The sequence below is a fragment of the Taurulus bubalis genome, assembly GCF_910589615.1.
Source record: "Taurulus bubalis genome assembly, chromosome: 6".
NCBI lineage: Eukaryota > Metazoa > Chordata > Actinopteri > Perciformes > Cottidae > Taurulus > Taurulus bubalis.
In genome coordinates this window covers 18,424,148-18,566,182 of record NC_136594.1, presented here as the reverse complement: position 1 = coordinate 18,566,182, position 142,035 = coordinate 18,424,148, and the positions used below count along the sequence as shown (strand labels likewise).

At 42.1% G+C, this 142,035-nt stretch overlaps 13 protein-coding genes across 14 annotated transcripts; 4 read left to right on the top strand and 9 right to left on the bottom strand.

The window, feature by feature from the left end:
* Window positions 1–2,525: 2,525 nt before the first annotated feature.
* On the bottom strand, window positions 2,526–9,080 carry r3hcc1l (R3H domain and coiled-coil containing 1-like). The gene is made up of 7 exons (XM_079219552.1): window positions 8,997–9,080; window positions 8,138–8,618; window positions 7,745–7,932; window positions 6,835–6,905; window positions 6,412–6,507; window positions 6,156–6,296; window positions 2,526–3,728 (listed from the first exon to the last, which is right to left on the bottom strand). Exons 2-7 carry the CDS (start codon window positions 8,594–8,596, stop codon window positions 3,676–3,678), a joined length of 1,008 nt encoding a protein of 335 aa, XP_079075678.1. The 5' UTR covers window positions 8,597–8,618; window positions 8,997–9,080; the 3' UTR covers window positions 2,526–3,675.
* Window positions 9,081–10,046: 966 nt separating this feature from the next.
* On the top strand, window positions 10,047–14,647 carry crtac1a (cartilage acidic protein 1a). The gene is made up of 14 exons (XM_079219369.1): window positions 10,047–10,158; window positions 10,541–10,746; window positions 10,885–11,081; window positions 11,199–11,335; window positions 11,444–11,600; window positions 11,692–11,826; window positions 11,931–12,067; window positions 12,152–12,288; window positions 12,418–12,500; window positions 12,705–12,805; window positions 12,940–13,108; window positions 13,772–13,917; window positions 14,240–14,279; window positions 14,396–14,647. The coding sequence occupies exons 2-14, from the start codon at window positions 10,550–10,552 to the stop codon at window positions 14,401–14,403; spliced, it is 1,644 nt and encodes a 547-aa protein (XP_079075495.1). The 5' UTR covers window positions 10,047–10,158; window positions 10,541–10,549; the 3' UTR covers window positions 14,404–14,647.
* A 3,476-nt stretch (window positions 14,648–18,123) lies between these two features.
* Window positions 18,124–20,485, bottom strand: golga7ba (golgin A7 family, member Ba; the record flags this gene model as incomplete). The annotated part of the gene is made up of 5 exons (XM_079219828.1): window positions 18,124–18,207; window positions 18,322–18,423; window positions 18,535–18,687; window positions 19,305–19,430; window positions 20,438–20,485. 5 exons carry the CDS (start codon window positions 20,483–20,485, stop codon window positions 18,124–18,126), a joined length of 513 nt encoding a protein of 170 aa, XP_079075954.1.
* Window positions 20,486–21,111: 626 nt separating this feature from the next.
* zfyve27 (zinc finger, FYVE domain containing 27) lies at window positions 21,112–28,094 on the bottom strand (the record flags this gene model as incomplete). The annotated part of the gene is made up of 13 exons (XM_079219493.1): window positions 21,112–22,640; window positions 22,764–22,845; window positions 22,970–23,016; window positions 23,144–23,285; window positions 24,719–24,739; window positions 24,956–24,976; window positions 25,513–25,584; window positions 25,878–25,987; window positions 26,081–26,193; window positions 26,610–26,705; window positions 27,363–27,549; window positions 27,652–27,722; window positions 27,865–28,094. The coding sequence occupies 13 exons, from the start codon at window positions 28,092–28,094 to the stop codon at window positions 22,573–22,575; spliced, it is 1,260 nt and encodes a 419-aa protein (XP_079075619.1). The 3' UTR covers window positions 21,112–22,572.
* A 2,407-nt stretch (window positions 28,095–30,501) lies between these two features.
* LOC306737463 (uncharacterized protein) lies at window positions 30,502–34,017 on the bottom strand (the record flags this gene model as incomplete). The annotated part of the gene is made up of 3 exons (XM_079219197.1): window positions 30,502–31,806; window positions 32,452–32,778; window positions 33,468–34,017. 3 exons carry the CDS (start codon window positions 34,015–34,017, stop codon window positions 31,280–31,282), a joined length of 1,404 nt encoding a protein of 467 aa, XP_079075323.1. The 3' UTR covers window positions 30,502–31,279.
* A 35,817-nt stretch (window positions 34,018–69,834) lies between these two features.
* On the top strand, window positions 69,835–71,831 carry avpi1 (arginine vasopressin induced 1; the record flags this gene model as incomplete). The annotated part of the gene is made up of 2 exons (XM_079219196.1): window positions 69,835–70,196; window positions 71,546–71,831. The coding sequence occupies 2 exons, from the start codon at window positions 69,835–69,837 to the stop codon at window positions 71,745–71,747; spliced, it is 564 nt and encodes a 187-aa protein (XP_079075322.1). The 3' UTR covers window positions 71,748–71,831.
* An 805-nt stretch (window positions 71,832–72,636) lies between these two features.
* pi4k2a (phosphatidylinositol 4-kinase type 2 alpha) lies at window positions 72,637–78,950 on the bottom strand (the record flags this gene model as incomplete). The annotated part of the gene is made up of 9 exons (XM_079220178.1): window positions 72,637–73,786; window positions 73,919–73,978; window positions 74,135–74,268; window positions 74,559–74,658; window positions 74,749–74,803; window positions 74,990–75,147; window positions 75,263–75,394; window positions 75,493–75,693; window positions 78,612–78,950. 9 exons carry the CDS (start codon window positions 78,948–78,950, stop codon window positions 73,625–73,627), a joined length of 1,341 nt encoding a protein of 446 aa, XP_079076304.1. The 3' UTR covers window positions 72,637–73,624.
* A 2,187-nt stretch (window positions 78,951–81,137) lies between these two features.
* Window positions 81,138–84,147, top strand: pgam1b (phosphoglycerate mutase 1b). The gene is made up of 4 exons (XM_079220292.1): window positions 81,138–81,416; window positions 82,395–82,669; window positions 82,788–82,968; window positions 83,499–84,147. The coding sequence occupies exons 1-4, from the start codon at window positions 81,278–81,280 to the stop codon at window positions 83,666–83,668; spliced, it is 765 nt and encodes a 254-aa protein (XP_079076418.1). The 5' UTR covers window positions 81,138–81,277; the 3' UTR covers window positions 83,669–84,147.
* Window positions 84,148–86,080: 1,933 nt separating this feature from the next.
* exosc1 (exosome component 1) lies at window positions 86,081–89,450 on the top strand. Its single transcript, XM_079219372.1, has 8 exons — window positions 86,081–86,110; window positions 87,283–87,398; window positions 87,614–87,688; window positions 87,806–87,894; window positions 87,988–88,021; window positions 88,110–88,160; window positions 88,448–88,532; window positions 89,158–89,450. The coding sequence occupies exons 1-8, from the start codon at window positions 86,083–86,085 to the stop codon at window positions 89,262–89,264; spliced, it is 585 nt and encodes a 194-aa protein (XP_079075498.1). The 5' UTR covers window positions 86,081–86,082; the 3' UTR covers window positions 89,265–89,450.
* A 154-nt stretch (window positions 89,451–89,604) lies between these two features.
* On the bottom strand, window positions 89,605–94,422 carry knop1 (lysine-rich nucleolar protein 1). 2 transcript variants are annotated; one of them, XM_079219371.1, is made up of 7 exons: window positions 94,385–94,417; window positions 94,152–94,223; window positions 93,646–93,714; window positions 92,388–93,536; window positions 92,230–92,301; window positions 91,705–91,764; window positions 89,605–91,241 (listed from the first exon to the last, which is right to left on the bottom strand). In XM_079219371.1, the coding sequence occupies exons 4-7, from the start codon at window positions 93,486–93,488 to the stop codon at window positions 90,936–90,938; spliced, it is 1,539 nt and encodes a 512-aa protein (XP_079075497.1). In that variant the 5' UTR covers window positions 93,489–93,536; window positions 93,646–93,714; window positions 94,152–94,223; window positions 94,385–94,417; the 3' UTR covers window positions 89,605–90,935. The 2 variants fall into 2 exon arrangements, with proteins under 2 accessions (XP_079075497.1, XP_079075496.1); XM_079219370.1 differs by lacking the exon at window positions 94,152–94,223 and having other exon boundaries at window positions 94,385–94,422.
* An 8,665-nt stretch (window positions 94,423–103,087) lies between these two features.
* Window positions 103,088–107,081, bottom strand: gprc5bb (G protein-coupled receptor, class C, group 5, member Bb; the record flags this gene model as incomplete). Its single annotated transcript, XM_079220219.1, has 3 exons — window positions 103,088–103,132; window positions 103,230–103,342; window positions 105,974–107,081. The coding sequence occupies 3 exons, from the start codon at window positions 107,079–107,081 to the stop codon at window positions 103,088–103,090; spliced, it is 1,266 nt and encodes a 421-aa protein (XP_079076345.1).
* An 8,594-nt stretch (window positions 107,082–115,675) lies between these two features.
* LOC306737883 (lipopolysaccharide-induced tumor necrosis factor-alpha factor homolog) lies at window positions 115,676–121,007 on the bottom strand. The gene is made up of 5 exons (XM_079219688.1): window positions 120,963–121,007; window positions 117,998–118,111; window positions 117,788–117,841; window positions 117,487–117,634; window positions 115,676–117,265 (listed from the first exon to the last, which is right to left on the bottom strand). The coding sequence occupies exons 2-5, from the start codon at window positions 118,104–118,106 to the stop codon at window positions 117,160–117,162; spliced, it is 417 nt and encodes a 138-aa protein (XP_079075814.1). The 5' UTR covers window positions 118,107–118,111; window positions 120,963–121,007; the 3' UTR covers window positions 115,676–117,159.
* A 12,222-nt stretch (window positions 121,008–133,229) lies between these two features.
* On the bottom strand, window positions 133,230–138,344 carry LOC306737460 (somatostatin-like receptor.1; the record flags this gene model as incomplete). Its single annotated transcript, XM_079219194.1, has 5 exons — window positions 133,230–133,406; window positions 134,731–134,877; window positions 135,960–136,232; window positions 136,389–136,529; window positions 137,781–138,344. The coding sequence occupies 5 exons, from the start codon at window positions 138,342–138,344 to the stop codon at window positions 133,230–133,232; spliced, it is 1,302 nt and encodes a 433-aa protein (XP_079075320.1).
* Between the last annotated feature and the right edge of the window lie 3,691 nt (window positions 138,345–142,035).

Here is a 142,035-nt window from a genome sequence, read left to right as displayed (position 1 = left end):
TAACAGTAGTCTAACAAAACATCTAAAAAGCTGGGTTTCACATCTTTTCCCAGGGAGCTTGAGCTAACTCGTAGTGTATGGCTGTTTCCAACCTCATTCCCACTGATAAACACATACACTGGGGAAACTCACAGCTGCCCATTGTCACATTACATAGGCGATACTTTAAATATGTCACTTCCTTTTGCTTTAGTTTTTTCCCTTTTATGAGTTGGAGTAGAATATGATCACTTTCTATAGCCGAAATAAAAGGGCAAATTAAAATCAAATGAGTAATACAAAACCCAGATAGTAAGTGATATAAACTTTAAAAATGACATTTTAGGGTACTGCTGTTACTTGTAACATGCATGTTACATGACATGTTACAAGTAACATGTCATGCTATTGTAATAGCAGCAGACTTGTTGACTTTAAGATCATTTTTCGTGATCAGACATTTGCAAGTTAAATGAATGAGAGAGTAAAACTATATGTTCATTTAAAATCTAATGCCATGGAAGTAAAGGTGTAAATGATTTAAACAAAATCACAACCAAAAAACATTTCATCTTCTTTGCATATTTACCTTTATATCACATTATGTTGACTTCATGAAAAAATTGACAAATTATTACATAACAGCATGCATACAGAAGCAGCAGACGAGTGGAGACGAGTCACAAAGTCAGCAAACCAAATCAGTAACCTAATGTTCATCAACATTAACCAAAGTGCATAAGATACTGTTCATACCAGACAAAGAAGACATCGGTTAAAGTTCAAATCATTGTTTTGTTTTTTTAACTTAAGGGTGGTTGAGGAACAGTGTGTTTTATTGTTTATTAATTCACCTTTCATTTGCAAGAGGAAGACTGTGTTATTTCTTCTCTCAAGTGTGACATGATCTAGCTTTAAGGGGTCACAATAATAATACTCTTACTACTATTGCTCAACCAGTTTGAGTGTCATTAGTAACATAGCTTTTATATTTGACAAAGGACGGAGGGTGATGTGAGGTGTATTTGCTGACTCACCATCACACACCACCAGAGGCCTTTCTTGTGGCGGGACATTAGATGATTTCTTAATTTGGACCATGCCTCACATTTAATTTGCTCCATGACAAGCAGCAAGTCGAGGGCAGAGTTGGCACTTGGAACCACCACTTGCTCAGTAGTGGTTTGTGTTTGTGTAGTTAATCTAATGCTTGTGCGCGGGGCACCCAACAGGCTGCTCTGCGGTGCATCACCTCCTCGTGAAGCCACAGTAAAGCATGAGATTACAGGCAGGGCTCTGATCTCACACGATGATGGTATAAAGAGCAGCTACAATCTGGATATGTAGTTCAGCTGCAAGAACAACAGAGCACAGGGAGGTCCACTTCTGTTCTGGCAAGCTCGCTATGATAATGTGTCCACATTTGGTTTTATTCCACAGTCACGTGTGCACTGGGACCAGCAGACCAACATACAGCACATTTTGTGTATGCTATTTTGACTTGAAGATATTACAAATGAGAGTAAAACTATATGTTCATTAAAAATCTAACGTCACGGAAGTAAAGTCGTAAATTATTTAAACAAAATCACAACCCAAAAACTTGTAATCTTCTTTGCATATTTATCTTTATATCACATTATGTTGACTTCATGAAAAAGTTGACAAATTATTACATAACAGCATGCATAAAGAAAATCTACCACATACAATGCCATCAGTTGTTTTTAATAACTACTCACTAAATTGTACTCCTTATATTGTGTCCAATCCAAAACACTTAAAACACATTCTGAAAATAAAACCCATCATTCCTGATGCTCCTGACATCTTTGTAACCAAGGGAACTTTGGAAAGAGATTAACACGTGCAGAGATTGTATTTAAATAGCAGAAATGTTATTTTGCCATGCTAATTGTCAACTACTGAGTCAAAAAGACATGAACACTAAATTGAACTTATAATGCTGCCTCCTCTGAGGCTGCAGCACTTCAATTAGCCCACTGTGAGCCACGTGGCTCTGTGGCTCAGTCGTCAGCTAATGATCTGAACTCCTTCCAGCAGGAATGGTTGAGATGAATTTAACAAATACTCTCAATAAATGATTTCTGCAAACAAAGACACCGTTTCAACATGTATTTACCCCAAAATATTTTATATAACTACGTTAGAACGTCCACTAACATCTAAGCAGTCAGGCCAAAAGTTAAGAGCAAATTATATTTTGAAGATGATGTAGAAGTGGAAATAATTTGCAGTAAGCCAAATGAGCAGCTCTTCCCCCAAGCAGGAGAATGAGACGTGATTATTGGCTGAGGAGGCGAAGGAGACTCAGGGCTACGTGGTCTGTGGCCTCAGAGGCAGCTGCCTACCAGCTGTCACTAAAGTCTCCCCTGAGCCTGGATGTGTGCATTTAAGGAAGCTGAATTATGAAAGTTGACTGAAATAGCAAATGCGCTCTCTCTCTCTCTCTCTCTCTCTCTCTCTAGTGAAAGGTCAAAATCTCAACTTTCAAGGAACAAAGAAAAACAGCATGAGGTTGACAACAACAAAGATTTTAATCTAAAGCAGATTGAAAGAGTTGTGATAGACCTACTTTTTGCAGAATTTCCTTAACTATTAGATCACATGATACTTCAACTGCATCGAGCAGAAACATATCACCAAAACTGTAGTTGAACTTCCCTTACTCAACTTATTTCATGGACATAATTCAGCTTAACAAAGTAAAAACAATGCAGCTAAAATACAAGATCTGCTCAATAGTTTAATTTATGTTTATTGACTTGTTCCTTCACTGTGCACATTAAGACACAATACTACTAATTGTTCAGGATGTAGTTTCCAAATATACTAGCACCAAATAAAATGTGTTATTCTCAATGTCTTGAAATGGTCAACTCATTTGATGTCAGAATGAATGATAGCCTCAACATCATCATCAGTTCTGCTTGGACAACAAGACTCCTCATTGAAAATGCTTACAGATGAGCACAGGATACAAAAAAATGTACGTCTTTAGGATTTAACAGACTGAACAGCCACAGAAGTGGAAAAGACCAATAGTAGTAGCTTTTTGGAGGCTTTTGATTGATCAGAAATGTTTTAATAATACAAGCTACAGGTCCTCAAAGAAAGTCTAATCCCAATAATGTCTTCATATAGAGTATAGTGATATACTGCATGGTCATGAATATCAACAGAAAACCTTGCTTCCCTCACATTTACTTGGGTCATCTTTAAAAAATTAAAAAATATATAAAGACAAACATGATTTCTAAAATCTATTCAATTAGACACAAAAAGGCTACAGACTGTGGTTACAATGTTAAGAAATATGAAGAAAAAAAACCCAGCCGAGTTGATTGTTTTAGCCTCGGCCACGGCACAGATGCAACAGTCCCTGCATGGACAAAGCATGAACATAAAAGTGAGAGAACAATAACTGGACCCTTTAATTTGATGTAACACTGCAGGCAAACAGACAGTGAATGATGGGACCTTCAGTAACAGTTGGTGAAGGACTGTGGCCAAAAGAAGGACAAAATGGTGGGAATCCATTTCTGGGAAATGTGGCGATAGGAAGGAGTGGCCAGTTGACAAAAACAGAGCGAGAGAATAAACAGAAGACTTAAGCCTCTGCTGAATCAAGAAATCTAAGAAACAAACAAAAATAAAACAGTAGTTTCTGTCCAATCACTTCCCCTCCCAAGCGTCTTCCTTCTGTTTGGCTGCCAGGCGCTTTTGTTCTGAAAGATAAACCAAAGTGACAACGTTCAACATATCAATCAGCAAGAGCCCTCAAATAAACACGACTTAGGTGATTTGTTGCTCTAAATATGCATCACCGTCTTCTCTACATACAGGGTAGTGAGGAGCCGGCTGTAAATTAATCTCTGAATACGACCAGACGTGGCATCCATAGCAAGGACACAATGTTCAGCACAAGATGCACTTCTGACAGACATTTACAGTGTTGTTGGGATCGTACAGAGCGAGCACAGCAGTGTGCCCATGTTCAGAACAAAGGAGCTGTTTTTAGTTTTCTATACTAAAAGGCCCTGACTTCCTAACTGGAAGCTAGCGGACAGCCATTTGTGGTCTTCTGTGCCTATATACTTATGTTCCATCTGTGAAGGGAAATGGCTGCTTTTCTGATTATAGACCCGTTGAGATTTGCACCCAAGTGGACGGAGAGCAACTTCTCTCGGCATCAATTTCAAGTTTGCAGTAAAGTATAAAAACAGCTCCGCCTTGTGGTGGAAACCTTGTGATGCAACGATTAGGAGGGGCAGACTGTGGCATGTTTTAAATAACTACAGGACTGTCTCAGAAAAGTAGAATATTGTGATAAAGTTCTTTATTTTCTGTAATGCAATTCAAAAAACAAAAATGTCATGCATTCTGGATTCATTACAAATCAACTGAAATATTTCAAGCCTTTTATTGTTTTAATATTGCTGATTATGGCTTACAGCTTAAGAAAACTCACAAATCCTTTCTCAAAAAATTTGAATATTTCCTCAGACCAAGTAAAAAAAAAAGATTTATGACAGCAAAACAAAATCAAACATTTGAAAATGTCCATTAATGCACTCAGTACTTGGTTGGGAATCCTTTTGCACGGATTACTGCATCAATGCGGCGTGGCATGGAGGCAATCAGTCTGTGGCATTGCTGAGGTTGTATGGATGCCCAGGATGCTTCAATAGCGGCCTTTAGCTCATTTGCATTGTTGGGTCTGGTGTCTTTCAGCTTCTTCTTCACAATACCCCACACATTCTCTATGGGGTTCAGGTCAGGGGAATTGGCAGGCCAATCGAGGACAGTAATGCCATCGTCAGTACACCAGTTACTGGTGGTTTTGGCACTGTGGGCAGGTGCCAGATCATGCTGGAAAATGAAATCCTCATCTCCATAGAGCTTTTCTGCAGACGGAAGCATGTAGTGCTCTAAAATCTCTTGGTACACAGCTGCATTTACTCTGGACTTGATGAAACAGTGGACCAACACCAGCAGCTGACATGGCACCCCAAACCGTCACTGACTGTGGGAACTTCACACTGGATTTCAAGCAACTTGGATTTTGCGTCTCTCCAGCCTTTCTCCAGACTCTGGCGCCTTGACTTCCAAATGAAATACAACACTTGCTTTCGTCTGAAAAGAGGACTTTGGACCACTCTGCAACTGTCCAGTGCTTCTTTTCCATAGCCCAAGTCAGACGCTTCTTCCGTTGTCTTGAGTTCAGAAGTGGCTTGACCATGGGAATACGGCTATTGTAGCCCATTTCCCGGACACGTCTGTGAACAGTGGCTTTTGATACCTGGACTCCAGCTTCAGTCCACTGTCTTTGAAGCTCCCCCAAATTCTGGAAGCGACTCTTCTTCACAATGCTGTTAAGGCTGCGGGCATCTCTCTTGGTTGTGCAGCGTTTCCTGCCACATTTCCCCCTTCCAACAGACTTTTTGTGGATGTGCTTTGAAACTGCACTCTGAACAGCTTGCTCTGAGAAATTTGTGTCTTACCCTCCTGATGGAGGGTGTCAATGATGGTCCTCTGGACAGAAGTCAGATCAGCAGTCTTCCCCATACTTGTGATTTAGTTTACTGAACCAAGCTGAGTGTTTTTCAAGGCTCAGGAAACCCTTGCAGGTGTTTCGACTTAATTAGACGATTCAAGTGATTAGTTGAATACCCTACTAGTATACTTTTTCATGATATTCTAATTTTTTGAGATAGGATTTTTGAGTTTTCTTAAGCTGTAAGCCATAATTAGCAATATTAAAACAATAAAAGGCTTGCAATATTTCAGTTGATTTGTAATGAATCCAGAATGCATGACATTTTTGTTTTTTTTAAATTGCATTACAGAAAATAAAGAACTTTATCACAATATTCTAATTTTCTGAGACAGTCCTGTATTTGTTCAGGTAAGTTTGACTGGGAACTCATGTTCTTTCCTACCGACAACCTGCTTGACTCACACACATGAAACTCATTTGTCACATTTGCAACATTCACCTTAAGTTGAGTAACTGCGGTATTTCAGTCAAATGTCTGCTGCCCAAACATCTAGGCTACTATTAGAGAAAACAGACCATGCAAAGAAAACGTATTGCTGACCACAGAACATCAACCTCGGTCATAAGGTGAAAATAGCATCTGTTATTAACGCACCTTTCGCCTCCTGGAGCTTCTTCCTCTCGGCTTCGCCCTGCTCCTTTGTCTGGTTGCTCTTTACACCGAGGGCTCCCATCACAAGCTTGCGAGCCAGCAATGCACTGGTCGGAGGTCTCTCTTTAGTAGGCAGGAGGTAGTCTGAGGATCGGCAGAATAAAAGTAACAATGACATATAAACATAATGTTAGTCTCTAAATATGTGAGCTCCAGGGAACAAGCCGTCAAAGAACCAGAGAGACGGAGGTATTTGTACCTGAGCAGCTACGAGCTTTGGCCTTCATGACGGAAGAGGATTGGGAGAGAGGACGCAACTTCATAAGAGGATGTTTGGATCTCAAAGCTTCACGAGCTGAAAATAGAAAAAAAAAAAAAAACAGACAAATTCCACAGGTCTAACATGTTATTTTATATTTTTTGGAGACAACTGAAAAAGCACGTGTGAGAAAGATGATCTCAAAAACAGATTCCAACTGGTTTCCTTTCAAACTTCTTGATAGCATATAGAAGCTCAGCAGTTAACAGGTAACTAAAGTAATATTGTTGAGCTTTTCAGGATCTACTCGTGCCTATTCATTCTTTTCATTTAATAAACTTCCTCCTGTTGTGGCAGTAAAAAAATGACACAATAATGTTGTGTTAGATATCCCCCCTTCCTGTCACACAGGGCTTCACTAACCTGCTATGGGGCTTGAGAAAAGGCCCAGGACGTGAGCGTCATCAATCCACTTGATGTCAAATCCTCTCTGTCTGAAATACACATGGAGTAAATAGTCACACAATAGCAATGCAGAAAAAAAAGTTATATCTGATACTAGGGTTTAAAATCCCAAGTTTCATCACGATAAGATATTATATACAGTTGTCAATTGGACAATGAAAGGATATTTGTCACAATACGATTTCAAATAGATTAATTTCAGAGGTAGGCATGGAACAATATAACAATGTCATGTCATGCCAAAATAATCGTATTCACTATATAATCTTGGTAATCATCAAAATACAACAAAACAAATAATACAAATTCATAAAATGGGTTTAAAGCATACCGGAATCATTTTAACTTACATTGTGTCAAGAAGAGACAAATATTTGTATTGCATTGCAATGGACCACATCTTTTTTTAGGACAAAAAAGTATAAATAAAATGGAAATAGCAACATTGTGCAAGTTGGTTCTCTATGATCCTTTTTTTTTTTTTTAAATCAGGATGTTTTTCACTCCTCTACAATGATCGCGAGCTGGACTTTATTCACTCATGCTGATATTCATGTTTTGACAATTATATTACTGGGCTCTGTAGGAATTTGGCACATCCTAAAGATGATGATGTGAATATCTATTTTTTTCTAAACTTTGCATTGATTATATTGGATTGTTGATGCTTGAATCAATATATTGATCCAGATCGATACCCCCCCTGACTGATACTAAAGATTCTGGCTCTCAAAAGCAATACATAAACCAGGGATGCCACATTCACTGAGATTTCATTAAACTGCTTTGATCATGATCCATATGTTAATCTTATTCAAATACAACAATAACTAGCAGGGCTTGCAGCAGTTAACTGAATTATACTTACTGGTAGGGCTGAAATAACTTGAGAAGGTCCTCCGACTTAAATTCAGCAGGGAAGTCATAGATCTCAACAATGTGAGAGAGTTCATCCTCTGTGAGCTCGATGTCGTCATCGCCATCTCCGTCCGTGTTGTAGTAATCAAACCTGGCCTCCTGGACAGACTTTTTCTTCCTACCGTCCTTCAAAGTCAGCTGGACAGGGAAGAAGTGACAAAAGTGAGAGTAGGTGAGAGAAGAGGGAAATGCCAAAGGGACAAAATGATCTGCTGTATTGAAAATGTTAAATTATTATAAGAACACATATGAGACTGCTTAAGCGTTAACTGGGTGTACAAACAAATGAGTGTGTGGTGTGTGAATTTAGAGGACGGTTCCATCACCCAGACAAAGCTCTCACCTCTCCGAGCTGCGGTTCCAGAGAATCTCCATCATCATTGAACAAGGTGTCCCAACTCTCCTCCTCCCCTTCCTCAGAGGGTGTTTTTTCTTCCAGCCAGGTAGCATCATGCTCTTCATTGGTTGGGTCAGGCTGCCCATTCACCTGTTCATCTGCAACCTGCAAGCGCTCTTCCTTCACATCAGGGTCGCCATTCTGTACCTCTTCTCCAACAGGCGCTCCCTTATCAGCTGCTCCAGCCTTGTCCTTCTTGTTCTTGGCATTCTTCCTTGCCTTGTCAGTGTAGCGAGGCCTGGGTCTTGGTTTTACTTCTCCCTGAGTCTGAGCTTTTTCTTTGGAGCCCTGGGGTCGCTGCTTGGGGACGTTCACACCCTGACTTGGCTTCTTTGACTGGGAGGGAGGAGGAGTGGGTGCCGGCTGGATTGCAGCACAATCTTCTTTTGCCTGTTCCGACTCCATTATTGAATGACGCTAAAAGGTCCTGGATCACAGAGGAAAGGGAACATTAAAAGAGGCGATGCAATTAAATACGTAATAAAAAATGTATTAACCGTAAACGGACGTCCAAACGACTCTTGAATAAATGTAATAACAATGTGGGTCATATTTTAATCTTACTACATTGGTCTAAAATGGGACTACACGCATCTAAACTAAGACAGTGCTGTTAGCTAACGTTGGTTAGCTTACCAATGTAGCTAGCTACCTACAAGTCCACTCGCTGGGCTTGTATTCATTGATTGTTGAGGACGCGAACACACACGTTAATATCCACCCATCTGGAACTGTGTTAATACATTTTCATTGAAAACATTGCTAAACAGACGTATACCTACTAATTGCTCCTCTTTCGGCTTACCCGTGTTTGTCTTGTTTTGTTTAAGATTTTCGTCGCACTTCTGACGCGGTCGTAGGACAACACAAAGCATGCTGGGAGATGGTGTTCTTGTTGGCGTTCAGCTGAAGTTTACTGTAAAAAAACTGTTTTTATCAGAATAGTCATTGTCTTTTTAGATCAGGATTCATACCCCGGCAGAAAACATTAATGTGTTGTCGCCTATTTTTTGTGCCGTCGCGGTAATTAGGCTCGTTCGAGATGAGCCAGTTCTGCGCAGAATCGATCGGCGGCGATCGGCGCGCAATGAATGCCGGTTAGATTTGTGTCCGACTTGGTCCCGACTTGCTCTGACGTCATGCACACGTGGTCAACGATGCTCTCAGGAGACCAAGCCGGCTGTCGATTTCAGAGTCATGATGGGAAACGCCTGGCTCTCGCCACATCAGAGAGCTGATTGGCTCTTAGATCTGACAGCAAACACCACGTGTGGTAGAAATCCTTATGTAGTTGTAATACTAAACCTTCGATTATTGACTATTCGTCTCATGTTTAATCTAAAAACACATATTGTGTGGTTGATAGTACAAAATCGTATTTTCATAACACATATCTAAACCAGTAGTATTGTATTTCACAGGCAGACATAAAAATACCAAAGGATGCAGCTACACAGTCATTTCTACATAAATATATATATATTTACAAACACATATAATAAATCCAAACGTGATCTGTAAACTACAAGTAAACAAAAGTTCGGAACTAACAGGAAGTACTTTTTTCTGTGACTTCCTGTGTTTACTTTGAAGGCAGCTGACAACTGTCCGACTTGATTGCAGTTTTTTGTCAACGCCTCCTGCTGCGGCCGCCTGCTCTCGTCTGGATTCCAGGCGAGGCGCAGCTCTAACGAACGAGCCTATAGATTCACACATTAGTCGAATACAGAGACTTCCGCCTCTCACTTACACGTGCGCAGAAGTACAGATCAGCCATTGGTCAACATTCTAACACCCACTCTGATTGGTCAATCTTCCATCAAGCCGTTACACAAGCTGTTTTGTAAATACTAAAAGCAGAAGTTGTGTAAGGTGAAGAATAAAAAAATAAAAAAAGAGGTGCTCAATTGACTCGCATTTCTGCAGCGAAGTCAGATCGTTTCCATCTCGATACACTGACAGAGCAGGTAAGACGGATTTTAAAATGCCGTTAACCAAATGTCTGCACTCTTCTGTCTCCAGGAGTAAGCAAGGATCATAAATAATTAACGCTGCAGGATTATATCGTGCATGATGATTTCTAACAGTTAACCAAGATGGATCATGTCCCTCATAACATTAACTAACATCTAATAGCGTGGATATTATATCTGTGTGCAGATACTCTGCTGCAGATCCAAAATGTTGCTTTTATGGACATTGTTTTGTGTAAAACTGATAACATTGGGGTGGACTGTAGATGTTACTCATGCATAGTAACTCTATACATTATATGTGCTCATCATCCTTATCTCTGCCCTGCACCATTAATTGATATGCATTACCCAGCCCTGCTCTGTGTTCCACCAGGTTACAGTAATGTTGGGTTCAAGTATGTTGTTCTTCCTGGTCGGACTCTGGCAGAAGTCCCACGCCCAGAGCTCTGAGCCCATGTTTCAGGCTGTAACACAGACGATGCTTCCACCCGACAGTTTGCACAATCCCACACAACTAAACTATGGAATGGCTGTAACAGATGTGGATGGTGACGGCGACCTGGAAGTGGTTGTGGCAGGGTGGGTGTGAAAATGGTTTGCTGTTTCATATGTTCATTAGTCTGCACAGCAGTGGCAGATTCAGGCTTTCTGGCATCATGTTTTTTGAAGGAAAGGGAACCAATATGTTAAAGACAAATGTGTGATGTTTTCCCTCAGATACAATGGGCCCAACCTGGTGCTGAAGTACGATCACACTCAAAAGAGACTGGTGAACATTGCTATTGATGATAGCAACTCTCCATACTACGCCCTGAGGGATCGAGCAGGAAACGCTATTGGAGTTACTGCCTGTGATGTGGATGGAGATGGACGTGAGGAGATCTACTTCCTCAACACAAACAATGCCTACTCTGGTAAAAAAAAAAAAGTGCATTCAAATGATATGTCCTAAATGTTTTTTGCCCTAGCATTAATTCCAGGTAGCTAAATGATTTTTCCTCATGATAATATACCTCTCTTTTTTAATGCAGGAAGGGCAACCTATTCAGACAAGCTGTTCAAGTTTCGAAATGGCCGCTTTGAAGATCTTCTGGGGGACGAGCTCAATGTGCGTCGCGGTGTCGCCAATCGCATGGCAGGACGTTCGGTTGCGTGTATTGATAGAAAGGTCAGTGAATCTACGTTGTAAACCTATTTGTACAGTCGCACAATCTGAACCCTATTTCCCTCCCAGAAAACCTTCCTCTCACTCTCTTGATCGGTTGTTGCTCTGCAGGGAGCAGGCCGCTACTCAATTTACGTGGCCAACTATGCCAGCGGCAACGTGGGCCCCCACGCTCTCCTTGAAATGGATGAGGCTGCCAGTGATGTCACCAAGGGCATCATCGCTCTGTCTGACGTGGCTGCCCAGGCCGGGGTCAACAAATTCACAGGTCAGGAGTCACTTCGGAGTGGTCAAGTCTGTGATGTTTTGAAGTGTGCTGAATCAGCTGAAGCATTCACAGTGTTTCGCTCTCTGTGCAGGTGGGCGCGGCGTGGCGGTCGGACCAATCCTGAGCGAGTCGAGGTCGGACGTGTTCTGTGACAACGAGAATGGACCCAACTTCCTGTTCAAGAATAATGGAGACGGGACATTTGTTGATATGGCCAGACAGTCAGGTGCGGATGAAACCGGAAGGGACGAAGCAGATATAGTCAGGAGTAGACATATTTGTCCAGCAGTAGCACCACTAAGGCTTTCTACATTGTGTCAACTTCTGAAGGTGTGGAGGACCGGTACCAGCATGGCAGAGGAGTAGCTCTAGCTGACTTCAATGGAGATGGAAAGACAGACATTGTCTATGGCAACTGGAACGGCCCACATCGACTCTTCCTGCAGGGCAGCGACTCTAAATTCAGGGTAAGAAAGCAGAGCAGGACAGTTGCAAAAAAGATTAAGTGAGTTTGATAGAGCAAGACTTGACAGTGTTTCGTTTTTCACCAGAACATTGCCACTGAAGGATTTGCAACCCCCTCACCTATTCGCACAGTCATCGCTGCTGACTTTGACAATGACAAGGAGCTGGAGTTGTTTTTTAACAATATTGCATATAGAGGCAGCGCCCCTAACAGGCTGTTCAGGTACCATTTAAAGTATTGTGTCAATGCAAAGTCCTCAAGGCATCAAACTATTAAAAAATAACCAGCAGTAATCCTGGATTACCTTTTACATTATTATCTAGATTTAGATTATTGCGTGTTTGTTTGCAGGGTGTCAAGAAGAGCGGATGCAGACCCTTTGATAGAGGAGCTTCACGTGGGAGATGCTGCAGAGCCGCAGGGACGAGGAACAGGTCAGGTGCTCCTCAGAACAGAGGACACTGGGCAACACATTTTCATCTGTTTTATTCTGAAAATGTTATAACCTCAAGTGAATATGTGACAACTCTGCTACCTCTCTATTTGAGTGAGATTAACAGAGACACAGCTGTCAGATACAACACCACAGTGAAATTGTTTTGTAGGCCAGTGCAGTGAAAGCTGTTTGTTTTGGACAGGTGGCACGGTGACAGATTTAGATGGGGACGGACAGCTGGACCTGCTGCTGGCACATGGAGAGAGTACCCAGCAGCCAATTTCTATCTTCAAGGTCACACAGGTGTGTGTGTGTGTGTGTGTGTGTGTGTGTGTGTGTGTGTGTGTGTGTGTGTGTGTGTGTGTGTGTGTGTGTGTGTGTGTGTGTGTGTGTGTGTGCGTGTAAGATCCACAAACTAAACTGTATCACATCATCAGGGCTCGTCTAACAACTGGCTGCGGGTCATCCCTCGCACCCAGTTTGGCTCCTTCGCCCGGGGAGCCAAGGTGACAGTCTTCACCAGTCAGAGCGGAGCACACACACGCATCATTGACGGAGGTTCCGGGTACCTGTGTGAGATGGAGCCTGTCGCACACTTTGGTTTCGGTAACTTCCTTTTTCCTTTATAATCCATACACACTGGAAGAAAATGGGGCGCTCAACATGAATGTATCAGTTATTTTTTATCACATTAAGGACCGGAGATATCGTTATCCTACAATTAACAGTTTAACTTAATTTAAACTTTTTTTTATTAATTTTTACACATTGTTTCTATAAGTCCAGAGTTGTATTTAAAGGAATAGTTCAACATTTTTGGAAATGCACATATTCACTTTTACTCGCTTTCTTGCTTACAATAGTCTAACTTAGCTTACACAAATTGGAAGCAGATAGAAACAGATTTTGGTCTCATCAAAGTTTAAAAAATGTGCCATACATCACCACCATAGATAATGAGAATCAGAGCACCTTTGTAACTGCGTCGTTATAGAGCATGCCACATAACAGTATCGTCACAGATTTGATTCCAGCCTTTAGACCTTTGTTGCATGTCTTCTCTCTCTCCCTCTGTCCCTCTCTCCCCCATTTCCAGTCCCTGCACCTATACTGTCGAATACTAAAAATAATACTACATCCCAAACCCGTCCTTTATTATATAACCTCATATGTTGTCATAACATGCCAATGGAAATTATGTAACTTTTTGAGAGGTTTATTCACCTCTTGTGTGATGGTCAGTAATTTTTTTCTACCCTTGGCTCCCAGGTACCGATGAGGCGACGGTACTGGACGTCTCCTGGCCAGATGGCCGCTCCATCACTCGAACCCTTCAGCCTGGTGAAATGAACTCAGTGGTAGAAGTGACCTATCCCAAAGAAGGGGAATCAACTCTGCTTGCTGATGACACGCAGGTACGCAGAACAGATCCACGGCATGAATTATGAACACCGGTAATGCTCCGCAGTCAGTTAATAACATATCCACATCACCACAGTCTTTTTCTCTCGCTGTCAAATGTAGTTCAGTTTGAAGCGGTTTTACAACAAAGCAACAACAGAAGATGACATAAGTCTCTCTCTTCCTTGTTGTTGTTGTGTCAGCAGTCAGTCAGTAGTGCTACGGATTGCTGACACACACACAATCCTTTTTTGTATTTTTCTCTGTCTGCAAATTATAAATAAGTCAACACATTTGTTTTGAATACCAATAGATGTCTTTCTTCTTTTGGTTTAGTGTGGTGAAGGGTTTACTGTCAAGAATGGCCGCTGTGCTGGTAAGAAATAAAAACGTATTTACTCACTTCTTTAAATGAAGTGTTTAAAAAAAGAACAGAACCATTTCAAATCAAATTCTTATTTTCTATTTAATTGTTCCTTTATGTTTTTACAGGTCCGTGAGGAAAATCACTTTATATGCACTTTTTCCATGACTGTGGAAAATACAATGTTACAGAAAACATGTTTTTAAAATACTTTCCTTTTTGTCTGTACTTTAGGGGCTTTGTGGTTTTCTTTACTCTAGGAGTAGTTTTAATATTTTTGTTTTTATTATTTGTCTCCTAACTGCTTACCGCTACTGCTAAATTATAGTTATGTTTGTATGTGTCACAGTAAACTCACTTAATAAACTGCTGCAAATCAATATGGTCAGATTATCCTTTCATAGATACAACAGTCATATCTTTAGCAGTGCTTTGAGATGCTCTCTATTCTCTAGTCTCATATACACAACCGGCTCCCTCCATAGACTTTGACTGACTGCAGCAATAAACACCAACTGTTATCTGCATGTTTGAAGACCTGCAGCCATCTGACAATTATTTCTGACTGACACAGACTAGCTGAAATTATCACAAAGGTCTACCTTTCTGTACTGTGGAAAGATATTCTAGTATTCATATTAACATCTTCCTTCAACAAGCCTATTGTCGGATAGTTTCAAGCATTCATTCTGTGTTGTCTTAATCCGTCTTTCCTTGTCTTCCTCCACCTCCCCTATTCTGTCCCTCCATTCATGCAGCGCTGGCTCCATTTTACGATGGCCTCCGCTCCCCCTCTGTCTCCACATTTGAAGTCTTCCATTTTATGACTTTTACTGCCGTGTGCTCTCTGCACTGGCAGATCTCAGGGGATGGTAGTCTTGAGGGTAACGACGGTACAGTAAGACAGCAGGGACCAAGCATCTGCTCAAAGACTTGACTTCCTGTTACATGCAGTAACAGAGAGTCTGCTCAGAATGCACATCCTAGTATCTGGTGTAAGGGGAAAAAATACTGTACTTATAATTGTTGCAGGTTGGAATATCATATTATATTTCATATGACAATGTTGTGCTTATGCTGGCAATAACCTTTTTGGACTGGACCTCCTCGAGTTAACACTTGTTATGTGTGCTGTTGCGTTCAGATTTGTCCTCGTCCTCATCTGCTCCATTTTGTTATACTCACTATCGTCAGACTTATCGTCAGACTTGGTAAAATGGCATGAAGAACACATTCTTTTGTTGACCCCGCTATCAAGCCCGCTTTCTTTTCTGTCTGCTGTGGCCTTCAGCTTGTGAATCTGCCGCTGGGGCCCAGAAACGTGTAGCTTCCCTAATGATAAGATAGCGTTCTCTCCACAATGACCATAACACAGTAAATTCACCTCTCCCTCCGCCCTCACACACTTCCTATCTGTGCATGTTTGCGTGCTACCCAACCCGTCGGAAGGAAACATATATAACTGAGCCCAAAACCAATATGCATTTGTGCTTCTCTGCTGGACGTTCGTCATCCTGCAGACGTTTTCCTTCCTGCGCAGGAATAAATACTCAGACGCTTAAAGGTTGTTGTTGGACCTCATTATTTTAAACATCTCATCCTAAAATAGTGAATAGGATTTACAAATAATTCCACCACCCTGGACATCCTGCAGTCTGCAGACATTTCTTGTTTGCTCTGGTGAGCGGGGTGCATTCAGTAGTCCCTGTTTTGGAAGTGAAGAATTAAACCGGGGGTCAGTTTCATGTCCTTTCATGCCCCTGAAAATGCTGCCGTGTCATTTAAGCCTGCATGAAAACATGAGGGAATTGTCCTGTGCAAAGCTTGTTACAACATCAAATTAGAATGTTTTTTTAAATCTGGCACTTATCTCAAATGTTTGTAGTGCATCTAATATGTTAAAAGTATTATCATAAATATGCACTGTTGACCTTTTCCACAGCAGACAGACAGATGGTGACCCATCATGAAAAATACCCGGACCCTTAAACTGAAGCAGCTAAATGGAATTCAGCCATGATTCATTTTCCGATTCACACATGTGCTTTTCTAACTGTAACACGTCACAATATATTAAGTAAGAAAGGCCTATTGTGTATAAAATAAATACGCATATATCTTTTTTTCTCGTCATTATGTTCATATAGTTAATGGTTAAATGAGATCCTGCCCAGCCAAGTTGACAAAGAGGGATCTCAAACTTCAAATAAACTGTGAGAAAGCACTGCTATCACATGACAACATTAAAGCAACCATGATAGATTTTAGTTTGGACCACTTGGGGGCAGCAGCACAAGTGGTAAACAGCACATTTATATATAGTCACCCAAATTGTTATGGCTAAGGGTTGCTTATTTGCACATCCAGCAGTCACGGAGCAACATAATTTATTTGGAGTCGTGTTTCTTGACGATGGATCGGACTCGGTTATTTACTCTAAGCCGTAAGACTGGAACAAAACAGTAAAGCTGCGTAAGAACACAATTAACTAAAAGTTTGATGATTAGTTTGATGATTAATATAAAAATGTTGATTAGTGCAGCTTTATTAATGACTGCTTTCCATTTAGGACTTCCTGTTGCAGAGCCTTGCCACAGTGCATGCTTGGTTAGGCTCATGGCTTACTGTCACACCTGAATGGAACAAGGTCATTATTAATGTTATCGTAACCACCTATGCTTGCCCTGTTGTGACGATTAAAAATGTCTGCCATAGGGAAAGTTCTGTTTTGTAGATTTACAGTTCAATAACAGACATAGGAGTTGTGCAGCTGATGAAACAGTATTTATTTGACGGCAGTCATATATACCCCATTGCCACGTGTATAAAACAACAAGCAGTATGAAAATTTTGCTCTTGCACAAAATGTCACCAAAATAAAAAGACACATTCACAATTGTGAGCCAGTTTTGGGCAGTTACCGTATTATTCTTTGGAAGCTTACTGAGAAATCAAGGAAAGGTTGGTGTATTTTAAAACACGACAGGTAAGATTCAGGAAGACTTTTTGACCCATCCTTTGCCTACATACTACTGCATTTAATGAATGCACAGTATGTCTTTGCATAATCTAAAATTTAGGGATAGTTGGTCTCACTCATTGAAAACCAAGAGGTTAGGACTTGGATATGTTTGTGTGTCTAGCAAAGAAAAAAATAGGCTTCATGTGAGAAATATGGAAGATCTGCTACATAAAATACAGTCGGGCTGAATGACATTCATCTGCTACCAGACAGCACGGTTTATGTTAGAGGTGAAAAAGGTTCCTTGGACAGTTTATACGGGTTTGGTGAAACGTGATGCCTTCAAATACTTCTACATCCTCTTTACATTTGCCCACGGTTCAGTCCAGTTTGGTGTGGTGCGGCTGTGGCTAAGCTAGACTGCAAGGTGCAGCTTTGCTGGCTGAGGTATGAGGTTTGGTGAGGCTTGTGGTCTTCAACACTTCCTGCCTCCCTCCTTTTCTCACGTCCTTTTCTCACCCGCCCGATTACACATAGCTGCGGTAACTTCAAAGAGGACAGGAAGGAAGGTAATGATACGATCACACAACATTTTTTTCTTCTTCTTCTTTTCACGGAGACATTGCATCGTACAGTAGTAACATGACTGTGCCGCCATGCACAGGGCTTTGCAACAAATTACTACAGTGCGTGTTTTAAAAGCTTGAACACCTTTAGCATGTGACAGCACGTCCGGCGCAACGTTCCCGTCTTTGTCAAGAAGTAGTGAATCCTTTGTGTGAGCGAAAGCTTTGGGATGTGTGGGCCAAGTGTTAGAGCGAGAGTAGCATTATTGTCCTAAGTTCTCCAGAGTAGCGAGTGATCAGGGGGACATGGTTGTTAGGAAGGACCCAGTCATCGAGCGGTGCTGCCGGACACGGAGCTGCTCCCTGAGCTGGAGCCACTGGAGCCCCGGTCTTCATAGATGGATATCTCTATCTGGTGGGAGGGTTAAGGGCCAAACATTTGCTGTGGAGTGTGGTTAATTAAACATTTAAAAATATATGATAATGCCTCTGTCTACATGCGCCCAAATACATTGGGTAAGGATACAACACGCATTCCCCTTTCAATGGGATCTGTGACGAGCAGCCCTCTGGGAGCATAGATCTTCTCATTCTGCTCCTGAATGTACTTGGTTATCTTCTTCAACACCTAACACACAGACAAAAGTAAAACGAGGAATGCGGTGGAACCCCGGACGTGTTAATCATCATCCTAGAGTAGACTACTAAAACGCATTAAGTATGAGATCTCCAGTCTGACCTTCTCATAACGTGTCTCCATGCAGAGGAAGATGAGGTACGCTGTAGTGCAGGCCAGACACCCCTCCAGGTAGGACTGGCCTCCTATCTTCTCTGCCTCGGCGTAGTAGTTGTTCAGCGTCTTCACAGTGTCCTCAAACAGCGTCCGCTCAATCTGGAGACGCACGCAGTCATGAGTAGCAGGTTAGGATTGATAGAGGGCAGGCAACATGGGGAGAGAAAGTGAGGGACATGACATTACACGAAGGTCAAAATCCAACTGGGAAACTTTTAGTTATACGATATGTGTCTTTACCACGAGGCATCCATTAGCAGTATAGGTCAATGAGGAGATACATACAACTTGTTCTGTGTGACCAACATTTACATTTTCTTTTTACTGTTAACTACACTAAACACAACATGAATTATCTGTACAGGACAGAGGCAGGTAAAACATGTGGAGAAGTGGGAAGTAGCATGCCAATTTGTTTGTGCACAAACTGCAAAATCCACTATAAGTATTCCCCAGATATTGTTTTTTTATTTAAATGTATTCATTTTCAATTACTCATGTATTTCTGAATGTACAGAAATGACTGACTGTGAGTTGGTGGGGTAATTGGTGTTCAGGAGTTAAGAAATGTTCTAAGAAATGTTTATATTATGCTATACTGATTCAATATAAACATGATTACATACAGTAATTACCACATATTGCTTTGCATTAAAGTAGCAGTTCACACAACACAGCTGGTGACACTAATAAATAAATAAGCTTGATATGCTCACCCTGCTTTCCAGCTCAGAGGGGATCTTGGTCTGAAACCTGCAGGTGGTTCCTTCGCTGTAGTCTCTCTGGATGAAGACTTTATTCGCCAGAGATGCACTGTGCCTCAACTCCTGCAGATTGTGGAACTGAGGAGAATCAAAACACACGGACAAATATAGTTTGTTATAAAGCGTTGATACAGCAGGTCTCCAATGAGTCCCCAGAGAGAGCTCCATCTCTCATCCATTGCAATGTGTACAAACAGTAGCCGGTTTGGAAATGTAGGATGATAGAGGAGAAGCAGATGACATGTGATCAATCAGTCCATGGCTCAGCAGCAACACTCATTTCTGCCTTGTTGTCTGCTGGAGCAGAGCCCAGCTTTGGACATACTATCTTTCTCTTCCGCTCTGATCTTACAGGGGTCGAAGCTTGCAGAAGACGGGACAACATTTCATTACAGCTCACAACAGATCGATCAGCTGGAACACGATGAGGCAGACTGATTAAAGGACATCCAACCTCGTGCAGCATAAAGTGGTTGTTCTGGGAATGTTGATTGGAGGGGTATGTTGAATAAATACAAAAATGTTCAGTATAATTTTTTTTTTAAGTCTATCTCTGAAAGCACAGATGCAGGCTGGAATAGCAGTGAGGAAGGTCAGGGCGGCGTGTCTTCTGTCCATGGTGCTGAACGCAATGCTTCCGCGTGTGCGTGAGTGTGTGCGTGCGTGTGGTCGCTGTCCACAAAATCACCGGATTAACGGGACGTCTCAACAGACAAAAACACCAAAACAGCTTAACATCGCAGGGAGGCGATCCGCTGTTTGTGCCCCATCTCAGTTCTCATAAAAGCACAGCTGAATTTCAAATTTGCTCTTTATAATTTAAAATTTTTAAAACGACAAAACACGTTTTACATGAAAGATAAAAGAAAAAGAAAAACCGACCCGCGCTCGGACGAAACCGGCATGATAATGTAGGACACGGAGCCGTCAGTGGTGATTGAAGTGAGCCGGCACAGTTTCCCACAATGCCCCTCGTTGACCACGTTAACGGCACCCGTTTTTTATTTAAATGGTAATACAATTGGTAATGCTTGTAAAGGAAACCTCCAGCAAGAACATAAAAAGAGATAATAAGCTAGTTTTACCTCTGTCGCCATGTTGCCATCCGCCGCCGTGGAGACGAGTCCCTGCATGCGCTGAAATCGCTTTAGTGGGACAGATTGGAGGAGTGGAGGGGCGGGGGGAGGAGATGAAGGGCGGAGCCAACACAAGTAGTTCAGGTCATATTAACTCATCTCACGACAGGTGCGTCCAGGACGACCCTTTAAACCGGGACAGTGAGCCAGCATGCACCACCTCGACCCTGAAACTAAGACAGATAAATGCAATTAAATACACCGACTGTTAATTCTAATTATGTCTTTTATGCACCAATCACCCAGTCAAATTCCTTGTCTTTGTAAACATGGCAATAAACAGTCTTATAATCGGATTTCCACTGAAATATTGTGGACACATTTGTAAGTAAACAGAGGCAGGAAGATGTTGGCGGAGATTCTTTTGGCTAAAAGCAGCTGATGAGAGCAGCGAGAAAGAACCAAAACAAGCTATAAAACCCAATGAGCTGCAAGGTAAATCAAGACAAGTTTGTGGTTCTGAGGGGAACAGATTTGGGTGATGATTCTCTGTATAATCTCAATTTGGATTTCAGAAAGATAAACAATCACGTATCCGTTTATTTGAAACTGAGAACTCTGAAACAAACAATTCATTTAGTGGTATTTATCTTTCAACATTGCTCTGAGTAGTTGCTTTTATTCAAGTGTTTTTAATATGGCCGAACTTCAGATAGCAGAACCTGACAGAAATCTTCACATCAAAAAGACCATCGTTAGCACTTTTAAGTTAATGAAATCATCAACCATGAGTTTATTTCAACAGTGGCATATTTCATTCATAAAATAAGGGCAATATATACAGACTTGATCATTAGGTCAAATAATGACTTGCACTTTCTGGAGAGATTTAAATTAAATATATTAGATATAGGGGAACAATTTATAGTAACAGTTTATATGGGATTACAATAAAAGCAAAGCAAACTATTACAATCATGTGTCTGAATCATGTTTAAAACAACCACCACGAAGGATACGACGCCTTCACACCAGTCCTTTTAAGTCCTGCTTGCAAGAGAGTGAGGCTCTGATGACAATTACAGCTGGTTGTTCAGTCCATTTAATCAACTTAATTTCCAGTTGGGTCGACTTTGATCCAGTTAGAGGAAAAGCACGGGCTCCAGGGATCTCTGGTAGTTTTTTTTACTTATAGGCTGCTGCTTTACTCCAAAACTCGGACAACTCAGGAAAAAAGACGACCACAATGATGCACCAATTTGATCATTACATGTAGTCAAAGCCGCATTTAATGCCCTCCAGAACACCACCGCTGGCAACTTGTCTAAAATGTAATTCATTGCAGGCCATGCAATTTTAGTTTACTGCCATAGAGTTACTATTGTTTTATGCAATGTCATATCTATTCCCCTTATGTCTCGTGAGCGCCTCAAGCTGGTGGGGGAGAAAAACATTGTCCCCAATGACTTGGACAAACCCAGAACTGATCACATGACGTTGTTGACCAGCTACAGGGTAAAGTGTATTAGTGGCCAGCCAGCGCGCAGTGTCAATTATAGAGCTTCATTTGGTCGTTCATCCATTATTTTGTTAATCTGAACAAACCAAGTTTAAACTGCCCGCCTCTGCTCACGCCATCGCATTCAGCATGTCGGTCTTAGTCCTCTCAGCGTTACAGTACAGTTAAACTGCGGCACAGGGCTGGAGAAATCCATATTCGACTTGTGTGGCGAGGCAAAGTATGTAAAACCATCAGCAGCCTATAAACCAGACACCACCAGCCCAAACCTGGCCTCCACCCTGCACCTGCCTCTGCTCAGCAAAGGGAGCAGGTCCTTTTGATTTTGGAGCCCTGGTGCTCTGAAGCCAGTCTCATTGATTCACAAGGTCCAGTTCTTCATCGAGAGTTGAAACAGGAAATATTGAACACATTACAGTAGAAGTCCCATATGCAACACGAGTAGTTTAGGAGGGATGCCACTGCTAAAGGCAAGGGGTGGGGGGGTCTTGACAGATAGGAGGGCCTTAACTTGAAAATCAAGGCATGTTTTAGGGTTTCAGTAACTTGGAGAAGGGCTCGAGGAAGTGCGAACAGTGAATGGCCCCAGCTGTCCACAAGGAGACCAGACTGACATGCCATCCCACTATAACTTGATGAGAGAGGAATTACAGGCAGCGCAAACAAACACTGTCTCTCTCTGGGCCTCTGGAGCTGAAGAAGAGAGAACAATGAGAGAAGATCACAAGTCAACAAACAGAGTAACAGGAACAGAGACAAGATAATGCAACTTTGTTAGTCCAAAAATAAAATGTGGAAATGAGTCAGTTCTCTCACCTGTTGCCCCCATGCAAGATCTCAGCACCTTGAAAGAACAGCAACGGGAACAGAAGCTGTTGCCACAGTTACTGCAGCTCCTCTGTAATACAAAGAGGAAATCGCATTGAAGCTTGTGACAATGGAATAGGAAGACTAGATTAAATATAATGATGATGTGATGCCTAAATATATCTGTAACTGTTGTCACAAGTTCTCAGTCTCACCCTTTTCTTCAGCACAGAGAAGACAGCGTTGCAGTTAGAACAGTTGCCTTTGGAGAAAAACACAGAGACAAATAGTATGGAGAAAAATGAAATGAATTTCATCTATTGAGAGCAGCAGTTTCTTCTTTAGTCACTGAGCAAAATAAACCAGTGGATGAGTCAGAGCAGACTGACCTGTGCTGGTGGTGGGGTAGCGTTTACGCAGTTTCTCCGTCAGTTTAGACACTTTGCTGCGTATTGGTTCGTTGCGGCTCAAGAGACCATTTTCAGAGATGGTGTCATACTCCGGAGCTCCAAGAGGCCCGTCATCATCCTCCTGAGGGAGAGGGGGCAGGGTGAACAAAGAAAAATGCAGTCAGACACTTTGTAATATAAAATCTGTCTTTAGGAGTATGAAAACCTGACCAAGAAACCGAGCCAAACTCAGTGATAGGGTTAAAAGGAGAAAAGTTATTCTGAATGGACTGAAATAGATGTTTGGCAAATAAATCAAGCAGGGTGATGACAAGTACTAAGGCCACTAGTGAGATAGACAAAAGTGGAAAACACTATCTGAAATGGAAATATACATGCATGCATACTTTTAAGGCTGAACTTGATCCATCTGCCAAACATAAAGACAACAAACCCCGAAAAGAGCTGAGAAAAAAACAATTTGTATCCTGATATCCTTGTAATGCTGACCCAATACAGATACAACAAGCATTGTTTATACCTGTATACTGGGTAAAAATAGTGTTATTGTGTTAATGATACACATACGATAATATCATGTAGATCTGTGTTCTGCTGCCCGCAAGTGATTTTGTTTTATTTGACAAGAACATTGTATTGATGGCACATGTTCGGCCTTGTGGAATTTCTGTTCATCTGGATGCGTTTTCACCATCCATTTGTGTAAGTGTCCTTTTTGTACAGTTATGGTTACAGAATCTCTCCACCTCCCTACACTCATGTTTTGAGAGCAATTCTTTTTTGCTTTTTTTTTTTAAAAGAGACCATGCACAATAAACAACGTTGAAGATCAAGCTGACTGATACATTATCTTTTTTTCCTGCTCATTTTCTATAGAATCGTGATAACTTCCTTATCATGAATTCTTTTGGCCACTATGATCATGTAGTGAGACTCTGATATAGTGACGTCCTTGCTTTATACTAACCAAAATGTATACCTCCATCTACCGACAATGTCCCTTCCCCACTTCCTGTAAACTAATAAGCGAACATCCGGTTGGTACCCATCTTCATCTGATGAAAAGCCCAACTATGACTTTATAATAGTAAGAGAAACAAACAGAGCTTTTAAGGGACAGGATAACTTGTTTCTGCTTCCTGTGAGTTGAATAGTAGAGAGCCAGTTTGAAAACTGCAACATCTGAAAAGGCAAAGTCTGCTAATCAGAAACTCTAAAATACATATGTTGTTATGCAGAAACTCTTTCATGCATCAGATGTAATTAAATAAATAATTATGCTACTATGCAAAACTCTTGTCCATAACATGCTTTCAATCAAAACACAAACACTGCAACATGTTAATGAGTCCATCTTTCTAAAATTGCACGTGGAGGGAAAAGCCGATTTCACTAAAGACTAGAAATGAATGAGCACTCTGTACGATGGGATTACTGGAGACAACAATAATGGGTCTGTAATTCTAGAGTGACTATCACATAATTCATGCCAAGGGAACAGCACACAGACTGATGAATGGATGGATGGATGGGAGGCAGTATGAATCCACTTACCACTAAGACCAAAGGAGGTTCCTTATCAGGAAGTAGAATAACACATGAGAAAAATGTTACCCACAAACACTGATAATATTCAGTGTAATGCCACAGACTCATACCCCAGACCATGCTTCAAAAAGCAAAGCAAGAACTACACCACAAGGTCACCTCACACAAGGTACTACACATGAAGTTGTTGTTCATGTGTCAAGTAGTTCTTTAGTGCGAGTTTAGGGAGGGGAGGGGACTCACCTGCAGGGACACCGAAGGATCCTGAGTTCAGAGGACAGCAGAGGAAAACAGGACAAACATCATGATTGGAGGATTCTTTTCACACAATCATGGCGAGCTCCAACAATTGTGATTCAAAACATGTTATGCAGAGTTTTTGTCCTTAAAAATGTTTATCATACAGCGGCTAATATAACAATAGATATTAGATGCCATGTCTTTGATTTCACGAGGGCTGTCCTCAACCGAAGAAATTTGTCGACCAACACAATTATGTTGACTGATTGATGAGTTGAATTAAATCGACAGATCTGTAAAAATGTGTTTCTATACACAGAATCACACAAGAGAACCACTTTAAATCTTGTGTTTAACTAGATATGTGCTCATGAGTTTCTTGAAAATAAGTCATTCAGTACAAAAAAAAACCCAACATAAAACAAGATATTCGTAGACGGAGACCAAAACCACCGGCGCCGCTACCACCAAGCGAGGGGTTTACAGAGTTAGGGAATAAAACAAACTGTGATAAGAACATGTGGCAGAAAGGTGTAGAGTTAAGTTAGAGTAGTATTTACCTCAATGGCATCCTTAAATTCATCATCAGGCTCTGCCTCCTCAGCTTCCTCCACGCTGCCTGGAGACAGGTCCTGTTATCACACACACACACACACACACACACACACACACACACACACACACACACACACACACACACACACACACACACACACACACACACACACAGTTAATGGTCCCAGTATCAGTAACTTGGACAGCGGCCGTGATATAACTGATGGATTTGCATTTCTCTTACAGGATAAATACATTGAGAGCAGGGGATTACGTGGATAAGAAGCTTACAGCCACGGCTGGTATTAATGTAAATCACAACCTCTAAATCCTTCAGTATTCAAAACCTACATACATCATCTCCTCTCACCTCCAGACTAGTTGGTGTGGGGGTCCTGTCCAACAAGCCGTGTTCCTGTTCATTACACTTTCCCTCTGAGGCCTGGCCCATGTGGAGCAGATTCCTAAGGTCCAACAACACTGGAACCACAAGAGAAAATGTACCTTTATTCTCTTAAAGGAGAGCTAGTGCTACGTGTTAAGCCGTGCTCCCTCCAGACATGATGTACTAACCTCTGCAGAAGTCTCTGTTCCACAGGAAGATGGCACTGTTGAGCCCAGCGAGGACCCAGCCCAGAGGAGTGATGTAGAGCAGGCACATCAATATTAACATCCCTCCATAGAACCTAGAAGGAGATGCTACAAATGTCAGGTCTCACTCACACACGTTACACCACATAAGTGACTAATAGGTTTACAGTAACACTGATCTGGGCTTTCATATGACATATTTAAATTAAGGTGTTTACATGAACAGATATATTCTACTGCTATTCCAGATCACACACTACAGAGCACAGACCAATTAAGTTACTGTGTGGAAAGTTACTTCTTCTTTAAAAGGGATAGTTTGGTTGTTGTGAAATATTTAGAATATCTTCACTGCCTTTATCTGTGTGTGTGTGTGTGTGTGTGTGTGTGTGTGTGTGTGTGTGTGTGTGTGTGTGTGTGTGTGTGTGTGTGTGTGTGTGTGTGTGTGTGTGTGTGTGTGTGTGTGTGTGTGTGTGTGTGTGTGTGTGTGTGTGTGTGTGTGTGTGTGTACCTTGAAGACTTGGTGTGATTGTCCCAGTATAGGACCTTGTAAAAAATTTCTGCTGACATGCAGGCAGAGGATAGCATGTCATCCATGTGCTTCAACCTGGTGAGGACAACAAAGACATCAATCAAGCCATACATGAACAAGCACTGAACAAACCTGTTCCAAAAAGAGCAACTGCTTGATATTGACATTATCAGCGAGTCTTTTTACTTTTTAAAATGCTATACAATAAAGAGAACAAGCTAATTTAAAAAGGTATCTGTAGAGTTTGTGACCACAAGCGGAGCTGTAGTGCAATGTTTGGACGATTAGGAACGCATTGTTATCAAACACAGACATGAATATGTAAATTCTTGGCTAATGTTCTAAACGACTTTACAAACGTTGTAGTAGGAAAAGAATAAAATAAGTTGTAATGCCTCAAGGATGCTTATTATTATTATTATTATTATTATTATAAGTGTTGGTGAGAAACAGTAAGTTATGTATATAAATGTGTTTTACAATGAAAACTCAATAAAGTACCTCTGCATTTGTAAAGCTTTAACCAACTAGTGTTCACAAAATGTAACATTCAACAGATTTAGAAGCAGAAACACCCAAAATACTTTCTTTTTCAAATGTTATGATTTGATGTAACAATTAGAATTTGTATTATTATTTCTATTTTCTGACATTTTATTAGACTCGGAAACGAAAATAATCATTGGTTAGCCTTGCAGCACACAATCCCATCCCCTGCAGTGTCTGTCTTACAGGTCTTTGACTTCCAGCATGGCTTCCTGTTTGGTGAGATGCACTGTCTGCAGGTCCCTGCGGTGCACAGCGTGATAGCGCCTCCTGTGGAGCTCAGAATCGGAGGCTCTTCCCCCACACCTGTCCTGCAGGTAACCCAGGGCAGCAGGCGTCGCCACTGCCACCACACCCACTGTGATCCAACCCACTGACACCAGAGACCCAGACACAACAGTAAGTTAATAAATGATTCAAGTGTCTTATAAAATGTCAAACAAAATCAATATTAATGCCCACGTCCTTATCTTACCTTCATTAACAGAGCAGAAGAAGACATTGAGGAACATACAGACAAGCAGAGAGCACAGCGGCATCTTCCATCTGAGGGATAAAAACAAAAACATAAGATGACAGTGAATACTACAATGTAAATGTGGCTTCCTGCCATTGCTACACAAGGCCAAAAGCCATTGCCTATATCATATGATGCTCAAGCGGGCCGCAGACAAACACACATACACACCCAAGCAGGAAGCGGGTCAGCTCCACTGCATCTGCAGCTGGTTCTAGAAACAGAGCCATTCTCTTATAGGACACAACCATGTTGAAGAGGTCAAAGTTTGGTGTACACCGCGGGCTCCCCAACTCAGAGGCATCTGGAGACCCGAGGGTCTCTTTAGATAATGTGTGTGCCAGCTCGCCCACTTCCCCCACACCGTGTGAGGGGTCCTGGGACACGCTGTGCAAAGCCATCCCTGTACAGAGTGAGGAAAAGAAAGCAGGCAGGAATCAGAGAGCGAATTGACAGTACAACGACAAAAAGATGCTTAACTTGCTCATGGCACAGGCCCTGTCCTAACAAAGCTATTTCATAATGTTGTCCCAATGAGACTGGCAGAGCGGACACATCGGTATTGAACCCGTCTGTCCAGAAGCTGTGAAGGAGTACAGAGACAGTATACTGGTCCCAGACCTCTCAGTTACACACACAACCATTTCCATCTATTATCAACTGTAACAGAAAACTGAGACTGAAACCTTTGAATGTCTAATAAAAAGGCAATTTAACAATCTAGATGCAGTGATGGTGAAGTGTACTCCAAGGTGCGTCAGTACACCATACCATCACAGACAGGTGTGGCTACAGGTGCAACACAGGCGGTGTGCTCTATTCGACTTTGCTGGCCGACTGCTTGTTATACAACAGCAAGGGGCAGGGAGACCTGCTTAAGTGGAGTGAAAGCAGCCGACAAGGTGGCCAGTATGCTGTTGAATCTCGCTCAGCTAATAGTCATAACAGCAGGTGGAGATGCTGTGGTGAGAGTGTGTGTCAGCTGAGACACAAAGAGCTGACAGTTCACAGAAGCAAAAGCATGCATCTCTTTGTGTACAAAAACTTAAACGAAGTGGAAACCACACTAGCCAGCTGAGGTTGTGGTGCGGCACACCTCCGAACACACCCAACAGAGGCGCTTAAAACTTTCAACCAGAAAGGCAAATTATATTTTCAAAATGTTAAATTACTCATTTTCAGCAATGGATAGTTTGATACTAACACACCATTGTTGTGCTCTTTTTTTGTTGAGTATATTCATTATAAATGTGCTTATGGTCAAACACATATTTAAGGAAGAATTCAAGCAATAGTACATTTTATTTTATAAAAAGGTAATATTTCTCAAAAATCTCACAGAACTGTTTAGTGTCAATGAGGAGTGTAAACGGTTAAATTATATATATATATATATATATATATATATATATATATATATATATATATATATATGTTGTTGTTGTTGTTGTTGTTTTTGTTTTACAATGATGTGAGTTCTTCTGACAGCATCATTGACTTAAAGGACTAGACGGGCATTTAATTTTAAACGGCGAGGTGATCTCTCCAAAGTGTCCATACCACCAGGTACCTAATGTAATCTTCAGAACGCACTTTTACTTGAGGGCTTTGTTTTCAACACCAGTAATCACAACCTGAAACCGGATGTGTGTGTTTGTTGTTGTTAAATCAGCGCGGTGGCCTGTGAGACGCTGTCAAACAGGAAAGTTCACTTGGCTCGCTGACAGAAGGAACAGGTGAGGGATGTGGTAGTTACTTTAGCCAATATTATCCGCCGGGCAAGAGGAAGACAACATACCACGAGCTGCGTGTCCAACAGCAGCCAACTCGAGCACAGCAGCAGCAGCTCAGGCGGAACTAGCGAGTCCCACCGACATCGTCAGCCTGGAGGAAGGAAGAGCCTCCAAACTCAGCCGGCCCGGTCACCATGGCAGCAGCCTGCTCTCCTGCGTGAACATGAACCTGCAGCGTGTTTATGTAACTGTGCGGTTGTCTGCTGAGAAACCCGACGGGTAAAGCAGATAAATGCTGTTTGGCTGCTTGTCCTAGCTGGCTTTGTTAGCTTCGTCCTGTTCCGAGAACGTCCGCTTCCTCGTTTAATCCAGGCCGAACAATCGAGTGCCGAGCAAAAAAAGGCCGATGTCCGAAACAGTCGATCACAGAGTAGGGTGGCCTAACTGATGTGGGATTTCATGAACTGATTTAAACTACTTTAAGTGTGGAGGACGTATGCATTGATTAGTTGAAATAAATCAAGTGACTATCAAAAGGTTTCATGCAAAACTTCTTCACTGTCATATACACTGCTTATACTTTGCATTTTAGCACATTTGTTTAATACACTCTGCTGTATATAGAGATTGTTTTTCATACCTAATTTTATGTCTATGTAACTTTGCTTGCTGCTGCCACAGACAAATGTCCCCTTATGGATGGATAAAGTGTATTGATCTATTTAGAAGAAGAATTTTGAGTCTGATGGAGGTGTTTTAAATTCAATTTACCTTTTTTTCCCCCCTTATTTCATACTTTTCCATTAATGCAATTCCTTCTCTCACTGAAAAATCCTGACTAAATATACAAATATTCTTAATTTAAAAAATGTAACTAAGAGACATAACATGTCTCCTATCCTTAAAAAGTATAATTTTCACTATATGTGCACTGGAGAAGTGTCCACCTCTAGTTGCATGTTGGACCATGATTGGTTTAGCTGTGATATCAAAATATTGCTTACGGTACAAGCCTTGAACTGGGATTTGAACCCAGAAAGTGTGAAGTAACGACAGGCAAAACACATTTCAGAATATACTTTAATAACAACCTAGTAATGCTGCTGGTGGCCATTTGATTATAGTTGGGTTGTCTGCAGAAATGTTGCGCTTTATTTTCACACCAGCGCATGCACACAGGGAGTAACAGAGAGGGAATAGAGATTTTTTTTAAAATAAACACTAAATACACAAAAATAAAATAGATTTTATTAATGCGACAGCAAGTCACTCACACCCGCTGATCTTTAAACAGTTTTCAATTCTAAGGTGAATACCGTAGTATGTTGGTACAGTAAAACAAAGCGGACATATGTCCACTTTCTGAGCAATTTCCACAAGTAATTGATCAAATGAATGTCCAAATTAAATACATATTTGAAAACAAACCAATAAATATAACAAGAGTGTCATGAATAAGAAACAGAATTACACGGAACGGTTCCACACTTTGCTACTGAGCCATCGTATACCGTAGTGGCGGATCACCACAGTATCTGTGTTTTGTCTTTCTACTAATGAGAATTGAGCTGATTCAATGCAATTAATTGTTTAGAACCCAAAATCACACATTTGCCTCAGAGGGCAAATACAATTAGCTTTATTTATGTGATCTTTGAATATACACAGATGGTCAAATCTGTGCACATTCAAAGATCACAGAAATAAAGCTAATTAAATGTGCTTCAGTACTAATTAATGCTTTGACCTCAACATGACAGCTCCAACATGTTGAGATGTGGGAAGTGGTCCCCTATTATCTTACAGTTTAAGGAGCAGCCAGAGATTAATTGTTGCCATTTAAAAATGTGTAGCTACTGTAGCTGCTTGCTGTGTGAACGCTGGTGAAATTTAAGCCCCCCACAGTTTCTGAAGGACTTCCCACATTGTCCGCAGACGTAAGGCTTCTCCCCGGTGTGGATGCGGAAATGCCTGGTTAAGGCCCCAGAGTGACGGAAACACTTTGAGCAGACCGAGCAGGTGTACGGCATCTCTCCTGTGTGGATGCGAAGGTGAGTCTTGAGGTTCTCCATGCGATTGAACTCGCGGTTGCACACAGTGCAGCGGAAGGGGCTGCAGCCCGGCGGGTACAGCTGCACCCTGGCCCTCTTGCTTCCATCTATGGGCTGCTGCCAGCACTGCTGGAGCTTCTGCTGGCACTGGCCGTGGTGCCGCCGCAGCAAACTGGGCAGGGGGAACGTCTGCCTGCAGGACTTGCAGGTGTAGAGGTTGGGTAAGGTGTGGCCGAGGTTGCGACTGGTCCGCACATGGACTCCATAAACCTGTGGAGGGGCTTCTTGGATGAGAGCTGGTTCTTCCAACTGGAAGATGTTTGGGAAGTCTAAGAAGAGGGATGGACCATCTGTTAGTGGTCATGTGGAGGTTAAACTAAAGGACATTTTTATTTATTTTTCATCTTGAAGTAATTAATGAACAGAGGATTTAGGTGGCAAGCTGTGTATTTTAAGTTACACATAATCTTCAACATGGCAGAAGAGTCCACTTTATTGTATGTCAACCATAGGCATATAGAGATCATATTTATTGAAAGTTTTTGCTTTTCTAAAATTATTTGACTGCATTCACAATGTTATGAAAATACATTGATCTTTAGCAGCCAAATTGGAAGTTCAGATGTTGAAATTTAGCAACTGAATGCATGAAGATGATATCTTGACTGCCATATGAATATCATGCAAGGTGGCTGATTTCATATTGTTTGTAGAACTGATCAATACTACAAAAGTGACCAATGGAAAGGCTTTGGATTGTATTAAGTTTGAATAGACATTTGATCAAAGTCAACATTAGCAGAGATATATTTTATTATAAGTGCCCTCAGGTCAAAATGCTGTTTGAAAGGGAACACTGGGCACTTTGGATGTAAAGATTAACACCAATCTGAATAGTTAAACCCACATAATCTGTTGCTAGGGACATGTTGTAGTTCCAGACACTTGTGTATATTGTCATATGTTATTCTTACCCTGAGCCAGTCTGGTGCAGGACAGAGAAGCATTTGAGTCTTGGCACTGAATGTCCGGCACTTCTGGTTTCCACTCTTCCAGCACGTTGGGCTGGGCCGCAGTCATGCACTCCGGGCTAAAATCCTCCACCTTGATTGAGTCTAAACAGTAAGCTGAATCCTCTCCCTCCTCTGGCTCCTCCTGCTTTACAATAAACTGCTTCAAAGTGGACTCGCCATCCCTGCTGGGAAGTGTTGGCGAGTCGTATTCTTGAGCAGTCAGTTCTGAACACAGCTGGTTAATGCTTTCTACCCTCAACGCACATAGAGAGATCTCTTCACCGACTTCTGGAAACAAAGATCACAGATACACAGTGAATAAGTCATCATACATTCTGCATTATTTATTGGAACATAATACAATGAGTATATTCTTTAAACGGTCTAGTCAAAGTATTTATTCAGATAATTGAGAACATTTTCTGCCACTTCATCCTCTGCTAAATTAAATTGTCCATTCAAATCCATTTGTATTTAAGACATAGATTTATTAACATGGATCAAATGACTATTAAAATAATTTGACCATACTGTAATAGAACAATGGCAATCCCACAGGAATATAAAAAGGTGCTCAAGACTTTTTAGAGTCTTTAAAATACAAATCCAATATAATAAGCATTAAGTGTAGAGGATTTAGAAATTTTGGGGGTTTCAGTGAGTGTTCCACATTGTGTCGTGAACGCGAGTTAAATGATATGTTGATGTGTAGCCTTCACAAGCGTAAACAAACGTCCTTCTCATTACCGTCTAGACAAATGAAGGGACCCATCTGTACTTTAGCACATGCAGTTGCAATTAGCAAGTATGAAATGCTAGATTTGCATTTCTGCGATGTGTGAAAAGCAGTCAGACCCTTTTAGTAACCGTGTCTCTGCACGCTTACCACTAGACGAAGATACATTCTACTTTACAGGGACCAAAAGGGTATGATGAACGTGTTCAAACAGAAAATAAAAGCCATTTGGCTCGCGTACCTTCAGTCAAGGAGTCACAAGGAACCGCACTTTCATAGTCTCCTCGTTTCTCTGAAGCAGCGCCACTGTCACGAGTCTTTATTTTGTCGCCGGATCGCTGCTCCTCGTGTGTACGTTGGGACTCGGGGGGCTGGTGCGAACGGCTGTGACCTGGAGGAGGCGCGGCACCTCGGATCCCCGTGCAACTGTGCACTTTGGGACTCGGGCATTTCCGTCTATACTCGAGAGGCGCTGGATCTGTGCGGTTGGTAGCATCCAGGAGTTTATTTACAGAAGGAAAGCCGCCGCCTCTTTCCTCCATGCGCGCACAGTCCAGCATATCTTCAGCTCTCTGCAGTCTTTGTTTGAGGGACTCGTTCTCTCGTCGCATCTCTTCGTGGACGGCTCCTGTTGCCTGACCTACAAGCTTCGTCACCTCTCGAACTGCGATCTCCACGGCCGCTTCAAACGCCCCGTGTATCGCTGCAGCGAGCTCCTCCTGCAGAGACAGAGACGCCTCAGCGAGGTCTGCTTTTGGCCGCTTGTTGTTCGTCGTCAGCTTCGGCTTCATGGCGATTTAAAAAAGGCACTTCGGCTCCGTGTTATGATTCGCTATATAAAAACTCCCAAAGGACAACAGGATCCCTCGACTGTGGATGCCTTGTGGCAGCCTGTTTTTAAGCAGAGAGGTTTCACTTCCGCCGACAGCTTCCGACAACTAGTGGTGCCGAGGCTGAACTGCAGTCAATTAAGAAGAAATACAGTTTGACGAAATTAAAATTGATACTCAAGTTTATTATGTTAAAACACCCGACATGGTTCAAATTGCACTTCAACAGCATGCTTAGTGACTTTAACACGTGCAAACGATGCCTTCAGGGCCCCATCAGCCACGGGATTTATATTCGTCCAGGTGGGCAAGGATCCACCCAGAAGGCCCGAGGATGGTCACAGTCATCACGGTCAGCACGAATATAGTTTGCTGCAGGACAGGGTCATGTTACTGTCACATTTAATAATTCAAAATACATTTACAGCTCTTAAATGCAAGACATTATCCGGCTTCTGGAAAACTTGACAGGACTTTTGTCAACTTACCGCCGCGCCAATTTTATCTTTGGGTGGTTTGCCGCGGATGTAACTTGCTCTCTGTTGGATCATCACACCTGCTTTGTGAGCAAGAGCCCGCCGAGCCCTCAGCAGTCCAGTAAAAACCCCACTCATGTTGACGTGAAACGACAAAGGTCCGTATTTCTGCTCCTGAGACAAGAGGAATGATGAAGATGGAGGAAGGCGGATCACCGGCGCTTAAATATCTGTTTAGCTTGCGAAACACCTGTTAATTTGTTCACTGTTAATTAAGTTGCCTTCAGGGGCTATAGGAAGAAACATAAAAGCTATGATGAGTTCAGTGTCCGTGAAGGTGACGTACTGTGTGAAACCTCTTCTCGCCAGTATAGTTAACAGTTCGTGTTCTTACAACAGTTTCTAAGCAGCATTAGACTTTTGTTTATGGGAAATGTTTTAATGATTATCACTCTTTTGTATTACTCTCACTCAGAGCTGCAAGTTGTTATGCTTTTTTATTTTCATTGTTTTAAAACTAAATATATAAGACTGTCACAAGTTGGTAGACCCAAGTCTTGGAATTGCTTATTTGATTGCAGTCTTTTAAGTTTTTCTTATTCTTACAGATAATAAACACAACAGTTATAAGACTCCCAGCTATACTGGCCAGTAGTAGCCAGCTCTATGGACATGGTGAAATAGCAGAGAGGCAGTTATTGTATTTGTATAAGGCTTGTTGTAGTGCATCAGTAAAGCTCCTTGTCTCTATGTCATGGACTTCCTTGTGTCCCCGTTTTCAAGAGTGTGGAGAGAGCCCCAAATTGATGATTTTTAAAAAACAAATATGTTAATATATTAATACAAATACGTCAGACATTGCCTCTATAATTATATATTTAACTCAAACTTGAATCCATCATTTGCAGTAATTATGTTTGCAGCTAGATTCATGCTCACAGGTTTGAGTCTGAGGCCTACCCATAAAATTAAACACGTGGGTCGTCACCCGACCTCAGATGGCAGGAAAATGGCGCCCCATGGTGGCCAATCATTATAAAACAAGACCATTTTGATAAATACTGGAATTTATTCATACAATTATATCAAGGATTCAGAGGGGATAAAAAGCTTCCAATGTAAGATATGATGCAATGAAGGTCACAGGCACTGGAGAGCAGCAGCAACCATTCAACCAGATCAACATTATACACTCACTGTGAGAGCTACCTGGTAAACTTGAATGGTTTCACTCCATTGAAATAATTGATAACCACTTACCATGTTGAGAGATACCGACATAAAGGCACTTCAACAGATACCCTGGGATCAGAGAACCCTGAGGTCAGAGCATAGAACCTTTAGGTTAGACTCTAACCTAAAGGTTCTATGCTCTGACCTCAGGGTTCTATGCTCGAACCGTGAGAGCATAGAACCCTGAGGTCAGATCATAGAACCTAAAGGTTAGATGATAGAACCCTGAGAACAGAGCACACAGAACCTTGAGGTCAGATCACAGAATCCTAAAATCAAAGAACATATAATCTTGAGGTCAGAGCATGGAACCCTGAGAACACAGAACCCTGAGGTCAGATCATAGAACCCTGAGAACAGAGAACCTTGAGGTCTTAGCATAGAACCCTGAGGTTTAGAGCATATAACCCTGAGAACAGAGAACCTTGAGGTAAGAGCATATTACCCTGAGAACAGAGAACACAGAACCTTGAGGTGAGAGCATAGAACTCTGATGTTTAGAGCATAGAATCCTGAGAACAGAGAGAACATAGAACCTTGAGGTCAGAGCATAGAACCCTAAGAACATAGAACCTTGCGGTCACAGCATAGAACCCTGAGATCATAGAACATGGAACCTTGAGTTCAGAACATAGAACCCTGAGAACATAGAACCTTGAGGTCAAAGCATAGAACCCTGAGGTCTAGAGCATATTATCCTGAGAACAGAGAACCTTGAGGTCAGAGCATAGAACCGTGAGGTTTAGAGCATAGAACCCTGAGGTCAGAGCAATCTGAGGTTACAGCTGTGAAGCAGTACTAACACTTAATTAAGAGCTGTAAAACATACTCGCTCGCTGTAACAGTTTTAAGACTGCAGTTCACCAGTAAAGTGATTCCGTTCAGACAAGACTTGTCCTGGTCCTCATTAGAAGCTCCACTTCAATACACGGGCTGGTCCTGGGGCTCGTCTTCATTTTGGAACTAGCTGAGGTCAGAGCATAGAACCCTGAGAACAGAGAACCTTGAGGTCAGAGCATAGAACCCTGAGAACATAGAACCTTGAGGTCAGTGCATAGAACCCTGAGGTTTAAAGCATAGAATCCTGAGAACAGAGAACCTTGAGGTCAGTGCATAGAACCCTGAGGTTTAGAGCATAGAATCCTGAGAACAGAGAACCTTGAGGTCAGAGCAATCTGAGCTTACAGCTGTGAAGCAGTACTAACACTTAATTAAGAGCTGTATAACATAGCCTTTAATAAGGTAACATTGAGAGGGGACGTTATGGAGTGAAAAAAAAAGAAGTGTCGGGTCTGGTCGGCACCTATACAGGAGAACGAAGGTTTTTTTCACTCCTGATCACTAAAACTCCAGATCACTCTCGTCTTTAAAAGTCCGTTTTGTAGGCTGAGTCTTCGCTTACGGCCATACCACCCTGAACACGCCCGATCTCGTCTGATCTCGGAAGCTAAGCAGGGTCGGGCCTGGTCAGTACTTGGATGGGAGACCGCCTGGGAATACCAGGTGCTGTAAGCTTTTTTTTCGCTCCACTCCTTTCGAAAAGAAAAGCGCAGGCTCATTTTCCCACTTTCAAGGTTGTCACAAAGTGAATATTGAGTATGCCGACTGGCATATTTAACTGTTCTTTGTAGTCAGCAGTTGGGGTGGGAGCTCAGACTCCTGTCCCTGCTTTTGTCACTTAAAAAAAATGGTCACATGTGATGTTGTGTCCACTGAGTCCCTGAGTCATGTCCAGCACAACTCTCATTCCTGGATTTTTCAGAGTGGCTGGCTCCTCCATCAGGCTTCCCTGTGAAGACGTGTAAGTTCCAGGCATACGAGAAAGTGGCATCACAGGCAGCCCAGATCTTTTTTGATTTCCACATTTCTTCACTTGCTGGCTGCTGACGGGCTGTTGTAACTTGTTTTATTACATTATTTACTCTTATTTTGAAGAGCACGGAAACAGGAAGTGCTTTTACTTTGAAGGCAGAAACTACAATGTTACATGCTTGTTGATGCTAACTAATTTGAATGTTACGTGTGGATTATATACATGCCGGGTGCAAGAGCGCGTTCTCACTCGCTGTAACAGTTTTAAGACTGCAGTTCACCAGTAAAGTGATTCCGTTCAGACAAGACTTGTCCTGGTCCTCATTAGAAGCTCCACTTCAATACACGGGCTGGTCCTGGGGCTCGTCTTCATTTTGGAACTAGCTGAGGTCAGAGCATAGAACCCTGAGAACATAGAACCTTGAGGTCAGAGCATAGAACCCTGAGGTTTAGAGCATAGAACCCTGAGAACATAGAACCTTGAGGTCAGAGCATAGAACCGTGAGGTTTAGAGCATAGAACCCTGAGAGCATAGAACCTTGCAGTCAGAGCATAGAACACTGAGGTTTAGAGCATAGAACCCTGAGAACATAGAACCTTGAGGTCAGAGCATAGAACCCTGAGGTTTAGAGCATAGAATCCTGAGAACAGAGAACCTTGACGTCAGAGCATAGAACCCTGAGATTTAGAACATGTAATCCTGAGAACATAGAACATAGAACCTTGATGTCAGAGCATAGAACCCTGAGGTTTAGAGCATATTTCCCTGAGAACAGAGAACCTTGAGGTCAGAGCATAGAACCCTGAGGTTCAGAGCATAGAACCCTGAGAACAGAGAACCTTGAGGTCAGAGCATAGAACCCTGAGAACATGGAACATTGAGGTCAGAGCATATAACCCTGAGGTTTAGAGCATAGAATCCTGAGAACAGAGAACCTTGAGGTCAGAGCATAGAACCCTGAGGTTTAGAACATATAATCCTGAGAACATAGAACATAGAACCTTGATGTCAGAGCATATTACCCTGAGAACAGAGAACCTTGAGGTCAGAGCAATCTGAGCTTACAGCTGTGAAGCAGTACTAACACTTAATTAAGAGCTGTATAACATAGCCTTTAATAAGGTAACATTGAGAGGGGACGTTATGAAGTGAAAAAAAAAGAAGTGTCGGGTCTGGTCGGCACCTATACAGGAGAACGAAGGTTTTTTTCACTCCTGATCACTAAAACTCCAGATCACTCTCGTCTTTAAAAGTCCGTTTTGTAGGCTGAGTCTTCGCTTACGGCCATACCACCCTGAACACGCCCGATCTCGTCTGATCTCGGAAGCTAAGCAGGGTCGGGCCTGGTCAGTACTTGGATGGGAGACCGCCTGGGAATACCAGGTGCTGTAAGCTTTTTTTTCGCTCCACTCCTTTCAAAAAGAAAAGCGCAGGCTCATTTTCCCACTTTCAAGGTTGTCACAAAGTGAATATTGAGTATGCCGACTGGCATATTTAACTGTTCTTTGTAGTCAGCAGTTGGGGTGGGAGCTCAGACTCCTGTCCCTGCTTTTGTCACTTAAAAAAAATGGTCACATGTGATGTTGTGTCCACTGAGTCCCTGAGTCATGTCCAGCACAACTCTCATTCCTGGATTTTTCAGAGTGGCTGGCTCCTCCATCAGGCTTCCCTGTGAAGACGTGTAAGTTCCAGGCATACGAGAAAGTGGCATCACAGGCAGCCCAGATCTTTTTTGATTTCCACATTTCTTCACTTGCTGGCTGCTGACGGGCTGTTGTAACTTGTTTTATTACATTATTTACTCTTATTTTGAAGAGCACGGAAACAGGAAGTGCTTTTACTTTGAAGGCAGAAACTACAATGTTACATGCTTGTTGATGCTAACTAATTTGAATGTTACGTGTGGATTATATACATGCCGGGTGCAAGAGCGCGTTCTCACTCGCTGTAACAGTTTTAAGACTGCAGTTCACCAGTAAAGTGATTCCGTTCAGACAAGACTTGTCCTGGTCCTCATTAGAAGCTCCACTTCAATACACGGGCTGGTCCTGGGGCTCGTCTTCATTTTGGAACTAGCTGAGGTCAGAGCATAGAACCCTGAGAACAGAGAACCTTGAGCTCAGTGCATAGAACCCTGAGAACATAGAACCTTGAGGTCAGAGCATAGAACCGTGAGGTTTAGAGCATAGAACCCTGAGAGCATAGAACCTTGCAGTCAGAGCATAGAACACTGAGGTTTAGAGCATAGAACCCTGAGAACATAGAACCTTGAGGTCAGAGCATAGAACCCTGAGGTTTAGAGCATAGAATCCTGAGAACAGAGAACCTTGACGTCAGAGCATAGAACCCTGAGATTTAGAACATGTAATCCTGAGAACATAGAACATAGAACCTTGATGTCAGAGCATAGAACCCTGAGGTTTAGAGCATATTTCCCTGAGAACAGAGAACCTTGAGGTCAGAGCATAGAACCCTGAGGTTCAGAGCATAGAACCCTGAGAACAGAGAACCTTGAGGTCAGAGCATAGAACCCTGAGAACATGGAACATTGAGGTCAGAGCATATAACCCTGAGGTTTAGAGCATAGAATCCTGAGAACAGAGAACCTTGAGGTCAGAGCATAGAACCCTGAGGTTTAGAACATATAATCCTGAGAACATAGAACATAGAACCTTGATGTCAGAGCATATTACCCTGAGAACAGAGAACCTTGAGGTCAGAGCAATCTGAGCTTACAGCTGTGAAGCAGTACTAACACTTAATTAAGAGCTGTATAACATAGCCTTTAATAAGGTAACATTGAGAGGGGACGTTATGGAGTGAAAAAAAAAGAAGTGTCGGGTCTGGTCGGCACCTATACAGGAGAACGAAGGTTTTTTTCACTCCTGATCACTAAAACTCCAGATCACTCTCGTCTTTAAAAGTCCGTTTTGTAGGCTGAGTCTTCGCTTACGGCCATACCACCCTGAACACGCCCGATCTCGTCTGATCTCGGAAGCTAAGCAGGGTCGGGCCTGGTCAGTACTTGGATGGGAGACCGCCTGGGAATACCAGGTGCTGTAAGCTTTTTTTTCGCTCCACTCCTTTCGAAAAGAAAAGCGCAGGCTCATTTTCCCACTTTCAAGGTTGTCACAAAGTGAATATTGAGTATGCCGACTGGCATATTTAACTGTTCTTTGTAGTCAGCAGTTGGGGTGGGAGCTCAGACTCCTGTCCCTGCTTTTGTCACTTAAAAAAAATGGTCACATGTGATGTTGTGTCCACTGAGTCCCTGAGTCATGTCCAGCACAACTCTCATTCCTGGATTTTTCAGAGTGGCTGGCTCCTCCATCAGGCTTCCCTGTGAAGACGTGTAAGTTCCAGGCATACGAGAAAGTGGCATCACAGGCAGCCCAGATCTTTTTTGATTTCCACATTTCTTCACTTGCTGGCTGCTGACGGGCTGTTGTAACTTGTTTTATTACATTATTTACTCTTATTTTGAAGAGCACGGAAACAGGAAGTGCTTTTACTTTGAAGGCAGAAACTACAATGTTACATGCTTGTTGATGCTAACTAATTTGAATGTTACGTGTGGATTATATACATGCCGGGTGCAAGAGCGCGTTCTCACTCGCTGTAACAGTTTTAAGACTGCAGTTCACCAGTAAAGTGATTCCGTTCAGACAAGACTTGTCCTGGTCCTCATTAGAAGCTCCACTTCAATACACGGGCTGGTCCTGGGGCTCGTCTTCATTTTGGAACTAGCTGAGGTCAGAGCATAGAACCCTGAGAACAGAGAACCTTGAGGTCAGAGCATAGAACCCTGAGGTTTAGAGCATAGAACCCTGAGAACATAGAACCTTGAGGTCAGAGCATAGAACCGTGAGGTTTAGAGCATAGAACCCTGAGAGCATAGAACCTTGCAGTCAGAGCATAGAACACTGAGGTTTAGAGCATAGAACCCTGAGAACATAGAACCTTGAGGTCAGAGCATAGAACCCTGAGGTTTAGAGCATAGAATCCTGAGAACAGAGAACCTTGACGTCAGAGCATAGAACCCTGAGATTTAGAACATGTAATCCTGAGAACATAGAACATAGAACCTTGATGTCAGAGCATAGAACCCTGAGGTTTAGAGCATATTTCCCTGAGAACAGAGAACCTTGAGGTCAGAGCATAGAACCCTGAGGTTCAGAGCATAGAACCCTGAGAACAGAGAACCTTGAGGTCAGAGCATAGAACCCTGAGAACATGGAACATTGAGGTCAGAGCATATAACCCTGAGGTTTAGAGCATAGAATCCTGAGAACAGAGAACCTTGAGGTCAGAGCATAGAACCCTGAGGTTTAGAACATATAATCCTGAGAACATAGAACATAGAACCTTGATGTCAGAGCATATTACCCTGAGAACAGAGAACCTTGAGGTCAGAGCAATCTGAGCTTACAGCTGTGAAGCAGTACTAACACTTAATTAAGAGCTGTATAACATAGCCTTTAATAAGGTAACATTGAGAGGGGACGTTATGAAGTGAAAAAAAAAGAAGTGTCGGGTCTGGTCGGCACCTATACAGGAGAACGAAGGTTTTTTTCACTCCTGATCACTAAAACTCCAGATCACTCTCGTCTTTAAAAGTCCGTTTTGTAGGCTGAGTCTTCGCTTACGGCCATACCACCCTGAACACGCCCGATCTCGTCTGATCTCGGAAGCTAAGCAGGGTCGGGCCTGGTCAGTACTTGGATGGGAGACCGCCTGGGAATACCAGGTGCTGTAAGCTTTTTTTTCGCTCCACTCCTTTCAAAAAGAAAAGCGCAGGCTCATTTTCCCACTTTCAAGGTTGTCACAAAGTGAATATTGAGTATGCCGACTGGCATATTTAACTGTTCTTTGTAGTCAGCAGTTGGGGTGGGAGCTCAGACTCCTGTCCCTGCTTTTGTCACTTAAAAAAAATGGTCACATGTGATGTTGTGTCCACTGAGTCCCTGAGTCATGTCCAGCACAACTCTCATTCCTGGATTTTTCAGAGTGGCTGGCTCCTCCATCAGGCTTCCCTGTGAAGACGTGTAAGTTCCAGGCATACGAGAAAGTGGCATCACAGGCAGCCCAGATCTTTTTTGATTTCCACATTTCTTCACTTGCTGGCTGCTGACGGGCTGTTGTAACTTGTTTTATTACATTATTTACTCTTATTTTGAAGAGCACGGAAACAGGAAGTGCTTTTACTTTGAAGGCAGAAACTACAATGTTACATGCTTGTTGATGCTAACTAATTTGAATGTTACGTGTGGATTATATACATGCCGGGTGCAAGAGCGCGTTCTCACTCGCTGTAACAGTTTTAAGACTGCAGTTCACCAGTAAAGTGATTCCGTTCAGACAAGACTTGTCCTGGTCCTCATTAGAAGCTCCACTTCAATACACGGGCTGGTCCTGGGGCTCGTCTTCATTTTGGAACTAGCTGAGGTCAGAGCATAGAACCCTGAGAACAGAGAACCTTGAGCTCAGTGCATAGAACCCTGAGAACATAGAACCTTGAGGTCAGAGCATAGAACCGTGAGGTTTAGAGCATAGAACCCTGAGAGCATAGAACCTTGCAGTCAGAGCATAGAACACTGAGGTTTAGAGCATAGAACCCTGAGAACATAGAACCTTGAGGTCAGAGCATAGAACCCTGAGGTTTAGAGCATAGAATCCTGAGAACAGAGAACCTTGACGTCAGAGCATAGAACCCTGAGATTTAGAACATGTAATCCTGAGAACATAGAACATAGAACCTTGATGTCAGAGCATAGAACCCTGAGGTTTAGAGCATATTTCCCTGAGAACAGAGAACCTTGAGGTCAGAGCATAGAACCCTGAGGTTCAGAGCATAGAACCCTGAGAACAGAGAACCTTGAGGTCAGAGCATAGAACCCTGAGAACATGGAACATTGAGGTCAGAGCATATAACCCTGAGGTTTAGAGCATAGAATCCTGAGAACAGAGAACCTTGAGGTCAGAGCATAGAACCCTGAGGTTTAGAACATATAATCCTGAGAACATAGAACATAGAACCTTGATGTCAGAGCATATTACCCTGAGAACAGAGAACCTTGAGGTCAGAGCAATCTGAGCTTACAGCTGTGAAGCAGTACTAACACTTAATTAAGAGCTGTATAACATAGCCTTTAATAAGGTAACATTGAGAGGGGACGTTATGGAGTGAAAAAAAAAGAAGTGTCGGGTCTGGTCGGCACCTATACAGGAGAACGAAGGTTTTTTTCACTCCTGATCACTAAAACTCCAGATCACTCTCGTCTTTAAAAGTCCGTTTTGTAGGCTGAGTCTTCGCTTACGGCCATACCACCCTGAACACGCCCGATCTCGTCTGATCTCGGAAGCTAAGCAGGGTCGGGCCTGGTCAGTACTTGGATGGGAGACCGCCTGGGAATACCAGGTGCTGTAAGCTTTTTTTTCGCTCCACTCCTTTCGAAAAGAAAAGCGCAGGCTCATTTTCCCACTTTCAAGGTTGTCACAAAGTGAATATTGAGTATGCCGACTGGCATATTTAACTGTTCTTTGTAGTCAGCAGTTGGGGTGGGAGCTCAGACTCCTGTCCCTGCTTTTGTCACTTAAAAAAAATGGTCACATGTGATGTTGTGTCCACTGAGTCCCTGAGTCATGTCCAGCACAACTCTCATTCCTGGATTTTTCAGAGTGGCTGGCTCCTCCATCAGGCTTCCCTGTGAAGACGTGTAAGTTCCAGGCATACGAGAAAGTGGCATCACAGGCAGCCCAGATCTTTTTTGATTTCCACATTTCTTCACTTGCTGGCTGCTGACGGGCTGTTGTAACTTGTTTTATTACATTATTTACTCTTATTTTGAAGAGCACGGAAACAGGAAGTGCTTTTACTTTGAAGGCAGAAACTACAATGTTACATGCTTGTTGATGCTAACTAATTTGAATGTTACGTGTGGATTATATACATGCCGGGTGCAAGAGCGCGTTCTCACTCGCTGTAACAGTTTTAAGACTGCAGTTCACCAGTAAAGTGATTCCGTTCAGACAAGACTTGTCCTGGTCCTCATTAGAAGCTCCACTTCAATACACGGGCTGGTCCTGGGGCTCGTCTTCATTTTGGAACTAGCTGAGGTCAGAGCATAGAACCCTGAGAACAGAGAACCTTGAGCTCAGTGCATAGAACCCTGAGAACATAGAACCTTGAGGTCAGAGCATAGAACCGTGAGGTTTAGAGCATAGAACCCTGAGAGCATAGAACCTTGCAGTCAGAGCATAGAACACTGAGGTTTAGAGCATAGAACCCTGAGAACATAGAACCTTGAGGTCAGAGCATAGAACCCTGAGGTTTAGAGCATAGAACCCTGAGAACAGAGAACCTTGAGGTCAGAGCATAGAACCCTGAGATTTAGAACATGTAATCCTGAGAACATAGAACATAGAACCTTGATGTCAGAGCATAGAACCCTGAGGTTTAGAGCATATTACCCTGAGAACAGAGAACCTTGAGGTCAGAGCATAGAACCCTGAGGTTCAGAGCATAGAACCCTGAGAACAGAGAACCTTGAGGTCAGAGCATAGAACCCTGAGAACATGGAACATTGAGGTCAGAGCATATAACCCTGAGGTTTAGAGCATAGAATCCTGAGAACAGAGAACCTTGAGGTCAGAGCATAGAACCCTGAGGTTTAGAACATATAATCCTGAGAACATAGAACATAGAACCTTGATGTCAGAGCATATTACCCTGAGAACAGAGAACCTTGAGGTCAGAGCAATCTGAGCTTACAGCTGTGAAGCAGTACTAACACTTAATTAAGAGCTGTATAACATAGCCTTTAATAAGGTAACATTGAGAGGGGACGTTATGGAGTGAAAAAAAAAGAAGTGTCGGGTCTGGTCGGCACCTATACAGGAGAACGAAGGTTTTTTTCACTCCTGATCACTAAAACTCCAGATCACTCTCGTCTTTAAAAGTCCGTTTTGTAGGCTGAGTCTTCGCTTACGGCCATACCACCCTGAACACGCCCGATCTCGTCTGATCTCGGAAGCTAAGCAGGGTCGGGCCTGGTCAGTACTTGGATGGGAGACCGCCTGGGAATACCAGGTGCTGTAAGCTTTTTTTTCGCTCCACTCCTTTCGAAAAGAAAAGCGCAGGCTCATTTTCCCACTTTCAAGGTTGTCACAAAGTGAATATTGAGTATGCCGACTGGCATATTTAACTGTTCTTTGTAGTCAGCAGTTGGGGTGGGAGCTCAGACTCCTGTCCCTGCTTTTGTCACTTAAAAAAAATGGTCACATGTGATGTTGTGTCCACTGAGTCCCTGAGTCATGTCCAGCACAACTCTCATTCCTGGATTTTTCAGAGTGGCTGGCTCCTCCATCAGGCTTCCCTGTGAAGACGTGTAAGTTCCAGGCATACGAGAAAGTGGCATCACAGGCAGCCCAGATCTTTTTTGATTTCCACATTTCTTCACTTGCTGGCTGCTGACGGGCTGTTGTAACTTGTTTTATTACATTATTTACTCTTATTTTGAAGAGCACGGAAACAGGAAGTGCTTTTACTTTGAAGGCAGAAACTACAATGTTACATGCTTGTTGATGCTAACTAATTTGAATGTTACGTGTGGATTATATACATGCCGGGTGCAAGAGCGCGTTCTCACTCGCTGTAACAGTTTTAAGACTGCAGTTCACCAGTAAAGTGATTCCGTTCAGACAAGACTTGTCCTGGTCCTCATTAGAAGCTCCACTTCAATACACGGGCTGGTCCTGGGGCTCGTCTTCATTTTGGAACTAGCTGAGGTCAGAGCATAGAACCCTGAGAACAGAGAACCTTGAGGTCAGAGCATAGAACCCTGAGGTTTAGAGCATAGAACCCTGAGAACATAGAACCTTGAGGTCAGAGCATAGAACCGTGAGGTTTAGAGCATAGAACCCTGAGAGCATAGAACCTTGCAGTCAGAGCATAGAACACTGAGGTTTAGAGCATAGAACCCTGAGAACATAGAACCTTGAGGTCAGAGCATAGAACCCTGAGGTTTAGAGCATAGAATCCTGAGAACAGAGAACCTTGACGTCAGAGCATAGAACCCTGAGATTTAGAACATGTAATCCTGAGAACATAGAACATAGAACCTTGATGTCAGAGCATAGAACCCTGAGGTTTAGAGCATATTTCCCTGAGAACAGAGAACCTTGAGGTCAGAGCATAGAACCCTGAGGTTCAGAGCATAGAACCCTGAGAACAGAGAACCTTGAGGTCAGAGCATAGAACCCTGAGAACATGGAACATTGAGGTCAGAGCATATAACCCTGAGGTTTAGAGCATAGAATCCTGAGAACAGAGAACCTTGAGGTCAGAGCATAGAACCCTGAGGTTTAGAACATATAATCCTGAGAACATAGAACATAGAACCTTGATGTCAGAGCATATTACCCTGAGAACAGAGAACCTTGAGGTCAGAGCAATCTGAGCTTACAGCTGTGAAGCAGTACTAACACTTAATTAAGAGCTGTATAACATAGCCTTTAATAAGGTAACATTGAGAGGGGACGTTATGGAGTGAAAAAAAAAGAAGTGTCGGGTCTGGTCGGCACCTATACAGGAGAACGAAGGTTTTTTTCACTCCTGATCACTAAAACTCCAGATCACTCTCGTCTTTAAAAGTCCGTTTTGTAGGCTGAGTCTTCGCTTACGGCCATACCACCCTGAACACGCCCGATCTCGTCTGATCTCGGAAGCTAAGCAGGGTCGGGCCTGGTCAGTACTTGGATGGGAGACCGCCTGGGAATACCAGGTGCTGTAAGCTTTTTTTTCGCTCCACTCCTTTCGAAAAGAAAAGCGCAGGCTCATTTTCCCACTTTCAAGGTTGTCACAAAGTGAATATTGAGTATGCCGACTGGCATATTTAACTGTTCTTTGTAGTCAGCAGTTGGGGTGGGAGCTCAGACTCCTGTCCCTGCTTTTGTCACTTAAAAAAAATGGTCACATGTGATGTTGTGTCCACTGAGTCCCTGAGTCATGTCCAGCACAACTCTCATTCCTGGATTTTTCAGAGTGGCTGGCTCCTCCATCAGGCTTCCCTGTGAAGACGTGTAAGTTCCAGGCATACGAGAAAGTGGCATCACAGGCAGCCCAGATCTTTTTTGATTTCCACATTTCTTCACTTGCTGGCTGCTGACGGGCTGTTGTAACTTGTTTTATTACATTATTTACTCTTATTTTGAAGAGCACGGAAACAGGAAGTGCTTTTACTTTGAAGGCAGAAACTACAATGTTACATGCTTGTTGATGCTAACTAATTTGAATGTTACGTGTGGATTATATACATGCCGGGTGCAAGAGCGCGTTCTCACTCGCTGTAACAGTTTTAAGACTGCAGTTCACCAGTAAAGTGATTCCGTTCAGACAAGACTTGTCCTGGTCCTCATTAGAAGCTCCACTTCAATACACGGGCTGGTCCTGGGGCTCGTCTTCATTTTGGAACTAGCTGAGGTCAGAGCATAGAACCCTGAGAACAGAGAACCTTGAGGTCAGAGCATAGAACCCTGAGGTTTAGAGCATAGAACCCTGAGAACATAGAACCTTGAGGTCAGAGCATAGAACCGTGAGGTTTAGAGCATAGAACCCTGAGAGCATAGAACCTTGCAGTCAGAGCATAGAACACTGAGGTTTAGAGCATAGAACCCTGAGAACATAGAACCTTGAGGTCAGAGCATAGAACCCTGAGGTTTAGAGCATAGAATCCTGAGAACAGAGAACCTTGACGTCAGAGCATAGAACCCTGAGATTTAGAACATGTAATCCTGAGAACATAGAACATAGAACCTTGATGTCAGAGCATAGAACCCTGAGGTTTAGAGCATATTTCCCTGAGAACAGAGAACCTTGAGGTCAGAGCATAGAACCCTGAGGTTCAGAGCATAGAACCCTGAGAACAGAGAACCTTGAGGTCAGAGCATAGAACCCTGAGAACATGGAACATTGAGGTCAGAGCATATAACCCTGAGGTTTAGAGCATAGAATCCTGAGAACAGAGAACCTTGAGGTCAGAGCATAGAACCCTGAGGTTTAGAACATATAATCCTGAGAACATAGAACATAGAACCTTGATGTCAGAGCATATTACCCTGAGAACAGAGAACCTTGAGGTCAGAGCAATCTGAGCTTACAGCTGTGAAGCAGTACTAACACTTAATTAAGAGCTGTATAACATAGCCTTTAATAAGGTAACATTGAGAGGGGACGTTATGGAGTGAAAAAAAAAGAAGTGTCGGGTCTGGTCGGCACCTATACAGGAGAACGAAGGTTTTTTTCACTCCTGATCACTAAAACTCCAGATCACTCTCGTCTTTAAAAGTCCGTTTTGTAGGCTGAGTCTTCGCTTACGGCCATACCACCCTGAACACGCCCGATCTCGTCTGATCTCGGAAGCTAAGCAGGGTCGGGCCTGGTCAGTACTTGGATGGGAGACCGCCTGGGAATACCAGGTGCTGTAAGCTTTTTTTTCGCTCCACTCCTTTCGAAAAGAAAAGCGCAGGCTCATTTTCCCACTTTCAAGGTTGTCACAAAGTGAATATTGAGTATGCCGACTGGCATATTTAACTGTTCTTTGTAGTCAGCAGTTGGGGTGGGAGCTCAGACTCCTGTCCCTGCTTTTGTCACTTAAAAAAAATGGTCACATGTGATGTTGTGTCCACTGAGTCCCTGAGTCATGTCCAGCACAACTCTCATTCCTGGATTTTTCAGAGTGGCTGGCTCCTCCATCAGGCTTCCCTGTGAAGACGTGTAAGTTCCAGGCATACGAGAAAGTGGCATCACAGGCAGCCCAGATCTTTTTTGATTTCCACATTTCTTCACTTGCTGGCTGCTGACGGGCTGTTGTAACTTGTTTTATTACATTATTTACTCTTATTTTGAAGAGCACGGAAACAGGAAGTGCTTTTACTTTGAAGGCAGAAACTACAATGTTACATGCTTGTTGATGCTAACTAATTTGAATGTTACGTGTGGATTATATACATGCCGGGTGCAAGAGCGCGTTCTCACTCGCTGTAACAGTTTTAAGACTGCAGTTCACCAGTAAAGTGATTCCGTTCAGACAAGACTTGTCCTGGTCCTCATTAGAAGCTCCACTTCAATACACGGGCTGGTCCTGGGGCTCGTCTTCATTTTGGAACTAGCTGAGGTCAGAGCATAGAACCCTGAGAACATAGAACCTTGAGCTCAGTGCATAGAACCCTGAGAACATAGAACCTTGAGGTCAGAGCATAGAACCCTGAGGTTTAGAGCATAGAACCCTGAGAACATAGAACCTTGAGGTCAGAGCATAGAACCGTGAGGTTTAGAGCATAGAACCCTGAGAGCATAGAACCTTGCAGTCAGAGCATAGAACACTGAGGTTTAGAGCATAGAACCCTGAGAACATAGAACCTTGAGGTCAGAGCATAGAACCCTGAGGTTTAGAGCATAGAATCCTGAGAACAGAGAACCTTGACGTCAGAGCATAGAACCCTGAGATTTAGAACATGTAATCCTGAGAACATAGAACATAGAACCTTGATGTCAGAGCATAGAACCCTGAGGTTTAGAGCATATTTCCCTGAGAACAGAGAACCTTGAGGTCAGAGCATAGAACCCTGAGGTTCAGAGCATAGAACCCTGAGAACAGAGAACCTTGAGGTCAGAGCATAGAACCCTGAGAACATGGAACATTGAGGTCAGAGCATATAACCCTGAGGTTTAGAGCATAGAATCCTGAGAACAGAGAACCTTGAGGTCAGAGCATAGAACCCTGAGGTTTAGAACATATAATCCTGAGAACATAGAACATAGAACCTTGATGTCAGAGCATATTACCCTGAGAACAGAGAACCTTGAGGTCAGAGCAATCTGAGTTTACAGCTGTGAAGCAGTACTAACACTTAATTAAGAGCTGTATAACATAGCCTTTAATAAGGTAACATTGAGAGGGGACGTTATGGAGTGAAAAAAAAAGAAGTGTCGGGTCTGGTCGGCACCTATACAGGAGAACGAAGGTTTTTTTCACTCCTGATCACTAAAACTCCAGATCACTCTCGTCTTTAAAAGTCCGTTTTGTAGGCTGAGTCTTCGCTTACGGCCATACCACCCTGAACACGCCCGATCTCGTCTGATCTCGGAAGCTAAGCAGGGTCGGGCCTGGTCAGTACTTGGATGGGAGACCGCCTGGGAATACCAGGTGCTGTAAGCTTTTTTTTCGCTCCACTCCTTTCGAAAAGAAAAGCGCAGGCTCATTTTCCCACTTTCAAGGTTGTCACAAAGTGAATATTGAGTATGCCGACTGGCATATTTAACTGTTCTTTGTAGTCAGCAGTTGGGGTGGGAGCTCAGACTCCTGTCCCTGCTTTTGTCACTTAAAAAAAATGGTCACATGTGATGTTGTGTCCACTGAGTCCCTGAGTCATGTCCAGCACAACTCTCATTCCTGGATTTTTCAGAGTGGCTGGCTCCTCCATCAGGCTTCCCTGTGAAGACGTGTAAGTTCCAGGCATACGAGAAAGTGGCATCACAGGCAGCCCAGATCTTTTTTGATTTCCACATTTCTTCACTTGCTGGCTGCTGACGGGCTGTTGTAACTTGTTTTATTACATTATTTACTCTTATTTTGAAGAGCACGGAAACAGGAAGTGCTTTTACTTTGAAGGCAGAAACTACAATGTTACATGCTTGTTGATGCTAACTAATTTGAATGTTACGTGTGGATTATATACATGCCGGGTGCAAGAGCGCGTTCTCACTCGCTGTAACAGTTTTAAGACTGCAGTTCACCAGTAAAGTGATTCCGTTCAGACAAGACTTGTCCTGGTCCTCATTAGAAGCTCCACTTCAATACACGGGCTGGTCCTGGGGCTCGTCTTCATTTTGGAACTAGCTGAGGTCAGAGCATAGAACCCTGAGAACAGAGAACCTTGAGGTCAGAGCATAGAACCCTGAGGTTTAGAGCATAGAACCCTGAGAACATAGAACCTTGAGGTCAGAGCATAGAACCGTGAGGTTTAGAGCATAGAACCCTGAGAGCATAGAACCTTGCAGTCAGAGCATAGAACACTGAGGTTTAGAGCATAGAACCCTGAGAACATAGAACCTTGAGGTCAGAGCATAGAACCCTGAGGTTTAGAGCATAGAATCCTGAGAACAGAGAACCTTGACGTCAGAGCATAGAACCCTGAGATTTAGAACATGTAATCCTGAGAACATAGAACATAGAACCTTGATGTCAGAGCATAGAACCCTGAGGTTTAGAGCATATATCCCTGAGAACAGAGAACCTTGAGGTCAGAGCATAGAACCCTGAGGTTCAGAGCATAGAACCCTGAGAACAGAGAACCTTGAGGTCAGAGCATAGAACCCTGAGAACATGGAACATTGAGGTCAGAGCATATAACCCTGAGGTTTAGAGCATAGAATCCTGAGAACAGAGAACCTTGAGGTCAGAGCATAGAACCCTGAGGTTTAGAACATATAATCCTGAGAACATAGAACATAGAACCTTGATGTCAGAGCATATTACCCTGAGAACAGAGAACCTTGAGGTCAGAGCAATCTGAGCTTACAGCTGTGAAGCAGTACTAACACTTAATTAAGAGCTGTATAACATAGCCTTTAATAAGGGAACATTGAGAGGGGACGTTATGAAGTGAAAAAAAAAGAAGTGTCGGGTCTGGTCGGCACCTATACAGGAGAACGAAGGTTTTTTTCACTCCTGATCACTAAAACTCCAGATCACTCTCGTCTTTAAAAGTCCGTTTTGTAGGCTGAGTCTTCGCTTACGGCCATACCACCCTGAACACGCCCGATCTCGTCTGATCTCGGAAGCTAAGCAGGGTCGGGCCTGGTCAGTACTTGGATGGGAGACCGCCTGGGAATACCAGGTGCTGTAAGCTTTTTTTTCGCTCCACTCCTTTCGAAAAGAAAAGCGCAGGCTCATTTTCCCACTTTCAAGGTTGTCACAAAGTGAATATTGAGTATGCCGACTGGCATATTTAACTGTTCTTTGTAGTCAGCAGTTGGGGTGGGAGCTCAGACTCCTGTCCCTGCTTTTGTCACTTAAAAAAAATGGTCACATGTGATGTTGTGTCCACTGAGTCCCTGAGTCATGTCCAGCACAACTCTCATTCCTGGATTTTTCAGAGTGGCTGGCTCCTCCATCAGGCTTCCCTGTGAAGACGTGTAAGTTCCAGGCATACGAGAAAGTGGCATCACAGGCAGCCCAGATCTTTTTTGATTTCCACATTTCTTCACTTGCTGGCTGCTGACGGGCTGTTGTAACTTGTTTTATTACATTATTTACTCTTATTTTGAAGAGCACGGAAACAGGAAGTGCTTTTACTTTGAAGGCAGAAACTACAATGTTACATGCTTGTTGATGCTAACTAATTTGAATGTTACGTGTGGATTATATACATGCCGGGTGCAAGAGCGCGTTCTCACTCGCTGTAACAGTTTTAAGACTGCAGTTCACCAGTAAAGTGATTCCGTTCAGACAAGACTTGTCCTGGTCCTCATTAGAAGCTCCACTTCAATACACGGGCTGGTCCTGGGGCTCGTCTTCATTTTGGAACTAGCTGAGGTCAGAGCATAGAACCCTGAGAACATAGAACCTTGAGGTCAGAGCATAGAACCCTGAGGTTTAGAGCATAGAACCCTGAGAACATAGAACCTTGAGGTCAGAGCATAGAACCGTGAGGTTTAGAGCATAGAACCCTGAGAGCATAGAACCTTGCAGTCAGAGCATAGAACACTGAGGTTTAGAGCATAGAACCCTGAGAACATAGAACCTTGAGGTCAGAGCATAGAACCCTGAGGTTTAGAGCATAGAATCCTGAGAACAGAGAACCTTGACGTCAGAGCATAGAACCCTGAGATTTAGAACATGTAATCCTGAGAACATAGAACATAGAACCTTGATGTCAGAGCATAGAACCCTGAGGTTTAGAGCATATTTCCCTGAGAACAGAGAACCTTGAGGTCAGAGCATAGAACCCTGAGGTTCAGAGCATAGAACCCTGAGAACAGAGAACCTTGAGGTCAGAGCATAGAACCCTGAGAACATGGAACATTGAGGTCAGAGCATATAACCCTGAGGTTTAGAGCATAGAATCCTGAGAACAGAGAACCTTGAGGTCAGAGCATAGAACCCTGAGGTTTAGAACATATAATCCTGAGAACATAGAACATAGAACCTTGATGTCAGAGCATATTACCCTGAGAACAGAGAACCTTGAGGTCAGAGCAATCTGAGCTTACAGCTGTGAAGCAGTACTAACACTTAATTAAGAGCTGTATAACATAGCCTTTAATAAGGTAACATTGAGAGGGGACGTTATGGAGTGAAAAAAAAAGAAGTGTCGGGTCTGGTCGGCACCTATACAGGAGAACGAAGGTTTTTTTCACTCCTGATCACTAAAACTCCAGATCACTCTCGTCTTTAAAAGTCCGTTTTGTAGGCTGAGTCTTCGCTTACGGCCATACCACCCTGAACACGCCCGATCTCGTCTGATCTCGGAAGCTAAGCAGGGTCGGGCCTGGTCAGTACTTGGATGGGAGACCGCCTGGGAATACCAGGTGCTGTAAGCTTTTTTTTCGCTCCACTCCTTTCGAAAAGAAAAGCGCAGGCTCATTTTCCCACTTTCAAGGTTGTCACAAAGTGAATATTGAGTATGCCGACTGGCATATTTAACTGTTCTTTGTAGTCAGCAGTTGGGGTGGGAGCTCAGACTCCTGTCCCTGCTTTTGTCACTTAAAAAAAATGGTCACATGTGATGTTGTGTCCACTGAGTCCCTGAGTCATGTCCAGCACAACTCTCATTCCTGGATTTTTCAGAGTGGCTGGCTCCTCCATCAGGCTTCCCTGTGAAGACGTGTAAGTTCCAGGCATACGAGAAAGTGGCATCACAGGCAGCCCAGATCTTTTTTGATTTCCACATTTCTTCACTTGCTGGCTGCTGACGGGCTGTTGTAACTTGTTTTATTACATTATTTACTCTTATTTTGAAGAGCACGGAAACAGGAAGTGCTTTTACTTTGAAGGCAGAAACTACAATGTTACATGCTTGTTGATGCTAACTAATTTGAATGTTACGTGTGGATTATATACATGCCGGGTGCAAGAGCGCGTTCTCACTCGCTGTAACAGTTTTAAGACTGCAGTTCACCAGTAAAGTGATTCCGTTCAGACAAGACTTGTCCTGGTCCTCATTAGAAGCTCCACTTCAATACACGGGCTGGTCCTGGGGCTCGTCTTCATTTTGGAACTAGCTGAGGTCAGAGCATAGAACCCTGAGAACATAGAACCTTGAGGTCAGAGCATAGAACCCTGAGAACAGAGAACCTTGAGCTCAGTGCATAGAACCCTGAGAACATAGAACCTTGAGGTCAGTGCATAGAACCCTGAGGTTTAGAGCATAGAATCCTGAGAACAGAGAACCTTGAGGTCAGTGCATAGAACCCTGAGAACAGAGAACCTTAAGGTCAGTGCATAGAACCCTGAGGTTTAGAGCATAGAATCCTGAGAACAGAGAACCTTGAGGTCAGAGCATAGAACCCTGATGTTTAGAGCATAGAACCCTGAGAACAGAGAACCTTGAGGTCAGTGCATAGAACCCTGAGAACAGAGAACCTTGAGGTCAGAGCATAGAACCGTGAGGTTTAGAGCATAGAACCCTGAGGTCAGAGCAATCTGACCTTACAGCTGTGAAGCAGTACTAACACTTAATTAAGAGCTGTATAACATAGCCTTTAATAAGGTAACATTGAGAGGGGACGTTATGAAGTGAAAAAAAAAGAAGTGTCGGGTCTGGTCGGCACCTATACAGGAGAACGAAGGTTTTTTTCACTCCTGATCACTAAAACTCCAGATCACTCTCGTCTTTAAAAGTCCGTTTTGTAGGCTGAGTCTTCGCTTACGGCCATACCACCCTGAACACGCCCGATCTCGTCTGATCTCGGAAGCTAAGCAGGGTCGGGCCTGGTCAGTACTTGGATGGGAGACCGCCTGGGAATACCAGGTGCTGTAAGCTTTTTTTTCGCTCCACTCCTTTCAAAAAGAAAAGCGCAGGCTCATTTTCCCACTTTCAAGGTTGTCACAAAGTGAATATTGAGTATGCCGACTGGCATATTTAACTGTTCTTTGTAGTCAGCAGTTGGGGTGGGAGCTCAGACTCCTGTCCCTGCTTTTGTCACTTAAAAAAATGGTCACATGTGATGTTGTGTCCACTGAGTCCCTGAGTCATGTCCAGCACAACTCTCATTCCTGGATTTTTCAGAGTGGCTGGCTCCTCCATCAGGCTTCCCTGTGAAGACGTGTAAGTTCCAGGCATACGAGAAAGTGGCATCACAGGCAGCCCAGATCTTTTTTGATTTCCACATTTCTTCACTTGCTGGCTGCTGACGGGCTGTTGTAACTTGTTTTATTACATTATTTACTCTTATTTTGAAGAGCACGGAAACAGGAAGTGCTTTTACTTTGAAGGCAGAAACTACAATGTTACATGCTTGTTGATGCTAACTAATTTGAATGTTACGTGTGGATTATATACATGCCGGGTGCAAGAGCGCGTTCTCACTCGCTGTAACAGTTTTAAGACTGCAGTTCACCAGTAAAGTGATTCCGTTCAGACAAGACTTGTCCTGGTCCTCATTAGAAGCTCCACTTCAATACACGGGCTGGTCCTGGGGCTCGTCTTCATTTTGGAACTAGCTGAGGTCAGAGCATAGAACCCTGAGAACATAGAACCTTGAGGTCAGAGCATAGAACCCTGAGGTTTAGAGCATAGAACCCTGAGAACATAGAACCTTGAGGTCAGAGCATAGAACCGTGAGGTTTAGAGCATAGAACCCTGAGAGCATAGAACCTTGCAGTCAGAGCATAGAACACTGAGGTTTAGAGCATAGAACCCTGAGAACATAGAACCTTGAGGTCAGAGCATAGAACCCTGAGGTTTAGAGCATAGAATCCTGAGAACAGAGAACCTTGACGTCAGAGCATAGAACCCTGAGATTTAGAACATGTAATCCTGAGAACATAGAACATAGAACCTTGATGTCAGAGCATAGAACCCTGAGGTTTAGAGCATATTTCCCTGAGAACAGAGAACCTTGAGGTCAGAGCATAGAACCCTGAGGTTCAGAGCATAGAACCCTGAGAACAGAGAACCTTGAGGTCAGAGCATAGAACCCTGAGAACATGGAACATTGAGGTCAGAGCATATAACCCTGAGGTTTAGAGCATAGAATCCTGAGAACAGAGAACCTTGAGGTCAGAGCATAGAACCCTGAGGTTTAGAACATATAATCCTGAGAACATAGAACATAGAACCTTGATGTCAGAGCATATTACCCTGAGAACAGAGAACCTTGAGGTCAGAGCAATCTGAGCTTACAGCTGTGAAGCAGTACTAACACTTAATTAAGAGCTGTATAACATAGCCTTTAATAAGGGAACATTGAGAGGGGACGTTATGAAGTGAAAAAAAAAGAAGTGTCGGGTCTGGTCGGCACCTATACAGGAGAACGAAGGTTTTTTTCACTCCTGATCACTAAAACTCCAGATCACTCTCGTCTTTAAAAGTCCGTTTTGTAGGCTGAGTCTTCGCTTACGGCCATACCACCCTGAACACGCCCGATCTCGTCTGATCTCGGAAGCTAAGCAGGGTCGGGCCTGGTCAGTACTTGGATGGGAGACCGCCTGGGAATACCAGGTGCTGTAAGCTTTTTTTTCGCTCCACTCCTTTCGAAAAGAAAAGCGCAGGCTCATTTTCCCACTTTCAAGGTTGTCACAAAGTGAATATTGAGTATGCCGACTGGCATATTTAACTGTTCTTTGTAGTCAGCAGTTGGGGTGGGAGCTCAGACTCCTGTCCCTGCTTTTGTCACTTAAAAAAAATGGTCACATGTGATGTTGTGTCCACTGAGTCCCTGAGTCATGTCCAGCACAACTCTCATTCCTGGATTTTTCAGAGTGGCTGGCTCCTCCATCAGGCTTCCCTGTGAAGACGTGTAAGTTCCAGGCATACGAGAAAGTGGCATCACAGGCAGCCCAGATCTTTTTTGATTTCCACATTTCTTCACTTGCTGGCTGCTGACGGGCTGTTGTAACTTGTTTTATTACATTATTTACTCTTATTTTGAAGAGCACGGAAACAGGAAGTGCTTTTACTTTGAAGGCAGAAACTACAATGTTACATGCTTGTTGATGCTAACTAATTTGAATGTTACGTGTGGATTATATACATGCCGGGTGCAAGAGCGCGTTCTCACTCGCTGTAACAGTTTTAAGACTGCAGTTCACCAGTAAAGTGATTCCGTTCAGACAAGACTTGTCCTGGTCCTCATTAGAAGCTCCACTTCAATACACGGGCTGGTCCTGGGGCTCGTCTTCATTTTGGAACTAGCTGAGGTCAGAGCATAGAACCCTGAGAACATAGAACCTTGAGGTCAGAGCATAGAACCCTGAGGTTTAGAGCATAGAACCCTGAGAACATAGAACCTTGAGGTCAGAGCATAGAACCGTGAGGTTTAGAGCATAGAACCCTGAGAGCATAGAACCTTGCAGTCAGAGCATAGAACACTGAGGTTTAGAGCATAGAACCCTGAGAACATAGAACCTTGAGGTCAGAGCATAGAACCCTGAGGTTTAGAGCATAGAATCCTGAGAACAGAGAACCTTGACGTCAGAGCATAGAACCCTGAGATTTAGAACATGTAATCCTGAGAACATAGAACATAGAACCTTGATGTCAGAGCATAGAACCCTGAGGTTTAGAGCATATTTCCCTGAGAACAGAGAACCTTGAGGTCAGAGCATAGAACCCTGAGGTTCAGAGCATAGAACCCTGAGAACAGAGAACCTTGAGGTCAGAGCATAGAACCCTGAGAACATGGAACATTGAGGTCAGAGCATATAACCCTGAGGTTTAGAGCATAGAATCCTGAGAACAGAGAACCTTGAGGTCAGAGCATAGAACCCTGAGGTTTAGAACATATAATCCTGAGAACATAGAACATAGAACCTTGATGTCAGAGCATATTACCCTGAGAACAGAGAACCTTGAGGTCAGAGCAATCTGAGCTTACAGCTGTGAAGCAGTACTAACACTTAATTAAGAGCTGTATAACATAGCCTTTAATAAGGTAACATTGAGAGGGGACGTTATGGAGTGAAAAAAAAAGAAGTGTCGGGTCTGGTCGGCACCTATACAGGAGAACGAAGGTTTTTTTCACTCCTGATCACTAAAACTCCAGATCACTCTCGTCTTTAAAAGTCCGTTTTGTAGGCTGAGTCTTCGCTTACGGCCATACCACCCTGAACACGCCCGATCTCGTCTGATCTCGGAAGCTAAGCAGGGTCGGGCCTGGTCAGTACTTGGATGGGAGACCGCCTGGGAATACCAGGTGCTGTAAGCTTTTTTTTCGCTCCACTCCTTTCGAAAAGAAAAGCGCAGGCTCATTTTCCCACTTTCAAGGTTGTCACAAAGTGAATATTGAGTATGCCGACTGGCATATTTAACTGTTCTTTGTAGTCAGCAGTTGGGGTGGGAGCTCAGACTCCTGTCCCTGCTTTTGTCACTTAAAAAAAATGGTCACATGTGATGTTGTGTCCACTGAGTCCCTGAGTCATGTCCAGCACAACTCTCATTCCTGGATTTTTCAGAGTGGCTGGCTCCTCCATCAGGCTTCCCTGTGAAGACGTGTAAGTTCCAGGCATACGAGAAAGTGGCATCACAGGCAGCCCAGATCTTTTTTGATTTCCACATTTCTTCACTTGCTGGCTGCTGACGGGCTGTTGTAACTTGTTTTATTACATTATTTACTCTTATTTTGAAGAGCACGGAAACAGGAAGTGCTTTTACTTTGAAGGCAGAAACTACAATGTTACATGCTTGTTGATGCTAACTAATTTGAATGTTACGTGTGGATTATATACATGCCGGGTGCAAGAGCGCGTTCTCACTCGCTGTAACAGTTTTAAGACTGCAGTTCACCAGTAAAGTGATTCCGTTCAGACAAGACTTGTCCTGGTCCTCATTAGAAGCTCCACTTCAATACACGGGCTGGTCCTGGGGCTCGTCTTCATTTTGGAACTAGCTGAGGTCAGAGCATAGAACCCTGAGAACATAGAACCTTGAGCTCAGTGCATAGAACCCTGAGAACATAGAACCTTGAGGTCAGAGCATAGAACCCTGAGGTTTAGAGCATAGAACCCTGAGAACATAGAACCTTGAGGTCAGAGCATAGAACCGTGAGGTTTAGAGCATAGAACCCTGAGAGCATAGAACCTTGCAGTCAGAGCATAGAACACTGAGGTTTAGAGCATAGAACCCTGAGAACATAGAACCTTGAGGTCAGAGCATAGAACCCTGAGGTTTAGAACATAGAATCCTGAGAACAGAGAACCTTGACGTCAGAGCATAGAACCCTGAGATTTAGAACATGTAATCCTGAGAACATAGAACATAGAACCTTGATGTCAGAGCATAGAACCCTGAGGTTTAGAGCATATTTCCCTGAGAACAGAGAACCTTGAGGTCAGAGCATAGAACCCTGAGGTTCAGAGCATAGAACCCTGAGAACAGAGAACCTTGAGGTCAGAGCATAGAACCCTGAGAACATGGAACATTGAGGTCAGAGCATATAACCCTGAGGTTTAGAGCATAGAATCCTGAGAACAGAGAACCTTGAGGTCAGAGCATAGAACCCTGAGGTTTAGAACATATAATCCTGAGAACATAGAACATAGAACCTTGATGTCAGAGCATATTACCCTGAGAACAGAGAACCTTGAGGTCAGAGCAATCTGAGCTTACAGCTGTGAAGCAGTACTAACACTTAATTAAGAGCTGTATAACATAGCCTTTAATAAGGGAACATTGAGAGGGGACGTTATGAAGTGAAAAAAAAAGAAGTGTCGGGTCTGGTCGGCACCTATACAGGAGAACGAAGGTTTTTTTCACTCCTGATCACTAAAACTCCAGATCACTCTCGTCTTTAAAAGTCCGTTTTGTAGGCTGAGTCTTCGCTTACGGCCATACCACCCTGAACACGCCCGATCTCGTCTGATCTCGGAAGCTAAGCAGGGTCGGGCCTGGTCAGTACTTGGATGGGAGACCGCCTGGGAATACCAGGTGCTGTAAGCTTTTTTTTCGCTCCACTCCTTTCGAAAAGAAAAGCGCAGGCTCATTTTCCCACTTTCAAGGTTGTCACAAAGTGAATATTGAGTATGCCGACTGGCATATTTAACTGTTCTTTGTAGTCAGCAGTTGGGGTGGGAGCTCAGACTCCTGTCCCTGCTTTTGTCACTTAAAAAAAATGGTCACATGTGATGTTGTGTCCACTGAGTCCCTGAGTCATGTCCAGCACAACTCTCATTCCTGGATTTTTCAGAGTGGCTGGCTCCTCCATCAGGCTTCCCTGTGAAGACGTGTAAGTTCCAGGCATACGAGAAAGTGGCATCACAGGCAGCCCAGATCTTTTTTGATTTCCACATTTCTTCACTTGCTGGCTGCTGACGGGCTGTTGTAACTTGTTTTATTACATTATTTACTCTTATTTTGAAGAGCACGGAAACAGGAAGTGCTTTTACTTTGAAGGCAGAAACTACAATGTTACATGCTTGTTGATGCTAACTAATTTGAATGTTACGTGTGGATTATATACATGCCGGGTGCAAGAGCGCGTTCTCACTCGCTGTAACAGTTTTAAGACTGCAGTTCACCAGTAAAGTGATTCCGTTCAGACAAGACTTGTCCTGGTCCTCATTAGAAGCTCCACTTCAATACACGGGCTGGTCCTGGGGCTCGTCTTCATTTTGGAACTAGCTGAGGTCAGAGCATAGAACCCTGAGAACATAGAACCTTGAGGTCAGAGCATAGAACCCTGAGAACAGAGAACCTTGAGCTCAGTGCATAGAACCCTGAGAACATAGAACCTTGAGGTCAGTGCATAGAACCCTGAGGTTTAGAGCATAGAATCCTGAGAACAGAGAACCTTGAGGTCAGTGCATAGAACCCTGAGAACAGAGAACCTTAAGGTCAGTGCATAGAACCCTGAGGTTTAGAGCATAGAATCCTGAGAACAGAGAACCTTGAGGTCAGAGCATAGAACCCTGATGTTTAGAGCATAGAACCCTGAGAACAGAGAACCTTGAGGTCAGTGCATAGAACCCTGAGAACAGAGAACCTTGAGGTCAGAGCATAGAACCGTGAGGTTTAGAGCATAGAACCCTGAGGTCAGAGCAATCTGACCTTACAGCTGTGAAGCAGTACTAACACTTAATTAAGAGCTGTATAACATAGCCTTTAATAAGGTAACATTGAGAGGGGACGTTATGAAGTGAAAAAAAAAGAAGTGTCGGGTCTGGTCGGCACCTATACAGGAGAACGAAGGTTTTTTTCACTCCTGATCACTAAAACTCCAGATCACTCTCGTCTTTAAAAGTCCGTTTTGTAGGCTGAGTCTTCGCTTACGGCCATACCACCCTGAACACGCCCGATCTCGTCTGATCTCGGAAGCTAAGCAGGGTCGGGCCTGGTCAGTACTTGGATGGGAGACCGCCTGGGAATACCAGGTGCTGTAAGCTTTTTTTTCGCTCCACTCCTTTCAAAAAGAAAAGCGCAGGCTCATTTTCCCACTTTCAAGGTTGTCACAAAGTGAATATTGAGTATGCCGACTGGCATATTTAACTGTTCTTTGTAGTCAGCAGTTGGGGTGGGAGCTCAGACTCCTGTCCCTGCTTTTGTCACTTAAAAAAATGGTCACATGTGATGTTGTGTCCACTGAGTCCCTGAGTCATGTCCAGCACAACTCTCATTCCTGGATTTTTCAGAGTGGCTGGCTCCTCCATCAGGCTTCCCTGTGAAGACGTGTAAGTTCCAGGCATACGAGAAAGTGGCATCACAGGCAGCCCAGATCTTTTTTGATTTCCACATTTCTTCACTTGCTGGCTGCTGACGGGCTGTTGTAACTTGTTTTATTACATTATTTACTCTTATTTTGAAGAGCACGGAAACAGGAAGTGCTTTTACTTTGAAGGCAGAAACTACAATGTTACATGCTTGTTGATGCTAACTAATTTGAATGTTACGTGTGGATTATATACATGCCGGGTGCAAGAGCGCGTTCTCACTCGCTGTAACAGTTTTAAGACTGCAGTTCACCAGTAAAGTGATTCCGTTCAGACAAGACTTGTCCTGGTCCTCATTAGAAGCTCCACTTCAATACACGGGCTGGTCCTGGGGCTCGTCTTCATTTTGGAACTAGCTGAGGTCAGAGCATAGAACCCTGAGAACATAGAACCTTGAGGTCAGAGCATAGAACCCTGAGGTTTAGAGCATAGAACCCTGAGAACATAGAACCTTGAGGTCAGAGCATAGAACCGTGAGGTTTAGAGCATAGAACCCTGAGAGCATAGAACCTTGCAGTCAGAGCATAGAACACTGAGGTTTAGAGCATAGAACCCTGAGAACATAGAACCTTGAGGTCAGAGCATAGAACCCTGAGGTTTAGAGCATAGAATCCTGAGAACAGAGAACCTTGACGTCAGAGCATAGAACCCTGAGATTTAGAACATGTAATCCTGAGAACATAGAACATAGAACCTTGATGTCAGAGCATAGAACCCTGAGGTTTAGAGCATATTTCCCTGAGAACAGAGAACCTTGAGGTCAGAGCATAGAACCCTGAGGTTCAGAGCATAGAACCCTGAGAACAGAGAACCTTGAGGTCAGAGCATAGAACCCTGAGAACATGGAACATTGAGGTCAGAGCATATAACCCTGAGGTTTAGAGCATAGAATCCTGAGAACAGAGAACCTTGAGGTCAGAGCATAGAACCCTGAGGTTTAGAACATATAATCCTGAGAACATAGAACATAGAACCTTGATGTCAGAGCATATTACCCTGAGAACAGAGAACCTTGAGGTCAGAGCAATCTGAGCTTACAGCTGTGAAGCAGTACTAACACTTAATTAAGAGCTGTATAACATAGCCTTTAATAAGGGAACATTGAGAGGGGACGTTATGAAGTGAAAAAAAAAGAAGTGTCGGGTCTGGTCGGCACCTATACAGGAGAACGAAGGTTTTTTTCACTCCTGATCACTAAAACTCCAGATCACTCTCGTCTTTAAAAGTCCGTTTTGTAGGCTGAGTCTTCGCTTACGGCCATACCACCCTGAACACGCCCGATCTCGTCTGATCTCGGAAGCTAAGCAGGGTCGGGCCTGGTCAGTACTTGGATGGGAGACCGCCTGGGAATACCAGGTGCTGTAAGCTTTTTTTTCGCTCCACTCCTTTCGAAAAGAAAAGCGCAGGCTCATTTTCCCACTTTCAAGGTTGTCACAAAGTGAATATTGAGTATGCCGACTGGCATATTTAACTGTTCTTTGTAGTCAGCAGTTGGGGTGGGAGCTCAGACTCCTGTCCCTGCTTTTGTCACTTAAAAAAAATGGTCACATGTGATGTTGTGTCCACTGAGTCCCTGAGTCATGTCCAGCACAACTCTCATTCCTGGATTTTTCAGAGTGGCTGGCTCCTCCATCAGGCTTCCCTGTGAAGACGTGTAAGTTCCAGGCATACGAGAAAGTGGCATCACAGGCAGCCCAGATCTTTTTTGATTTCCACATTTCTTCACTTGCTGGCTGCTGACGGGCTGTTGTAACTTGTTTTATTACATTATTTACTCTTATTTTGAAGAGCACGGAAACAGGAAGTGCTTTTACTTTGAAGGCAGAAACTACAATGTTACATGCTTGTTGATGCTAACTAATTTGAATGTTACGTGTGGATTATATACATGCCGGGTGCAAGAGCGCGTTCTCACTCGCTGTAACAGTTTTAAGACTGCAGTTCACCAGTAAAGTGATTCCGTTCAGACAAGACTTGTCCTGGTCCTCATTAGAAGCTCCACTTCAATACACGGGCTGGTCCTGGGGCTCGTCTTCATTTTGGAACTAGCTGAGGTCAGAGCATAGAACCCTGAGAACATAGAACCTTGAGGTCAGAGCATAGAACCCTGAGGTTTAGAGCATAGAATCCTGAGAACATAGAACCTTGAGGTCAGAGCATAGAACTGTGAGGTTTAGAGCATAGAACCCTGAGAGCATAGAACCTTGCAGTCAGAGCATAGAACACTGAGGTTTAGAGCATAGAACCCTGAGAACATAGAACCTTGAGGTCAGAGCATAGAACCCTGAGGTTTAGAGCATAGAATCCTGAGAACAGAGAACCTTGAAGTCAGAGCATAGAACCCTGAGATTTAGAACATGTAATCCTGAGAACATAGAACATAGAACCTTGATGTCAGAGCATAGAACCCTGAGGTTTAGAGCATAGAACCCTGAGAACAGAGAACCTTGAGGTCAGAGCATAGAACCCTGAGGTTCAGAGCATAGAACCCTGAGAACAGAGAACCTTGAGGTCAGAGCATAGAACCCTGAGAACATGGAACATTGAGGTCAGAGCATATAACCCTGAGGTTTAGAGCATAGAATCCTGAGAACAGAGAACCTTGAGGTCAGAGCATAGAACCCTGAGGTTTAGAACATATAATCCTGAGAACATAGAACATAGAACCTTGATGTCAGAGCATATTACCCTGAGAACAGAGAACCTTGAGGTCAGAGCAATCTGAGCTTACAGCTGTGAAGCAGTACTAACACTTAATTAAGAGCTGTATAACATAGCCTTTAATAAGGTAACATTGAGAGGGGACGTTATGAAGTGAAAAAAAAAGAAGTGTCGGGTCTGGTCGGCACCTATACAGGAGAACGAAGGTTTTTTTCACTCCTGATCACTAAAACTCCAGATCACTCTCGTCTTTAAAAGTCCGTTTTGTAGGCTGAGTCTTCGCTTACGGCCATACCACCCTGAACACGCCCGATCTCGTCTGATCTCGGAAGCTAAGCAGGGTCGGGCCTGGTCAGTACTTGGATGGGAGACCGCCTGGGAATACCAGGTGCTGTAAGCTTTTTTTTCGCTCCACTCCTTTCAAAAAGAAAAGCGCAGGCTCATTTTCCCACTTTCAAGGTTGTCACAAAGTGAATATTGAGTATGCCGACTGGCATATTTAACTGTTCTTTGTAGTCAGCAGTTGGGGTGGGAGCTCAGACTCCTGTCCCTGCTTTTGTCACTTAAAAAAAATGGTCACATGTGATGTTGTGTCCACTGAGTCCCTGAGTCATGTCCAGCACAACTCTCATTCCTGGATTTTTCAGAGTGGCTGGCTCCTCCATCAGGCTTCCCTGTGAAGACGTGTAAGTTCCAGGCATACGAGAAAGTGGCATCACAGGCAGCCCAGATCTTTTTTGATTTCCACATTTCTTCACTTGCTGGCTGCTGACGGGCTGTTGTAACTTGTTTTATTACATTATTTACTCTTATTTTGAAGAGCACGGAAACAGGAAGTGCTTTTACTTTGAAGGCAGAAACTACAATGTTACATGCTTGTTGATGCTAACTAATTTGAATGTTACGTGTGGATTATATACATGCCGGGTGCAAGAGCGCGTTCTCACTCGCTGTAACAGTTTTAAGACTGCAGTTCACCAGTAAAGTGATTCCGTTCAGACAAGACTTGTCCTGGTCCTCATTAGAAGCTCCACTTCAATACACGGGCTGGTCCTGGGGCTCGTCTTCATTTTGGAACTAGCTGAGGTCAGAGCATAGAACCCTGAGAACATAGAACCTTGAGGTCAGAGCATAGAACCCTGAGGTTTAGAGCATAGAATCCTGAGAACAGAGAACCTTGAGGTCAGAGCATAGAACCCTGAGGTTTAGAACATATAATCCTGAGAACATAGAACCTTGATGTCAGAGCATAGAACCCTGAGGTTTAGAGCATAGAACCCTGAGAACAGAGAACCTTGACGTCAGAGCATAGAACAGAGAACCTTGAGGTCAGAGCATAGAACCCTGAGGTTTAGAACATATAATCCTGAGAACATAGAACCTTGATGTCAGAGCATATTACCCTGAGAACAGAGAACCTTGAGGTCAGAGCATGGAACCCTGAGGTTTAGAGCATAGAACCCTGAGAACAGAGAACCTTGACGTCAGAGCATAGAACCCTGAGAACAGAGAACCTTGAGGTCAGAGCATAGAACCCTGAGGTCAGAGCATAGAGTTGTGAAACAGGATGCTTCGGCTGTGGATGCCTTGTGGCAGCCTGTTTTTAAGCAGAGAGGTTTCACTTCCGCCGACAGCTTCCGACACCTAGTGGTGCCGAGGCTGAACTGCAGTCAATTAAGAAGAAATACAGTTTGACGAAATTAAAATTGATAAGCTTTTTATTAAAAGTGTATTATGTTAAAACACCCGACATGGTTCAAATTGCACTTCAACAGCATGCTTAGTGACTTTAACACGTGCAAACGATGCCTTCAGGGCCCCATCAGCCACGGGATTTATATTCGTCCAGGTGGGCAAGGATCCACCCAGAAGGCCCGAGGATGGTCACAGTCATCACGGTCAGCACGAATATAGTTTGCTGCAGGACAGGGTCATGTTACTGTCACATTTAATAATTCAAAATACGTTTACAGCTCTTAAATGCAAGACATTATCCGGCTTCTGGAAAACTTGACAGGACTTTTGTCAACTTACCGCCGCGCCAATTTTATCTTTGGGTGGTTTGCCGCGGATGTAACTTGCTCTCTGTTGGATCATCACACCTGCTTTGTGAGCAAGAGCCCGCCGAGCCCTCAGCAGTCCAGTAAAAACCCCACTCATGTTGACGTGAAACGACAAAGGTCCGTATTTCTGCTCCTGAGACAAGAGGAATGATGAAGATGGAGGAAGGCGGATCACCGGCGCTTAAATATCTGTTTAGCTTGCGACACACCTGTTAATTTGTTCACTGTTAATTAAGTTGCCTTCAGGTGCTATAGGAAGAAACATCCAAGCTATGATTAGTTCAGTGTCCGTGAAGGTGACGTATTGTCACACGTTGGCAGACCTGAGTCTTGGAATTGCTTATTTGATTCATGTTGATTGTCTCAGTCTTTTTAGTTTTTATTATTCTTACAGTGATAAGACTCCCGGCTATACTGGCCAGTAGTAGCCAGCTCTATGGACATGGTGAAAGAGCAGAGATGCAGTTATTTATGTCGTTTGTAAAAGACTTATTTTAGCATCATTCTGGCTTACAGGCTTGAGTCTGTGGCCTACCTAAAACATTTCACACGTGGGCCCTCACCCAACCACAGATAGCAGGAAGATAGCGCCCCTTGGTGGCCAGTCATTATACAACAAGGCCCTTTTATAAATACGGAAATGTAATCATCATTCATGCATGCACATCAATAATAGAGAGTGGATAACAGAGATCTATAAAAGCTTCCAATGTATGATGTATTGAAGGCAACAAGCACTGGAGAGCAGCAGCAACTATTCAACCTGATCAACATTGGGCCTCATGGTTAAATGGTATACTCACTGCCTCTCCAGCTAGACCAGATCCCGAAAACGAAAGAGATCTGAGTGAAAGAATGAGAGAAAAGCTGCTCAGAGCACCAAGCAGGAAGTAAAGCACACATCAAATGGCTCTGTTTTAATGTTTTAATTGTCCTCAGCTTAGCCTGACCCACATATTAGGTTTCAGACCTCTGGATGCATCTGGAGTTGTAGTGAAGCCTTCACTAGTAAACAGTGCAGACTTTGTGGAGAGGAATCAACAATAGAACAGTCAACAAAAGCACAGGCGTAACATTCACTTGTACTATAGCGCTGCAGGTTGGTGCTGTGTAGATCTTTTGTGTGCATGATCAATGGTCTGCCCACATTGCAAACCTGTTGGTATGCAGTAGATGTAAGAAACTATCACTGCAGAAAAACACACACAATAAGGCCTTATTAAGTGTTGGAAATAACTAAGTACATGTCCAAGTCAGCTACTGGCATGCAGTTCTGAGGCACTTTAAGATTTATATTTACATACTTTAAAGCTACATTTCAAAGGAAAAATGGAATTTAATAATTAACTAAATTTATCTAATAGTTAGTAGTTTGTATAGTTAATTTGCAGCAATTGGTTAGTTTGCAGAGGGACATTCTGTTTACTTTGACTTTCCCAATGTGTGTGTGTGTGTGTGTGTGTGTGTGTGTGTGTGTGTGTGTGTGTGTATGTGTATGTGTATGTGTATGCGTGTGCGCGCGCGCGTGCGTGTGTGTGTGATAATGTATCACAGTTGAAACCATTTTTTGAAAAAACAACCCGCTCTATAATGTGGCTTTTTTTTTCCTTTTCTTTTTAAACTGCGTCTTGGTATGGGTCGTGCGCCTCGACACTGACGTCATTCATGGATTACTCCTTGATTATTCCTTTACTTACGCCCGCAGCACCGCGCGTCACTGGAAGTGGGTCGGCTGGGCATTAGCGCGTGTGCAGGTTGTTTGCTGTCGGCGCACGTTACAGTTTGTCTCATTCAAACTACACAGGGGAGGTAAGCACTCGCATCATACTACATTGTACTGTTGTTTAAGATAATGTGGAGGTTTTTCCTTTACTGTAGGATAGATCTGTAGATTAATGTACACATTTTTTTATAGTAGACGTCTGTAAACAAAATCCGCAGGGATACTACTTCTCTCATAAGAGAGAATTTAAAGGGAAATTACACGAGAAAGAGTGCCTGCTGTTGGTTATTTGAATATGACATAACACCTGAAAAATACTAGCCACAAGATATGAAAAATGTATCACTGTACTTACATATGTTATGTATGTATACTGTTATATATTATATCGCTAGCTTGTCGGCTGTGGTTTCCTTTTCCTTGCATATCAACAGTGTCCACTCCAGTGTCTCTTCAAAGCAGTATTATATTACCTAATTAATAATAATATTATTATTATATTACATATCTTTGTGTTTGGAACTTTTGGTTGAACAAACAAGCAATATCGTTACGCCAACTTGTTATTTGGAAAACAATGTTGGACATTTTTCACCGTTTTATGACATTTTAAGGCCCAAAGTGGAGAAAATACCTGATAGATTAATTTAATGAATAATGGGGACTAGAAAGGTAACTGGGTTTTTGGCCGCAGCCATGGAAATGTGTCAGCTGGCTGAAGGCTTGGGCTTTGCTTGGGGCTGTGATCTCATTAGTTTGACCAATTTGGTCTCTCTCCTTTCTCCCCCTTCAGCTTATCTTCCTGCCAGCCACCTCCCCCCGCCACCCTGATATTGTCCTCTTATACTTGTATCACCACCTGGAAGCTCTCCATCCCTGCAACATGGCAGAGGCCCCAGCATCCAGCTCCTCAGAGGATGGCCTGCCAGTGCAGTGGAAACGTTCCAATCAGCGAAGCAGGAAGTCTGGATGCTCCAACATCTTTACGGGGGTCAACCTGCACCAGCTGCACAGGCTGTTCAAAACAGCAGGAGACAGAGACGCTGAACATCGGGCGAAGCTGGTGTGGCGAGGGATGGATACAGAAACGCAGAGGGAAGAGGAGGCCGAGGAGGAGGACAGGGGGGATGAGGCAGGGCTGGCCCAGGCCTTGGTGGGGCTCAGAGTCCGAGCGAGGAATAAAGAGGGGATGAGAGCAGAGGGATGCAGGGACCACAGGTGGCTCAGAGGATCCGGGTATCTAAGGTAAGTGACGCCTTCAAATGGAAGGAGGCCAGCGGAGAGTAAAGAAAGGATGTGAAAAGCGATATGAAGATGAGGAGTTAAAAGGAAAAGGATTGAAACATTCTCTTCAACTTATTTGCAAAGTATAAAATCCACTAAAACGGGGTTATCTCCTCAACCACAAGGGCTATTTGAATAATTTAAAGTGCTATAATAAAGAACCCGCTTGTGAGATTATTTAATCTGTGTATATAGCAGTATATGTGTTAATGGTTACAGGTTAATGAAGGCGAAACAAAGAAAAAAAGAAAAGAAAATGAAAAAGAAACTTCCAGGATGAATATCTCTAAATAAATACAATTGTATGGAGCCTATGTATAAATAGCGTGTAAGTGTTCAAGGTCCTGTTTTACTCGACTCCAGACTACCTCTACATCTTGAAATACAGCGTGTAAATTGTCATGTGCCTAACAAACTCAGCATGACCTCACAAGAATGTCCCCTTCTCTCTCTCTCTCACACGCACATTGCTTTGCTTTCGACATTCCTCACTGGGGCAAACATTAGATTTGTTGGAGTAATGAGGAGCCACAGGATGGCAAAATGGTTGTGTGAGGAAATGGCGGTGTAGTAATAACAAAATGGTGTTCTGCAGCAATTTGTTGGCATGATGGCTCAAGAGATGGAAATGTTGCCGTGTTGGTCATCGGGCCATCACTTTGGTCCAGTCTGAAATATCTAAGCAACTATACGAGGGGTCTCCATCACATTTGATGCAGACATGCATGTTCCCCTTAGGAAGAACTTTGGTGATCCCCTGCTGTTTCTTTTCATCTAAATGTGCCTTAGTCCAGTGCAAATACCTGCAAAACTACTGTAATGACATTCCCATCAGCCTAAGTTGCACTTTGTGCTCATTGCTATATGACCATGCTGCCACGCTGGACTAAGATTGTGAGCATGGTAACATAAAACCTTTCAACATCAGCATTTTAACAGCTTACCTGATGTTATTTCAGCTCAAAGCACACAAAAAAACTGTAATCTGGTGGTCTGATACGAGGGTTTCAAAATCACCTAACTTCACTTCTTGTACGTCATGCTAAAAGTTTGAATATATATAGGGCATTGAGAGGCATACTACACACAACTTCTTCTCTTCAGTTGCTGAATGACTATTTCTCTTTCTGAGAAAAAAGGGCGATTGTGACTTTTTTTCATTCTGCCATTAATACGAGCAGAGTTACATTATACAATTTGATGTTCATTAGATCAAAAGTTTATAATTTACAACTGAATTCACGGATGAACAAATCAACAGCAGCATTTTATGTGGGAAAGTATTGGTATAAAAAAACTCTGTCTTGCAGGATTGAGGAGCCGTTGTCCAGCTACACTGTTGAGGACGAGGAGGCTGATGGAGCGCTGAGTTCGGGAGAATTTCTGCCGGTGACTGAGGAAGACCTTCCAGAGAACCGAAACCCCTTTAAACCTTCCTCACGGAGGTTGGGTGTGGCAAGACAGGAGGGTGCTAAACACTCTGAACGCTACCTTCACCGCATCCTCCACTAACAAACGGTCTGAACTATAATCTGGAACAACACAGTTAAGGAAGCTGGAATACAAAATGTATTCTGCATTAAGAGGGCATACTGTACAGCTGTTAGCCCCTTCTGCCAACATGTACTCTACGTGTTAGACCCCAGAATAAAGAAATACCAGTGCACTTTGGTAAACCTGGGGATTAGTTCAACTATTATGGGAAATTCAAAAACAGCAGAATCAAAGCAGCAGCATTTGCAGGAGACCGACAGAAAGAAATGAGCTGTTGTGGCCTGAAATAAAATCTTAAATGTGCATGAGAACAATGATTTTTAAAAGGCACACCAACTATCACAGAAAACAGGGCAGGATATTGTGCCACTGCATCAAGAGCACTTGATGAGCGTTTGTATTCTAGGGTGTTTCATGTTTTTTTGACTTAATACTGAAATAAACGTCTAAATAAAGATGCCATTAATCGGATTCTTTCAGAAAAGAGTTGTGTTTCTGACCACTTGAATGTAAATCGAATATTCATCTTCCTTTGAGCTCTGTTTTTGGTCTCCACCGACTCCTGAAGGAAATATCTGACTCTTTAGCTGCTAAATGCTCCACTGTCCGCAGTTGGTTCTGAGCTTTCAGTGGAGCTTTTCGAGATTTCTTGCTCAAATACTGATGAGACCAAAGCACGAACGATGCGGGCCTAGAGTCAGACTGATGATTTGTTGGACTATAATAACTTTAAAATAAGCTGTTCATCAATAGAACCCAGTGAAGCACTGGAGGTCGAGCTGAATTTGTCCTGTTTGTTTTGTGTGACTGTAAATGTAAAAAGTCGGTCAGACAAACACACATCATCTGAATTAATGGAATATGTTTTAATTATAATCTATCATTAAATATTACATACAAATTATACAGTGCATTGTCACGATACATTTCATGACAGTTCAGTACAGCAGGAAGTTACTTTGTTGTTTACTTAGGTCCAACCCACGAGCCAGAAAATGAACAGAAATCAACATGGCCGAGACAAAACAGGAGCTTGTGAACTGGGAATCACCAACTCCCGCTCTGCCTGCTGCACGTGGGATCGTTTTGTCTTCTTTACCAATGATTTAACTAATCAGTGGAAGAAGGAAAAATTAGGCAAGTCAGTCATATTTATCTCGGCTTAACAAACATTTTGTGTCTTTCACCAAAAGTGCCTCTGCTTTCCAACATCACCCCGGATCTCCTAATCTAACCAGTTACGTGGTGCAATGAGTAACTGTGAAACCAGTTCCCATGTGTTCACTGTGTAAAGACATACACACCACCGAGAGCCCAGTTTCTAATCTTCAAGACTCAACCACAGTGAACACTTCTCTTATTTGTTAAAAAAAAAGAAGCTAATTCTCTCCAGTGGCACAGCTGCTTTCCCCAGCCCAGGGTTTAACTGTGTGGGAGGAAATATGCAGGGGAAGATTAAAAGGCAGAGAGGTATGAAGACAAATTAAACATGGAATGCAACACCTCCCATCCAAAAGCAAAGCATGAGGGGCTTTTGACTGGTGAGCATGTGCACCCAGGAGTCCAAAAGGAAAGTCTGACACCTCACTGAAATCCTCTTTCGCAGGAAGGTTCAGAGTCCTCATCATTTAGGCGTTAACTCTTCATTGACATCCATGCAAGGCACAGAAGCAAACAGAAAAGATATGTTGCAAAATCCTTCCTCTTTTGGCCTCATCCCTCAACCCACTCACTCTCCGTAACCAAAATATTCATGAGGAGAGGCGGGGAGGGTGATAATAATTTCCATTTCCAGGACAAAAACCTGCGCTCTCAGATTCTGAGTCTTCCGTCAGCACGTTAATACTCGCTCTGGCATCCTGCTGTTCCTCCTCTTCCTCTTCACTGCATTGCTCCTACCACCAGGTGAAGAAGGGTCTTCTGCTCTGGAAACTCTGTGTGTAGGACTCACTGTTGGCTCTCTGAGGTGCTCTGGCTGTTTCGACGATTACCGGGGGCATCTGGACCAACTGCAGGGGGGTTTTACCGTCCTTCAGGGCTTGGCACAGGTTCAGGATCTTGGAATGAAAAGGAGAAAGTAAAGTTATGTTTAAAAACAAAAACACTTTGGGGAATGTATGCTTTAAAAGCAAAGGGGTTAGTTGCATGTCAAACTGCTGAAAACTGTGTTTTGAGAGAGGAAAACTCACCTGCCCCCTCATTACTGCTACTTGTTTGTGAAATTGTCCTCTGTCAAAACCAGGGTCTTTCTGTGAGGCACAGAAGACAACAAGTGTTAGACAAAAGCTTTACAGCCAAATCACTGAGTCTGTTATTGTAATGTCTGCAGACATATTATCACATTCCATCCATTTACATTATTACCACTTTATTCTGCACAGAAATGTTGCTGAGTCTCTTCATACCTTGAATAATTCGTATAAATCCTCCTCCAGGTCTTTGATGAAATTTGGGTCGGAGAGTTTGGGCATGACCAGCTCTCTGATTTCCTGGGAGAAAGGAACTTTGGCCTGGGAAAGCCACGCCCAGTAGAATGGGTCTGGTGATTGGAAAATTAAACCGTGTACCAATGATTAAGCACAACACTTATAAAAGAGCAGGAAAGTTGATGACACAGCGACGGAATAGCTTCCAAGAATGTATTGACGCAATCAAAATGGACAGAAATGGCGTGCAATAAAATAGATTTTAATGTGAGAAATGGAGAATATAAAGCTTTCACTGAACACGCTGCTGAAACGAAAGTTGCCGTTTCTTCAAAAGCATGACTTCCTCCCTGCCAAGGGTAAGCAAAGATTGGTTAAAAACAATGTTGACGTAGGTGCTTACAGGCTCTCCAGGAGTCAGGGTGTTTGAGGGGGAAGGCGAGGCCGTTGTCTATAGCTGCCAGCTTGATGATGGGATCCTTTACTACAACCCAGTCTGTGTCCTGCATGAAGATATAGGGACCAAACACACATTCAGTCTTTGGAGTCAGCATTTTAGAACGTGACCCTCAAGACTCTAACTGTTTCCTCACCCTGTTCCCAGGATCCATAGGAAGGTCATACTTCAGCAACCAGTTGTCATTCCCTCTGTCTAGAAAAGAGGAAGGAAAACAAATAGATTCAAATACTAACAAACCAAATGACCAGATCAAAGATGCAATGGATGAATTCAAGACATTAGAACAGCACATATTCTAATAAACAAGTTAACTTTGCTGAGTGTATAGCCCATAATGACGACGCAGCCCTGACAGTGCTGAGCAGAGTGAATACTTGCCTGTGTTCCTGATGATGTAATCGAGGACTACGAGCCGCTCAAACTGCAACTGGAGCTGACGGTTGGTGTTTTCAGGCAGAGGCTCCGCTTCAAACCTCCGCAGCCAGAAATCTGCATCCTTGTATCCATCAACAAAGAGCTGGAAGGAGCCAACCTGGCGGAGTAGCAACAGATCGTTGTTAGACAGAGCGCATGTGTTCTCTGGATGCAATATCACTTGTTGCTTAGCAGTGGGTTTTTTTTGTAATACAACATGTTCATCATATTACCTTGGGTGGCAGTCCAATCCTGTGGAAACGCTGGCCCACTTTAGGCACCTTCTCCAGGGCTAGCCTCTTTCCTCGAGATTTCACCCTGTCTATGGCACTGTAGTTGAATGTTTCGCTAGCCAGGTACACCACCTATCATGCAAAAGATTGATTAAGAGAGGCAGTCTTTGCCAAATGGTTTGTTGCTCTTTGTAACAAGGGGGCAGCACTGTGTTGGTTTTTTATAGTACTTTGGTCCGGGGAACGATGTTGAGCTCCAGTTTCTGGTCGACCAGGCTGGCTCCGGCCTCCGAGAGGTAACCCTGGTTCAGGACCAAACAGTCGCGGCCGAAACAGCAGGGACAACACAGTTTCTGGAGCCACTTAGTCCACTTGGGGTTCAGCTGGCCATAGGGCTCTTCGTTCTTAGGTTTGAACACTCCAATGATTTTCTGAAGACAGAGAGGCAGAGTTGGGAAAATGAGAGCGAGTGTGAGTCAATTCAATATTTAAAAAGGATAATGTTCTCCTTTTGAAACTTTAAAACAGGACTGAAACATACAGAGCACACAGAGGGGGATTATGCTGCAGGAGGGGATTACAATTTGAAATCCACTATAGCTGACATGAATGTAATTAAAGTTGTCCACAGCAAAATGCAAGTGTTTGATAAGCAAAACATACATTTACATGTTACAATTGTAGAAATCACATGCTGCATAACACTAGTATGACTTACACAGTCACTGATTTCAACATGAAACTTAGTCATTGAAGGGAATTATATCCTCACAGAGAGCGAGCACATGACTACTAAGCACACTGGTGACAAACTAAAGAAACTGGAGAGGTGGGGGCCAGGAGGGTCCATTGAATAAAAAAGCTTGAACATAAATTGACCGTAAATACAAGAATAAGGATCAAGCCACAAAGTCAAAATACACACTTCCTTTTTTACACATGGGCACAACCCAACCTGGTAGATAGCAACAAAGCGTCTGTGAGTTGCTCAAGACTTTTACTTGTCGGCTCCAGTTATGCCGATCAAAGTTTACCGTCATTAATCTGGTGATTAGAGTCAGGAGACGTTGTTGAGGGGTGACAAATGGAAAGAAGTGCTCTATAATCGTGTATGTTGATTCCCTGATTTGTCTCGAATGTGAAGCACTTAGTAAAACCCTTTCAAACATAAAGTGATTATAAGGGCTGCAACTAATCAGACGTTTGCTCAGTATCTTTCGTTTGATCGGATACTTTAAACTTCGGCCAGACTTGCAATACAGCAGGAAAGAACTGGAGGCCTACCTGAAATAATGGGTGACAAGCATCTTATCTGTGTGTTATTTTTGACATGTGACAACTGGTCAGAGGTGGACCTTCACAAACAGACTAAGCAGAAGGATCTGAACATCAGTCAGCACAGCTGCATTTATGTGAGAATTGTTTTAGAGGGAGCTAAAGAAGTTAAAAAATACTAAAATATGTAAACTCTGGGCGGTGCGATAAGATGTCTTTGGCAACAAAGAATGTTTATAATACTAATTGTTTTTAGGGCTGCAACTAATGATTATTTTAATAATCGATTCATCGGTTGATTATTTTTTCGATTAATCGGATAAAAATTTTTTTTATCAAAAAAGCGTTCATTTCCAACCCTTTATTCAAAAACAGAAGTGACACTGCAAAACATTTTCAGAAAGTGCACAAACAGATTGCTCCTTGAACATCCATGAGCTGTTAATTAAAACAATAAAATGGACTAACACTAAAAACATACACATCTATGCTTTACATCTGCCAAATGTGAGCCCTTTTTACTGTAATTGATCCCTCCAGAGGCTGCATTTAGCATACCCTGCGTTATCAATATGTATGAAATACTGGGACAGAGGGAAGCTGTACTGCTCCATATAGAGAGTCCTCTTCCTTAAACTTTCATTCTGGGTCTCTTATGACCATGACGTCACGTTGTTGGCTAAGCCTAGTTTATGGTTCTCCGTCAGGTCGACGGCGTACCTACGCCGTAGTTACGCCGTCGACGCAGACCCCTACGCCGTAGCCTGACGCGCACCTCCAAAAAATCCTATCTACGCGTCGCGTTGACCGTAAGCGCTGTGATTGGTCCGCTCAGAACGTAATTTCCGGCAGTTGCTTTTTCCCAGCCCCGACCGGTTAGTGGTCGTACAGACCACCTCCGCAAACGTCTTCTCTGTCGCCTGCGCTTCAACATTTACAATATAAGCATTTGCTCTTCAATATTGATGAGCTCCAACTTTAATGCAGCCGCTCCAACTTGGTCGCCATTGTTTACTGTGACCGGAATTCGGCTATAACCCCTGAAACCACACAGCCAAACCCCCTGGCGGCATGGCGGTAATTGCAGGCAACGCGTTCCCTCGACGCAGAACTTCGAATGCTCAACGACGGCGTCACGTGACGGAGAACCATACCATACGTTCATTCTACTTTGAGTAAAAAAAAAAAAAAAAAACCTGCAGCCAGATCCGCCGGTGTGCCGGTTTAACGTTAACGAGTGACAGCGTGAACTGAACCAGACCGGGGGGTTGCGGCATGTTTCATCACGTTACGGTTTTTTACAAGCAAGACTGAACTGTAACGGAACATAACGTAACTTTAACGACAATACACAACCCAAACACGTTAGCTAACGCGACAGCAAGCTGACTAGCTTCCATGAAAAACAAGTTTGAGGAACATGAAGACGCTGATTGGCCAAGACTCGACTTGTCAAAGATCTTCTATTTTTGAGAACATCACAACCTCAGCTTTTCTCGTGTCTCACTCCAATCTCAGAAACGCTGGCCGGCCAGGTGCTCTGCTCCGCTCTTTTTTTCTTCTCCGCGACTTATTGCCCGGCACAACGAATCGATAATGAAATTCGTTGCCAACACTTTTGATAATCGATTTTTATCGATTTTATCGATTCGTTGTTGCAGCCCTAATTGTTTTGCTAAATTCTTAAAGACTTACTTTGTGTTTGTCATTGCTTGGAGCAGTCACACTGTTAGTGGTACATACACTTGTAATCTAGACGAATTGGTCATGTATTAGTGTGCATTGTAGGTCCCTGTTGTGTTGGCATACCTTATAGCCTATTTGCCAAGTCATCACAGGCTATTTGGAAGAGGCCTTCCCTAGAAGCGACCAGCGCTTGTATCCAAACAGTCTTGCAGTCATTGCAGCGCGCGCGCGCACACACACACACACACACACACACACACACACACACACACACACACACACACACACACACACACACACACACGTCACGAGAGGCTAAAGGGGCCGTGAGCATTGGACAGCAACTGTTGGTAATCGGTCGATGCAAGTTAGCAGCTTCTTATCTTACCCCCTGTGAGTCTTTGACAAAATAGCTTCCACTGGATCCTTGGTAGATCCTCTCCGGGTAGATACCCTCCTCTATGGCTCGCTCGGCCTTTCGGATGATGTCTCTGAACTCGGGATCCTCCGGGAACTCGTTCCTGTGCGGCTCCCGCGGCGAGCTCCCGCGGTCCCGGTCCAGAAGCGGCTGTCGCTCCCGGCTGCGCCCCGGGCTGCCTGCCGGGATGCGCACCACCGAGCCCGGTGTGCTTCCAAACGAGCCCCGGGGGCTGGCGGGCTCTGTGGGACAGTAGCTGAAATCACCGGAGTCCCGGAGCGGAGAGACGAGCGGACTCGTCTCGTCCATGATGTTAGAGGTGGTGGAGGAGTTGTTTTAACTCACTGAGAACGAGAGGAAAGAGACGACAGGACGAAATAGTAGAGGTAAAGAAAGTGGGACGGTTGTTTAGGTGGCTAGCTCTGACGCTGGCTAACAAGGAAACAGAAGGCAAAAAAAAGGAAAAGTCATGTGACTGTAAGCTTCCGGAAAAAGGCGGGAATCGTATAGTGTTTTGATCTTGAGCCAATCAACGTTCAAAAGCTCCTGTCAACAACCTGATCTCTCGCGCTGATTGGACACAATCATTCCGCCTGCGGAAGACACGTGACAGCCCAGTTCACCCAATCAATGAACTCCATACAGATACACAGCACCTTAGGAGAAGACTTGAGCGCTCTCATCTACAATATGGCTGTTTTTACGGGTCTGATGAATTGTGTTCTTACTTGCCGTTGTCAGACTTGCAAATCACGACAGATTATTTTGGTTGAATTGGATATACAAAGCCACATTAAACTCTAAAGTTTTGTTAAACTCATCAATGAAATGCATTTGTCAAAATACGTAAATAAATGTTAATATTCGGCTCGTTCGTTAGAGCTGCGCCTCGCCTGGAATCCAGACGAGAGCAGGAGGCGTTGACAAAAAACTGCAATCAAGTCGGACAGTTGTCAGCTGCCTTCAAAGTATACACAGGAAGTTACGGAAAAAGTACTTCCTGTTAGTTCCGAACTTTTGTTTACTTGTAGTTTGCAGATCACGTTTGGATTTATTATATGTGTTTATATATATATATATATATATATATATATATATATATATATATATATATATGACTGTGTAGCTGCATCCTTTGGTATTTGTATGTCTGCCTGTGAAATACATTACTACTGGTTTAGATATGTGTTATGAAAATACGATTTTGTATTATCAACCACACAAGATGTGTTTTTAGATTAAACATGAGACAAATAGTCAATAATCGAGGGTTAAGTATTACAACTACACATAAAATAAGGATTTTCTACAGCACGTGGTGTTTGCTGTCAGATCTAAGAGCCAATCAGCTCTCTGATGTGGCGAGAGCCAGGCGTTTCCCATCATGCACTGGGCCAAGCAGTCGTTTGAGAGCAACTGCAGTGACTGACTCTGAAATCGACAGCCGGCTTGGTCTTGTGAGAGTATCGTTGACCACGTGTGCATGACGTCAGAGCAAGTCGGGACCAAGTCGGACACAAATCTAACCAGCATGCATTGCGCGCTGATCGCCGTCGATCGATTCTGCGCAGAACTGGCTCATCTCGAACGAGCCTATTAAGTACAAATGTACTTCATTTTACCACCATCAAGATTTTGTGGACCTGTATGCTGGAAATAGTTAACCTGACTTTGGTTTAGTTAGCTGTTGTTTTCTTATAACTTAACTTCATTTTTGTCACTGATCAATACTCAGTGAATTGCTTTTTTAAAATTTATTACTATTAATGTATCACAGGCCAGTGAGTGTCGGACAGTGTTTTGACAAATGCATATCAATTTAAAACTTGAGTTACTTTCACCTCCATTGCAAGGTCAAAGGTCACGAGTTATGATCCCTGGTGGTCTCTATATTTAGTGTCATACTCAAGTGGCACTTCACTCGGGCAGATTCTGGTTTGAAGAAGGGACTGTTGAATGATGTCCAAACCACAGTGGCTACTTTGCAAACCTGGCCAACGTTTTTCAATTACAACCTGTTTAGGTTTTTTTGACAGCTCTTTAATAGTGTGTTGCAATATTTAGGCCTAACAATAAACTTACTGTTATGATTTGTATGACTCCTCCGTCTTCCTTTTTTTGTAAATGTCATGGTTCTAGTTTCTATGCTGCTACATTTGAAAGACACAGGAGCAAATTGAGGAATCCCCAGATAATAAATGAAAAGGTAAACCAATACAGATGTATTGTTTCTGTTGGAATAGGAACCATTCATGGCATGTGTTTGTGTAACAAGACATGCTTCCCACATCGTGCACAAGCAGGATGAACTGAGAAGCGTGTGTGGACGTGCGGCTGTGCTCATCCTCCTCCCTCCTCCTCTTCCTACTCCTCCTCCGGCTCACACAGCTCGTCCTCTGATTGGTGGAAAACAGCAGGAAGAGCGCTCGTGTCGTGAAATCTGTCAAGTACGAACAGGACCAACTCTCTCCACACCTGCAGCAGACTAACCCTCGAGATTACCCAAAATACTGCGTCTGCTTTTTTGTAGCCGTCTTCGGAATTGCGGCGAAACCAGGACAACTCTGCTGCATTTTAAGAAGAGTCACTCAAGCCGCATTTACCGGAAATACAGCGCAGAGGGCATCGGTGAGAGGATGGCTGCGTACAAGCTGGTGCTGATCCGCCATGGAGAGAGCTGCTGGAACCAGGAGAACCGCTTCTGCGGCTGGTTCGACGCCGACCTGAGCGAGACCGGGGAGCACGAGGCGAAGAGAGGCGGACAGGCCTTGAAAGGTACCAGATAACGTCGCATGGCCTAATCGGGCTTTCTCTCGGTCATGGATTAGCAAAACGGTGCTTATGCAACTCTGACGGACGGGGAACAGGTAGCCACTGCGACAGAGGACGAGCCAGCAGCAGCTGCAGCAGCAGCGACCACATCGTTGTGCTTATCAGGCTGCTGCTGTTAGTATTTGAGGGGAAAAGGAGAATGTAGAAGCTGCTAATAGGCAGCCATCTGGCACAGATCACATCTTTTCTGCTGGACACCCATGGTATATATTGTGTTGTGGATTGTAGTGAAGTAGGCATAGCATGTTGAATACAGCTCCCATACTCAGATATACTATTTGGCATGTATTGAACAAAAAAAATGAAAAGGCCCACAGATTCAGCCACAACTCAAATAATGGAGGACAAGTGCATGCCACTGAGGAAAGAAGCCTGTGTTATCAGTGTTCAGGCTGTTTGCTGAGTGATCCCTACCCTATGAAACCTATGAGCACATCTAAACACACGATTGAAAGTGGTGCTTTTGTGTGCTTCCTGGTGGAGTAACTCAGTTTTACAGACTTGTCGATTAAATCAACTAGTCCACAAACTTGTATGAGTGTTAGTTGACTATAAGAATGTGTTTAGTCAAGGACAACCCGAGAGGCCAAGACCGTTTCATTTGACGTAATTCTTTCTGTGTGACACACACTCCTGTTGGTTTTCTGTGACCTCAAAAATCTTCTGCAGACATGTCCTGCAGAGCCTCCAGTCTGCCAGTGTCCCATAGCACTGCCCCTGACTAAGCAAAAATAGAAACATTAGGGGAGAGGAAGAAAAGAAAAAAAAGCTGACTTTTTCCATTTCTGTAACAAAAAAAACATTTAATTTATATGCAGCCCTGCACTTGCATATTATAGTGAACCCTTTCCATTTGTGTCTTAAATGCCAATGAATATCCACGTTTACTGTCTTTCATGCCTTGTCTCTGATTAACCTCAGACGCTGGCTATGAATTCGATATTTGCTACACCTCTGTCCTAAAGAGGGCCATCCGCACCCTGTGGTTTGTCCTGGACAGCATCGACCAGATGTGGCTGCCTGTCCACCGGACCTGGCGCCTCAATGAGCGCCACTACGGTGGCCTGACTGGGCTGAACAAAGCCGAAACAGCAGCTAAACATGGAGATGCCCAGGTCAAGATCTGGAGGCGCTCTTTTGACACTCCTCCCCCATCCATGGATGACGAGCACGACTTCTATCAGAGCATCAGCAAGGTGACGCCACAGGAAAACCGTGTCTATTTCTGTCTTACCAATACAGACATTGTTTTACCTGATGATGAAAGCCACACGGCTAAAATGTAACTGACAGCATTAATTGCCTCTTTTGTAGGACCGGCGTTATGCCGACCTGACGGAGGACCAGCTTCCCAGTTGTGAGAGCCTGAAGGACACCATCGCCCGGGCTCTGCCCTTCTGGAACGAAGAAATCGTTCCTCAGATCAAAGAGGGAAAGAGGGTGCTGATTGCTGCCCATGGTAACAGTCTCCGGGGCATCGTCAAGCATCTCGAGGGTAAGAGACGGAGCGGAGACTTTTGAGGCGCTCACCTGTTTAATTCTGGAAAGTTTGCATTTATTGATCACTTTAATATTGTTGAAAACCAAATATTATTAAACAGTCATGGAGGGTTATTTTACTAAATCATTGATTGCAGATGCTGAATTTTTACAAAAAAGGTTGGGGCAGGGTGAAGTGTTTCAATGTTTACTGAAGGACTAGTTGATTTATCTCTAAGCATCTCTATAGTTGTTATGTATAATTCTCAGTAAAATGGTCTGCTTCCGTGTCTTTAGACATGGTCACAGTGACCTTTCTGTACAACAGAATTGGGAGTAATGCACAAGTGTAAAAGTGGGTTTGATGGTTGGATTTCTTGACAGTATTATCCCGACCATCTTTTCAGTGTTACGGTAATCGGATACAATACTTGGCAATCAGTAGCTTTGCACACCTGAATAACCTCTTGAAATTAAACTGTCCTGTTTCAGTCTGCTCCATGAAAATGATTTATACGCTTTGCATGTCTGTTACTGTTTTCCCAGGTATGTCAGAGGAGGCCATCATGGAGCTGAACCTGCCCACAGGTATCCCCATTGTGTATGAGCTGGACAAGAACCTAAAGCCTTTAGGACCCATGCAGTTCTTGGGAGATGAGGAGACCGTCAAGAAGGCCATGGAAGCTGTGGCTGCTCAGGGCAAAGCCAAGAAATAGACACCACCCACCCGCCCCTCTGGATGAGCAATGAGATAGACTACAGATATCCATCATGTGCTGTTCAATTATTACAAGGTCATTTACTGTTACTGTCATCACAGACTTGTGCATACACACAATGTGCACTTTATTTTGAATACCCAGCTTTCACACAATTAATTTGATTAGTCTTTACTTTGTGACATAATGAAACATCCATGTAATTATTACACAATAGATATCACCAGTAATATGATTTAGACACTGACCAAAATGCAAAATTTGGGACCAGCAAATGGGAGCAAACATAGACAAACCCTGCAGTCATTCCATGTACTCCTTCCTTTTCCGATCCATGTATGTGAGGCTCAGAGGGAACAGTATAACCTATAAAGAAACACTGGCTGTTGTCAAAAGGACAAGTTGTTCTGCACTGCTGATTATTGTTTGCTGTGGCATTGTGAGAAAAATAAATGTTGTAAGCCATTATGTGATAAAATCTTATATCAGTGTCTGATGATTATTTATTATTTGATCTTAGGAAACCAAAAGTCTTTTAGATTTTAGATGTTCAATAAAGACAGAGAGGTATGCGCCTCAAGTATATATCATCCATCCCTCAGTACATACAAATATAATATAATAGTTGTGTGCGTGTATCTGTTGATATATACACTCACCAGGATTATTAGGAACACCATACTCATACTGTGTTTGACCCCCTTTCGTCTTCAGAACTGCCTTAATTCTACGTGGCATTGATTCAACAAGGTGCTGAAAGCATTCTTTAGAAAAGTTGGCCCATATTGATAGGATAGCATCTTGCAGTTGATGGAGATTCGTGGAATGCACATCCAGGGCACGAAGCTCCCGTTCCACCACATCCCAAAGATGCTCTATTGGGTTGAGATCTGGTGGCTGTGGGGGCCATTTTAGTACAGTGAACTCATTGTCATGTTCAAGAAACCAATTAGAAATGATTGGAGCTTTGTGACATGGTGCATTATCCTGCTGGAAGTAGCCATCAGAGGATGGGTACATGGTGGCCATAAAGGGATGGACAAGGTCAGAAACAATGCTCAGGTAGGCCGTGGCATTTAAACGATGTCCAATTGGCACTAAGGGGCCTAAAGTGTGCCAAGAAAACATCCCCCACACCATTACACCATCACCAGCCTGCACAGTGGTAACAAGGCATGATGGATCCATGTTCTCATTCTGTTTACGCCTAATTCTGACTCTACCATCTGAATGTCTCAACAGAAATCGAGACTCATCAGACCAGGCAACATTTTTCCAGTCTTCAACTGTCCAATTTTGGTGAGCTCTTGCAAATTGTAGCCTCTTTTTCCTATTTGTAGTGGAGATGAGTGGTACCCGGTGGGGTCTTCTGCTGTTGTAGCCCATCCGCCTCAAGGTTGTGCGTGTTGTGGCTTCACAAATGCTTTGCTGCATACCTCGGTTGTAACGAGTGGTTATTTCAGTCAAAGTTGCTCTTCTATCAGCTTGAATCAGTCGGCCCATTCTCCTCTGACCTCTAGCATCAACAAGGCATTTTCGCCCACAGGACTGCCGCATACTGGATGTTTTTCCCTTTTCACACCATTCTTTGTAAACCCTAGAAATGGTTGTGCGTGAAAATCACAGTAACTGAGCAGATTGTGAAATACTCAGACTGGCCCGTCTGGTACCAACAACCATGCCATGCTCAAAATTGCTTAAATCACCTTTCTTTCCCATTCTGACATTCAGTTTGGAGTTCAGGAGATTGTCTTGACCAGGACCACACCCCTAAATGCATTGAAGCAACTGCCATGTGATTGGTTGATTAGATAATTGCATTAATGAGAAATTGAACAGGTGTTCCTAATGATCCTTTAGGTGAGTGTGTATATATATATATATATATATATATATATATATATATATATATATATATATACACCTTCTGTTGTAAATAGTGCAATCAAACCAAAATAATTATGTAGCTGCTCTCCTCTTTGAATAAATAGTGTTATTCCTACACAAACTTCAATGCATGTCCAGATACACTGACAGCTACACATAAAATATACATATATGCAAAATAACACCACAAGCTAATTCTATTTAAATCAAGTTGGAAATGACATTTCATAGCGTACTAACATTTTTAATTGGCTTCGTATTACCTGGTATTTTTCATATTAATGGGCAAAACCATCCCAAATTATTAATTGATATAAAGAATACAATGTATTCTTATTATACGTTGTTGTTGTGCATCTGCTTCGCCGCTATGAGGCAGCACTGCATACCATGTGTGCCTCAACCAACATGGCGGACCGAGCTGTCCTTCTCTTACTTCCGCTCGGCGTGAGACCGGCCAATCAGAGCCTAGTCAAGAGCCTCGTCACAGCCAATCGGCTGACGATCTGCGCTCCTCGAAAAACATGTCTCCCATGAAGCTGTGTGTTCCAGGTGAGTCCCGTAAACTTGCAATAACTCTCACCGAGGAGGCCGTTAAACCTAACGTTACACCGTTTTATCCTTCTGTGTTAATGTTGGATTTGATAGACGTCGCTGTGCTGCTCTAAAATATCGTTACGCTGCAGTCTGACGGTGTGAAACCCTGTTGATATGCTCCACCTGCCATGCGTGGTGCGCGCTCTGGCGTCCAGCACCGTTAACATAACACTCAGTTACTTGTAAATGTATGGCTGGTTGTATCGGGTGAATGTAAGACGCGGTAGGCGAGTCGAGGGTTATCATTTTAAAATGTTAGTACGGTAATTACCGTTCTTGTGCAGCTGTGAGCTCTTTACTTTTACTCATCTCGTGCCCTGCCCATCGCCTCGGGCAGGACTGCAGCATTCCTCCTTTCACTTGTTGTGACTCACCCATGTGAATTCCTCTGTTACGTTGAGCTGCACGGGTCACGTTATTAGGGAAAGTCAGCTGAAATGTTTCGAGCAAATATCTGATGGTGACCATTTCGATGTGTAAAAGTTGGATGGAAACACCAGTCATTGAAAGTAGTAACACAGGGTGTTGTCAGTCCTCAAATATCATTCAGGATTCGTGATTCTAGGACGATACTTGTCCTCCTTAGATGAACTGATTTGGCTGTAGAGTTGGAAGAGGTAGATTTGTATTATTACTATTATAACAACTACTATCTGTGCAGATGGGGCTGTTTGGTTCTGGACGATTTTTACTTTCATTCCTAATGTCCAAGGGTGATCTCAAAAGTAAACCTGTCACCAATCCATAGCTGCATGAAGCACAAGAGTCTGGGAATGCGAAGCCACACTCATCAAATATTTGACATGTGCTTCCTAAAATCAGAATCAGAAACCGTTTATTTGCCAGGAATGTTTACACAAACGAGGAATTTTTCTAGGCGGAAGGTGCATACATTAGACATGAGATGTTAGACGAGACAAACAACAATCAACGACAACAACAGTGCAATGATATTAAATCAAGTCAAAAAAGTTGTGATTACTTTACTCCAAAGGTTAATGCTATGTCACCAAAATGTATAATTGTATTCAGGTTGTCGCAGAGATGCTCCACCTCCTCTCCAAACAATATATATTATGTACTCCTCTCCAACGCCTCTCTTGCTTTCCCCTCCTGTTTATGTCCAGGTGACAAGCTATGCAGTGCAGAAAACTGCATTCCCGGCACAGGAGTATATCTGCGGCACGGCTACATCTACTCCTCACTGGCAGGCTACGTGCTCAAGAAGAATGAGGGAGAGAAGGTGAGGGGTTGGTAGCTGCTTGAGGCAGAGGCATGTAGGAGTGCCAGAGGGAGCGTATTGTGTAACATTTGTGAATGTGACTGAACAGAAATGTTTTTGCTCGGGGCATGTGACGAAATATCCACAATATTTACTGTGACTGGTTTATTCTTCAGGCTGTTTGGAACTTGATACATTTAAAAACTGATTTGGTTTTATCTGACCTGTCTTTCTAGTTACCAGTGATCTCAGTGGTGCGGGAAACAGAAGCGCAACTACTACCCGATGTAGGAGCAATAGTCACCTGTAAGGTATGCAGTTGAATCGGATATATTTTCTTTAATAAATGAATCCTGCACAGTTTTCAGTTAGATCCGTGTGTCAAAGAGGCAGTTTGTCTCGAGTCTCACTGTTCTCTGCCTGTACAGGTGACCAGTATCAACCAGAGGTTCGCCAAGGTCCAAATCCTTTATGTGGGCTCCACACCGCTGAAGGACCGCTTCAGAGGAACAATCAGGTAGCCCCAAAAGCTCTGTCCATAGTTTTATGTCATAGCTATCTATTCTCTGTGTCACTTCCCAAACTGAGCCCACGCCCTCTGACTCTACAGGAAAGAAGATGTGCGCGCGACAGAGAAAGACAAGGTGTGTTTGATTCCATGTATTTGGTCAGATCATCAGATGTTGCCTTATTTAATCTAGAATAACCGGCTTTTTACTTTTATTGTTACAGGTGGAGACGTACAAAAGCTTCAGACCTGGCGACATCGTCTTGGCGAAAGTTGTATCCTGCCTCTAGATAAATAAACTATTCAGCTCATGCATCCGCTACCGGTTTTGGGAATGATGCGCGTATAGTGAGGGGAAAAAAAACATTACCTCCAAAGAAGCCATGTTCTCTGTTATGCTCTCTGGGAGAGTGGCAGTTGCACATATTCACTTGTTACTTTTAAATCCAATCACAACTTTTGGGATTATCACTAATACAGAATTATAAATAGCAGTGCCACTTCGATAGTGTGGATGTATACTGTTTACTTCTGTGTCGTGACCCTTGACCTGTGGTGTCAGATTTCTCTCGGTGAAGTGCAGTCAAACTACCTGTTGACAACAGCAGAGAATGAACTTGGGGTGGTGGTGGCACACAGTGCAGCAGGTAAGTCTCGATGCTCAGTGCTTTTATTTTTATTTGATTGAATATATGTATTATTTTTAACTTCTAAATACAGGAGGGTTCCAGCACAACATGGATTGATAGTATCCTGTTAGAACACAAGGTGGTGCAAGAGTAACTGCCCAGATAGCTCGAGACCGTTATTATCAGTTGTCCATTTACACAGATGGACATATTTATCAAGCATTTGCTGTAGCATTATTTGTCGTTTGGCAGAATTTTAGAATGGTGCCAATCTAGTTATTTCTGATCACAAACAAAGCATTTTTGGTGTAGCAATGTGAGAGACATAATGGATGTGGAGATGTAACGCTTTCAATCCAGTTATTTTGCTAGTCCTTAGAGCCAAGCGACGAAACTCAAACATGATTATTGAAATGTATTGCTCCAGAAATTCTGCATAAGCACCAAATTAATTTAATCTTAACCTCACACTTTGGAGAGGTCAACCTCTGACTAAGAAATGTCTTCCCCTTACCAACGCTCTAAAATCTAGCTCCGCGATTAGAGATTTTTTAGGTGACATCGTTTCCAATAACTCTTGAGGTCTTTAAAGTGGCTGTCAGTTGTTTGATACAATATGTTGACATTTCTGTCTGTGGATCAGGTGCCCAGATGGTTCCCATCAACTGGTGCGAGATGCAGTGTCCACGAACGCACAGCAAAGAGTTCCGCAAAGTGGCGCGAGTGCAGCCGGAGTATCTACAGGCATGAGATAACTCCTGTCCTCCACCAGGAACACACAGCTTCCCCACCGTCTTTCACTCACTGTTGTCAAGTCGCCTTCTAACTCTGCTTCAGGTGTTTTCTGAGGGACTGGTTAACGTGCATACTGCTTGTTTAAAAAAAAAAAAAAAGCTTTCCCTCTGCACATTTGATTGTGCCAGCTTAAACACAGAAGCAGCGTCAGAACAAACTAAGGACATATTCTAAACAATGTAGTGACTGTTGTAAATACATTTTGAACTAAAGTGAGTGCGTCTGCCAGCAACATTGGTTTTTAAAGTTGCCTTTAAATTGCTGGCGACAACCATCTGACTGAGGATGTTACATTGCAGCTGCCGAGTGACCACCATGTTGAGAAGCTAAAAGCATAAGAACCCAGGGAAGAGAGGTCTTGGTCAGGATTCACTCTGTTTTGTTCAAAGGTATTGTAGCCGATTAATCAGGTCACTCGAAGGATAAAGCAGTTGGGGCATGTTGCAGGGTGCATTAAAGTAAGACTTGGTTAAGTACGGCTCAGACTGTTATAACCAGAGCCATCATTAAAGGGAAGTGGCTGCATTTGGTCTGAAATAAGGATGATTGACCAAAAATGCATCTCTTTGGAAGTTCTTTTGCATGGTGTCATGTATGCAACACTTTCTTCTTCTTCTTTTTTGTCCGTAGAAGTGACAAAAACATGAATCTACTCATTTCTTTGTCCACGCTGCAGTTTAAGAGTGAATGTGATTAAGAGTGTAATGTTAATCAAGATTATAACACAGCAATGTGTAGAGTATTGAAGTTCAACATGAGTCAAATAGTTTTGTTTTTCAGAACATTGACCAAACTAAATGATTGAGCTTACAAGCAAGCAGAAATGTCTCCTTTTTTATTTTTGAAGTAATGTGTACTCCGACTTTCCTTCAACCTTCACTTTAAAGCAAATGTCATTCATGTGCAAGATTGGAATAAAAAAAAAATATCAAAGCCATAAATGTGTTTCCGTTTTTTTTAACCCAGATTAAAAAAAAAGGTGCAGTGTAAGTTCAAGCGACCCGTTTCAAAGAAATACGAGGCAGCACTTCACCTCTTCTACTGCGTCTATACAATCTACATTTACAGCCATGAAGCAAGCCAACTACTAACCGAAGAACGCAGGAAAATCCAGGGGCCCCCGGTACGGCTAACTGATGCAAGTTGCTACAGCTAACTGCTAACTGTCTCCCGGTACCGCCGGCCACCCGCTGTCTACTAGTGGCGTGAAGGACGAAACAATAAGTAGTTTGAGTCAGCCACTTTGAATTTTATCCAATAAACAATAGCAAAGCGTACACGAGCCCTGTAGCTTCAACATTGACAAGCCCTCGCAGCAGCTAGATAACCTAATTTCAGTCATAATGTAACTTTATATTCTGTTGAGTAGAGGGTTTGAATGTTTTTTTTTTTTTAAGATGGCACCTTTAAAAGTAGTTATACCAACTCAGTGGGAACAGTGACCTACTGAAATCACATCGCCTTATGTCATTTAAGCTGTCAGATGTTTAATATACAGTATGTACAAACAGCATTTTGTGTTGTGTTCGGTCTCTGATATTCATTTACATACAAGTTACAATAGTCTGACTAGTAAAAAATAAGTGTGTGCGCGCGCACGCACACGCACACGCACACACACACACATCAATCATCAAAGCGAACTGATCGGCATGCATTGACGTCAATGAAGAACTTCTTATTAACTGGTGCAGTGAACCCAAGACCTGATCCCTTGTTACTGAAGTCCATTCTGCGCGATTGAGCACGTTCAAACTCTCCCAGAAGCCCTTGCTGCAACTGCTGCTGTGTGTCCTTCCCCAGGGCCATATTTGCTCCTCCACTGCTCCCCGCAGCCGGCTGGGAACCCGTTTTGAAGCCGCCCATCAACCGGAGGAACTTCTGCTGCTGTGCAGAGCTGTCAAACTGGGCGGTGGCCCACTGACCAAGACCCTGAGGAACACAGACATTGGGGGCATATATTAGAAACTTATTAAATTAAGAGGCTCTCTGCTGATTTAACACATAACGCACTATTTATTCCTCGTGGGAAGTACTACTTGGTCTTTGAAAACCGATGTATATTGTCTTTTCTAAAGTCTGACAAAACAACCCTGATGATTTTCTCAGACTTAAGCAAACTTGCTTGGGCGTGGAGACTTTAAGTGTATAATAGAAAGCCTGCATTACAAATTGCAGAAGTTTGAAAGATGAGGGAATTTTCCAGGCAGAGTGGGTCTAATGAGGATGCTTTCGAGTTGCATTATGGGAAATGTAAGGTGCAGTGCCCATCATTGATCTTCATCAAGGATAGGGACTAAAAATGTTGGAAATCTCTCTGCCCTTTAAAGGAAAAAAAAGCCAATTGGAAACTTCATAGTTGTATATTCTTTGCAAGGAAGCTACTAATACTGACCTTTGTTTCTTGAGGTTGAGAGGCCTTGTCGATGTCCATTTGTAAAGCCTGTCGTCTTTCCTATGACAAACCAAAACACACTTCATTAGGCTTAACTGCATAAAACAGACAATGCAAGTGATTTACATTTATTCGGGAATAAAACGATACAGGAATACAGATAGTTGTATCGTAAAGGTGATGGTTTACAGAGTTACATGAGAAGATTGATATGCCTCATGCCTAGTCATTAAAAATGAAACTACAGGCAGAGATCTTTTATCATAAGTGGTTTAAACAAGTGAGATGCGTGTCAATTAGTGAGCTTCAGATATTGTGCTAGGCTGATTTTGCTTGACCTTTGGAGACAGCCAGGCTAGCTGTTTCCACCTGTATCCAGTCTCTGTGCTAAGCTCAGCTAACTGGCTGTTAGCTGCACCTTCATATGTACCATCTAGACATGAGTGTGAGATCAATGTTGTCAGTGAGAGCCAATAAGAGTGGTTCCCAAAATGTTGATGGGCGAATAACGAGAGGCCTGTTTACCTGGTTGATGTTGACCTCATCTGCGTTTCCAGTTTTGAATGACAGGAAGACCACGTCCTTGAGGGGCGACCCCTGAAACACAAACAAGGTACACTCCCGATATTAAAACAAAACAAAAAAACACCTGAGCCCAGTGTCGATCGAAGGTACACACTCACATGTTGGTCTTCGGCCTCTTCTTTAATCTTCCTCTTTTTTGCACCAGTTCCAAAACTCACAGGCTCCACCTTAATGGATATCTTCTTCTTCTTCTTCTTCTTGCCCTTGGCTACTGTTTCACTATGCTGCACCTCAACTTCCTCACAATTTAGTAATAATGGTACTTCCTTTCCTCCCTTTGAGTTTCCAGTTTCCCTTTTCTTTTTTGGCTCTTTCTGCTCTACTTTGCTGACCTCCACAGAAACGTTTCTACCCTTTACTTTCTTTCCTTTTCTCTTAAGCTCTGTTTCCTCTTCATCAATGATAACAATCTCACTCTTTGTGGATTTGTCTTTCTTCTTTTTTAGCATATTGTCTTTCTCCACCGTTTGGCCTGATGCTGCTTTGCTCCTTTTGTTGTTACCTTTCATCTGAGGTGTTGGTAATATATTTTTATCTTCTTTAGCAACACATTTTTTATTCTTCTTTTTCACTTTTACCTCTTCAACCTCACAAGTCTCCTGCTCTGATGTTCCTAACTTCACTCCATTCTCAGTCACTTTAGCTGATTTTCTCTTTTTTGTGATTTTTACATCAGTGGTTTTCTTTTCTTTAACTTCCTCCTTAATTTCCTCTGCATTTACAACTAAAATATTTTTTCTCTTCTTGGCTTTCTTTGGCAATTCCTCCTGCTCTTTCTCTACCGTTACATTTTGTGCTTTCATTTTAACAGGCTTATTTTTTATTTCCTTTACTGTCCTCCGTTTCTGTTCCACTTCTTTTACTGAACAGAGCTGTGCAGTTTCTAGCTTCTTGTTCTTCTTCTTGCTGACTTCTTTGTCATTTCTATTCTTGACACTTGAACCATTGAGAGATTCAGTGACAATTTTCTTCTTCTTTTGCTTCTTCTGTTCACCACTTCCCTTCACAGACTCCCCATCTGTATCTGTATCTAAAAGAATTACATCATCTTTTTGACCCTTCTTCTTTTCTTTTTTAACCTCTGCTATGCTCCAATCATTAACAGTCAAATGTTTCTGTTCAGGCAGGGAGGCTTGTCCTTTTCTGAGTTTCTTCCGCTTCACAAAACCCTGTTCACTCTTCTCCTCTGTCGTCTTCATTATCACCCTTTCTACTGGGCTCTCCACAGCAACAGACCCCTGGCTTGTCTGGCGAGAGAAATACAATTACTGCACGCCATACCTTCTGCTTATCGATTACATTGCAAAAACAGGCTCATTATGTGTATGTGTCAGTAACGGAGCAATAAACACTAACCAATGGTTTGCCCAGCTTCCTGGGCTGGGACTGTTGATCAATGTCTCTTTGCAGGGCCAGTCTCGTTGCCTGCAAGGAACAGAGCAGAATTGTATTTAAATGTTAACAATTTTAGAAATGAATTAAAAAAAAACTGTATAACTCTTTCATCCAACAGCAAAGTTGTTTACACAGATCTCGAGTCTCCATGTGTCGGCCAAATCAAACTCACGTGGACGTTCGCTGCAAGTTCTGATTGAATCATACATTGTGGACTATTCGAGATTCACTCATGCTTAGTTTTTTTTTTAACATGTACACTTATGATTTATGCAATTCTCAGGCTTTTAATTTATTCTTGTAGTGCGTTTTTAGCACACTGTCCCTAAGTACAACTTGTATGCATGGCTTTTCAAAGTACAGCTTGGTTTTCAATCCTTAGATTATTCTACTGACTTGCACGTGTTAATGAGTAAAAACACATTTTTCTGATTCAATGTTGGATATCCGATGTTGCAAACCGGTACCTTGTCAACAACGATCTCATTGGATTTACGTGCAGGCTTTTCGGAAACAAAGATCCCTTCCGCATCGGTTTCCTTCCGAAACATAAAATGAACCGTGCTAGTCAGCGTGAACTAGCGGCTCAAAGGTCAAACCGATTAAACAAGAAACTAATTAGTCAGCGGTGCCGTGAGACAAGTATATCATAGCTGCATACAGTATTATCAAATGTAAACTTGATGAGCGATTTACTTACTTTGTAATCTTCGGTAGTTCACGTGGGTAGCCGTCCACTCTCTTCACCCGGAAGTAGTTGCTCCTTCTTCCTGTTAGCGACGGGCCAAGGCGTCCATAGCAACAAGCGCGCGCAGTTGATTGAACCTGGTGTGAATACGTTTCTGATTTGTACCAAAGGGAGTTAACATGGTGGGGTTCACGCGTCATTTCATTGGGGTACAACACCTGCGCAGTGAAACCTCGGCTGCACGATTGTACCCAAAAAGTTATGCCAGAGAGCACTTGTTGTAGCAGACACCGTCCTCCCTTTGTTTCTAGCGCCGTCTGCACTGACCCTCCAACGTTTCTTCCATTTTTTCTAGAGATGGGCAAATGAAGCCTCATGAAGCTTTTGAGGCTTCTTCCTGATTGTACCGAAAAAAGATTCGAAGCTTCAAAGCTTCAAAAGAAAGACGCTACCAGTGACATCTAGTGGTCAGCTGCAATTATAGCAGCAATGAACCTCCAAATGATTCACACATCATTGATTCCAGTTCCAACGCAAAAGCAATAAAGTCATTATTAAGCAGATGTGTCTTCATTCTAAGAATCATTGTTCACACATTAGTGTTATTATAAAATGTCAATTGACTAATAAAATGTTACATGTGTTGTCCTGTTATTACCTGCAATTACTTGAAACATGTGTTTTGGAGGTGTGACTGAGTTTGTGAGAAGTTTTTATGCAATTCAGTGGAAACCACTTATGGTTATGATTGTGATGTAACATAATATGAAAAGATTCAAATGCAACATGGTAGAGGTACTTTTGTGAATATGTGAGATTGTGCTTGTGCTACAGTGTCAAAATAAAGTGAATATGTGCATAAGGGAAATGTGCTTGGGGGATGTGTTCTTGTTGTGTTGTGAATGCTTGTGCTACAGTGTCAAAATAAAGTGAATATGTGCTTGGGGATGTGTTGTTGTTCTTTGTTCGTCGTGTTGTGAATGCTTGTGTTACAGTTTATTACATGTTTTTATTTAAAAACAAAATTTGCTCAATCGTGCTTGGCTTCAAGCGGCTTCTTTTCTGGCTGACGATCTCGCCAGCCTTAGAAAAGATCCTCTCGCAGGGGACAGAGGATGCTGGTGTAGAAAGATACTGCGTGGCAATGATAAAAAGGTGCGGGTAGGCAGACTTCTGGAGGAGCCAATATTTTAGCGGGTCCTCTGTCCTGGGCAGTAGTTTGTCCTTCAGATATCTGGATAAGTAAAGAAAAAATGCAAGGTCATGATCATTTCAGCAAGATATTAATACAAAGTGAATTAGAATATGTAAAGTTAAAATGTTTAACTCTGGACCTCTGCTATTGCACTAGCGGTACAATTGGATGGACGTTGTGCATCCACATGGTTATCGAGTAGGTCCCAGAGGCTGTTGTGTTGGACAGGGGGTGGACCCTCTGCAGGTGGCAGTGGCAGAGCCGGTGCAGGCATTATATTTGCACATTCTCTAGTGAGCCTTTCCACCGCTGCCTGACAGCTCGTTGAGCTGCAGAAGCCCACCTCTTTGAATCTGGGATCCACTAATGTTGAAATTGTTAACGAAGTTACCTTTTCCAGCATGGCACATTTCTCTTGCAGGTTGGTGTTTATGTTGTGAACCAAGTTGCTTGCGATATGGTGTGTTACTGTAGCACACTGTCTTACACCTTGGTGCTTCAGCATTTTCACCAGGGGTATCACCTTTGATCCAGAGACCCTCCTCTCTGTTGACATCTCCTCAGTGGCCTGGTGGAAGGGAGAGAGGACTGAAACGCACTGATTAATAGTTTCATATTCTTCCGCAGAAAATGGCAGGAGGGGGGTGTTGAGGCTGCTGAGGGCTGCACCCAGGGGCTCCCTCTGCTCGTACAGCCGCTGGAACATTGAGAATGTGCTGTTCCAGCAGACAACTTCTTGCACAAGTTTGTGCTCAGGTCGGCCCATCTGTCTCTGGATTTCACAGAGCTTTTCTTTGGCTGTGGTGCTGGACTTGAAATGCCCCACGATTTTGCGTGCCCTGGTGCGTAGGTCATCCAGGTCAGATGTCTGCGTCAAGGACTTCTTCACCACCAGATTTAGCATGTGTGCAAAACAGTTAATGTGACGCACATTCAGAATATTAGCACAAGCAATCATATTAGGTGCTGCGTCTGTGACCAGACACCTCACTTTGGCTCGGATTCCCCACTCTGCCATCAGAGTGGCTTTGGCCTCTGCAATATGTGCTGCAGTGTGGGACCGGGGGAATTGCTTGACACCAAGCAAGACCGTTTTGAGCTGGACCTCCTCTGTGACAAAGTGCCCAGTCACTGCCAAGTAGGCATCCATGTTTATGGAGGTCCACATATCTGCGGTTAAACAGATAGTGGACGCCTTTGCCACTTCTGCCACGGCCTGCTCTTTTTTTATCTTATATTTTTCCTCCATCATCCGTTTCAGGGCCTTCCTTCCTGGGATCGTATATGTTGGATCCAGGAGGTGGACAAAGGCCCTAAAGCCTTCATTCTCCACCACAGACAATGGCTGTGTATCCACAATTACTAGGTTCAGCAAGGCCTCATCCAGCTGTTGCTTCCTGGACACTGATGAAAGAAAATTATTTAGGTTACGTGTGCAATATTAAATCTTATTGTAGACTCAACTGAAGAATAGGTTGTATTAAATAGTTACAATACCAGAAGGGTCAGCAGGGTGAGCTTCAGCTGAGGTGCTCGGCTGAGAAGTTGCTGCATCCTCATGCTTGGCACGAAGATGCCGCAACATAGAGGAGGTGTTATACACCAGCTCTCGTGAGCATATGAGGCACTGAACCTAAATTAAAAAAAATACATTAAAAAATGTATTTACACGTGATATTAAAACAGTCAAGATAATATGAAGTTGAAAATAATACAAGCGATATCATAACATTCATTCATTTTCTGTAACCATTACATGTTTGTAAGTGTAACAAGAAGATATTTTGCAATGCCATATTATTTTATATATATTATATCTCATTGCTCCTCAATGCACAACTGAGCGCCACAGGAAGTCATTCCTGCCTGTGGCCATTAAACTGTATAACTCCTCTCTCAAAACAAACAAAGCATAATTATAATTACGCATTTGTAAAGCTAATGATTTCACTGTATATATCTGTTTACTGTATTTTAGCTCGTTTTCTACTACTTTGCACGGCGCAACTGGAACAAAAGCAAGTTCTCCCCGGGGATCTATAAAGTATGCTGATTCCGATTATAAAACACCTACCTTAGTGGGTGACACAAGGTCGAAGTGTTCCCATACACGGGAACGCTTTCTTCCACTCGGATTCTCCATCACTCAAGTAGGGTTGTCGCTGTCAAAGGTCTGTAAGAACGCAATGAGGCGGGGGGAACACTGGGCATCTCGGTCTCCTTAAAAAGAACGAAGCCACGCCAAAGTTTCGAATCAGTCACCTCACTTCCGGTGGTTCGTTGTGACGTGTGAAGCTTCAAACGTCATCGGTCACGTGATCGCGGAGATTTGATACAAGCCTCGACACAGCGCTTCGAACCAGCCTGCTTCAGGAAGAGCGACACAAGCTCCAAAGCCTTGGTATCGTTTGCCCATCCCTAATTTTTTCCCCCGTGAAAGATGTGTCTTTTGTTTTTTGGGGGGGAGTTGTTCCTGATCCGATGTGAGGTCCTGGGACAGGGATGTCATATATGTGTACAGATTGTAAAGCCTCCGAGGCAAATTTGTAATTTTTGATTCTGGGCTATACAAAATAAACTGATTTAAATTGAATTGAATTGTATCTCGAGGCTGCAGAGCATTGGTCCACTCTCCTCTGTTGTCCACCTCAACCTGTGTAATCTCAGGGTAATATTTGACCAATCTTTGTTGTTTGACCTCCATGTTAAGCAGCTGATCTTGTTTATTTCACATTAGCAAACTAAGGTATGTATGATCAACAACTGAACTAGAGATAATAATGCTTTCATCTCTTCTCGTATTGATAATGCACTTTTCTCTTCAATTAGTATGTCTGCGATTAGCTGTTTGCAGGTAATCCATAATGTTGCTGCCAGATAACTCACTAAAACAAATAGGCGGTCTCACAACTCCCCCATACTCAGGTCTCTTCATTGGCTCTCTGTATATCAGTGCTTCTCAACCTTTTTTCTGTAAAATATTTTTCCAGCCAAGTACCCCCTAACCAGTGCAAAGCATGTTTTAATGGATGTTACTTTTACATATATTCTATTGCTATGGAGTAGGATTCACTTTAAAATGCTCACTCTCACTTACAGAGCACACGGCCAGACTTCATATGTGGCTAAACTACTTCGCCCTAATTTACAAGCCTGCAATCTGAGGTCAAACCTGTTAATCTTCTGTCCGTCCCACTCACTCGCCTTAAAACCTGGCGTTTGGGTAAAATTCATGCTCTATGGCAGTGATTGTCAACTACTGTGCCGCGGCACACCAGTGTGCCGTGACAGATCGTCAGATGTGCCGTGAGAAAATTTCCAATTTCACTTAATTGGTCCAAAAAAATATTATTTAGCTGCTGCAAAAAATGTTCCATTGTTGAGCGTCTGAGCCTGCAATATAGTGGCTGGCTTAGTAGTTTCCTATAGAACAGGTCTGCACCTTGTTCTGCTATTAAACAAACTAAACGGCCGTATGTTATTGATCGTACACGACAGCTTGTAATTTCTGGGTCGCGTCTACAACTCTTTCCGCCCCGATGCGATGCACACAGGAGAGCACACAGTGGACAGAGAGAGCGGCGAAAAATATGTCGCGTGCTTTTCACAATGGGATTTGCTGCTTTAAGCTATCACTATTTTAAGCTATGAGCTCTCATGTTTAAAGCCCAACAGTTAAGGTGTTTGTAGGTCAAGACAAACATCCAACAGGCTGCAGCCTGGCGCTCCATCAATGTCGTTTCTGACGTTTCTGAGGCTCTGGAAATATTCTTCCAAAAGCCCGAAAAACACACTCAAGTGACAAAGCCTGCTCACTTTGTGGTCATCATTAAAATAAATGAACACTATGTTTCCTTTAAGTCAGTATTTATCAAACTGGGGCGTATTACAGGTGGGGCGCAAGAGGAAATGCTGATTTTACCGTACGCCGTTAATAGGTCACATGCGCGTGTACGACTCGCCGATTCTTGTCATTTCGCCAAAAGCCGATCTTTATGAGATCTCCGTGAGGTTGTCTTTTCTGCTGTTGCGTCGCTCAACATGGAGCGTGAATTGAGAACGGCTGTATCAAATCTACCTCGTTTTAAAAAGAGTTGTAGAGGAAAGCAGCTCACTGCAGCCACTATTAATGATACAACGTTATGCTCACACATCTGCAGTCATTCTGTTTTGCAAAAAAATAGCTTGTTGTTTTCCACAATAAGCTATTTAGTTGTAACTAAATATTAGTTATTTTTTGCACGGATATAACTTTATTTTATTTTTTCTAACAAAGTGATAACACATTTGTTTTTGTCTGATGGAGCAATCTGGTTTAATTGAAAGTGATTTCAATGTTCTATTATTTATAAAAGCACAGATGGAGTCACTAGTACTGTGAAGTATTACTTTGTAGTACTGTGAGGTGCCACGATGTAGTATGTCCGTCAGTCGCTCCCCCCCTAAAGCTGTAAACCTAGGGGAAACACTGAATACTGTGACATTCTGTAACTTTTTGGGTTGTTGGTGTGCCGCGGGATTTTTTTATTGTAGAAAATGTGCCGCGGCTCAAAAAAGGTTGAAAAACACTGCTCTATGGCCTGCTTTTTTTGGATCAGTTTACATTTTTTAGTATTGTGTATTTTACTGTGCCTTCTTAAATATGTGTATTGTGTTAAAACAAATGTATTAGCTCCTTGTTTGGTCACATTGTGTGTTTTTTTTTTTTTTTTACTCCTGTCGAGCATTTTGTGACCTCTGTCTGTAAAAAATGCTGTATGAATACATTTGACTTAATACTTAGTTGTATGTGCCATCCAAGCTCAAGATCTCCCCGCCTTTATTCAATAGCCTTGAGTTGTACCAAATTAACTGAAATAAGTCAGTTTTGTCATATTGTATTTTGGTTTTGTTTGTTGGTTAACATGGTGGTGATGGTTAACAACAATTGGTATGACATTATATTTGATTACTTAAAGTAGTCATTAATGAATGTTTGTTCATTTCAGAAAAAAAGTAAAACAACAACCTTGATTTAAGTAAAGTGTATTAGGCAGAATTTGAACTACTCACTTTTTTTCCCATTTTTCCTACAAATACTTGTCACTTTTGATTTGTACAAAGAAGTACACCATGATGAGACGGTCCCAAAGTTGGCAATGTTTTCCCCAACTCAACATTATTATTGCACCTTGCACATCCTTGTGTGTTGGCAGTTTTTTTTTACCCTGCCTTCAAGTGTGGATACAAACACAAATGTGTTCGGAACACATTGCTCTCAACGTGTTTTAAGCTGATTGTATAGCTGCGTCTCTAATGGGCAATGTCTACAGTCCAGTGGATCCATTAGTGTACCATTAGGACAGGAGAATGAAGAAAGATCAGTTCAATGACAATAATTAACAGAAAATATGCACTGATGTATTAGCCACTTTGTGCGAATCACATTACAAACATTCATGTTACGCTGCCCGAAACAGACAAAAGTGCACAAACAGTGCATCATAAGAGCATCTCAAAAGGAAAATACAATTTTTACATTTGGAATATTTACATGATTCAAATTCTGTCATGTAGGGTTAATACATAAAACTTTTGTGATCATAATTCCATTGTACATTATCTGAGCGCACACTTGTACACAGAAGCAAATCAATTATTTAAGTTTTATAGCAAGAAAAAAACGGGTCACAACATGTACTGTTCTCTGAATTATATTTTAACTTAATGTCCTCGAATTAATGTAGAGCTAGTCCAGAAATGAAAACTGCAAGTATGAAGTTGCCTCAGAGTTCAATTGGCAGAGCATTTGAACAGCAGCTGCCGGCTAGAAATGTGTCTCGTCTTGGAGCCAAACTTTGCAGTATCACAAATATAAACAGTATACATGCATTTGAATCTGTTCCAGTTAAATTCACAGTGATGGATGACTAAATGTTTCTTCTGTATTTGATGGAAGTTGACATTTAAAGGGATCCTGTATGCCACATATACTGAGATGTTACAAGTATATGATCAGTAGTCAGCAAAACAGTCCAACTTCAAGGTCCATTTCGAAGCTGTTCCAGAGCTTTCAATCATACGATATGGTATTCCTCTGCCGATTTGGGCCAATTGTCATGGAGTTTTAGATGTTTCAATTTTCTGAGCACTTCAGATGGTTTTGTTATCTGTTGTCTCCAATGTCAAGAATGAACGTTGCAACTCAACACTAAAACAGCTATTTCTCCTCCATATTTATACAAAAGTTCTAGAAATACTCAAAATACAATTAATTTTGACAAAAAAACATTACCTTTAAACTGCACTTACATGCATCTTAAATAATCATACATCCCAAATCCGTCCAAAGATAAAGTGCAAAATCACAACCTCCAACAGTGAAACTTACTGTATAGGCATTTCAGTATTAAATGGCTTTTTTATGATATTTATTAAAAACTATTTATCCAATGCATTTCAGCCTTTTAAATCACCAGATGACACCCCAGAATTTGGCACAAGCTAAATATCAATATGCATGGTGAAATGTGCCAAATATCACTGATGATAGAATGGAGACATGGAGGGAAACACTTTGAGGCTTTTGGTTCTTTGCAGCACGTAATAGAGGCCAAGCAAGCTTTGTGTGCATATGCAGGTAATTTTGAGGCAAGATAGAATTTTGAGGCAAGATAGAAAAAAAGGAAAGTGACGTTTTTTTTAAGCAAACATCACTGATCAGGAAGTAACAGCATCTGTTTAGAGCAGTGGTTCTCAAATGGGGGTTATAGTACCCCAGGGGTACTTGAGATTAAAAAAATATACATGTAAAATTAGCATGAATTCAAAAATCCTTTAAAAAGTTATTTAATACATATTCAATAATATAAGTGTACGTTCTTAAACTGAATTGTACATATTCTATATTAAATCAGACACTGATGGCACAGCACTGCGTATTACATCTTTTTTCAACCAAAAAAGCTTTGCGCTGGTTACGGGGTACTTGGCTGGAAAAAAATTCCAAAGGGGGTACACCACTGGAAAAAGGTTGAGAACCACTGTTTTAGAGCTGCTCACACAAAATGCTTACTTACTTACGACATTCAAATCATCTAACCTTTACTTTCTCCGGGTCAAATCCACATTGAACACTGACTGGTCTTAGATTTTCACCCTATATATATATATATATATATATATATATATATATATATATATATATATAAATAACATGAGCCCTCCTTATACACTCCTTGTCAATGTATTTATTTACAGATTACAATGAGGACTATCAAAACTGTGGCAGCCCCGTCACTTTCTCTTCCCATCTTGTGTTCAGTCTGACGATTAAGTGGCAACACAGAAAACCTCAGCAAAAATACTATCAAGCAAAGCTCCTAAAATGTCAAATGTGTGCGGACACAAATACATTACATTTTGTTTAGCTCTCACCAAATCCATCCTGTGTGCTATGTGATGTTCTTAATATCTCCTTCCTTTTTGTCTTCTGAGGCAAAAAGAAAATTCCACACCCTTGTTTCCAGTTTGGTCGTGTATTACCATAATCGTCTTCCAGTGTAGTTAACTGGGGCTGTGGGCATCTACAAGAGAGAGAGACAAACATGTAACAAACCAATGCAGTGCTCCTGTGGTTGGTTATTTCGTAAATGAGTCAACAATACCCACATCCATACTTACTGTCCCACCATTCATGACCAAAGCCATCTCAGTGGGTTGGTAGACGTGACCTCTGAAGGCGATGCCAGGACGCATACTCCCCTGGCTGCTGTGGTATGTTCCACTTCGGAGAGCTGACAGACAAGGCAAGGTAAAGCACACACATAAGTTCCTTGTTTATTATATTTACAAGTTTATTATTATTATTTATTATAAGTTAAAGCTCTCTCGCTAACAAACATAATTATTCCAGTTTCAGGAGATATTAGATGGCTGTGCCGACTGATACAAAGCATAAACTTGAGGTTAAAAGTATAATTATACCGGTCAGATGGTAACGCCCTTCACACCCATAGTAAGCCCTCACAGGTGAGTTTAATTAATACGGTTGATTAGACCTCTCTTATGGCGTTTAGTTGACATCTTCCTGAGTCCCATGTTTAATTTGTTGGGCTGAATGAGTTACACGTTTATTGTGCTTATTCATAGACTTCATGTAATTTGGTGACTTAATGTAATAAAGTTGTAAAAGTCCAATTAATTCTTTCCATCGACAAAGTTACGTGCCTCACAGTTGTAGCCCTTGAGGGTTAGGGTTAGAACATCCAATCCCCTATCTTCAAACACTGGGATGGCAGGTGGAATCTCAACATTACAGTGTTTAGAAAACTAAAAACCACATCTACACAAACCCTGCACAGCTCCATCCACCTTTAACCTAAGCAGATGTGTAATCTGACAGAGTAATTGAAAACACCTGTTTTGGTGTGCAGAGCCTTTACAGTGAGACCCTCTTGTTAATTAGTTAATTAATTCTCCATGCACAGCTATAGTGAGCAGTGAGTTGAGAGCTCGGACAGCTGTGTGTGTCACACGACTGTAATTTTCAAATTTATAAAATGTGTAGCCAATTGTGAGATTCTAAAATGGCAGACAATAACTGCAGTTCATTATTGAGTGAAAATGAAGTGATTTTGGAGACAGGTTGTGTTCATTTCGCTGAATAGCGGCCACTGTGGCCACAAGCGGAAATTACAGAATGTCAGCAGATCAAATTTTCCTGAGTCGAACATGACTGAGCCAGTTAAATAGCCTATTCTTATAAAAGGGACACTGTGCGGCAGAATAGCATTACAGTCAGTAACACAATAGCTATAGTATGCTGGCCACCATCAGCAAATATTAGCTAAGTGTGTTAAATTGAGCACAGGTGTGCTGAATTGACAATTAATTTAATTGTCAATGCAGTGGGAAGATTGTGTTATTTCTTCCTCCAAATCTGAAAGGAAAATTATATTTTTGTAAACCCCGGTTTCGTTTTCATATAGTCATCATTCCTACCGTATATATTAACACAATCTTTTGGCCAACTGCAGAGATTACACAGACTGCGAGGGAGCGTTTACCATCCATTAGGGAAAGCATCAAAAGACTAACCTCATCCTTTTAACCACAAAGTAAATCCTCTACTTGCTTACAACGCTTGATGTGACTTTGCTATTGTGAGTCCTCGGTTTGCTAGAAATTGTCCAAACAATATTATTCGTCTCCGGAAGTCCGTTTTCATGCATTATCCTCTTTGAATCTATTCTGCCGCTGCCTCCTCTCTCTGTTTATCCGGGTTCATCGTGGTTTAGCTCTTCATCTGTGCGTTTGGCTTCAGATAAACATGAAGAGTAACCAGTGAAATGACTCACACCTTTGCATGTAAGCCTGTTGGATAAGAGAGCATTTCTTAAGGATTAATTGGATTTTGGGTTGCGTACAGTAAGTAAAATAGATCCCCACTCCTGGCACTCATGGTAGTAAGTAATATAGGAATCTTGGTCAAATGTGCATTGGTCTGCAGTGCAATGGATTATATGTATTTACCGAGCATTATTATATTCACAAGTAATCTTGGACTCCTTTGAATGCTCAAGAAACAATGTGACTGTTTGGTAAACAAACATATGTCTGAAAAATACAGACTGAACAGATGGACAGCATTAAAGTGGATTGTGCTGCAAAAGGGCTTTGAGCAGTTTTTATACATATTTAGATGTTTAATAGATTTCATAGATCTTTTTTTCTCTGAGGGAACTGAGGCCATATTCACAAAACATCCTCAGGCTAATAATAGCTCCTGAGCTACTCTGAATCAAAAGCTGCAGATAATGTGCCCTTTTGCATCAGTGTTTTGGGAAATGCATCAATAATGACATATTTTGTCACTATGAATCAAATCAGGCAATTAAATAACACCAGAGATGGCAGTTTGCACAACTCTACTCTCTTGGATGCTGGGAAAATGCAGTTTGTAGTGCTGATGGACTTGAAACATCCCATAAGTGTGAGTTATTCCTGAAACCAAAAATCTATCTATCTTATTTTATTAGATTTTCATATTGTTTATAAAATGTATTTATTATGTTAATAAAATGTAATTTAATCTAAGGTAATTGAAATTGGATTTGTTTTTATTTATTTAGAAATTAATCGTTGGGACATGATGTCATACCTTCTCTCGTAGGAGTTCTTTTTAAATTCAAATTTAATTGAAATGAACCAAAATTACCACCTTTCAGACTCAAAAGATAGCTGTGATTATTGATTCTCTATCTCCGTTATACAAACATGCATAGCGACACACACACACACACACACACACACACACACACACACACACACACACACACACACACACACACACACACACACACACACACACACACACACAGACACACACACACACACACGCATACACATGCATTGCATAAGCCTACTTGCGCCGTGCTCCTCTATAGAAAACGCCTGGTTTTCAGGGAAGGGTCGGTGCGAGTGTGCCGGGTGCTCATCTCCAAAATGTGGAGGAGGGGACGTGTGACTGGTGTCGAAGAAGTCTTGCGTGTTGGACGGTGCAGGGTTTCGGAGACACAGGTGAGCCTCTGGAATCGCGTGGAACAGCAGCAGGATCCAGCCCTGAATGACCAGGGCCACCGCCAGCGCCGGCTCATCCAACACCTTTACCTCCTTCTTTCCTCCTCCTCCCAACCTCTCCCCTTTCCCCTTCCCCCTCAGCACCTGGCTGCCATAAAGATAAAACCCCAGCCAAGCCACCCACAGCAATGCGGATGCCAGACTGGACAGGAAGAGCCAGACGGCGTTACATTTCCATCTCCGTTTTTCATTCTCTCCTTCTCTATCTTCTTCACCCCCACCTCCTCCCTCGGCCCCCATCTCTCCTCCACACAACACCACCCCCAAAGAAAGCCCCATGGCTATGAGGAGCAGCCCCAGGGTGTAGCTGCATGTCAGAGCAAAGTCTAATGGCGGATATTCACAGGCTGGGTGACCCTCCCTAACTACAGTCAGCAAGACCCATTCAGCAGAGATGATCCCCTGAACCAAGGCCAAGGCCAGGCCGAGCGCAGCCAAGGAGCTGCCCGAAGGGCTTGTCTCGCCAGCCACCAGCCTCCTGAGCCTGATCCCCTGCACTAGCAAACTGGAGAAGCAGAGGGCAAAGAGGGGCCCCCAGAAGGCCCTGCGGACCACACAGAGCGCCTGGTTCTTCCCCACCAAGAAAGCCAGAGAGATGGAGAAGAGCCCGAGGAGCGTGCCCAGGAGTAGGAGAAGAGGCCCCATGCCGGAGCGCCTGGCCGGGTCAGAAATGAAGCGAAGCTTGACTAACAGGAGCACAGCGAGGACCAGAGAAGCCAGGCCACCACTGCAGGCCACGGCCTCCAGAACCACACCCCAGACTGAGTCCAGGTCACACAGCACTCTGTACGGAGGGTCCACATCCACGCTGCACCCCCGAGGAGGAGGAGACGGGTGGGATGAGCCATAGCCAATCAGTGACAGGAGGCAGATGATGATCGGGCTGACGGCCATCTTAGAGACACAGAGCACAAAATAATGTAGTGATGGGAGAAAGGCACAAAGAGAGAGAGAGAGAGAGAGAGAGAGAGAGAGATGATACTGTGGTGAGGAGGGAGCAGGAAGGTGAATGTTGTGATAAATTAGTATATTGATAAATACAGTACCTTCATGAGTCACAACATACAGAAAAAAACAGCAGTCAATATATATTAAGATCCAATAATATCCGAGATTAATATGTTTCTCTCTCTCTCTCTCTCTCTCTCTCTCTCTCGTTCTCTCACAAACACAAACACACACACTCACGCACTCGCAGCACAGAATAGAACTGCTTTTAGTGCTGGGCAATAGTTTCCATGGGAACGGGAAACAGCGTGGGCTGACTACATCACATACTGGGCTTTTGAGAAGTAGAGTTTCAGCACCCAAAAGCACAGAGCAATGCACGTGTATGCGCACGCACACAGACACGCACAATGTTTGTACTTACTTGTGAGGACCCTTGTCGACATTATTAATTCCCCCGGCCCCGACATGAGCCTTATTTTAACCCTTATCCTGATAATGTTCTCACTTTAAACTAAATGTCCTCACTGTCGAGGTCTGAAACTCAACTTGGTCTCTAACAAGGATAGTAACACAAGCACATACAAAATACCACAGCCTTAAAAAGATTTGACTCTTCAATTAAACTCACCTCAAATAAATTCTTGACTTGAAATCTTGATTATTGACAGTGAAGGGGCATCATCATTTTCCAGTATGCACCCCTTCAACTATAGTCCAAGTATTCTTTTTATATATAATCCCAGTTAATAAAATCCTTGAGGCAGCAGAAACAAAACGGTTTCCATTTTGTCTCTTATGTGGCTCACAGCTCCCACTGTTTGTAAGTACAAAATAGCACACTTTGTGAGACCAATAAGGTCCTGCTGCTGCAGTGACACGTCCGGCTGCTCCGAGAAGAATCCACAATTATGATGCATGCCTTGATTCTTCACACACCCACATAGTCAAATATATCTTCCGTCTCTCTTACACTGTTCTCTCTCGCTCCCTCTGTCCTCCTCTTTCTATTCATTCTGTCTGCACGTCTGTGTTTCTCGCTCCCTGCTTCACGCTGAATCTGCGGAGGTGTCTAAAGAGACGCAATCTCAGCTTTACCTCTGTTCTCCCACACATAGGAAGTATGCTTTCCTGATGCACCTGTCTAAACAGGAAGAAAATAGGAAATAAAGTACAGTACATAAGCATGGTAATTCACAGCCAGTCCAGTATTAGTCACTTGTTTGCTCTCGATGTTGTTTCCTGCCTACAGGCTCCCACGTCTTCCTCGTACCACTTATACAATTCTTCCTCACACCCAGAGCTGGAGATTCATCTTTAGTCACCAGATTGGACCAATTTAAATGGAGGTCTCCTCAGCCGTAAGATGTCCGTTGCAGAGTGAAGATGGGCTCTGGAAGTAGAGGGTCAGATGGTCAATCTAAACACAGGTGAGCCCTGTGGCCGTGTGGCTGTCCTCGCAGAGAGTTACATAATACCCTTAAAGACATGATTCAGCCAAATCTTCCTTTAGAGTGGAGTAATCTCCTCTCATGGAGATGGTCTCATGTGGGGTTGGACAGCGACACAACATGAGGTGAAACATGACAGCAACCATACTAGCCAGCTAATCAAGTCCATTTGGATCAGTGAGAGAGAGATTGATTCTGACAGACACTCGTGAGCTCAGTGACAGATAGAGGCCAAACATAGGAGCAGCCAAAGCTGGAGGAAAGGCGTGCAGGCTTCCATCCCGCTGTCAGTCAAGACTTTAATCCAGAGAGTGATCGTGTTTTGGTTGGTGATAGCAGACGAACTGAGTGATGAATGTTTTTCAAAACAATCCATGACACATGTTAGCCAGCTGTCTCTCTATGTTTTCAATCTCTGTGGAAAACAAAGCTAAACTAACGGCTGGCTCTATTATTTCGCATATAGAGCGTGGTATCAATTTAACTCCTAAAATGTCAAACTTTCCCTTTAACTCTTTTCTGACCATTTATAGACAAATGTATTGGATCAGGCTATTCAAAAATTAAACACTATCGTTAGTTGCAGCCCTGGTAATCATTTCACCATTATCCATCACAGACAACCCCATGAGTCAGAGGGGGTCTCAGGAGGGTCCAGGGGTTTTTAATAGATCTGGGTCTGAGCGAAAAATGAATCACTGTCTTCAACAACTTTGGGAAAACATCTCGGACTCAGCTGGAATTTGATGTCAGAGACGAAAGAAGACAGAGCTGGAAGACACCAGGGCAAAAAAAATGATGACTAACTCAGGCCATCAATCCTAATCTGTGTAATCCAGTGCATGGTCACAGTAATAGGACCTCGTTAAGTATGCCCATCCCATAATCCCCTCTTTATCCCACCTCAAGTCTCTCCTCACACGACCATATCCTAGTCGCACACAGAGGAAAGTCCACATAGGGGGGCTTGTTGGTGGACCTGCATGTGATGTAACATCTTACTTCACACTGAGTCAAAGGCATTCTCAGCTGCAGGCAGCACACATACAGGAGTATGGACAAGGAGTGCTTTGCCCAAGGACTATAAGTGTGTTGTATTTGACATTAGAGGCAAATGTCCAGTTAGTCCTTTTTGGGTCTTTTTTAACATCTCCTTTTTTTGTGGGGACCAAGTAAAATACAAGGCATTGCAGGAGGTGGTGGTGTGTGAGAGAAAGATAGTCTGTTGGCTCTATCTGCTGTCTACTTGGAGAACTGCAGTAAACTCCGGTCTGAGGTCTCATTAACAATCCCAATCTCCACCCATATGGACTCACAGACTTTGAGGTTTAGTTCTGTCGCACTGTCACATAGTCGAGTGTTTGAGAGCTGTCTGGCAGACATTTTAAGCCCTTTATGACACACTGTCAAATGTAGATCCTCTTGGCCATGGTATGCGATGAAGTAGAGCACCACCTCGCAAGGTGCTTTTAGTAGTCAAAAATATCTACCTACATTAATAATGCTAAATTCCTCTCTCTCTCTCTCTCTCTCTCTCTTTCTCTCTCTCTCTCTCTCTCTCTCTCTCTCTCTCTATATATATATATATATATATATATATATATATATATATATATATATATATATATATAAAAGCATTATTAATGTAGAAATATACCAAATATACTTTATATTTACAATATTGGCGTACCTTGCATAACTGCATGAACCCTTATGGCACAATACAATTCTGTACATTTTTGGTCATTACATTTTACTCTGATGACTTCACTGAATGGAACCAGCAGGGTTGCATAGTCCGGACAGTAGCTGCTGCTAGCCAGCCTCAGGCAGACCAAATGGTCATCAGTCATGGTGGAACAGTGCTTGGACTTAATATTTTGCATGTGGGAAAAGGCTGACTCACATAAATAAACTCTAACAGACACTTGTCAAGCTACTCTGTCAAGTTGCGCACACGCCTTCCGTTGCGTCTTCAGCTCTGACGCCAGGTTTTAGAAGTTCCCCAAATAATGGCGCGGCAGCTTTGAGGACAGATGTTGCATTTTTAGTTTGAAAGCATTAACTGAGCTGATCAAATCAACCACGGTTTTGTCTTTCCCCTGCAGCTCTAAATTAAGCTCATTCAACAGATCGGTTAAAAATGCCAAGTCTAGCAGCCACTGATCGTCATTTAGTTGGTTGTATTCTGCATGTTTAACAACATGGAGAAACTCCTTTATCTCCGGACAGAGCTCTACTAAGTCATCTCACATCAGTGTGTAGAACAGCCGTCTTTGAAGAGCTCTCGCTCGAATAGGCGATCTTCGTTGCCACATCCATGTTCCCTTTCATGTTTTAGCATTGTAGCGCATAATGCTTGTTGGTGTGTTATGCAGTGGTAATTAAGGAAGTCGGGGAAAACATCGCCCTCCCTGCACTTGGCAGATCATTGCGGGCGCAGCCGTGGTGGTTGACATTAATTTGCACACTGGGAGCTGGGTTTTGTCGATATTACTATTAACATACTACCTCTGCGATCGACTGGTCAATCGCGATCAACGTATTGGGCACCCCTGATCTAGCACATAATGGACATTTGCACTGGGTTCTCGTTGCTCTCCCTTCATAGACTTCCAGAAAACATCGGCCAGTGTTGCCTTAAGGATAAAACATCTTCTGAACGCTGTCCTACGATTACCAACCTCTGAAATATCAACTGTGGATCCACCGTTGCAGATTCTCCTTTGAACTTCACTGTTGATTTTGATCCAAGTTTTGTGGCCTAGTCAGCTTTCCTGAAGACATAATATTCTACAGATACACCGACCATGGAGTCTAGAATATCTTCCCCAATTTCTCTTGATCGGTCAACGTTGACTCCTTTTTGGGTGGTCATGTTGAACAGTGATTGATTCTCAACGAATGGATCACTCTGAGCGAGGTAGCTGATAAGATTCAAGGTGTCATTGACATCTCTAGCTTGTCTAGCATTTGACATATCCTTGTGTTGGTCACTGGTCTCATATGACACACCAGTGAATGTCTGCATGGCATCATTCATGTTGGCACATGCCGGCCTGGACATGACTCGTGTCAGGCCTCCGTGCGTCTTCACTACATGATACCCTTCCTCGAATTTCTGATGGACATCGGGGTGTGTTTCGGGCAGCATGGTCATCGTTTGCAGATATACATATGCGGACTTCAGAATCAGAATCAGCTTTATTGGCCATGTGTGTTTACGCATACATGGAATTTAACTTCGGTTTCACTTCGCTCTACGTGATTTGTGTCCAGCTGCTGCAATGTAGGGTAGCATTTCACGTACTGACGGAAGATGCAATCTTCAGTTTCTGCTTTGAGAAACCTTTGCAGGATATCCACCATCTCCAGATACTGTAACCATAAGGTTGCTCTGCGCCCAGTCATTGTTTCCTTCTTCCCATTCACTTTACTTTGGAGTCGCACTAACGCTTCTAATGAACACACCTCTACCTCAGAGAATGTACACGATGTTGTGATTCATATTTCAGTATTAAATACCCGAAGTATAGCAAACCGGTTCATGAAGATTGGCACGCAAATATATGAATTTTTGGTGTCCATATTGGATTTCTTTCCATGACCATTGCAATAGCATTTTAAATAATTAAAATATCTCTTGTGATGGGGAGATTTGAGACATTATAGATTTATGGTGGCCATCTTGGATGTTTGCATATTTAACCTTTTTCCGCAGCAGTAATTTCTTAGGACTTTTAGTATGTTATTCAGGACACTTCATAGAAGACCTCTGTGCCCAATACATTCTGTTGCCTTTTTTTCTATTTCAAAAGTTAGTTTGCCTGGACTTACCCAGGGATACCCAGCTTTATGATACATTTTACTTTAAAAGGGACCATAACGTTCTAAAAAATGTAATGTTGTATTGAAGAAGACTTGAAGCGCTTGATTGAGACCATAAACTCATGTTTCCAATGTTTACTGAGGGAATAAATCAAGTGAGAAGTAGTCATTTTCTCATGGACTTCTATCTAATCAGACTTCTTTTTTCGACCCCTGATGGTCAGTAGAGATCATGCAAGTTTTAAGACACTTCTGTATCAACCTTACCGGGCAGAGCCAGATATTGGCACCTGGTTTAAAGTCACAGCGCTATGAATTGTGGGGAATTCCCACAGGCAAAATCTACAAAAATGCAGACCTATGGAAAGTGTTCATAAAGGACTCAAAATGTACCCAAGAGACTCCTTAAAGACTCAACAGTTTGACGTTGGGACATCCCTAAACCTGTCAGTGTGATTAAGATTGAGATTAGGCCTTTAGACCCTTCTCTTCTTCTGTATGTTTATAGGTGAAATTACAAACTAACAATCATACTTCCTTCTGTACTGGATCAAAGCATGTAAAGTCATGGCATTAAGTCATGCGAATACTGATCATATAAAAACATAGTTAAGCTTTTTCTACTACATGACATCACTGACTGAAGATGTGATGGCTGTTATCCATTAAATATAGCATACAATGAAAAATAAAGGAAGAGGTTTACATAGTATTCTGTGATAACCTCTTCCTTTATATTTCATTGTATGACCTTTGTCACAGCAGGCATTTTGACATATAGCAGGGAATATGGTTAATAATAGCTGTATTAGATTTAAGTATTCCTTAGGGCTGCAACAACGAATCGATAAAATCGATTAGCAGTGTTGGCAACGAATTTCATTATCGATTCGTTGTGTCGCGCGATTATTACGGCAGTCATAAAGTCGCGGAGAAGAAAAAAAAGAGCGGAGCAGAGCAACTGGCCGCCAGCGTGTCTGAGATTGGAGTGAGAGACTGAGAAACGCTGAAGTTGTGATGTTAGTAAAAATAGAACATCTTGGATGTGACGTGTCGAGTCTTGGCCAATCAGCGTTAAGATGTCTTCATTTCCCTCAAACTTGTTTTTAATGGAAGCTAGTCAGCTTGCTATCACGCTAGCTAACGTGTTTGGGTTGTGTATTGTCGTTAAAGTTACGTTATGTTCCGTTACAGTTCAGTCTTGCTTGTAAAAAACCGTAACGTGGTGAAACATGCCGTAACCCCCCGGTCTGGTTCAGTTCACGCTGTCACTCGTTAACGTTAAATCGGCACACTGGCGGATCTGGCTGCAGGTTGTTTTTTTACTCAAAGTAGACAGAATCAAATCACGTAGTTGGGCTTAGCCAATCATTTTGTGGTCGTAAGAGAACCAGAATGAAATAGTTTAAGGAAGAGGACTCTGTATATGCAGCGCAGCCTGATGTAGGGCTGAGATGAGGTGGAGCTGGGCCTGGAGGTTGAGGTCAAAACAGACGTGAGAGGAGCAGTACAGCTTCCCACTGACCCAGTGTTTCATACATATTCATAAAGCAGGGCATGCTAAAGCAGCCACTGCTCCAAGGAGATCAATTACAGTAAAACAAATGATGTAAAGCATACATGTGTATGTTTTTAGTGTTAGTCCATTTTAATTTTTTTTTTTTAATTAACAGCTCAGGGATGTTCAAGGAGCAAGTTAGCAACCTGTTTGTGCTTTCTGAACATGTTTTTTCACTGTGAGTTTGCACTGTCACTTCTGTTTTTGAATAAAGGGTTGGAAATGAATGCTTTTTTGTTTTTTTATCCGATTCATTGATTAATCGAAAAAATAATCAATCGATTATTAAAATAATCGTTAGTTACAGCCCAAGTATTCCTCTAAGCCCAGACTTTGAGACAGCATCCACGATACCTGGAATGCAGCCAAGCTTTTCTCACTTAACATATGAGTTGCATTAAAGCAAATTATGTTTGATAAATTAGATTTATATTGACAGGTCTGATCTGCTTTAGAAGTTTATCACATGTTTTGATAACATTACAGACTTTAAACGTTTTCACATATTCATGTTAAATTGCACACTGGAGATAGAAGGTGAGAATAAATCACATCTCTTCTCTGATCTACACATAGAAGTAAAGAACAGAGTAATGCCCATTCTACAGTGAGCACATGGTTCATGATGACGTCTGATGTGTTTGCATGAAGAGGTCCGGCTCCTGTCCAGATGTTTATTTAGTCACGATCCTCTGCCTTTGTTGTCACGTCAGCAGGGTTGGCTCTGTAGCCGTTTCATATGCGTTTATGGATGTGCACGACTTTGTTACAGGTAGGGCAGGAATGCTCCACATCCTTGCAAGAATCCACACAGAAAGGGATCAAACAGCAAGGCCAGCACCTGGTGTGGAGTATCAAAATAAAGTTAAAATAATACATCATCATTCATTTTAAGATGTTTTAAAAGTTTTCCAGTAAATGGTACTCAGAATTTCTGTGTGGAAATTGTTACCTAGCTTTTTTTAAGTAAATGCCACTCCAAATGCTGAGTAAAGATTACTATCAAAGGCTGAGTAAAGATTACTATCAAATGCTGAGTAAATGTTATGTCTCAGAAAGTAATTTTCAGGTAAAATTTACTTGACCATTTTGGATGAAAAAACATTGTTATTAGTAAGTCAACTTATCTTAAAAATTGTCTGAGTAAAAATGACTTACAATTTCTGTGTGGAAATTGTGACCGAGCTTTTTTTTAAGTAAATGGCACTCAAAAATGTTTTCAGTGAATGATAACACTACAGAGATTCCGAATGTATGTAAATATATTATATTCCCATTACTGTTGCTCACATGCTGACTGCTAAGAGTTACATTTGGATTTCAAAATGTATTCTCTTGAACTTTAAAAAAAAAAAACATTTCAACACTGATCAATTGGTGAGTTTGGAAATTAATTGTTATTATTCTGATAGAAGACTTTCAACTGTCTTAAGAATTAGTTTAATCAGTATACAGCCTAATTTAAGATCATTATCCAATTGTTATGAAACAGCTATTCCTATTATTTTTTAAATCTTATTGCTTTGTCAAGATATACACAAAACTGAAATAATTGAAATTTCCTTAAAAGCATCAAACATCCAATCAAAATTAAATCAATATTATAGCTTTTAGATGTGAATGAAAAACTCAAACTTTTTTTGTCACGCCCCATTTTGGAGGAAGAAAAATGTTCATGCCCCAACAAAATTGTAACAAAATGGTCCATGTTGAATTTTTATTGAAATAACTTTCTGTGACTCCTCCATCCGTGCTTTTTCAAACTTTCAAGTAAACCAGATTGCTCCATCAGACAAAAACAAATAAAATGTGTAATCACTTTGTTAGAACAATGCAAATGAAGTTCTGTCTGTACAAAAAATAACTATATTTGGCAAAAAATAGCGTATTGTGTCTGCAATTAACCTGTTTTGCACTGAATATATTTTCAAGATAATAACAATAGCGTGCAACCTGTGCAAAACAAAACAAAATGAGTGCAGATGTGTGAGACATCATGTCGTATCAGTACAAGTGGCTGCAGTGAGCCTGCTTTCCTCTACAAATCTTTTTAAAACGGTTATAGATTTGATACGGCCACTCTCAATTCATGCTCAATGTTGATCTTAGAACTAACTGTATTCTGTTTCGAGATGCAACAGCAGAAAAGCTGACCTCACAGAGATCTCATGGAGATCGGCCTCTGCAGCCACTGAACTAATACCTTTAAAACACACAAACACACACACACACACACACACACACACACACACACACACACACACACACACACACACACACACACAGTATACAATATTCCACTAGACAGATTTAAATAAAGTAAAATTAGATCCTTTTTTTTTTTAAAACATCCTACATTGTTGCTTAAATTAAACAGCCAGGTATGGAGACAATAGCACTCAGGTTAAGAAATAATATGATCCGATTAGAGTTTTCACATGTTCATGCTCATAGGCATATTTTCCTTTCTTTACCAAATGTATTGCTTGGGAGTATATCAACTTTTAGTCGTAATGTAAAAAATAAAGAAAAGGAAGTTGTATTTCAATAGTGATTTATTCATTTGAATCATTTCAAGATGCATGTAGTGAGTTTGGTTATAATTGGGAATTTAATCAATAAACAGCTATTCCCATAATTTATTATGTTAGTGTTTTATTAAATATTGCAGAAAACCTTTTTGCTTTTAAACAAAGATGTTTGCCTCACAAATTCTGATTATTGTTAATGTTGAAATATATCTTCAATAAAAATCTTTGATTTTTTTGTCAGCATATCAAACCAATGGAATTTATTTTGACATAATTTGCAGCCTTAAAAATGCAAAATAATACACTGGACAGATTGAATTTAAGTAAAAAAAACAACATTCTACATTGTTGCTTCAAAGGTATGGAGACAATATCATTCAGGTTAAGTTCAGAAATAATATGATCAGAGTAGAGTTTTCACATATTCATGTTACATTGCACATTTTAGCAGATAGAAGGTGAGAATAAATCACATCTCTTCTCTGATCTACACATAGAAGTAAAGAACAGAGTAATGCCCATTCTACAGTGAGCACATGGTTCATGATGACGTCTGATGTGTTTGCATGAAGAGGTCCGGCTCCTGTCCAGATGTTTATTTAGTCACGATCCTCTGCCTTTGTTGTCACATCAGCAGGGTTGGCTCTGTAGCCGTTTCACATGCGTTTATGTAGGTGCACAACGTTGTTACAGGTAGGGCAGGAATGCTCCACATCCTTGCAAGAATCCACACAGAAAGGGATCAAGCAGCAAGGCCAGCACCTGGTGTGGAGTATCAAAATAAAGTTCAAATAATACTTCATCATTCATTTTAAGCTGTTTAAAAAGCTCCCTTTTGTCTAAAATATGCAAGTAAACTTAACTATGAATGGTTCAAGGTTATGAAAAGGGTAAACCTGCAAAAAAAACTGTGTGTGCGCGTGTGCGTGCGTGAGTGCGTGCGTGCGTGCGTGTGTGTGTGTGTGTAGGGTTGCTTTACTCACATGATGATTCCCAGTCCGCCACAGATCAGCCAGGTGAGCAAACCATTTTTGTACTCGACATTAGTGACAACAGCGTTTCGGCAGTGAGGACACATCATCTGTCCAGAAACATCAGTCGGCAACTTCTGCACCACCACCACCTGGTTCACTGAGTGGGAGATACCATCACCCTTTAGCAGCTACAATCCACACCTTGTCACCAACCCGTCACCATAACTGAAGCTTTCTGTCTTTATCCTATTTATTTGGTATACTCAAAGTGATTTAAACGTGTTAGAATCAGTTGGAGAGAGACACTCACCAGGTTGTACGAACTGAGGTTGCTGTTGGCTGTACATGTAAGCAGGTTGTTGAACTAGATATAAGGAGAAGACATCTTGAGAATGTTTTTAATGAATTACACGCTACCAAAAGGCTCCTACCGCATGGACTAAAATGTCTCAGGAGTAGAGGCTACAATCCACAATAGTATGCAGGTGAAATGACTCAGATGAAGGTTGTGATCTCTTACCTGGTTGGATGCCAGGCTGAGCTTGGTAGGCTCCAGTGTTGTAGTCTGTAGAGAATCCTGGGTACGGTGGTGCTGGCATTGCCTGAGGAGCTCCCTGACCCTTTTCCATGATCTCTGTTAAAGGAGCAGGGGAAAAAGAGCAAATATAGCAAAAAAGGAGCCAGTGATTGAAATAAAGCTCTTAAATTCAGTTGGAAGACCATACTCTTGCATGCTTTTGCCCGTAATTTATTTCTCACACATCTGCCAATCACTTCTCACGCATGCTCACTCATTATTCACTTGCTATCATTTCTCAGGGCTGTCAATCATGACATCAGCTGTTTTGTCCTCTATCCAATAAGCACAGCAAAACAAATAATTTGCCTATCATCTTGCTGCTGTCTCTTTTAAATTTGACTCTCTCGCTTTGACTCTGTTGCTGTTACGCACCCCTCCACCTCCCCATCTCCACCCAGTCTTCATTAGGTCATCATCACCACCAGCAGGTCTGGACTCCACGGGGGGGATTTATCTGGTCAGGGTAGACGGCCCTCGATTACAAATCTCCCTGTGGAGCCCAAGCGCCAAAAACTCTGTCAAGACTTCATCATCACATATCATCTGTTAATAATAGACAGTCATCTTTTCTTTATCTGACTGGCCTCTCCTGATTGAACTGTAATCCACAAATTAGTTGAAAGAAGCAAAGTGAAGATGTTGAACAGAGCAGGTTGGGATCGCCAAAATGTCTCTTTTTTTAAAGCATTAATCAGAACCAGTTTTATTGGCCATGTGTGTGTACACATACATGGAATTTGATTCCGGTTACACTTTGCTCTCGTCGAACATATGTACACAAGAGAAATATTTAAAAAAAGACATCAAGTTGAGGAGCATCTGACAACTCTCTCTCTCTCCATGACGTGTGAATGCAAGGGAGCTGGTTTGGCGACATTGCATTTTGACATGATAATGGGGCAGATTGTGCAAAGTGAAACTTGGCGTCCCGTCCTCCTCTCTCATGACCAAAAGTCTCATTCTATTGTTGTTTCTTATGTAAATTATACTTTAATTTCTCTGTTTTACCAAACACACAAAGAGTATCCATTATCCAATGGTTTATTTCAGAAAAATATACGGGAGCTGAGAGGGGCCAATGCATTACATCTTAAGTAGCAATGATGAAATACACAATGACAGATACCTTTTAACACAATATGCCTTTTGACATTTTGACATGTCACAGTAGGAAAAGGACATCCAAATAATAAATGAACGATGACTGAACACCATTTAGCTGCATCAGTTTCAGGGTGTTGACTTTTTTTCCGTGGTACACTGTAGAAGCCATTAGTTATGTCTGTGTATTCTATTGTGGTAGTGTGTATTTTATTGTGGTTTATATATAGACCACAGGTGCAACCGCCGGGTGGGTAATGACGCATGGGTGACGGGGAGATCACACGTTTTTTATCGCTAGCAAGGCACTTTGGAGACAGACCAGGAAACCAACATAACAACTTGTGTCAACAGTCAATATAATTACGGGAACCTCACCCAAAGACATGCAAACGGCCTGAACTCTTTTCTGAAACAGCGTAAGAAACAGGATCTTCTCCCGCACCCAGCCGAGTGGCTGCGAGATCAGTCACTAGACACTAAAACCTGACAGTAACATGCCAGAAATTAGTACCAGACCAATACTGGATTATTCAATATCTCCAAAAATATCTGTTTGTGAATATCACACAATAACAATGTTTTAAAATCTTAACCCACGGTCCACTTACTATTTTTTGGGGGATGTTTCTATTGGTTTGATGAGTTTTCATGTGACTGAATGCTAAATGACCCCAGTCAGAAGGGGTCCACAGGTGATAATGTCAGAGTGAAATTGTGTGATGTAAACTTAATTACATAAACACATGTTTAAACATAATTATGCATGGCCAAGCATAAGTTGAGTTTGATTATGACAGAGGAGAACAAGGAGAAGTGGCTTGTCCGGTTTAGTTTTGGGACTTTGGGAACTTTGAGGAAAACCCAGAACGTGTTGGACTGGTTTACTCCCTATCACACCCATGTTGCTTACAATAGCACAGCTGAGTGCATTGTTTCATTTTGTTTAACTTTGGTTTTGACACAATTGTATGAAATATTTTATACGACGAATATGAGCTGATTGCCTGTATCCATCGCTGCTTGTTTTTGAGTTTGATTAAAGCCTATCGATGTTTATATGACTGAATGAATTCAATCACACAATACAGCAGTGGTCATTGAAGACACACCTTTTGCACTCTACTAAGTGCATATTTCTAGTTTGCATGTGTTTATTTAAGTTGCATTCATCAAGCTCTGCTGGTCACTGTTCACAAATCAGATAATGAAGGTGAGCTATACATGGAGAACAAAAGAAAATAGAAATGAAAAAATGTTGAGTGGATGAGTAAGATCTTGTTTAACCGGTCCGGTCAAAAACCACTGAACTCCAATGAGCACTGTTGCTCTGTTGAAACATATAATCAGTACTGATGAATACACCTATCATCAGGCTGAAGGCAGCAAATAAAAGTTATAAAATTGTCTGTTGGACAGATTTAACCAAACATTTGTTCCATATGGGAAACAGTTGTGTTTTCATGACTTTTGGGGACATTACATTGACTTATGTTCATTTCCTATAAACTTAACCATAACTGCTACCAGCCTAATACTAATCCTTAACCCGCGTAACTTGAACCACGGCTTCACCTTAAAATGTAATGCCCCTTAAGAAATCACCATGGAAACAGGTTTGACCACAAGCCAAACACAACACCCACCCCCAACTAACCCAAGCTAAACTCCAGTGACAGGGGGGAACACAACTTCAAAATAAGACCTACAAGAAATAGTCAGGTTCTGCTATCATGTAGTATTTCTTCTGACTCTGAGCCTGTGTATGTATGTTTCATTTGTAAAATGATGTAATGCTGCTTACCTTAATATATGGTGTGATTCCCTGGCACTGCTTATTCCTCTGATGTTTGAAATATACTGAGAAAGACGACAAAACAAATGTAGTGTGGAAAGAAAGAAGGTGGAGCAACAGTATAAGGTACTATCATTGGTGTCGAGTTTACTCTGTGTGTTGAATTTCTAAATGCTATTCTCTCTTTCTAAAACTCCAGTACAATTATTTAAATGGACAAAGTTAAATTGTATTTTGCATTAGTTTACTAGATTCATGTGAATGTCATGTGTTGATTAATTAAAACCTTTATTTACACATTATAAACTCACTAAGGGCATTGGTGTCTACAGGGACATGCAAATAATTATTCTGACAAGTAGTAGTTACATAGTTACACAATACAAGACAACATCCACCAACAGGTTAACATGAAACAAAAGTGGCTACAAGACAAAAAGGACAAGGATATCAATTAAAATATTATCTTCAATTTGTATTAATGTTTCAATGTTTGAGGCAAACTGTGAGAAACCTTTACGTTTGCCAGGGATCGACTGAAGTTTATTAACGTTCAAAGTCAATACACTTTCTTTTCTCAAAAGCATCCTTATTGTAATCATATGGATTTATAAGGATTTATAGGAAAACTATACTGAGCTAGTGAGGGATATCCTGAATATGTTGTACATCCAGTAAATGTGACAGGAAAATATTTTGTTCTGATATTTCAGGTGATTGGTAAAGCATGTGCAACTTTTGACATTTAAAAATTTGAAAGGCTGACATGAAAACAGCTTTAAAGTTGACGTTTTTGCATATCTTTCTTATTGCGAACAAAATCAGCAATGCATTATGCCGCATTCACACCAAAAGAGTTGCGAATTTTTGCAACTCTTTTGTTGTGAATGCACCATTAGTCTATCTACTCCCCAGCTCGTCTGCCCTAAGCATAATAGTAAGAGATATTGAAAGAGTTTGTCAAGGACTATTTTCAACTTCAAATTAACACATGTGTGGTGGAAATTTCTGTTATAAAAACATTAAAATGTGGAACTCTATTGAGTATTTGCAGCAGCAGAACAGTGGTTGTTAGATCAACTAAAAATAACCAACTGTACCACAAAATCACAACAGTAATTCACGTCATTTGGAAAGGTGTGACAGTGAAAGAGCACCAGCAGAGGGAGCAGTTAGACAGCATCATTAAGATGAAGTGTGACTGTTATTGTGGGAAGAGGATTTGATCAGGGTTTCCTGAGGAGAACTACAGCAGATCAAGTGAGTGTCAAAACCATCGTTACTGAAGTTAAGGTGCCTGTGAAACGATGTAGTGATCCTCATCATTCATGGTTTGTGTACTTGCCATCACATTCGTCGCTTGTATTTGCTTTTAATCACTTTTATTGTTTTGTCGGGATTCACTTATTTTTTTCTTTTGAGATCTGGACAGAACAGGACTGCATTTACTCCGTATTAAATGTATTGTTACGTATTGACCATACAGAATAAGCAGTCAACCAGGAATACCGTGAGAAATACATTTTGCAGGAATGTGGCTGACTTTTAATCTGATTTCAACATAGTTACAGCTCGATTATGTACGTGTGAAATAAAGATAACAAATACTGTACGTACAATAAGTGAAGATCTATAGAACACAGAAATGTGTGAACAGAGCTGTGTAACATTACAACATTGTAAGAAAATACATATAAACAAGTTAGGTTTAACTTAATGACAGATCCTACTGCATATATCTTGAGGAGCAATATATATGCAGAAGGATATAAGACAAAAATATAAGATAGATATAAAACAAAACTTAAGATAAGAGTGATATTCCTGTTAAAAAAAAAATTTACAAATATGTGAAAACTGTTTAACCACTGCAACATTTGTTTTTAAGAGATTTAGCCCATTTACGTGTTTGTGTTCTCGTCTATTTATACATTTCAACAAAGTGCTCATAACCAGTGCAGGAAAAAATATGATTGACAGTCTTCATGGTGGTTTTAGTCCATTGGATGCCAAAAAAGGATCTTTACCGTGTCACTTTAGAGAAAATATAACTTTTCATTAATTTTCGCATTATACTCAGAAATAATTTTACAATGTTCTCAAAGGGCATAATAAGTCAAGGACATAAATATGTGATAAAAAACAATGACACACCAGGCTTTCAAGTAACTACAATGTAAATCCATCCACAATCCATTTACATTTGATCATTTGAGTGTCACGACCTTAACCATATGTTGACTGCGACGCCAAGGGGTCTGACGATTGAAATGAGAACGCCTTGTTATTCCATCACGTGATTACAACACAAATAAAACCTTTGTTACATCAAGATGCTGACAGTGGAACAAAAGAAAATATTCAGCCTCAGTTGGGATTTGCTAGTACATCCTAATATTTGGCAAGGCGGATTTATGCCTAAAGCATACATCTTGTTTCAACATTAATTTCCAGCCCAGTAAGTTCCCACACTCTGTCAATACGCGTCATTCGTCACTTGTATTACACACATAAGTGCTGCACCGATGTAACACACAGAACAGCGAATATGTTCATATTCACAGATACATCAGAGTGCTGCTGCAGAAAGAAATGTGTCTTGCTTTAAGCAGGCTGACAGGAGGGATGAAATAAATCAAGACTGGGACAATATAATAACGTATTGCTGTTATTTATTACATACATGGGGCAGGAGGAACAGATCTGTAATGAGAGACGTGGGCTGTCCCCTGCATGTTATTCTTTTTAACATCAAAGTCTCCAAATTGGAACGAACAAAGAAATGTCAGCAGTGGGTTTTTCTTCTTGCCTTTATTCAAACCTGTTACGTCCCCTGCAGTCTTGAGAGTGAAATTATGTGAATTACATATTCACATAATTTCATATGTATTGAATATTCACATATTCACATATTCCAATATGTGAATGTGTGAAAGAAAGTCAAAAGTAGGAGTACCGTTTTTAAACAATATTTATTCACGCTGGTTGTGGCTAAAAAACAACAACAAAGGCTCTCCATGAAATGGGAGAGGTCGGGACAGTTGTGGGTGCCAAACAAATAGAAATCCAGATAACAAAACTAGGCCTGGCTATCTATCTCTGGGAAAGAAACAAACATAATGGCTTTGCATGCTTCTCTAAAGAATGATCGACCAAAACATATACAGAGGGAGCACCGACCAATAACCTAATGTTCTAGACACAAAGTACCTACGTGCTTGCACAAATGTACATGGTCCCCCAACCGTACCTACTGTCCTCAACCTCTCACCACACACCCTCATGCCTAGCAGTGTCAGTGGGTGCATACTGGTATTAAAAAAAAAACGCCCAAACTCTTCCAGCCCACTACGGGGCCCACTCAGCTGATTGGCCTGCACAGGTGGAAACCAATCATCATATTAGCACCTATGGGGAAAACAAGAGGGGAGAACACACAACTCTGTGTGTGTTTTCATCAATGTGTTCAAGTATGTTTCTCCTGTTATATCTATAGAACAGGGAGCTCACAAAAGTTGGCTGAGACTTTTATAGTCCTTCTTACTTGTGAGTGAACACTGGTAAAACTGCACAGTGTATGCAGTTGGCTTTCAAATGCCCAACGCTCACTTAGTCTGACTCCCCTAATTGAATGTCTTCCCACACCTGGGGTTCTCGTCTCTGCGGTCACAGCAGCTGCAGCTTGGATAGCGTGCCACCTCTCAAGTGTCTCAGGAGCAGCAAGAAAGCCTTCTTCTTTAGCCCGACAACCTCCCTCTCTGTCGGTGTCAACCTGGGATAATGGGAACGACGGTTACAAGAAGCACGTATTGCACACATGCTATCTGCACAGAAAAAAAATGAAAACACTCCGTCTTAAGAGACCATGCTGTTCCCAGAGTCCAGGTTCTTTATGGTTACATTTAGCCAATTTTCAATGCATTCATTTTTGTCTTTGTTTAGCACCTTCTTAATTGTCCTCGCTCCCACATGCAAGATACACTTCTTTTTTTAACACAAACTGTCTTATCGTTGTGTGAAATTGACTAAGTATAAAGCTTGAAGGAATTAAAAATACAAGACACAGACAATACGCCTAATGTTCAGATCTTTAGTGATATTCTTTCTAAACATTATTAAAGTCAAATTCAAGGTTATGGAAATACTGTTTCACTACATATACACAGAGGGGCGGGGGGGATATAACATGAAATTACAATAAAGTCCATTTGCATCCAGAGGGATATTTCCAACTAATTTATTTGCTTTTTCCTAGAAAGTCAATGTCTGCCTTTTTGTTGCCGATGTTCTTCGTATGGCTTTTGTAAGTCTGTTTTTTGTCGTTTTTCTGCATGCGGCATACTTTCCCCATGAGCAGAGGTGTCAAGGATATTTACTTAAGTAGACATTTTGGGTATCTATACTTTACTGGAGTATTTATTTTTCTGACGACTTTTTACTTCTACTCCTTACATTTTCACGCTAATATCTGTACTTTCTACTCCCTACATTTTAAAATAGCCTCGTTACTATTTCATTTTGGTTTGTTTTCATTCCGGCGTGTCATCGTTCAAAAACACACACAAAAAAAACTCTCCGCCCCGTTGCGCACAGATACGTGCGCGCGCACACAGGTGAGCACTGAGCACACACACCAGCGGACAGAGAGCGTCGAAAAATATGTCGCGTGAAAAGCAGACCACTATATCTGCGTTTTAAACGCCCCCAGGGTAAAGATGCAAAAGCAGCTCTCCTGTGATGAGCAGCGGAGTTCTCCTCCCACCGGAGCAGCTCTCTGAACCCGGAGCAGCTCTCCTGCTCCAAGTGAAACGAGACAAAGTGCTCGTGTCTTCTACCAACAATGAGCTGCTGGCTTCACATATTACAAAAGTACAAAGTACACGGATATAAAACTATAAGTCATTAATACATACATGGACAAATGCCTGTACTTTCGGGTAAATGGTTACGGTACGCCGTAAATCGTTTGCGCATGCGCGTTTTTTTCGTTTTGCCAGAAGTCTCCGTGAGCTCGTCTTTTCCTGCTGTTGCGTTTCTCAAAATATAAAAACAGATCTAAGCTCAATATTGAGCATGAATTGAGAGAGGCCGTATCAAATCTACAACCCCGTTTATAACATATGTGTCGAGGAAAGCAGCTCACTGCAGCCACTAATAATGATACAGCCTGATGGCTCACATATCTGCACTCATTCTGTTTTGTTTGGCAAAAGCTTATTGTTTTCCACAATGAGCTATTTAGTAGTAACTAAATATGAGTTATTTTTTGCACAGATAGAACTTACACAAAACATTGTCTGATGGGGCAATCTGATTTACTTGAAAGTGATTGCAATTGTCTTTATTCTGTTACTTATAAAAGCACAGATGAGTCACACAATTATGTTATTAACAGAAAAAGTTTGAGAACCACAGATTTAAGTGTTTGTGTCGGAGTCGCCGCCTATTTTGCACTATTACAATACTTATAGGCAACTTGTCATCATGCCTTCCGCTCCATGAAACGTATGTTAATGCTCAGTAGCACACACATGGCACTTTAATGTATTTGCATTATAATAAAATGTGATCATTTTCATTGGGCATATATGCAGCTGAAACGGCTAGCCTAGTGCATCCCACATTTTCAACATAACATTTTAAAACATTATAGTCATTATGGCCTTTAGAAAAAATATTGTTTTGGGGGGACGTGGGGTAGTGCACTATAAGCCCCTGAGACGCGGCTTAAGAGTTTATCCTTAATGGGAAAAAATTTTGCCTTACATTACTTTTACTTTTATACTTTTAAGTAGTTTTGAAACCTTTACACTTTTACTTAAGTAAAAAGCTTGAGTTGATACTTTTACAGAAGTATTTTTAAATCCTAGTATCTATACTTCTACTTGAGTAATGAATGTGAATACTTTTGACACCTCTGCCCATGAGGCACTGCTTCACAGCCCAACAGGCAGAGTCTTGCCTTTGCCATTATAATACAGCTAATCAGGGTTTAATTGCAGCTGCGGCTAGTCAACATAATTAGATACCAGGAAGAGAAAACCTTTCATCCCTGGAAGTCATGAGGAGCACTGATATATGTCTGAGACAGAACACTCATTCAATAGTGTTCCTTTGATGGTCATTATAGTGTTGCAGGTCACTCTGATCAGGAAAGAGAGGGGAAGAAGTGGAAAATACAGAAGTTTTTTCTTTTGTATTTGATGTATTTTGAGACACTCTTCACTAAAGGAATGGTAAACGGTGAGGATGGTAATGTGGTGTAATTAATGTGACCTACATTACACTCTTGTTTTGCAGAAAAGGAAAGAGAAAAAAAGGAGCAACAGCCTGATGCTAAGTGCAATCAAGAGGGCTGCGAAGAGCGACGAAGAGATGAGAAAGGACGAGCCGAATGTGTTAAGAGGAGAGAGAGAGAGAGAGAGAGAGAAGCGATAAATGCAGACCGCCGACAGCGTGGCCTTTCATATTTCAACACCCCTGCTCCTCATTTCCTTCCCCGGTGGACCTCGCTGTCCGGTCCAAAAGTCTCATAATTTCGCCAGGGGGTCTTCAACATGATTCTGCCTGAACATACACACACACACACACACACACACACACACACACACACACACACACACACACACACACACACACACACAGGATTTCTGCGGAGGCTTCAGGTTGACTCTTTTGCTCCATCAGACAGTAAATACTGCTCTAATTATATAAAAGTGCAAATGCGTTCATGGCTATTGTGGTCACTGTGATCAGCAGACCAGAAATCCCTGTCTCACTCCTCTCTTTACCTGCCTCTTCACATTTCTCACTTTCCTCTGGCTCTCTTCGGAGCTACTCTATTGCTCTGTAATCCTTCATTCTCTCTCAAGATGATTCTACAGCGTTAAAGGCTTTATTTGAACTATATTACCTGATTTAATATTTTAAAAAGAGTGATTGAAGTGGGATTAAGAAAGCTGACAGTTAGCAAGTCATTGCCGCTATCAGGACAATTCACATTTTATTCAAAGACGTATTTATACCATCAATACTTAACTATGTACAAAGCAAGTATCGTTTGTGAGGAGGTCAAATAAAAGCTGCAATAGCTGCCTCTATTTTTGACCCTGCAGTTCTGCAGCAGGTTGCTCTCAGTTAGTGCCGCAAAGTAGAACTCAACTCGATATACATTGTTTTGTATATTTACCTCGCCCCAGTGAGCAAATCCACTGATCATAGCAATTGCATTGGTATGAAATGATTTTGCCACAAAATGTATATTTACATGTTGTTGTGAATAAGCCTGAACAAAAGATGTAACAACTGTCAGGGCCTTGATGAAACATGTGGAAGTGTTGCATCTAACTTCTTTGTTGTTTTTACTGATTCATCCAGGTACTGATTGTTGTTTCCATTTGACCACGAGAACTAATCAATACCTTTGAAAGTGCTAATCTTGGGGGAATTATACATCCCATCAGTGAAGCTCCGCAGTTTCAAAATGACTGGTTGGCTGAACGGTGCTCCATCATTACAGGTCAGAAAGAAAGTTATCGACCTGTTAATTGACTCAATTGACAGGAGTTGACTGTGGTGGATGTTTACTGTCATGAAGTACATATCCTCTAAAAACTGCACTCTTAGTTATCTTGTGTCCCTCTCTACACACAGTTTCTGTATGTATTCTGTGTATATGACCTGTTCATGATATATCAGTGACAGGAGAACTGCCAGCATGAAGTGAAGTGGATAGCACAGGAAATGTGTGTGTGTGTGTGTGTGTGTGTGTGTGTGTGTGTGCGTGCGTGTTTATTATTTTTCACTCCAATTGTCACTGCATGTCATTATGCACAGTAGCCGATATAAAAGTATCAGTGTCAGTATTTAAAAAGGATGTATTGAGTGGGTGGCCATGCCTTTCAAAGGTTAAATGCAACAGGGCCGTGCTTTTGCTCCGACTTGAAATCAAGAACTGAAAAACAGGTTTGTATTGTTATTTTAATTTTTTACTAAGCAGAAAATATTTCTGAAAAATCAATTTCACAGAAATCCTGTGTGTGTGTGTGTGTGTGTGTGTGTGTGTGTGTGTGTGTGTGTGTGTGTGTGTGTGTGTGAGAACATGCAATCTGCAGCTTTATAAATTGTTAAGGGCTGCGTAACATACGATATAATTTATATAACATAATATTAATGTATACAATACAATAAAGATGAGACAAGGAACAGAACTGAGTTGAGGTTTATCATTAGAAATGGTGGATGGTATACATAGTTATGGGAAAACATTCTGATGATTGTTCTTGCCAAGTTATTAATAGAGGCTCAGGTGGTTCCTCCCTAATGAGAATTGTTCTTTGTGTGATGCCATATGTGCACAAAATGCTGTGCTGTTAAAATGTCTCTGTGGACTTGATCATTACTTAATTTTTCCCTGTTGCTTTTTAAATACTACAAAACTGAAAGCACTTGATTTAGCAGTAACTACATTTCAGCATTTTGAATGATGATTAAACCAGGACATTTAGTCCAAGTTGGCTTCGGTGTTAAGATTGACATTTTATGTTTAATTTATTTTATTTAAGAAAGGAAAATCCACATTAATTAAAACAAGCTTTGGATTTCATCACGTTGTGTCAGATTTTGTCATCCATTATTTTCCTCTGCCGTCCTTGGAAGGTTGATGGCATTAAAGACAACATGCAAGTTCACATATACAGACAAAAGAAATATATGCACAGTCGAAATCAACCTCAAAATGTGTGTTCTGAAATATGGTAAATGTTTTATGGAATCACCTACTATTACTTAATTTAAAGAATGTACTCTCAAATTATGACTTTAATTGTACAAAAATGGGAAAGTCATTTTGCTGGTCCATTTTTGTAAGAAAAGTGTTTATAATGAAATGTTGATTGTCTTTTACAGTAAAGCCGGTGGTAGTCAGATACTAAGATCCTTTGCATAGGGTCTTTTGAGCTTAAAAGTAAAAATGTTTCATACATGCCCTGCTCTCTCTATGTTCCTCTCCTTCTCCTTGGCAGTGGAGCAAAACGTCAGTCAGCCTTTGACCGTGTAGACAGATATGATTAGTGACAGTCAAACCCCAGCTGATTAACGTCAAGTCTTAATCCAGAAAGAAAACACTCTGCAGGGAGCATACACGATTTGATGGCAACTTGACTGGCAATATGTCAATCATAATCTTGTAGAGAATAAATTTTTAAGGCATTGAACTGAAGGTCAAGTGAAAAAATGGAACTGCAGTGAGTTACAGCAATAACACAACATGATTTATTTGAGGGTAAAGTTTACAGTTATGAGTATGATTCATCAGGACTAAATTATATAAATAATTTCATGAATTAATGGATAATTTATTACATAAAGCTATTGAAAATGTGTACATTTGGCTCTTTTTTCGTGTGCAGAAGCTGCATGAGTAATGAATGAGAGTCAACCTGACATCCAGTCTGTGGTCATTACGAAGACGAGCCGTCTCCAAAGACCTTTCTGGGAAAGAAGAGTCCGATAATGACATAGAATAAGGATGTTCTGCCTTCTCGTCCTCACTACTTAATTATTGATTAGTTTAGAAGGTGGTGCAACAAATACCAATCGACACAGCACTATAACTCAAGCATGGAGATACACTCTTTAGCTTGGAATTATATTAATTTCATAAAATATTTTTAGCAGCACAGTATACACAATATAGACCATGTGAAGATTAGTGTTATTAGAGCAGTGTTGTATTTTATTTCTGATAGCAGTTTGATTGTGCGTATTCTTGTCCTGCTGTTAGTTAGTAGTTGTCTTTGTATATGTATATACATGCCTGATGACTGTAACATTTAGACTGTGATTGGACCTGTTTGTTTGGAGCATGTGGCCAGATCTGACACGGTGCTCCTTTAACACACAAAAACCAACGCATCAGGACTGTGTGGGTGCGGCATGATCAGCTTGGACCGATAAAATCAATGCAAGCAAACCCACCAACAGTCATTGCATTTTAAATCAAATCCTAAATCATGATGTGCTTGGGAGTACGTGACATCCCCTTTTCCTGACGAAGCGGCGTCCACTTCAAACCAGTGAGAGGCACAGAGCAAAAACAATTTGTCTGTATGTGTGATTCAATCCATCAATAGTTTTTCTTCTCATTGTCTGTGTCACACATATTTACACGCGACTTAACTCCTGTCACGCCTTGCTTTTTGATGCATAATTTGACAGGTCCCTATGCATACAAATCATCTAAAATAGCAAGACATGACAGGATAGTTAACATGCAAAGTAAAATTATATTGTATATGCAGACATACAAGGTTAAGGAGTTCAGACATGTCTGTTTTTAGATTACACCATTTTATTCCAAAGGAACCAAACAAACATACACCACTGAAGCATTTGCATATATATATATATATATATATATATATATATATATATATATATATATATTGTCTAGTAAAACGCACAGTATGTTCTCTGTTTATGCATGCGAAATCCTTCATTCTGAACAGCTTCGACATTTAATTTTGACTCTAGCAGGGACAGCTTCCATCAGTTTCTCTGTCATCGCCTCCCCTTATTATATTCACCTGATCAGCATCTTTTCACTGCGTGCCCCTGATACATTTTCTTTTTCATAACACAGAGGAAATGTGGCTGAAAAACATCCATCATTGAGATTTACTATTCTCATTCTCACTCCTACAACACAAAAACATTCCATTGACGTTGACACTACTTGATTCCAGTCAGCTTTTACTTCATAACAACAAAGACATTGGTTGTGTGGTGAAGACCAGAAAATAGAAACTGTTTACATAAGCGTTAATAAAGCAATACTTTAAGTGTCCTACCCTACAATAATACTAGGTGAGTGTGTTTGTGAGCTGGCACAGTGGCAAAAAGAGAAGCTGTTTTCAAATTGTCACCTGTGTTTTAAAGTTTGTTTACAGTCCAAACAACTCATGACTACACAAAACAAATTTACATCAAATAGAGTTCAACTTTGAGGAACATTTTGACTGGCAAAGTCACAATCAATAGCAAAGACGTGGGTGTGGTTGACCCCACTTGGCACTGATCACATTCAGCAATAACATCGTCTTGGCAGGCGATGGTCACTCGCCCGCATTTGTGCCCGAATCCTCTCCCACCTGTCGATAAAAACAACACCTGACCTTTCATAACAAAAGCTTCAGTGCGGACACATTTGCACTATAAGCATTTCAAAGGCTAATGGAGGCTGTGCCAGTTGAGTCTGATCAGAAATAGCATCTGTATATGTATTCAATTATAGCGAAAACTAGGCACCTCAAACAAACACACACGTAATTGAAACGCAAATGCACAAAGACACAAATCAAGCATATATACAAAGAGGACAGAGGTTCTGTGTTCAAGGCTGGCTAAAAGTTGACATGAAGATACTGAGCAGGAACAGAGTCACATTTCCTGTGACTGAGAAGCTGCTAAACAGCAATCAAGCCATTATCTGGAATACCAACAGTATGCAAAAAGGACATGCAGACTGTACAGATGTCAACTTCATTCATCACAATTTATCCATTTAAGTTAAGTGAAAAGAACAGAAGTGAGAGGGAGCTTGAAACAGGACAATGCCTTTTTACTATGTTACAGAAAAAAATAGTGCATTATGCTGTTCTTGTACTAAATCTAGTACTAAATCACAACTTGTGGTTGCAAAGGAAAACCCTGTAATGTCTGTTTCACCCAAATAAACTTCTGATACAACATGTTCTCCACTGGCTTGTCCTCAATGGCATTTTTGATCCTGAAAAGTAAATTCCTTCTTACATGTTGTGAAACAGATCAACAGAAAGAGAGAGAAGTGTGGGGTGAATGCGATAACCGTGATAACTGCTGAGAGAGGCTAACAAGCCACATCTGTCAGATGGCTGGATGGAAAGAAAAATGTGACTTGTTGGACAGCTGGATGACTCATGCAGGTAGAGATACACACTAAGACGTGAACAAATTATGTATGAGTTTGTTTCACCGAAATGGATCATAAATGTTGCAATGTATTTTTTAATGAGTGTTCAGAAAATAGTCCTGGAAATGGAATTTTACATTGCAGCTGTAGAAAAGCATCAGGTTTGGCTATTTGGATCAGCTGGTCCAATCCCTCTGCTTTCAGTCCTGTAGTCTCATCTCATGTTTCCTCCTCAGCTTGTCTTTTCAATTCATAAAACACCTGATATGTATCATTTGTTGGTTACTTTTCCTGTGGAGCTATGGATGTAGGGGAGGAGAACGTGGTCAGGGCAGTGAGGGCGTGTCTCCTGAGGTTAACGTGGTGGCTGATATGGAGGCCACCGTGGGAGGGGGAGGTCCGCTGATTCCTGTGCAAGTGGAGGGAGGTTGACATGTAGGGCTGGAGCGGTGCAGGTCTGCTGCTGTGTGGGAGACAGGCGAGCCTGGAGGATGAGGAGAGATCTTCAGAAAGAAGAGGACCAGAGTCAAGGAGGAAGTGAAATAAAGGAAGAAGGTGTCAAAAAAAGTGGGGAGATTTGCAATAATTACCTTCAACTTTGCTTCATTTTACCTCAGAACTGCCTGACATTGTCCAAACAAAACTATACAGATTGTAATGTGTGTGTTGCTAAGAGGTCTATCTGTATTTCTTAATTAAAAAACAACCACTAAAAGAAATACGAAGAAAATAAAGTTAAAGTTTGAACCCTTAAGACTTTCATGAAATGAACCCCATTCATGATAATATATATAAGAATAATATTTGCATCAATTGTTAGCGGCCCAGCCGACCATTCGCTGCACTGGATTTATATTGCTTTCACACACATGAGGGCTTCACAGGAAACGATGCAGCATGTAATCCAACATAAGCCTCACTGCGTTCCTGTTTTTCCTTTGAATCCTCCCCCATTCTCTTTGTGTGCTCCATTTCTTCTGTCATCTTCTAACTCGTATCAAGGAAGATTTATTGACCGGGAGAATAAACAGACAGAACCTGCCTGAGACAAAACATACATGATTGTGACCAGGAATGTGAACCATCGTACTCTTTGGGTGCCGGTCGGTCCGTAACGGCATTGCAAATATGGAAAAGGGTCTGTGGTGCAATATATGTGCGTGCGTTTGTCAGTATTCATTTGCATTTCTACGATGAGATATGACATGAAGTTAAACTCTAAGAATAACTAAGAATTATACATCAATAATGGAGCGCTTAGACTGACTTACATATACTCTGTATACGCTCTTACACTCTGTGACTTATGGAGGAAGTTGCACTTTTGATCATCTTGAACCCCTTGAAGAAACTTTGGGAGAGTCTCATCAGAGCCACTGATAGTCTAATGCACCTCAATGCTCTTGTGCGAGTCATCTAATTAGACACAAAGCCATATGCTCCAGAGACTGAGCAGACCTTTCTTATCGATCTCTTTCTGACACACACATATACATCATCTCAAAACTTTCAGATTTTTTCATTGCCTTCACAGCAGCATTCATTTTACATCCTTCTTCAATTAGCTGCCCACACCTGCCTGTTGATTGCTTTAGTTGTTGAACAAAAATATGTGTGTGTGTGTGTGTGTGTGTGTGTGTGTGTGTGTGTGTGTGTGTGTGTGTGTGTGTGTGTGCGTGTGTGTGTGTGTGTTATTAGCCAAGCATCTTAATTGTCGCATCAAGGCCACACTCAACATACATTTGTTTTATTATAAAAGCTCTCTGTTTTTTTGCTTGCATTCCCCCCTACACGCACACACACGCACACACACGCACACACACGTACCTGACTGCTCTGGGGGTCGTGGTAGGCCTGGTTACGAGGGGAGAGAGCAACGCCGTTGTGTGCTGTGGTTTTCTCAGTGCGCGGAGCGCTTGGATCGCCATCATCCACCCCATTGGTCTTGCACCTCACACTCCTCACACACAGCACCTGCAGGGCCACAACAACAATTGGCTATGGAGACTACATCAGAAATCTCTTGTCAAGAAGGTCATTGACCATACACATATGATCAGATGAGAAAACAGCATTTGATAATCAGGCTTGAGAGCAGATCTGGTCAAAATGGTTTTGCTGTTATTTTAGACATCCTGTTAGCTACATGGCCAAGTGTTTTCAATTCAGTTTTAGTGTTAAAGCCACTACTTGCCGATTTTTTAATCATCTTTCATATTGTTCGAATAGCATTTTTTGTATTTAGAAACATTAGACAATTCCAGTGAAAATTTATGTCAGTCTATGAGTTGCTCACAGCCAAATTTATCTCGTGTTTCACTGTCAGATCTGTGGGGGTAAAGCATTGTCCATTTCCTTCTTGATACCACCAGAGTAAAGATTTAAGGGCTGCAAGGTCACCTTATTGAACAAGCTTGTGGCTAGCTGTTTTGGCAGCGAATAAAGTACACATCAAGATGATTTAGCAAGTAAACCAAGCTACCAGATGTTTTTTGTTTTTTTTATACCTGCCCTTTGTACCGGTCAGATTAAGGTAAGTAAGTAAGCGGACCCTTATAATCATATTTAATTTGGTTAATATGTCGTGGATTTTTTGCTCCCTGAAAAAATACTATCAAAATTATAGTAGAGTAAAGTAAGTAAAGTAAATTATCCCAAAACCAAACTTCCTTTTAACTTAACAAGTGAATTATGTTTGGTATGAGTCTTTAGTTCATGTTTACGTGCTACCAGCCATTATCAGATGTATTGTTGATCAAATGTTCATCCAGAACCGAGACAGAAATGAACAGTTTGATTTGTTACACAAGGATTAAACAAACAGAGGTTTAACTTTTTAATTAACAAGCTTCAAAGGTTCCCCTATGCAGATTAATTTGCCTTTGGGCGGAACATGACTAGTTATTTCCCTGTGCTGTGTGATAAAATAGATGACAGCTGGCTGCAGCCTTATGTATTAATCATATAATCCAACTATCTGCAATTTCATAAAATGACAAACTGCTTCTTCAACCTTCATCTTTACACTGTTTTAATACCCAGTGGATAAAACCTACTTTTCTGAAGCTCTGTCTGAAGTTGTCCGACAGGAAGCCGTAGAGCACCGGGTTGGCACAGGAGTTGGCGTATGACAGAATGACGGCGAAGAAGTAGATGCCGGCAGTGGCACTGGACTCTGGGATGATGACCACCAGATTGACCATGTTGATGATGAAGAACGGCAGCCAGCAGAGCACAAACACCACCACGATCACCACCACCATCCTCGTCACTTTGCGCTCCGAACGCCGGCGCTTGGTGAAGCCCGCCCGCACCCCTGATGACTTAATCTGCACCGTGATGATGATGGCGAAGAGGATAAATATGTGATGAGTTGATGAATTCAAATGAGGGAATGTGGAGTATGATGGAAATGGTCATTATATTGATCCACATTTCAGCACGTATTTATACATGGACGTTTTCATTCAGCCGTATGCACACACCTTGATAACGATAAGTAGGTAGCAGAGACAAATGATGAGCAGTGGTCCAAAGAAGCCCACCGTGGCCGTGTAGAGAATGAAGGCTGTCGACCACACGTTCTTTGGCTCCGGCCAGTTCATGTTGCAGGAATTAAATGTGTCCTAAAGGGAAATGAAATGCTCAGTCAGACGTTGAGTAATGGGGTCCACAGGATTTGTGTTAGACTACAAAGCTTAATTAAGCTAAATTATACAGGAATGTGTTTTTTAAGAAATACAAAATGTACATTATTTACTTAATTGAAAAAGCACATGTTGCCTTGTGGAAGACATTTCCAGACATTACTGGCTGTGCTTAGTTTGCTAACAAGAAACAACTGTCAACATGTCTCTCTTTTTTTATTTATTTCTATTGTTGCTTATTTAAACACATTTACAGAGCTACAGAGTTGTGTTTCTGACCACTTGCTGGCAAATATAATAATAATATATTGTATAATAATATAATATGTACTCTCCTTTTAGCTCTGTTTTTGGTAATTGTGTAATTCACCACTAATGTGTTCACCAATTATGCAGCTAGGTGTGGAAGACATTTAACTGATAGTTATAACTGTTAGTTGATCATTATTGTTTGGTGCTAGCTAGACAGGAAGCATTCAGTGGGTTTACCAGGTTCATCAGAGTTTTTTATTGTAACATTTGCCAGCAGGTTGTAGTGAACAGCAAAAGACCAAAACCAAAACAATGAGCTGAAAGAAGCAACATGCTTCATAGAACTGGAGATAAAAAAAATATTGTTTAATTAAAACAGCTTTAAATGAAAACTGTTCTGACAATATAATGATAATATGTTTCATATTTGGTTTGCTATTGGGCAGGTTACTCTACAAGTCACATATGTCAGTTTCTTTTAATGCACTTTTACCTTTAAAATGTTTTGATCTTGGATCCCCAAACGCAACTTTGACAAAACACAAGTAAATATGAACACGTGCTGCGCTAGATAACCTCCAGCAAATGTCTCATTCAGCCTCAGTTCATTTGAACATAACTGTTTGCAGTTACTATGCTAAGCTGGCTATTGGCTTTAGCTTCATATTTACTAAACAAACGCAAGAGCAACAAAGTCGGTTTAGTGTATTTTGCAAAATGCCACCACTTATCTTATTATTATTAGTATTACGTTGCTGGGGGGGAAAGTAATACATGTGTACTTAATTATCTAAAACTATATGTTTAAATGAATGCCCTATTAATGTAAATTTGAGAAGGAACTACTGGAATGAGCTTACTTTGTTATGAGCTTTTGACTGGACTGAATAGAACATTTATGCTTATTTTATGCATTTATCAGGGTAGCTATTAATTCAAGCTAGTTTGCTCCTAAAGAGAAAGGGCTGCAGTTTATACCTGAACATCAGAAAAGATGACCACAGGCAGGACCACCACGAAGGACACGGCCCACACGGCTGCGCTCACCACCTTGGCCACGCGGGGGTGTCTCCACTTGGTGCTGCGGATTGGATGAACCACAGCCAGGTAACGATCGATCGACATGACCGTCAGGCAGAAAATAGACGTGAACTGGTTCATGGAGTCTGCCGTCATTACCACGCGGCAAAGGAAGGAGCCAAACGGCCAATAGGAGAGCACGTTCTGGGTGGCGAGGAAGGGGAGCCCGATGATGTAGAGCTCATCGGCCACAGCGAGGTTCATGATGTAGATGTTGGTGACTGTCTTCATTTTGGCATAGCGCAGCACCACATAGATGGCCAGAGTGTTGCCAGTGAGACCCACCATGAAGACTGTGAGGGAGATGACTGCTGTCATCAGAGTGCTGCTGCCCTGGAAGGGGACGCTTTGGGTGGACAGGTTGGAGGAGGAAACGTTGAAGAGGCAGGGCGAGGGAGTGGCTGTGGAGGAGTTGAGGTCCGATGTGAGAGGAAACCCGTAGGTCTGGTCTAGGGGCTCCATTGTGGGTCTCAGAGGGGATGATGGTGCCACATAGTCCAGAACCAGATTGATCCCCCTGCTTTTTTCACTGATTTAGAAGAGAATATTTACTTCTGCCATGCTGGTTTATTCCATGCTTGATTTGCAACAGAATGGCATCAGATGAAAACAAATACAAATTAGTTTGACCTATTTGATCTATATCTAATTTAGAGTTTACAAGTGTGTGCTTGCACACCCAAAGAGAGAGTGTGCGCTCTGACCACTGATGGGAACTGGTGATCTTTCATTGGAAACGGTGCGTAACGAGCCAACTCCAAAGACAAATATGTGTTGCCATGTATCCAACTTTAAACATTTTTAACAAGGTATCGTGTCCGTAATCGCGTACAGAAAGCCGCTGCTGTACTTTAACCAACCACTAATCGTTGTCTCCTCTCCGGTGTCTTTGCGTAATAAAGTCTCATTCGACCTGACCTGCAAACACACAAGCGGGAACCGTGCCACAGCTTTTACGCACGCCAGATCTTATTTATTACACACTATATAATGATGCTTGCTTTATGAATATAGGTAATAGTATAGTTTATGTTGTTATGACTGTAATGGTAGTATCTCAATTCTTAGTTCAGTCAATTATCTTAATACTACCATTGCAAAGTTACATTTTGAAATCACACATACGCTATCTGATGAGACGCGAAGACGAGGATATGCTTACTTTGGGAAGCATGAACGACAAAGCCCAAGTCTTTGTGTGATCAAATTAAAAGTAGTTGATCCCCCAGTTGAGTCTTCTGATTCTCCTTTAATTATCCAATATCGATGGGTAGCTTGTGTCCGAGCGCCCAATTGTTCGCTGTCTGTGGTGCTGAGCAGATTGTCTCAGCAGCAGCTCCCAGCTTGTCTTTCGCCCTCTTCAACTTTCATTCAACACAGCTCTGCTGTTTCTTCGATGCGATAAGAGAGAGGGAAAGAGAGGATGAGAGAGAGAGATAGAGAGAAAGAGAGAGAGAAAGAGAGAGAGAGAGAGAGAGAGAGAGAGAGAGAGAAAGAGAGAGAGAGAGAGAGAGACCATTTGACTGCTTCAGAAAACGCAGAAGGCGCAAACGAGTTGGGCTCTGATCTTGACAGGTAAATAAGAGTTATATTTCGAGCTGTCACCCGTCAAAATGTCAAGAGGAACATTTCTGCTCCGTGGACAGTGGGTGCAGTGGGACATTTGTCTCTATTTGTTTTTTGCTTCAGCATCAGAGATAACAATTAAACCAAGCTAAATACTAAGTAGTACACTCTAAGTTTTGTACACTTTTAGATACTTTTTTTGCTGGTCTTAACCCCACTTTTACTCTTTTTACTTTTCCCCCCACTACGGTTATCTGACACTTTAGTTATTTATTTTGTTGTACGATGGTGCCATTGGGTATAAAAACATGAAACACTCTATACAGCCATGTTGTTTTGTCCGTTCTGCTGTAGGACTCCGTGAGGAGGACCCGCTCCCGCGGTGATATAAACAACTCATTCTAAGGTAATGAAAACATCATTATACACTAATGAAAACATAGTTATGAATATTATATTTCTTTTAATATATCCACTTCACACTGGACATGTATAAGGGCTTTTTAAGTGGAGATATATTGTAAACAAACAGTTATGTTTACATTCAGTGACACGTGTACAAGCTTACATTTACAATACAGTACAATACAATCAAAACAGGGACCCACTCATAAAAACATTGCACCATAGCACCACTAGTGGCCATAAACTCCACAGGGTACCTTTAATAACAGACCAAAGACCAGTGCTGAAAACAAAAGACAGCTGATCCAACACAACCACACAACAAACCTGAATATAACTGGATTTGCCAGGCAGCTTTGCAATAATGTTCAGGTAAAACATTTATCTGTACAGGGTTGATATACGAGCATCGATATCATGTACATACATATACATCAACTAATTCCTTGTTTGCTGTTCATTTTGACTTAACCTGCCCGTCTACATGTATATTATAAGTCTCACCTCAATTTTTTTTTTGGCTAATCCAAAGCAAGATGCATTCCAGAAGGCTGTACTTCCAATAATGCAGTAATCTCCAGTGTGAACAGAAATACTGTTTGAACTGTAGTAATTTTCTAAACTATTTTGAGTTGAAGGAATAATGTTATTTTACAGTCAGTGAGTCAGTGTGTTTTTTGTTGGCATTTTGCCTCCATGAAACAGCACAATAGAGACAGAAACAGGAATCATAACATGCACCAAAGGTTGTTGGCTGAAGTCAAACCGGGGACATTGCAGTTTAATATGTTCTGTCCCTTTAATCACACCATGACCTAAAATACACAAGGGTCTTCTTCTGGATTATTGTTGTCCACGATAAACAAGAAGAACCTTCATCTGTTGTGTTTATTTTGTCCCTGCTACTACCGTGTACCCGATGTACTGTTCAAGATTTGGAGTCGTGCTTGCTGCCACTTTCCATCATAGTGAAGAACCAGCCATCTGGAAACTGGTCGAATACCAGCAGGGCAGACAAACAACACAAATTTGTATTCATCGTTCTCGACAACATTTCTATTCAAGATAAACCAATACTGTGCAGTCAATTTCCAGAAAATATTGTTTGGACTGCAGCTTATATGGAAGGTTGGAGTCTATTACACCTATAGTAACGTGCATGGACATGGTGACACTCTGACGAACCTCCCACTTCAAGTGGGAGTGAAAGCAATCCAGCAATACTGTTAGTGCTTAGACCTTCCTTGATGTACATATTGTGGTGTGTTGAAATCAAGATAAGATGGACCTCCTTTCTGCCACAACAAAAGCCTTCCACTGCCACATTCTATACAGAAATTGCTAAATAGAAAACAGGTTGCTAACAATTTCCTTTTCACGTGTAATGTGAAGCCCACTCATGATGCGATTCGCTTTAAATTGGCGTTTAAAATCCTGCTGGTGAATTGCTTTGACTGATGGCTCACGCATGCTAAATAAGATTTCCAATGCAACCACACAGTCATTCCTGGAGACAAAGCTTTCCGAGCACAGGAATACAGAAGCATGTGGATTTGTTTTAGCCCCCTGTTGATTAAATTAAAGAATTTAAACATGCAGTTCACAAACATCTGGAAGTAGAATATCATTATATACGGTTCGTGCTGTTAGATTGCTAACATAACCGCATACATAAAATAATGTATTATACTGCCATTTTATGTCATATAAGACATTGCATTCTTTTAATGATTTTAAAATGTCTTACTTCCTGTCAAACTATCCATTAGATGTATTATTTATTATAACTGCTTGTCTCGTTATGTGCATCTCTAAATGTCAGTCACAAAAACGTGTTTCTAATAGACTATTTCGACTTGTGAACTCTTTCTCTTTCTCTTTCCGCACACACACACACACACACACACACACACACACACACACACACACACACACACACACACACTTGGACAGTAGAACAGCAGTCATAGCATCTAAATCATGATGCTCACACGCTTCTATGATCATTACATTGTTACCATGTTACCTCGTTTTTCTTCTTCCTTCTCTGCAGGTAACCTGGTTGCACAACCCCCCACACACCCACAATCGCATACCTAAATAGACACACATTCTTCAGTTAATATCTGAGTGTCAGTTGGGTAAAGACGGGACGGTGTATGCCTATCTCCAGAACAATCCC

Bases quoted from the DNA above. Each gene is read 5' to 3' on its own strand.
- exosc1 (XM_079219372.1), top strand. From the start codon at position 86,083: ATGTCTCCCATGAAGCTGTGTGTTCCAG. The intron at 87,689-87,805 runs GTATGCAGTTGA...CTGCCTGTACAG, and splicing joins GAGCAATAGTCACCTGTAAG to GTGACCAGTATCAACCAGAG. The intron at 88,022-88,109 runs GTGTGTTTGATT...TTATTGTTACAG, and splicing joins GCGCGACAGAGAAAGACAAG to GTGGAGACGTACAAAAGCTT.
- r3hcc1l (XM_079219552.1), bottom strand. From the start codon at position 8,596: ATGGAGTCGGAACAGGCAAAAGAAGATTGTGCTGCAATCCAGCCGGCA. The intron at 7,933-8,137 runs GTGAGAGCTTTG...TTCCCTGTCCAG, and splicing joins TGGAACCGCAGCTCGGAGAG to CTGACTTTGAAGGACGGTAG. The intron at 6,297-6,411 runs GTACAAATACCT...GCCGATCCTCAG, and splicing joins CAAAGCTCGTAGCTGCTCAG to ACTACCTCCTGCCTACTAAA.
- crtac1a (XM_079219369.1), top strand. From the start codon at position 10,550: ATGTTGGGTTCAAGTATGTTGTTCTTCCTGGTCGGACTCTGGCAGAAG. The intron at 11,336-11,443 runs GTCAGTGAATCT...GTTGCTCTGCAG, and splicing joins TTGCGTGTATTGATAGAAAG to GGAGCAGGCCGCTACTCAAT. The intron at 11,601-11,691 runs GTCAGGAGTCAC...CTCTCTGTGCAG, and splicing joins CGGGGTCAACAAATTCACAG to GTGGGCGCGGCGTGGCGGTC.
- knop1 (XM_079219370.1), bottom strand. From the start codon at position 93,488: ATGAAGACGACAGAGGAGAAGAGTGAACAGGGTTTTGTGAAGCGGAAG. The intron at 92,302-92,387 runs GTGAGTGTGTAC...TTTGTGTTTCAG, and splicing joins AAGAGGCCGAAGACCAACAT to GGGTCGCCCCTCAAGGACGT. The intron at 91,242-91,704 runs GTCAGTATTAGT...TGTGTTCCTCAG, and splicing joins CTCAACCTCAAGAAACAAAG to GGTCTTGGTCAGTGGGCCAC.
- LOC306737883 (XM_079219688.1), bottom strand. From the start codon at position 118,106: ATGGAAAAGGGTCAGGGAGCTCCTCAGGCAATGCCAGCACCACCGTAC. The intron at 117,635-117,787 runs GTGAGTGTCTCT...TCTCCCACTCAG, and splicing joins ACCTCAGTTCGTACAACCTG to TGAACCAGGTGGTGGTGGTG. The intron at 117,266-117,486 runs GTGAGTAAAGCA...ACTCCACACCAG, and splicing joins GGCGGACTGGGAATCATCAT to GTGCTGGCCTTGCTGCTTGA.
- pgam1b (XM_079220292.1), top strand. From the start codon at position 81,278: ATGGCTGCGTACAAGCTGGTGCTGATCCGCCATGGAGAGAGCTGCTGG. The intron at 82,670-82,787 runs GTGACGCCACAG...CCTCTTTTGTAG, and splicing joins TCTATCAGAGCATCAGCAAG to GACCGGCGTTATGCCGACCT. The intron at 82,969-83,498 runs GTAAGAGACGGA...CTGTTTTCCCAG, and splicing joins CATCGTCAAGCATCTCGAGG to GTATGTCAGAGGAGGCCATC.